The sequence below is a fragment of the Carica papaya genome, chromosome 1, assembly GCF_054855325.1.
Source record: "Carica papaya isolate Zhongbai chromosome 1, ASM5485532v1, whole genome shotgun sequence".
NCBI classification, from domain to species: domain Eukaryota; kingdom Viridiplantae; phylum Streptophyta; class Magnoliopsida; order Brassicales; family Caricaceae; genus Carica; species Carica papaya.
Window position 1 is genome coordinate 6213959 of NC_142309.1, and position 140368 is coordinate 6354326.

Below are 140368 nucleotides of genomic sequence, written 5' to 3' on the forward strand. Positions count from 1 at the left end.
CGTGCTTCAGTTCTTCGGGGCTGCTGATTGAGCCGTCCCACATGGTCGATTTTTTTTTTGCGCACTTTAACCCTCTGTTTCTAATTTTTTTTAGAAAAACACCATCCGAACTTAAATTTTCACTTCTTTTTTCTAAAATTATTTTCAATCTCGTCCCTAATTCATTTTTCTCTAAATTTTAATATAAAAAATAAAATAAATTTTAATAATTATTTAAATAAAAAAATTTAATAATAAAAAAATTGTCTTGAATTATTTTTGAGACTCGAGTATTACAACTCTCCCCTTTTAAAAAAATTTGGCCCCACAAATTAGTCATTCTTTCACTCAGTCAAACAGCTGGGGATACTAGGCCCTGAAGCTTAACTCTAATTCCCAAGTGGTCTCTTCGTGTGTATGGTTCTGCCATAGGATCTTGAGAAGGAAACTTAGAAGTTGCGAAGTACTCTACTCTTTTGGTCTACAATGTCTACCAGTACCTTCTCATATGATAGATCCTCCTAAAGTGAAAGGGACTCGTGGGACAGAATGTGTGAGGGGTCTGGGTTGTACTTGCGTAAGCATAGATACGTGGAATACATTATGAAGTCTGGATAGCTTTGGAGGTAGTATCAGTCTCTAGGCGGTCGTACAATCCGGTTTAAGATCTCAAATAGCTCGATGAACCAGGAATTTAATTTCTCCCTCTTGTTAAACCTATTTATCCCCTTGAAATGAGTGACCTTAAGAAACACTCGATTAACTTTATCAAATTTCAAATTCCTTCTTCGGGTGTCTACATAACTTTTCTGTCTGCTCTGAGCTGTTTAGATGTTCTTTCTAATCTTAACTATCTTGGCTATAGTCTCCTCTACAAGATCTGGGCCGAAAAATTTTTTATTACCCACCTCTTCCCAATAGATCAACGATCTACATGGGCGGTCATACAATGCCTAGTACGGAATCATGTCGATACTTGTCTACTAACCGTTATTATAGGCGAACTCTATCAAAGGTAGGTGATCATTCCAATGGTCCCCAAAGTCTGAAACACAAGTTCGGAATATATCTTCCAATGTGTGAATCATTCTCTCTGATTGTCTATTGGTTTGAGGGTGGAATGCGGCACTAAAAGACAGTTTTGTTCCAATGGCTTGCTGAAAACTAGACCAAAATCAAGAAGTGAACTTGGAGTCACTGTTTGATGAACCTGGAGTCATTGTTTGATACCACTATCATTAGAACTCCATATAACCTGACTATCTTCTCGATATACATTTTTGCTAACTTGTCCAATGGATCGATCATCTTGATAGCAAAGAAGTGAGAAAATTTGGTGAGCCAGTCGATAATTACCTAAATGACATCATGTTCTGAGTGTGGCTTAGGCAACTCTGTCAAAAAAATCCATTGTGATATATTCTCACTTTTATTTCGAAATTAGTAATGGCTGAAAAAGCCTGCCTGAGCATTGATTCTCTACTTTACCCTGTTAACATATTAGACACTTGAAAACAAAGTTAGGTACCTCGCTTTTAATTATGTTCTAATAAACTCGAAGTCGCATACTTTAATACATTTTAATACTTTCGAGATGCGTGATGAACTTTGAGCTATGAACATCTGTCATGATATCCCTTTTCAGTTCATTGTGTAACGTCCAAACAATTTTAAATTATTTTTATTATTATTATTAATTTTATTTTTATTTATTTTATTTTATTTTATTTTATTTTGTTATTTTAATTTAATTTAATATAATAATAAAAATAATAATAATTGTAAAATTAGGTAAAAATATTATTTGAATTTAATTAAATTGATTTTGGGAAAAAATGGGTGAAAATTAGGATTCTAGGGATATTTTTGAAAAGAAAATCAAAAACCGGTGGTCAAAACGTAATTTAAAAAAATTATGCCCCGTCAGCGCTACGTCAGCAGCCACGTCAGCGGTCCAGTCAGCAGCCCTGGCCAACCAGGACTTGCCGCATGGCAAGACCACGTCGACCGGGGAACGGGCCACGTGAGCGATCCCCGTGTGCGCGATCGGACGGCCCAGATGCGTCCCCACGCGCACGGACGGCCCAGATCAAGCGTGCGCACGAACAGCCCAGATGTAATCGCACGGACGGCCCAGATTGTAACACCCAAACAATTTGGGAATTTTTTGTTAGTATTAATTTTATTTAGTTTAATTTAAAAAAAAAAAAGAGCGCCACGTCAGCAGCCACGTCAGTGGCCCAGTCAACAGCCCTGGCCAAACAGGACCTGCCGCGTGGCAAGACCACGTCGAGGGAACAGGCCACGTGGGCGATACGCGTGCGCGCGGATCGGACGACCCAGATGCATCCCCGTGCGCACGGATGGCCCAGATCAAGCGTGCGCACGGACGGCGCAGATGCAATCGTACGGACGGCCCAGATTTAATCAAAATGGACGGCTAAGATCAAAAGGCAAAAGGGTATAAATAGAACCCCCACACCTGACCACAAAAACCCTAGCCGCCTGCCTTCGCCGGAGAAGACGAACCAAATGCCGGAGGAGCCGGCCGCCGCCACCCGCCGCCGCACCGGGGAGATTTCCGACCGCCGATCGAGGTAAATTTCATACCCCCGACTAATTTTTCCACGCTGAGTTCCCCTGTGGCCAAATTGGAGCCAAAATCCCGGCCAAACGGCTGGAAAATACGGCCAAAACCCAGAGGCGCCGCCGCGCCTCTCCTCGGTTTTTGCCTCCGATGAGGCCCTTCCCGGCCTCCGTTTGATGCAATTTTTATATCACCGTGATCACCATTCTTTTCTCTACAGGTTGATCGGAGCCGAATCACCAAAACACGAACCTCGCCGGAGAGCCGCTGCACTCGAGAGCACCGCCGCCGGTAAGCTTCGATGTTTCGTAATTTTTTAGCCCCCCGAGGGCCCTAGGGTTGTTTTATCACAGGGACCAATGTAAGTATGGCCCAATTCGGCCGAAAACGGCCAACCCGAGGTGAATCGCTGACGCAAGCGGCGGCGCCGTCGCCGGAGCACGGCGGAGCCGCTTTGCCGGAATTGTGATATTGGCCGAAAGGGGCCCTGGGTCTAATTTGAGATTTTTTGGAACACGTGCAGGTACCAGTAGTGCGTTTCAGTTCCCCGGGAAAAATTCAGAGAAAATTAGGGACAGACTGTAGGCACACTGTGAAGCCGTGTTCGGACCCCGAAACGAGTAAGGACCCCACACCCTATTTCCTATCACGGTATTAAAGTTCAATAATGATAAAACGGTATTTCTTGAATCAACGAATGTGTGAAATCGCTTAAGGTCGCTAATAGAGCCCGAGTCTAGTGTGTTTGTCGGTTAACTGTAATTTGGCCTATTTTACAGTTTTAAATGCAGTATGAGGTCTGATATTTTCATTTCATAGTTTCGTGTGCATATTTTACTGTTTTATTGATTATGGGTTGAATGACTGAGCAACCGATGCTGTATGTTGTCTTGTTTGGCATAAATTACTGTTTTGCTTATTTGTGTGTGAATTGATGATGCTGACTAAGGAAAAGGGGAATGAAATGTTATGTAAATTGATAATTGTATAATGTGATCAGTCTGACTAGATATCCTGGGAGATGGTGGACGGACCGGGTCCGTAGAGAACCCTACCGGGATTGTGGTCTCTCATACTAGACGGGGTATGAAGACCTTATGTGTTTTGGCGCCCATACCGGATGGGGTATGGGGACGACCCGTTTCACTCTCATACCGGACGGGGTATGGGGACGGCCCTGGAATCAGGTTGTAAATGTTAAAGGTTCACGGGTAGCGGGACCCCTATGGATCCCCACGGATACTAGTAGGCTAGTAAAAGAAGAAAAATATGTTGTGTAATGATTGAATTACAAAAGGCGTGATAAGTATTATGTTATACAATTTATATGATTTCATGATGATGATAATGTTATTACTTTCGTATATTATTTTATGAATTTCACCGAGGTAAGTGGATGGTAAAGGTTTTATTATTGATAAAAGGATTTGTTGTAAATTATGCTTCATTGGTCTTTTTGTGTTTTCTACCCACCTTTACCTCCGTGACGGTGAGATATCGTGATGTCTTTACTGGGCTAGTGTAGCTCATTCCTTATTTAATAATTTCATATCAGGAAGACATTGTTCCCGAGCCCGTTCCGCAGGAAGTCAACGAAGGGGATGCCTAAAGACTCCATAGTCATATTCATAGCTTTTACTTTCGAGTTTCTCTTTTAGTTAGTTTGATCTTTTATATTTTAAGCACGTTTTTTATTTTAGTGTAAGGGATGTTAATCAAAATTTTGACTTCGCTTCCACATTTGACATTTTTAATACACATATTTCATTTTAAATTTCCGGGGTCGTTACACAGATGCACGCGCACGGACGGCCCAGATTCAATCAAGAACGGACGGCCCAAATTTAACCAAAATGGACGGCTGTGATCAAAAGTCAAAAGGGTATAAATAAAACCCCCACACCTGACCACAAAAACCCAAGCCGCCTGCCCTCGCCGGAGAAGACGAACCAGACGCCGGAGGAGCCGGCCGCCGCCACCCGCCGCTGCACCAGGGAGTTTTACGATCGCCGATCGAGGTAAATTTCATACTCCCGACTCGTTTTTCCACGCTGAGTTCCCCTGTGGCCAAATCAAAGTCAAAATCCCGGCCAAACGGCCGAAAAATACGGCCGAAACCCAGCGGCGCCGCCGCACCCCTCCTCGATTTTTGCCTCCGATGAGATCTTCACGGCCTCCGTTTGATACAATTTTTATATCACCGTCATCACCATTCTTTTCTCTACAGGTTGATCGGAGCCGAATCACCAAAACACGAACCTCACCGGAGAGCCGCCGCACTCGAGAGCACCGCCGCCAGTAAGCTTCGGTTTTCTGTAATTTTTTGGCCCCCCGAGGGCCCTAGGGTTGTTTTATCGCAGGGACCGATGCAAGTGTGGCCGAATTCGGCCGAAAACGGCTGAAAACGGCCAACCCGAGGCGAATCGCCGCCGCTTGCGGCGGCGCCGTCACCGGAGCACTGCGGAGCCGCCGTGCCGGAATTGCGATATTGGCCGAAAGGGGCCTTGGGTCTAATTTGGGATTTTTTGGGACACGTGCAGGTACCAGTAGTGCGTTTCAGTTCCCCGGGAAAAATTCAGGGAAAATTAGGGACAGCCTGCAGGCGCACTGTAGAGCCGTATTCAGACCCCGAAACAAGTAAGGACCCCTCACCCTATTTCCTATCACGGTATTAAAGTTCAAAAATGATAAAACGGTATTTCTTGAATCAACGAATGTGTGAAATTGCTTAAGGTCGCTAATGGAGCCCGAGTCTAGTGTGTTTGTCGGTTAACTGTTGTTTGGCCTATTTTATAGTTTTAAATGCAGTATGAGGTTTGATATTTTCATTTCATAGTTTCGTGTGCGTATTTTACTGTTTTATTGATTATGGGTTGAATGACTGAGAACCCGATATTGTATGTTGTCTTGTTTGGCATAAATTACTGGTTTGCTTGTTTGTGTATGAATTGATGATGCTGACTGAGGAAAATGGGAATGAAATGTTATGTAAATTGATAATTGTATAATGTGGTCAGCCTGACTAGATATCCTGGGAGATGGTGGACGGACCGGGTCCATAGGAAACCCTACCGGGATTGTGGTCTCTCATACCGGACGGGGTATAGAGATCTTATGTGTTTTGGCGCCCATACCCGATGGGGTATGGGGACGGCCCGTTTCACCCTCATACCGGACGGGGTATTGAGGTTTATAGTTTGGTACCCATACCGGACGGGGTATGGGGACGGTCCTGGAATCTGATTACAAGTGTTAAGGGTTCACGGGTAGCGGGACACCTATGGATACTAGTAGGCTGGTAAATGAGGAAAAATTTGTTGTGTAATGATTGAATTGCGAAAGGTGTGATAAGTATTACGTTATACAGCTCATATGATTTCGTGATGATGATAATGCTATTGCTTTCGTATATTGTTTTATGAATTTCACCGAGGTAAGTGGATAGTAAAGGATTTTATTATTGATAAAAGAATTTGTTGTAAACTATGCTCCATTGGTCTTTTTGTGTTTTATACCAACCTTTACCTCTGTGACGGTGAGATAGTATGATGTCTTTACTGGGCTGGTGTAGCTCATTCCTTATTTAATCATTTCAGATCAGGAAGACATTGTTCCCGAGCCCGTTCCGCAGGAAGACGGCGAAGGGGACGCCTGAAGACTCTGTAGTCATATTTATAGCTTTTATTTTCGAGTTTCTCTTTTAATTAGTTTATTCTTTTATACTCTGAGCACGTTTTTTGTTTTAGTGTAAGGGATGTTTAATCAAAATTTTTATTACGCTTCTGCATTTGACCTTTTTAATACACATATTTCATTTCAAATTTCCGGGGTCGTTACACACTGTCACTTTGAACACACACTTTATCCTAAAATCTAAACGGCCCATCAGCAGAGACTCAGAATTCTAAATTTATGTCCTGTTCTATATCCTTCATGAGAGTTGCTAGAATGGAATCGATGGCTTGAGCTTCATTTATTCTCTTGATCAACTCGGGTTGAACAATCAGGTGGGCCAGATATATAACTCTTTTCAAGTGTGAAAGTCGTATCAGTTGTGCGGCCCTTATTACTCTACATTCAAAAACCATTAGGAGAGCAAACATACCTGCACTTTTTCTACTAAGCGCGTTGGCTACCACATTGTCCTTACATGGGTGATGTAAAATGTTGTAATCTTAGTTCTTTAGGAGATATATCCAACGCTTCTGATGCATGTTGAGATCCTTCTGAGTGAATATGTAGTTTAGACTCTTATTGTCGGTATAAATCTCAACAATCACCCCATACAGGTAGTGGCACAAGGTCTTTAAAGCGTGAATAACGGCGGGAAGTTCCAAGTCGTGTATGGGATAATTTTTCTCATGACTCTTTAACTGGCTGAACCCATAGACTATGACCTTGTCATGCTGCATCAGAACACAACTTAACCCTAGGTAGGAGACATCACTATACCCTGTATATCCACTCATCCCACTAGATAAAGTCAACACAAGTGCAGTAGTTAATCACTCCTTGAGCTCTGTAAAACTCTTTTTAGAATTCTCATTTCATTCAAACTTAATGTTCTTCTTTGTGAACTGGGTCAAATGAGTGGCAAGGCTTGAAAATCATTCTACAAACCTGCAATAATAACCTATCATTCCTAAAAAGTTATGAATCTCCTTAACCGATGTCAACTTCTTCAAACCAAATACTATCTTAATTTTTTTTTAGATTTACTAATACTTTATTCCTTGATGTGATGTGTCTTAGAAAGGTAGTCTGCTCGAGTTATGGAACGTGTTTCTCTCCACTTTTTGAATATACCAGGATATAATTGATAAACACAATAAAGAATGCTTCAGGAATTATCTAAAAACCCTATTTATCAAGTCCATAAAAATGGTTGGTGCATTGGTTAGTTCAAATGGTATGATCAGGAACTCATAATGTTTGTACCTAGTTCTGAATGCTGTCTTGAGAATGTTCTCTGCCCTGATCTTTACTTGATGGTAACCCGAATATAAGTCTATTTTGGAGAAGACCTGAGCACCTTGCAGCTGGTGTAAAAATTCATCAATTATAGGGAGGGGGTACTTGTTCTTAATCGCGACCTTATTCAATCCCCAGCAATCAATACATAATTTTAACGTCTCATCCCCTTTCTTTGCAAATGTGACTCCAGCACCCCAAGGAGATACACTATGTCATATGAACCCACTGTCCTGTAATTCATTGATCTGTTTCCTCAGTTCTTTCATCTCAACACAGCTCATGTGGTAAGGGATAACTAAGATAGGCTGGGTGTTAGGCTGAATATCTATGATGAATTCAACTTTCTGTCCACTAAAAATCTGAGTAGTTCATCAGAAAATACATCTGAAAAGCCTCAAACTACCGGGATCTCTTAAATACAAACTTTTTTCTTAGATTTGCTTAATGTAGAAAAACAACTGACTTAAAGTACTATATAACAAGAAAATTATCATTAGAGAATAACATTTAAAATTTTTATTAACTTATAAATGGCTCTTCGTTAAGAGGGTTAAATACAAATTTCTTGTGGAAACAATCTACTATGGCATGATACGCTACTAACAAATTCATTCCTATGATTATATCAAAGTCTCCCGTATCAATCTCTATTAGGTGCACACTCAATTCATTACTAGCCAATTCATTCCTATGATTACATCAAAGTTTTCCGTATTAATCTCTATCAAGTGCACACTCAATTTTATATTTGTTATATCTATGATACAAGTTTTGTATACAACCTCCCATATTAGTGTTCTATTCCCACGAGTAAACAAAAATAATACAGAATCAAGTCTTTCAGGTGATACGTTCAAGTTTGGTATAAAAGCATGTGGGAAAAATGAATATGAAGTATCAGTATCCATCAAAACATGTATAAGGTAAATTACAGATAGTGTACGTACCATGTATCATGTCTGGGTTGGCTTCAGTGTCCTGCTAAGTGAGGTTGTAAGCTCTACCCTAGATATAAGGTCTGGCCTAGTTCTGATTTCGTGAGCACTCTCTCGCATAGTGTTGAACACTCCCATATATGCGACATGTATTATTGAGACGATAATAAGGTCAGTCTCCATGATCCTGCCACAATGTTGGCAAGTCCGATCGCGTCCTATTACTGGAGTTTGAGTCATTGACCTAGATCTCTTTGTTCTGCTGGATCAGTATCGTGGCTGCTGGTCTGCGATGTGAAATTGAGGGTCTAGGATTCACCATTACTGGAGAAAAGATACAGAGGTTCCTCTCCACTAGTTGTACCTTGGCCAGAACAGTTGAGTAAATACTGAGCTCAAATACGTACAGTTATTATCTAATCTCAGGATGGAGGCCCAACTCGAAATTTTTTTACCTTCTTGCCTTCATCATTTATGCTCTCAGGGGAATACCGACCCAACTCTAAGAACCTTCGAGCATACACCGACACAGTCATATCACCTTGGATTATGCGTGCAAACTCAATTTCTTTCAAATGTTGGAGGTGCTGTAGAAGGTACTCTACATTAAAGGCCATTAGGAATTGCTCCCAAATTACTGGAACGTGCAAGGTGGCCTGCTTGAGCTACCACCAACGGCATGCTTTTCTTACGAGCATGTAGTTCACAAGTACAACTTTCTATTCGTGAACCACCATAAGAGTCACGAATATCTTCTCTATCACAGCTAACTAATACTCAGCTTCTTTAAAAGAGGATACCCCTATAAAGGTAGATAAGCTTAGTCTTTTATACCTTTTAATATAGTCTCAGTCCATCATGGGTAAACCTAGGTCCTGTAAAAGAGGGACTGTATTGTACTGGGAATGGACCAGGTGGCTATGTGGTGGTGTCAGATGTAACGGCCCCAGAAATTTAAATGAAATATATGTATTAAAAATCTCAAATGCAGAAGTGTAATAAAAATTTTGATTAACATCCCTTACACAGTAACCAAAACGTACTCAAAACATGAAAGAACAAACTAACTAAAAGAGATACTCAAAATAAGAACTATAAATATAACTATGGAGTCTTTAGGCGTCCCCTTCGCCGTCTTCCTACGGAACGAGCTCGGGAACAATGTCTTCCTGATCTGAAATGGTTAAATAAGGAATGAGCTACACCAGCCCAATAAAGACATCACACTATCTCACCGCCACGGAAGTAAAGGTGGGTAGAAAATAAAAATGACCGACGGAGCAAAATTTATAACGAACTCGTTTATTAATATAAAAACCTTTACTGTCTACTTATCTCGGTGAGATCCATGAAAACAACATATGAAAATAATAACCTTATAATATCATGAAATCATACACACTTTATAACATAACACATATCATACCTTTACATTTCAATCATCAGAAACAGATTTTCTCTTTTACCAGCCTAATAGTATCCCTAGGGATCCATAGGGGATGCCCGCTACACGTGAACTATTAACATTTACAACCTGATTCCAGGGCCGTTCCCATACCCCGTCCGGTATGGGCGCTAAAACCGTGAACCTCAATACCCCGTCCGGTATGAGGGTGAAACAGGCCGTCCCCATACCCCGTCCGGTATGGGCTCCAAAACACATAAGGTCTCCATACCCCGTCCGGTATGAGAGACCACATTCCCGGTAGGGTTTCCTACGGACCCGGTCCGTCCACCATCTCCCAAGATATCTAGTTAGGCTGTCCACACTTTTCACTTATCAATTCACATAACCTTTTTGCCTTTTTCCTTAATCTCAATCATCCAATCATACACAACATGTAAACCAATAATTGACACCAAATAAGAAAATACATTACCGGGTTCACCATAATACAAACCATAATATAAAAAAAATCATTGTTCATGCATACGAGACCATAACATAATTACATCAAACATCATGCTGCATTTAATACTGTAAATTAGATCAAACAATAACAGACCAACACTGTATCAGACTCGGCCTCCATTGGCAACCTTAATCAATTATACATCTATAAAGTCAAAAAGTACAATTTAATTATTTATTTAACTTTAATACCGTGATAGGAAACAGGATGAGGGGTCCTTACTTGTTTCGAGGTCTGAATTTGACTCTACAGTGTGCCTACAGATTGTCTCTAATTTTCCTAAATTTTTTTTGAAAAACAAAAACTCATTACTGGTACCTGCACGTGTCCCAAAAAATTTCAAATCAAACCTAGGCCCCCTTTAGGCCAATATTGGAATTCCAGCACGGCGGCTCCGCCGTGCTCCAGTGACGGCGCCGCCGCTTGCAGCGGCGATCCGCCTCGGGTTGGCCGTTTTCGGCCGTTTTTAGCCGAATTCAGCCACACTTGCATCGGTCCCTGCTATAAAACAACTCTAGGGCCCTCGGTGGGACAAAAAATCACGAAAAATCGAGACTTACCTGCAGCGGTGCTTTCGGGTGCGACAGCTCCTCCAGTGTGAGTCGCGTTTTGAAGTTTGGCTCCTATCAACCTGTAGAGAAAAGAACGGTGATCACAGTAGTATAAAATTTGCATCGAACGGAGGCCGGGAAGGGCCTCATCGGAAGCAAAAATAAAGGGGGGTCACGGCAGCACTGCTAGACGTCGGCTGGGTTTTTCGGCCGTTTGGCCGATGGTTTGGCTCCGGTTTGGCCATAGGCGGACTCAGCATCGAAAAATGAGCCAGGGAAAGAAAATTTACCTCGATCGACGGTCGGAAACTTCCCCAGTGCGGCGGCGGGTGGCGGCGGCCGGCTCCTCCGGCGAGGCACTGGCGACTAGGGTTTTGTGGTCAGGTGTGGGTGGGGTTATTTATACCCTTTGCCTTTTAATCTCAACCGTCCATCAAGATTAAATCTGGACCGTTCGATCGCGATTTAATTGGTATTAAATCTGGACCGTCCATCGCGATGCAATCTGGGCTGCCCATACCTGATTGAATCTGGGCCGTCCGTACGTGTGAATCTGGGCTGTCCATGTGCACGTTTGATCTGGGTCGTCCGTGTGCGCGGGAACGGATCTGGGCCGTTTGATCGCGCGCACGCGGATCACCCACGTGGCCCGTCCCGTGTCAGCGTTTCCTTGCCACGCGGCGTGGCCTGGTTGGCCGGGGCTGCTGACCGGGCCGCTGATGTGGTTGTTGACGTGGGTGCTGACGTGGTACAACTTTTTTAAATTATATTTTGACCCCCAGTTTCTGATTTTCTTTTCAAAAACACCCCCAGAATCTAAATTTTCACCCATTTTTTCCAAAATCAATTTCAATTAAATTCAAATAATATTTTTACCCAATTTTATCATTATTATTATTTTTATTTTCATTAAATTAAATTAAATTAAATCAAATTAAATTAATTAAAAATCTAAAAAATTCAAATAAATAAAAATAAAAATTAAATTACTTGGGTGTTACATCAGAGGATACAATGAAGGCACTAAATTGTACTGTTCTGATGCCAGGTAATGCAGTGGAGGCACTAAATTGTACTCTGGTGGTGTCATATGGTATTGTGGAGGAGTAGGGCTGTACCAGTGTGGCTCCGGATCTTTTCGCTGCAAGGGTGGCCTAAACTATGGCTGCGAGGGAGGGACAGGTAGCTCCCTCCTTTCCTCCTGGGCCTGTTGGGCAGAGATGAGTCTATCCAGCATTTCAAAGTGTCGGTCAATATCCTTTCAAAATGAATCATCTCAGCCTACTTGATTTAGTAAGGGTCTTCCTCTCCTCATATCTTTGTACCTACATTACACAAAGAAGGGTTGAGTGATAGTTCACATTTGATATTTTTAAGTCTTTGTGTAAGAAATGGTTTCGAGAAACGCGGCTCTAGTATCAACTGTAAAGGTTCGAAACCTTAAAAGAAATGAATTTATAATTTAAATTCGAAAATTAGAAATAGAGTTAAGTTTTACATTCCTTACACAATAATTTAGAATGCCCAATAAAATTATGAGAATGTCTCTTCTAAAAGTCAAATCGTAATTAAAAATAAATCGAATAAATAAGCATTTTAGGACAATTTTCACTAACACTTGAACGGAGTCCAAGTGGTGAACTACTCACAACCCTTTCGCTGATCGAGATCTGCATCTTAGTCTTCTTGATCTAAAATGATTAATGAAATGGTGAGCTACACAAGTCCAATAAGAATATCACACTAATAACATATATGAAAAATTGAAGATCGGTAAAAATCAGAAAAATAACTAATAGAGTCGTTGTTTCAATTAAATACATTTAACTTAAAGACGTTTATTTGATACTTACTGTGACGAGTTTTTCAAAAAATAACATATGAAAACTCATATACATACTACTTTTTATTTTTACGCATAAAAGAATAAGAGACGATAATTTTCCTTTCTTACTTGCTTACTAGTACCCTTGGGACTCTATAGAGATATTTCCTTACTCATGAACCTAATATCTAATTTTGACAATTCACCCATCATCCCCGTACCTCGTTTGGTAATGGATGCTAAATATTTTATCGTCTCGATACCCCGTCTGGTATAAGGGTAATCCATATCTCCCAAATTTTTTCAATATGGGGCTTCCCAGCCATATCCAACTGAGGTGACGTTCACAGTAGAATTTTCTATGCACCAGGTCCGTCCGCTCGTTCCCTAGGTACCCAGTAAGTCTTTTACATAAAGATTTCTATTAAGCAAAATAACCAATAAACTATACCAATATCTTATATTATATTTATAGATCAATTAAACTACATTTATGCAAACGATGTAGTTTATTATAATAAGAAATCGAGTAACCAGATAATCGAATAAAGTAGATAAAATTAATAAAACTATTGAAACTATAAATTTAGAACATGCACAATATGATAACAAGTAAGTAGGATAGTACAAAAAAATAAACAGAAAATTCAGACAATTATGAACTAACCGATTCCGGCTCCACTAGTAACCTATAATTATTTTTAAAATTTTTTAAATTTTTACAAAATATAAATTAAGCCCCAGTTTACCGTAATGGAGAATAGGGTGAAGGATCCTTACCCGGATCGATATTTCGAGACGTTGCACTGTTTTTTACGCCTTCTAATAGGTACCGAATTTTCTGAATTTTTTCTATAGAATCCAAAACACTCGTTACAAACCTAAAAATACTCAAAAAAAACTAAAATCGGTGCCAAAAACTCTTTTTGACCAATTTTGGGGTTCCGGCATGGCGGCACCATCGTGCTTTGGCACCGGCTTCGCCGCCTAGGGCAGTGGTTCGCCTCAGCTTAATCGATTTTGGCCAATTGTACACGTATGCCGACAGAAAAATATGTTTGAGGTCTCGGTTGACTGAGAAATCACAAAAATCGAACATACCGGTGAGGGGCCTCCGAGTGCGGCAGCTCCATCGGTCCTCCTTCGTAGCTGGGTATATCTTGAGTAAAAAAAAAAAGTCGACTAGACTAAACCGAACTAAATGTTGTTCAATTGGTCCTCAGTCCAAGTACAGAAGGACTAAAAAATCCAATTTATGCTGGTTTGTTCTATACTAGATCAAGTTATAAAAACAAAACTTCTTTTCATTTTGATTTATATTAACTTTTTATAAAATATTTAATTCTTGTTGATTTTTGTTAATCTAAAAAATAGTGGTAATTCAATTCATTTTAGTATGATTTTCAATTCAGATCTCTTCCTTATTTGGTTATCGATTCATTTCTAAACTTGTGAATATCTTAATTTGAGAGAGTTTTGTGGTTACTTTTAATTATTAATTTGTGATACAAAAAAGTAATAATCAACTGAGGTTGGCAAGCGATGTAGATAACTTGAAGAATATTTGGTTAAATTAAATGTGTAATTCTTAGAAATATCGCAAAAAAAAAAAAATAAAAAAAAAACTAATTAAAGCATAGTTCAAAGTGGCTTTTAGATTATGTAACTAAAGTCTAGAACATATAAAAATATCAAAATTCTTTGATATGTACATACACAAAGCATAAGTTGATGATGATTAAGGGAATTTATGCCAATGATCTATGATTACTATGATTTTGATACGTATTACAATCATCAAATTCATAAAATTATATGAAAGGCCAACAATTGTGCCAACATACACAAAACATTAGCTAGAGTAGGTCGTCTGTACAAGTTAGTTTTAAACCCTCAAGCGGTCTAAAATGTTACACTTAATAATAATGGTGTATATATATAAGTCAAGTCAATTCTAATTAATAAAGATGAGTATATATGTTAATTTTCTCAAGAAACAAACAAAAGAAGGAGATTTGAAATGAGAAGAAATTGGTGTTGTGGGCCAATTGAATTTGCTCGTATACACGTATGTATGTATGTATGTATGTATATATATATATAAATGTCTCTCTCTCTCTCTATCGGGCGGCTCCGTACAGTAGGTGTACAAGATGAAGGGTCTAATCAAAGGTGCAATATGATTATAATGCTTGCCTTTGTAAATTTCTGTTTCTCAATTTTGTTTTTGAGTTCGGGTCGGACCCTGATGGCTTGTCTTCATGTGCCGCTAAAGATCGAGCTCACTAAACCTGTGGATCCTTCGAAAATGATTTAACACTAATATTAATATACCTTCCACTTTTCTCTTTTAATTAAATGTACATATATATATCTCTAACTTTTCTGCTCAACCATCTTCAGTTTTCCACTATATTGATTTTTCAATTAAGGAATATATTAATCATTCCAAATGAAACTGTACAAAAAACGAAAAAAGAAGATCTTCTCCCACGTATACTTGCCCCTCGTACATAAATATATATATGTGTGTGTGTGTGTGTGTGTGTGTGTGTATACATAACGACATAACAAGAGCAGCAAGTATCATCATTCCTTTATCTTTAATGCGGACATTAATTCGTATCTTTCCTTATATATATATATATATATATATATATATATATATTCATAGTTTCCTCTGTAATTATATACGTTATAGTTTTTGGTATAAATCTATCTCAATACATATAAATATAATATAGGATTACCAATGAACACAACCAATTGATTGGAAGTTCATGAAATTACTTTTGCTTTTTTAAAAATAGAAACTCATTCATACATATATATGTGTGTGTGTGTGTGCGTGTGTATGATAATGAATTATTAAAAGAGAGACGTACAGTTGTAATGATTGAGGATTCTACGTGCATGAAACTGAAGCAAGATCAATAATCAAGATAGCGAGAGTTGTTACTTTCAAGGAGGCATATATATATCTACATGCATGGAGGATGAATTTACAACGCAACGAAGATGAAGAGCTCAACCATTGCTCCACGTGACCCTCACAAGAGAGAGGCAAATGGCCAACTTACTACCTTTTAAATTTTATATTCAACATACACCACCTCTATATATATATATATATATATTGCCGACATACTATCAAAATTTAAACACAACCGACTTAATTATATTCTAATTAATTTGCACAAGTACAAACATACACAAATTGATCTCAAATTAACAATTCTTGGGTGAATTTTATATTATCATTTAAGAAAATGCTATTAATTTACAACTCACAATATCTTATATAAAATAGAGAAATATATATATATATATATACACACACACATTAAAGAGAGAGAGAGAGAGAGAAAGGGCATTAAAGATAGAGGCAGAGGGGAAGAATGTCTACCCACACGCACACATGGAGCCGAATTGGTTTTGGTATAAATAAATAATTAAATGAATAAATAATTTAAATAATAATTATATATATATATATATATAAAAGTTGTGATGGAGAATTGATAGTCCCAGTTGCACGAGGGCCTCTTTTTTGTTTTCTTCTGCTTTTTCAATTTTCTGCCACAATTTGGTTGGTACCTCTCACCATTATTATTTCCATTTCCCCTCTTAATTATTGACTCTCCCTCTATTCCATTCCATACTTATCGTTATGTCCACACCCCCACCTCTTATATATATACACACGCACACACACACACACACACACACACGCATACACACATATGTACAACTATACCACATGGGTAATGCATACATGAGACTTTATGGGTATTCTCTGTTTTGCTAATATATTTGTTATCACTACATGCATATATCATTAACACAAATTTTTTTCCTTTTTTTTTTTTTTAAGTACATATTATTTTGGCTAATGACATGTTTTTATGAGTATATAAATGCATGTATGTATATAATAAGACATATGGGTTGCAGATATATACGTTGAATAACCATGTGCATGTTCTAGTATGAGATTTTCTCCATTCTCACACGCCAAGGACCAGTCAAGCTTCTTTGTCTTTTTCATCATATACAATTTCAATCCCTGTATATGTATATATTTAATCATACCAATCACCTCAATTAGAAATGAGGTTACAACTTATAATTTCTGATGTTGAAGGGTATTTATTTCACGGATTGATATATATATATATTTGGATTTAGGTTTTGATTAATTAAGAAAATTAAAAGTGCATAGGAGAATTGAGAGAAGTTTGATTAGTACCTAACATCCACCCAAATGGTGACATGGGTGGACTCTTATCTGTTAGGCATGTCCCGACGCCTACTACCCAATTTTCATCATAACCATTCTTATTTTGTCTTTATTTCTTTTTCTTTTTTAAAAAAAAAATATTCTTTTATTTATTTATTTATGTATAATTAATTACTATAAATATATATATATATATTTATATCCTATTTTTTAAAAGAAAATAAGTATATATTTTGTGTTATAGATCAGGAGTTTATAGAGGCCAAAAAGAGACGAGACCCAGAAAAAATTAAACTCATGTCAAGGTCATAAATATTAAATAATGCAAATACTGCTATACAACAGTAGTTGATCAAATAATTATAGCCATCTCGATCCATATATCAATTGGTTCTAATTACCCAATTATTTCTTCTATCATCATAGTGTATATATATACATATATGGTTCTCAATCTCCCTACTTTAAAAAAAAAAAAAAAAAAAAAAAATTGAATCAATTAACTGAATATATATAGTTTTTAATTATTAAAAAGAAAAGAAAAAAGGTTGACCGAGTTTTCTTGAAGGCGTACGTGTGGTTGGGACAATGATGTATGAGTGAAGTAATTTGGGAAATTGCAAATCAAATAATTATCACCCCCTCATTTTAGATATTTTTTCTTATTGTCTTTTGTGGCCTGCAAATATAATCATTTCAATTATTTAAAGAAAATAATTTGTAAAAATACAAAAATTATAATTTTATTAGAAAGTAAAAAAACTATGACATGTAAATTTTTAGTTAATATAAACATTTGACAATTTCAGTACAATTTTTCAATTAAACAGTACTTAATACGATAATGACTTAATTAAATAATAAATATATATATATACACACACGTACGTATACGATGACCCACATGGACATACGTAATATAATAAATTAAGTATACTGATCACTGACATCTTTTTATCTGTTGATGTGTGATTTTTTGGCATCTTTTGTCGTAATAATTTTATCCATATAAAAATGGTATTGGAATTAGTAAAATTAATATTTAAATTAAAATTAAGGGAGAAATTAAATAAATAAATAAATAAAGAATGTCAGATGGTTTTGTCCGGATGCTCTTGACATGTTTTTATCAAAGTTGAGAGAGAGAATGATGATTGAGTGCACGTGTGGGTAGTCCAGTCCACGTGCGCCTTTGAATTGATTGATTTGTCTCCTTCTCACGCTCTCTGTAAACTACAACAATTTTCCTTAATATTACTTTGAAAACTTTTCTCATTTTTTTACAACATACAACAATACAAGAAATTAATTTTGAATTAGTCAACTCAAGACCTCCTAATTTTGTTCCTTTATAGATACGTAAAATATATAAACTTGTCACATGCTTAGAATTATTTAATTCTTATATATATATATATATATTTGAAAAAATATGTAAAAAAAAAAAAAAAACCAAGATCTGAATTCGCATGGATATTTTGATATATATATATATATATACTAAAAATGGAGAAAATACATGTATAATTTCACAGGGCTGGTGTGTATGGCTCACAGTCAGCGCTGGTAAACAACAGAGAAGATCAGCTGCTGCAAAATTATATTATCAATGTCTGCAAAAAGAGACAGATGGGGGGGGGGGGGGGAGGGAAGTCACGTGTGCTCCGTGCTCAGTGTTCGTGGGTAATTCAAACACAACTTCTTTTTTATAGTTTCAAAAATTATTATATATATATACATATAAGAGAATATTTGTACAAAATATTAAACTCTCGTGTTGAAAAAGAGTTTACACAATAATCAGAATTCAATTCAATGATAATGGAGAGGTATAAACTTTTTTATATAATTTCTAAAATTTAATGTTACTTCCCGCTGAGATTTTATTGTGTGGAAATTTCTTAAACTTACTAATTTTCTAAATGAACAATCAAACTACTTATGGTAAAAGAAAAATACTAAAACAATCTTGGAAAAATAAACACAAAGACTAATATATATATATATATATATTATAATACAACTGTAAAAGTCAACTGTTTTCGTCCATTCAAGTGATTCCCTTACCAGGAATCAAGAAAACTTTGCAGTGTTAGATTTCAGAAAGTCTGACTATGGGATTCTCGATTTGCTTTTCTTTTTAAAATTTAAAGAACCGTGGTTGCTAATTGTATCGAATATATATATATATATATACATATGTTTGTGAACTATAAACACAGAATTATAAGTCTTGTTAATTTGTGGGAACATAACTACTTAGATTTGGTGTTCACAACACTAGAATGTATATGTGCGTAATAAACACACACATACCTTATCGGTTTCAAAACAAGCTGTCATCAACTTGTTAGTTTAGATAATTTTATTATTATGAAAATGTATTAAATTATTTGTTTTATAAATAAAATTTGAACATAATGCCCCCAAATGTGTGCTTCCAACCAACATCTTACAAAAGATTCTTAGCTTTTTTAATTAACAAAGTTGGCTCCACCCCCCCATGTGTGTAAGGTCCCCATTCCATTCCTCATTTTGTTTCCTCTTGGTTTCTTTCATCTAATTCAATTTTTACTCCATTTAATCACCTAATTAAAGTGACTATCATAGCCCATGTGACACAGTGCATTTGTGGGGGCGCCACGGCACGGTTGATGCCTCGACTGCATGTTATGCCCTCGTGCACGTATTGTCTCTCTATCTATCATCCTCCTTGTAGGATTGATAAGCACAATACACTTAGTGAGTCCAAATTTTCCATACAAAATCTTTGTAACTTCCCTCTCCATCTTATATGTTACGGCTGCCTTTCCTCCTCATCTTTTCTGCTGATGTACCCAACTCATCTTATATTATATTATATTATATCTAGGCTGCTTCTCGCATACATCATTTACTTGCGCTGCATGTAAGTCAATTTTGTTGTGTCCTTCCAACACTCCTCTTCATTCTTCCAAACAATGATAACGATTATATATCTTCACCATATACATGTGTGTGTGTGTGTGTGTGTGTGTGTGTGTGTGTATAATATGTGGCATAGATTACCTAAAATCAAACGCAGTCATGATTTTTTTATACATGAAAATAAATTATTTTTTTTTTTAGAACACTGAAATTGTTTTTCCAACTGTTCCAAGCATAGTAATTGGTATCAAGAGGAGAGGAGAGGAGAGGAGTGGAGTGGTATATTAAAAAGGAAGTACGTATAAGTATATATATATATATATATATATCTTGGTCTAGTTTTGGTGTGAATATAAAATTAATAATATTTAATGGAGATATATGTACAACAAATAACATGAAGTCCATTATTGTTGCACGAAGCAACATTGGAAGTAGTGGCTTATGATGACTTAAGTGAAAACAAATATTAGGTTAATCATGCAGAGATCTAATATTATAATACCCCACAACATTTATATATATATATATATATATTGAAAACTAATTCATCTTATATTTAATTATTCAAATTATAATTAATTAATTTATATTTGTTTTTATTGTTATCTTAAAGATCGCCAACCATGTGTTGGATACTTTCCTAACCTACCAACCCACATGCTGTACGCATAAAGCTAAATTGCCTCGTGGAGCTATCAAATCAACTCAAGGCCCTTGTTAATCATAAAATTAATAAGCTTTTAATTTGATTAGCTCAGTGAATTAATTAATCAAATCTTGAATTAACCACTAGATTCTTTACCCTTTTGACTGCAACCTCTCCTCGCTCTGCACTAATCTACTTTTGACTAATCAAACATGTAATGTTGACAAATTTTATATATCCCACGATTTTCAAGACATTAATGTGAATTAGCTGTACATAATGGAATTAATCTGATCCAAAATTATTAGCAGTCAAACTCCGACGTCAAACATCACATGCATGATTTGAGGATCGATTGAGAATTTTTTTTAATCTTGTAAAGCTAGCATTAATAATCAAATCACCGAATTATCAAAATAAATTAATTTTTAAGTACAAATTTATTTAACTAGAAAATGTCGAAAGAAATTAACTTGGGTACGAAAAAAAAGAATTACAGTTACCATTAATTTAACAAGGAGAATGTGGGAAAACTCAATGATTAAAATGGACAAAAGGGATGGAGTCATTGCTCGTATGCCCTACTGGTCCATATTTTATATGAATGGGTGGGGTTCATTTGGGAATTTTAAGTTATTATTAGAGTCTTCTTTGCCACTATTAATTACTTAATACATTTTTTCTTTTAATTTAATTTTGTTTTCTTTGAACATTCTCTTTTGTAGCCCACTGTTCACACAAAACAACATGCCATCACATTGCCATGCTGCAAACCACAAAAATAATTAGTTTATATATTAGCATACAAGAATATGCTCCATAAAATATATTTATTTGTTAAATGCCCTGCATCCCGTATTTTTCAAATCTTAATTGATGTTTAAAATGCTCTCCATGGACCTAAAACAAATTAAAATGTTACAATATAGAATTTATTCTTTAAATACGCTTTGATAGTAATAAGTTCACATTCATATAAGTATATTTGATATAAATTATTTACATACAATATAAATTAAAGAGTTGTATCTCTCGAAAAAAAATAGTGTATACTCTTACTAAGAATAAATTCATCTTAGGACACGAATTAAACTTGCAGATAGAAGATGAATATAAATTTTAATAATTTTATAGGATGAATGGATATGAGATTTGATTATTTAAACAATAAGATATATTTAAGGCATAAGGATTAGGTTTTAAAAGATTAATATAAGAAATTGCTATCGAAAAACACTAATAACAGTTTTATATCTTTTTTTTTTTTTTTTTTTTTTGAAAATATGAAGAAGAAAGAACTTAAATCCGAACTATCAAATTTTATTAAAGAATCTTACGTATCTCAATAAAATATTCTTAACAGCTTGAAGTTTAAATTAGAAGAATTTTAATTTTTTTTATTAAAAAAAAAAATCAATATATATATATAGATATAGAGAGAGAGAGAGAGAGAGAGAGAATAAAGTCGAAAGATTAGGGTTTTATTTTAATTAATAAGTAAAAAGAGACAGATTCATGTGTCTTGATTATGTTTTGGAATGAATTGATATTGAATCATTAATGTCATTCACTCTACTTCCTCTTCGGATTTGGAGAAATCATGAGAACAAAGTTGTCAATGGATATGGTAATAAACTATTTGACGGAGTATCTCATCTTATAAACTAATTATTAATGGCTAACCCCCCCCCCACTCACGGCCTTTAACATTTTCCATCCTCATAATTAAAATGATTAGCTGCTCTCTTTATGTGCGTATCACATGGGAATCCCAATATCTGTATATTCATACGCATAATTACCCTCCTCATTTTGACAACTTTAAACGCATCGTATCAAGTTGTCAATTGATTTAGTTTCAAATACTTTCTGTTTTCTGATAATTGGAACCTATTTTCACTTGTATCTTTATTTCTGTAATCATAGATTAAGTTCACTCTTTTAAGATTTCGGTTTACTTTTTCCCTTGCTTCATCCTACGATTTCGGCTTTTCACATGGAGCAGATCCCTTTTGAACATGTCATGTATCGGAGAAATGTATAAAAGATTATGCATCACAATTCTCACTTTCATTCATAAAAATTGTTTTCTCATTCTTACAAAAATCAAGGTGGCTGTGAGAATACGGGAAGACAAAAACTCTTTTTAACTCTGATATATATATACTGTATACATATGTCTCTTAGAATAAATTGACTCTTGGGCTGAATTTCCGGAATTTTGAATGCTCGTCCCAATGGGCTTTTATCAATCACTTCTCTACTTCAAGTTTTTCTATTTTTATTAGATTATATATTGTGTTAGACGGTAATTAAAAAAGATTATAATAAAAACAATAGTTTTAAACATTATTTCCAGCACTCTCTTGGAAGAATACGTTCATTTACATCTAACGACTCTACAACTATTTTTCTAATATATGTTTTCATGGACAAATATATATATATATATATAATATATGAATTTAATGTTTTCACGAACAAATATGTCAAAAAAAAAAAAAAGTAATTAATTTTTAAAAATAGAAACTAAAAACTACTTTCGCATATTAGCCTGCAGGAACCCAAATTCGTGGATTAAAGAGCTTATAATGCATACATGGGTGTCGTGAACACATGTACACTTCTTGCATCAGAACATTTTTTTATGACATCATTTATTCCACGATCACATCAACTCCTCCCCCCAAATAGGAAAATAAAAAAGAAAAGAAAAGAAAATTCAACAGTCTTTCTGACATTTCTTTATGGAGTGCAGGCTCCTGAAGTTGATCCAGGCTGCAAAAAGAATATTGTTCGTGAAAATTTCCTCACTTTTCCAATAACAAATCATGGGCCAAGCCCATTTTCAATTGGGCTTTGAATTGTGCTGATCCTTTGAAAATTATGAAATGGGTTTCCGGACCCCAAAAAATGAAATAAATTAAAATAAAATATTCCTTCGAATGACCCCTTATTTTGCAAAAATATGATGGTGTATATATATATATATATATATATATATATATATGTTCAGGCAATACATTTCAGCTTATCTAATTTTATAATTATGCATAGTTTAAAAATTTGTAGAGAACATATTGTGTGATTTCTTTTTTATCAGTTATACTACTAAAAAAAAAGGCACAGTCCATAACTTAAACCCACATTTTTATTTTAGAGGAGTAAACTCACGAATCATTCAACTAAAAAAATATTATCTATAATGGAGAAATAGGGATACTCTTACTTACCACACATGCATGGATATCATCACATCCACATAACAGCTTCCCATTTAGTGTATCCACACCCTGAAATGTCCCCCCTCCTTCACTCCTCTGCATACGTATACTTACCAATCACCTTTTTTATATTTTAATCTGGTGAGATTTCTTTAGGAGAAAAAAAGATCATGAGTGTAGAAGCATTAGAAAATGTACCTTGTAAAAATCAACAGCTAAAAAATTAGCCCATCGGTTGCCAGCAGCAGCATAGCAAGTACGAAGCATGTTAATAAGCTCCCCAGAATTATCTCCACACGTGAGTTGCTTTATAGGAGTAGTCCTAAAATAATTCACCAGCACCAATGATTTGCTCTTGTCATCTAGTGCCGATGACTCTCCTCTCTTCGGACAGTTTCCCTCCTTCATACCCCCATTTCCATCTGTAAAACTACACATTAGATATTGCCGAGATATAACAATAATAACATGGGTAATAGGGTAATGGTTCATAAATTACATTGATTTTCAACCATGTAATTCCATTGATATGCAACTCCTTCAGCTTCTTGCTTGGACTCGACAGACGTAAAGACAATCAGCCTCCAGTTATTGGCAACCATGTCGCCTACCAGAGGCCAATCTTCTCCATTTTTGGGCATGTTTGCTAGAGGAAACCAGTATTTCATTAAGCCGGCATCAGTGAATACCTTTGTAATGCCATTGGGAGTTTCAACATAATCCTCTAAGATCACTGTCACAATCTCTGTTGGGTTTGCCGACAAGAAGGCTTCAATTTCTTTTAGAGTGTTTATTGCAGGTCCCTGCATACATGCAACGGCACTAAGTTTAAGTGCAAATAAAAAGGTATGAGCACATAAACAAATTGTATCAAGCTTCATATAGAATTCAAATGAGTTTTGTCAGTAATGATATGTCATAACCGTGAAGAACTTTATGTTAGTATTGAGAGTGACTTATGATTAGAGAAAAAGTAACTAATAGCTAACAAAATATATGCTTTCTTGTTTAAAATGGGTGAAAGATATTTCTTTTCACATCATATAAAAAAACATAAGATTTCTTGCATTTATTCTTTTTGATCAATGACGCCAGTAAACTTCAAACATTTGTATCGTTTGCATACAACCACCAGGGTGTACTTCTCCAAAGAAAAGAAGTTTCAAATATCTTTTGTTATCCTATATGAGCACAATGGAAAATTGAGATAAGAAAGGTATTGGAAAAATTCTCTTAGTAAGAAAGCATCCTAATGTAGGACATTCTCGAAGTATAAGAATGTCAATTAATATATATAGCGCTACTGTAAATATTTTTATAAAGTAAAATGTGTAAAATTGACATCTGAAAGTATATGTATATATTGAGATGAGGGTTAAAGTACGTGGCATTTTCTTTTAACCTCATTATTTCTTCTTTTATCTCTCTACCTACATTAGATGTAATTGTTCTTTTTTTATATTTAAGAAAATATAATGGAGAATAAATATCTAAAACTTAAGTGATATTATGTAATTAAATTGGAGAAGACAGAGAGTTTGAATTACAAATGCAGTATACTCGTGGCATTTTCCTCCAAAGGAATGGCAGAGCCATATATCTCCTTCATAATCGTATGTGTCCAGCATCAATCCTCGTGCTCCATTCTGCAATTATCTTAACATTATCAGTTTTGGATAATAATTAATAATTTCTTGTGCTAAAAAGTGATAATAATAATTCGAGATTACAATTTATACTTTAAGCTGTTGAGTCACACTATCTTCTTGATTTGTAAAGGTAAACCTTGGAGTTCCATCGTTGATGGCAAAAGCATTGTGGGTTGTTAAGAATGCATATTTGTTGAATGATAGACTATTATTCTGTGGATCACCAAAAAAAATCAGTATATAGTTTGCTGGAAAACATTTAACAAAACCACCACAAGAATTTACTAAAATAATTAATATTTTCACTTTCTTGTATGAAATTAGACTCATTATAACATATTAACATGTGAATTTCTGCAATTATTGATGAATATATATATATATATATGCATGTATGGCGGGTTGTACATCTGGTCGCACACATTCGAAATAAATAAATAAGACAATCAGATCATTAACTACACAATCAGATTATTAACACTAAATGGTGCTAGCTCAAGCTCAAACAAAGTTTTCTGACGCAAACTATGCACAGGACACCATACCCATAAATGCAAGATTTTATACAGTATATATATAAACTTCAATATGAAATTATGAATACAACATATGGTTATCAATTAATATACATATATATATGTCGATTATCATTAGTAAATATAAGCGGGTAAAGCCAGATGGCTTGAGAATGCAAACTGTTACTTTGTGAGCCTTAGTGTAGGTGAGGGATGAAAAGAATCAGCAAAGCTAACACTAATAATTATTCGAGCTAAAATCATCCATTGTCTCTCCTTCTCTAGTTGAGTAAATTGCATCATCACTAGCTACGTCCTCGATTTAATTAATATCATTATACATATATGAGATCAGAGAGAGAAAGAGAAATTACCAGAAGCTTGAATTGATCAGTAATGGCTGATCTTACACATCTAGACCCAGAAAATCCTTCAGGACAAGAGAAACAATAAAGTCCGGCCTCACAATCTTCATCTGATGAACATTCATCAAGTATCTGCACCATTATTATTATTAATTAAAGCTATACCTCTGGATCTGTAAACATATCTTGAATAAACCATTACCAAAGGAAAAAACAAGAAACCAAGTTATAACCACTTGAATATTTTACCAATGCAACTAGGACATAATATACTATTATTAAGGATGCTGAAACTTGTATTGCAAAACATGTATGTAATATATCTATACTAACCCGACACCGTCCGTTAGAGCAGGCTGCAACCAGACCAAAAAACCCTGATGCAAGAATGATAATAAAAATAAAATTTTGATGAAAGAGCAAACCCATCAAGAGTAATTGTATGGAAGAAGAGATTTCTACAAATTAATCAAATTGAAGCCGGTAATGCAAAGTCAACTTTGTGTGTATGTGTCCATGTGTGTGCACATATATTTTTCATTATCAAGGAAATATAATTAAATAGTAATGATTAATAGGTTTTGGTTTTCCGTGTATTTGTTTTGGCTGAGAAAACAATGGAAACACTACAAGATGTTAGACAGAAATAAACAGCCAACTACGACTTAAGAAGCAACCAGCAAGGGTTAAAAGAAGAGAAGTTAGCCTAAAAAGAGAATTACTTTAATTCTCACATAGTAGTCGTTTTGTTGGTAGGACTTATTACAATCTCCTTAGGTTAATTCCTACTTGTAGATTTTCCCTAAACAAGGCTTATTTTTATATATATGTTATCTATGAAACGTATGTATCATGTTATTTTAATTCAATTTCATTCTCAGAACACGCAGCACCGCTGAAAGAAGGAAATCAGCATGCTCATAAGCAAGACAAAGAAAACTTCATTGGGATATTTTACCGAACACCTGACGTTCAAACTCTCAACAAACTATATTTTTGGTTCCCCGTGCAACATTCCTCCGATTCCCTAATTACAATCACGAATTACTAAAATACGATATGCAAGCAGATGAGAAACAAGATCATATCACGTGAATTCCCAAGAATCCATCCACTGAGAGAAAATGAACGTCACATGGTAAACAATACAGATAAGAAATTAGGCACTACCGTTAGTTAGAGCAGAAGTGAAGATTGCAGTCTCCAAAACCCAGCGATGTCTAGCCAAATCGGATGGCTTAACAATTCGAAAGAGCAGACGGAGATAGTCTGCAGTAGCTTCGCTGAGGAAATCGTCTCAGTCCACTGTTTTTTCCTTCTCTCGTCTCTTCTAGTCGGCTTCACTTTCCGAATATCCTCAGACTGTTCCTTGTTGGTTTTCCTCATTGCGTTCTCTCTAATCGATCTCTTTGGTTCTGTGTTCTAACTCACTAGACGAATATCCCCCGTTCTCTGCGTCGCCAGAGTCTGTTATCTCAGATTTTCTCTCGAAAGTTTCGGGGAAATGGATAAAATTATAATGAATGGAAGTTTTAATTTAGTTCAGGCGATTAACTAAATTATTTTTATTTTTTATTGCATTAATAAATAATAATTTTAGTATTCTTATCTCATTAAAAAAAATATATTAAATATTTATCCCAAAAATTATTTTACTTCACTAATTTTAATTCCATTACTTGGCCCTCCCTCCCTCCCTCCCTCAGAGAAGGGTACGCGTAGAGGAATAACAGTAGATCATTCGATAGAAGAAAAATGTAAGGTGTATTACTAATGAAATTGTGTTTGTAAATGTTTTTATTTTTTTACAAAGTAATTAAATTAGACAAAATATGATTTTTTTTTTTTATAACTCCTCTTGATTTTTTTACAACTCAATTATCTAAATCTTTAAATTGATAAGATAATTATTTAAAAATAAATAATCAAATACTTTTTAAAATATTTTATGAAATCTTCAAAATTTTGATTTTCGATTTATTAGAATTCAAAACTAAAGATAAAAATCAATTTGCTCGAATATTTTATTGGCAAAAATCGGTTTGGAAGGGAGTAAAGAAAGTCATTGAAATAGAGAAGAAGAAGATATGGTTCTTTTCCCAAATCAAAACACCAAGGTTCAATCTTCGTATTATGTATGAGAATGTTATTATCTCATCATCCATCATGTTACCAATTATATTATATTAATTGTTTTAACTTCATCTTGAGGCAGCAAACGATAAGAGATAGGTTTATTCTCTTTATTGAATAAAGCCGTAATAACATTTTATCTCCTATAAAATAAGGTGTTTAAAAAAATAAAAAAAAAAATCACAAACTTACGAGAGACATAAAGATTTTCTTACATGGTTTTTTGCTAAATTAAAATTTTAAAAAAATTTTCTCAAATAACCAATACTTTTTTATATATACCTTATTTTTAGAATGACAATAACCTAATTTTTTATTAGGAAGAATTGTATATATTTTAATAATTATAATATCTCTCGCTTACTAATAAATTGTAAAATAAGTTTTATTAGTAAAAGAACAAAAAATATTTTTTTTCTAGAGTCTATTATTATATTTAAAAATAATAATTATTAACTCATCTCGACGTCATTTAGAAATAACTTAATAAGTGAAAATGGTATGTAGACATTTCATATTAAATAAATAGAAAAGTAACATGTTGTAAGGGATAGAAGATGAGAAAACTTGTATTTACCTTCAAGTAGAAAGAATAAACTGGAAAACACGAAGATGCTCGAGTATGTAAACAACCCTTTGACAAATGACAATCTTTAAACTAAATAAGAACATCTCATTATAAATCATTGCATGCCTAAAAATGAGTCGACATCACTTACTCTTTCATTTTATTCCATTTATGTTAAGATAAAATATTATTAAGGTAAACTTGTATTTTTATTTAACTAGTAAAAAAAAATATTATTATTTAATATATTAAAAAAACGACCAGAATATAGACGATTAACAATTTAGGACAAATGACGAATATTCTAATAAGACCTATGCAATAAAAACTTAGTAATAAGATAACAAGGAATATATAAACATCATGTAAATGTCTTGTAGCACCCATATAACAAGTAGCATATGGTAAACCATATATACCATTAAAGGGCATATGAGATTTTATCCATTTCTAATAGTTCTAATGACTCATTATTTGAGTCATTAAAGATATTCATCTAACAAAAAAAAAATCAATAATTTTATCATTTTATTAGTTATAAATCAATTATAATAAATTAATAGATACTAACATTTTTTTGAATTTTGAACACCTAAAAAAAAAAAATATTTTGAACTTCGATTATGCTTCTTAACCTCTTTTTTCTCTCTCTCTCTCTAATGTTCTCTCTCACGTAAGCTTAAGTTACTAGCACCTCCATCCATCACCTATCGACTTATTAGTTTTCCGGCCACTTATTAATTTTCTACTCATCAACATGTCATTGCCACCTATTAAATTCACTTTTAATACTTGATTTTATCATCATTTTTCTCTATAAACTCCATATATTTAAAAAACTAAAACAATAATAAGATGAGAGTTATGTTTTCTAACAATACTCTTCATAAATAAAATATTTTACGAGGTGTTAATTACATATATAATGTGCTTTTGTGATGTCTTTTAAATAAAAATGATGGAAGTAAGAGTATAATTCATAAATAATTACAAAAAATATTTTTTAATTATAGTTTATAATCTATTAATCATGAATATTAATTATAAGATATTTTATCATCAATTACAATTTAATGAATAAAAAATAACAATATAACGAAATAAACCACCCGATATAGAAAAAAAAAAAACTTGAATGCATATAAAGAAAATTTCAACAATTTGTTACCAAAGAAAAATAAAACTTAGAAGAGAAGAGGCTCTCCTTATTTAACGTGAAAATAAGGATAAATTTATATACATATGAATTTAGAAAACAAAAATTAGAAAATTTTAGGTACAGTGTACATAGTCTTATTTTTATTTTATTAAAATAGAAAAGAATAATAGTAATAGTAATAATAAAAAGAAACGAAATTTTAGCAAAGGGCCAAAAAAAAAAAAAAAATCAAAAAATCGGAGTGGGTTAGGAAAAACATTAAACAAAAAAGACAAATATAAAATAATGAGAGTGACGTGGCCTTTTATTTAGCTTATCATCCATATTCATTAAACTTTTGTATTAGGTAGATTATTTATGATTTTTTTAATTAAATATATTATATTATATAAAGAAAAGTATTTCCTTGATGAAATTATTTTGATCTATTAGGGACATTTATGGAATTGTACCCATTTTTTAATATTAAAAAATTGTCAGAATACATAAGGACATGAACTGAATGGACAGTTTTATCGAATGAAAAGACCTTTTTGCCATTGAGTCGTTAAAATATAATTATCACATTTGCCGTCCCCTATCCCTAACCCGCTCGCCTCGCACCCATTTGCTCTCCTTGTCGGGACTCAATGGTTAATTTACACACACCAACTAGCAGGTGCAGAATCATCCAACGTTAATTGCTGCGAACAAAGAAAATCGAAAAGCTGATTTCTTCTCGGTGTCTGAAAAATCTGAAAATCTCCTCCTTGCTTCTGGTTCTCCTCTCAGCCTCTCTTCTCCAGTGAGAAGGCCCGATCTAGGCTCCTGTCACTATTTGCTTTCTACACTACCAGAGGTATTTGTTCAATATTTAACGCTATATGATTCATGATTGTTGTAATTGGCCTCACAATCACCTTTTTCTTTTCTTTAATTCGTTGACTGAAATTTTAAGTTTGGTCTGTTGCTGTTGACTTGTGTTGTAGTTGTGTTGTGCTGTGCTGTGTTATTGAACTTGGAATTTATATGCATTTGCACCTTTTGTTTAGTGTACGGGTGGGAGTGAACAGTGGTGGTGGCCGCATCTAACTTGATTGAGCGGCTCGCTTGATTGCTGGTTGACATAGAAGGTTGCCAACTGCAAATTGCTAATTAGTGAGTAAAACTGAGTTAGCTTTTTTTTTTTTTTTTAATTAACTGTAACCCATTAAATTAAAATTATAGGAGCCGGGAAACCTTGAAAAAGTCTTGAAGTTCTATCTAGTTTTTTTTTGCTTCTGGAAGATTAAATTTTGATATGGTCTTACTGACTTGATGGACCAAGTGGATGTTAACTTTGTGGTTCAGTTAGGCTGATAACAGGTTTAATGCTTTATAAGCTTGCTCTCAGTCCCGTAGAGATTAATTTTTGTCTGCTCATAATTGTCAGATTTACATATCTGACTGAGGACAGTTTATTTTGCTTATGAATGTTAGACTGGCTGTGAACAAGCTAGCAGAATATCATATTTGATTCGCATTATTGTGGTGCCGTTGTAATTTGTCACCAAGTTAATGACCATGTCTTCTCTTAGTTAACTATGAACTGAAGTAGGAGAAGAGTATTATGATGACTGTTAGGTTTGCTTCCAATTTTGTATAGTGAGATAAAAGAGGGCTAAACTGAGATGGCAGTTAAAAGTCCAAAATGAATTGTCAGAAACGCGAAAAGAAATGCTACAATCTTATTGGTTCATCTTAGAATATTTCCAGTTACAGTTTGACATTTGAAATGTTGAATTGTTAATCAAATGCGATTGAACCTGTGGAGGAGTTCATTAATGCATAGCCTCAGAACAAATATCAGTGGTGAATTTAAAGTTATTATTGACGAAAGGTTTCTCAAAACTTGAGCAAACTCTTTATTGATGTATTTGTCATAGGCTTCCATTTTTTAACTAGGGAAGGTATGAAGGTTTGAAAATTCTTAATGATTATCTAGTTCATTCAAATTGATCATTTGGTTGGTTGGACCAAAAGCATGGACAAAGTTTTGCTTGGCCTTTTGCTGTAACTGTTTTTTAAAGAAGATTATCTGCTTGGTCTAGGCTTGTTTTGATATTCCTTGTCAGTTCTTCAATCAAAGGGTATTTTTACTATGTATATCTTTAATTTTTATTTTTTTCTTGTATATTTTATGAAACAAATGCGGTTTGTGATCTCCAATGAGGTTTTTTGTACAAGAGGCGGATTTCTAAAATCTCACAAACTAGTTTTGATGTTCATTTCAAGTGTAAGTTTGGGCATTCCCTCGCCCGATTATTTTCAAGTCATTTGGAAGGAGAAGAATAGGAGGTCTTTTGATGCTTCGAGTTCCCCTTCCCAAATTTAGAGACCATTGGTTTTAAGTCTTTTGATTTTGTTCAAGGGTCATACTCTTAATGTACCGGAGGATCTGGGAATATGATAAGAATTTTTTAAGTAACTTGTAAACTCATTCTCTTCTACTTGGTTTGCATCCCATTAGTGTTTAGTTAATGTCATTTTTATTTTCCTTCAATCTCTTTTTCTCGTCTGTTGTTTCATCTTTATAACTTGTATACTTGTTGGATACCGAAGTTTCACTCGGATGGTTTGATGTTCCTAATGTTATGGCTGTTAATAGACTTGATGGACAACAATAACTGGCGACCCACTCAACCAGGGGCCGAACCTGCTGCTGACACAGGTGATTGGAGAGCTCAGTTGCATCACGATTCTCGGCAAAGAATAGTCAACAAGATGTAAGTGTTGTCTCCTCAGGTGTATTTTATTAAAGTTTGTTCCATAAAATTCGTCCCTTTGGTGATAATATTTCAGTATTTTGTTCTGGGAAATGATTATATTTCAGTACTTGGGTAATGATATTTTACATTATTGAATGATAATCGATAACTAGAACTCCAAAAGTATTACAGATGATTTGTATCAACAATGTTTTTAAATAAAAATGTCAGATTGGTGGCAGAGTGGTCTTATTTGTTACTACCTTCTTTGCATCACTTTTGACCTGGACCAGAAAGTACGGAGGTTAATGAATCTGAATTTTCTAGCCTTGATCCAATAATAGATATGTTGAAATGGTGTTACCTCTTTCTTTCTATCCCTAAAGATTAAAGAAGGTGATTCCATTTCTATTTGTCCCAGGAGACCGTGAAAATAGCTAAGAAAAACTGTTTTAACGTTAAATTAGGGTTTAGGGTTAATTTAGTAATTAAATTTTTTTTTTACTGATTTTCAGTATTAGCTAAGAGTCTTTTAACTCTACTGTCAGAGCAAGGGAGATCTGTTTCAGATTTGATTTTGATTTGGATTGATTTGTTTTATCTTCTAATTCGGATAATTTGAGAATTATCTATTAGTTTCCTAATCATAACGATACAAATATTCCAGATAAAATTTCTCTCTAATTTACACGCAAACCAGAGTTAGATTCCTGTAAACCTGGAAATTTCATCCCTAAAGTCTGTTCCCCAAATACCCCTTCACTTCCTGCATCAACAAGCTATTCCCAATTTTGTTCCCTTCTCATTCTTGATAGAGAAGATAGAGAACGCAAAATGGAAACAGTTTGAATTTGGATTCAGTTTTATCTATGCATGCTATTCACTATATAATTGCACTTGCAATTTGAAGTTTATTTTTTAGCTATTTCTGAATATTTTAGTAACATGATGTTCATGTATATAGAATGGAAACGTTGAAGAGGCACCTTCCTTTTTCTGGTCCTGAGGGAATAAACGAACTCCAAAAAATTGCTTTTAGGTTTGAGGAGAAGATCTATTCAGCTGCCACAAGCCAGGTAATTCTAACCTGCTGCATTCCGTAATTGTCGTGTTTGGCATTAAGATGCCAAATATGCTTATTTTGTTTTAACTAGCACTTTGGAATTATCAGGTAAAAATTCTGGCATGCCCATATGTGGACATTCATAAAGATATTCTATGCATGCATGTATATTGTGGAACCTGTCAATTTGCTGTAGAATTTATGGAAAATGTTTGTAGTCTTGGCACAACCTAGATTATATTAATTTAATCTAATGCTGCTCAATATTCATGATTTATTTAAAATTAAGAGGGATTTGGGTTTTCTAAAAGTGAGGTGCTTGAAGCAGCAGATGTTTGTAAGCTGTTTTTAACTGGAATCGAACATTCTCCAAACCAATGGATTACTCATAAGGAACTTAGAGCACTTAGATGTTGATTTAAAACTGAACAGTACATGTTTGGATAGAAGTGTCTATTTTACAAAAATAAGCACTTACTGTGTCTTGACAACAAATTTTGAGGGTAATTGTTAATGGGTAAGTAAACATGTTAAGAGAATAAGCACTTATTACGCAAAAGTATTGTTTGTTTGATGTGGACGTAGATTTTACCACTTATTGAATTTTGCTATAGCGTGCCTAGTGAGTTTTTTTTAGTTATGAGAATTTGAAGTCACCAAAAATGGTAGTTTAAAACAAAAAAATTAAATCCTAATAATTTATAATATACAAGTTAAAACAATTTTCTCAATGTTGCAGAATGGAATAAAGTTTAGTAGAAAAATTGAAGGAAAGACTAATTCAATCTATAATCATAACAATTTGTGACAACCACAATCACAAAGAATAGAAACAACCAAGGTTATGCGCTTGTTGCCACCATAATCACAGGGTTATTAGGCAATTATTTAATGAGCTTGTTGCTACTGTAGTCTTTTCAGGAGATGCCTCTTTCATTTTTAAATTAAGTAGAATATCTCAACCTGAATGATACTATTGCTTATTATTAAATGGAGAGGTCATCACTTGGTGACTCCAATTTGTTCAATGGGAATCACACCAGCGTTCACAAATTTTTCAATTATCTCATCTTCTAACTTTCTTTATTAGTTAGGAGGTCAATGATAATGACATCATCTTGCTCCATAGGAAGAGATTGGTCTTGGTAGATGATGGTCACTGAATCACTGTAATCATGCAAATACTGGCAATTTTATTACTTGCATCAAAGATGGTTAAGCTTATGGGTGCAGTCTTTAAGAACTTTAACTGCTGAGCCATATGCATTGACCAAACTTTTGTTATTTCCTTCGACACATCCGGGAGTAAAGAGAGAAACTTTATGAAGATGTAATCCACTTTCTTATAAGAGAGTGATAATGATAGCCTTCATGTATGATAGAACATCCTTCAATTGAGATGTTATAGTGTTTGAACAGTTCTCCAATCAATCACTTACAATCAAGATCCAATATCACTAGATACAGTCTAATTCTTGCAATCCTTTCAAGAATTAAGGTTTCTCTCACATATGATTTTGGTTTGTCCACTCAGCTGATATGCTAAAGATAGAAACAATCAACTTTAAAAACCCTCTTCATATATCCATCATCATAAGGAATATGTGGTGAAGTTATTCTAGTTAACACAGATATAATAATCAACTTTGATTTTTCACATAAATGTTTGAGTGATAAAGAAAAGCTAATTGACAACCAGCACATTTAATAATGGCCAAAGCGTGGTTAATTGCTTTAAGTACTTCACAAAAACCTACTTGTTAGATCTTTGTAAATTTACTAAACAAGTTAGTGGGGATGGGGTCCTCATAAGCAACTTATAAATAACTCTAAACAACCTCTATTTCATTTGCATATTCATTTGATACAAGTAACTTCAAAGTGTATACGATTCTAGGAGTCGATATCATCTTTGGTGGGGTTGAGGCAAGGAGAGCCTTTTTCCCCTTTTCTTTACAGTATCCATTGATGTCTTTAGTTTTAGGAGTCCAAGAGAGGGTTATTAAGAGACTTAAGTGTGGGGGAGGAAGGGGTAGAGATTTCTCATCTCCACTTTGTTAATGACCCAATTCCACTTTTATCTTACAACTTCAACATGATTTGATGTGCTTATTCTTTTGGGTGTATGAGATTATCTAGGTTTTGCGGGGGGGTATGCATTAGCCTCAACAAGAGTAGTTTAATGGGCATTATCATGGATGATCATATTGATAGAAGGTTTTTGGAGTCTGTTGGTTGTTCCTCTCGTTTCTTTTCGGGACTCGTCTGTAGGGCTTTTGGGCATCTTGAGTGTTGGAAAGGTGCTTTCTTTTCTCTGGGAGTTGGGGGTCACTTTTTTGCAGGTGTGTCTTTTAGTATTCTGTTGTAATATCTTTCTCTATTTAAGATTCTTAGGAGTGTGGCCAAGAAATTGAGTGGTTGACATGGAATTTTCATGATCAGGAGTGGTCAAGCATCTTGGAATCTGTCTTTTCTTCAAATTCTAAGTGGTTGGGAAACAATTGATATGTTTTTATTTCTTGATCTATTTTGAGCTTTTCAATTTTTAACTGTCCTGAAATACAATATGGACATTGGACTACTTGACTCTTTGCACTTGCAACTACTTCTTTCTATCTAATGCACAATCTTCCAATTAGAATGGTGTCTTCATCAAAGTATTCATGGAATTTAATGCCACCTCTAAGTATAAAGTTGTTCTGCGGAATTTTACCCTTAACAGGCTCAACAAACACGATTTGCTTCTAACTTGTAGAGCCAATTTTGCTTTGCCCTTAGATGTGCGAGTAATGTGTTATCGAAATGTAGAGTCCTACAGTCTTCTTTTTGCCATTTTGATGTGGCCTAGAGGCTTTGGGCTAGCTAGTATTGATGCTTTCTTTATGTTAGTTGAATTTCTCTTCTTACCCTTGAAACTTTATCTCTTCCTTTCTTTATGTTGAATACCATATTTTATTATTTTATTAGTTAATTATTTAATATTATGTAATTAGGATTTTATGAGAATAATAATATCATATTATTAGAATTTTATTAGAATAAGAATTTCTTTATTAATAGGTTAGGAATTTTATAAATATTTTAAGTGTAACAATCTAAAAAATGAAAAATAGAATTATATATTTTCTCCAAAAATTAACATTGTATCAGAGCAAAAATAAGTGTATTTTAGGATTTTTAATTTCAGGATTTCTTTCAAAACCCTAGAATAGTCTCACCACCTAACCAAACGGAGTCCTAACCCCACTGGTGGCCTGCCGTCTTGTTCCGGTGAGCGTCTCCGGCCTACCCAATCTCTCTGCTCCGGCCGCACTCAGCTGTTCGCGCTGCTTTCTCGCGCACAACCTCTGGTTTGCAGTATTTTCTTCTCTGGCTCCCTTGCACAGCAACTGGTTCACATACGACCTCTGCCTCTTCGCACAGCTTCTGATCCGTGATTTCTACTGTTTCTATTTTCTGACTTCAGCTTCCAGGTGCATCTGCGTCTGTGTCTGATCAGAAAATACTGGTTCCAGAAGCTTCCTAGTTGCTAATTAGCTTGCTTTGGTTCTGCCTTCGACCAGATCGGGGAGAACAGAAGGTCTGATCCGATTGTTTTTCGATTTTGCAAATCGGATCCAAATATGCACAACCACTGATCAGCACCGCGGCGGAAGAAGAATGTCAGCGCCGTGGCAAGTCAGTTCTGTCCGGAGAAGGAGCCGAGCCCGAGCTGTTTTTGAGCCGACTTCAAGCTTTTTTTTTTAGTCGACTTTGAGTCATTTTAAGCTGAATTGAGTTGCTGCCTTGCCAGACAGATTTACTTCTTTCGCGCGCGAGCCACTACGACCAACCTTCTTTGGTACTTTTTTGGCTTATTTGCGTGCGGTCGTCTCTGATTTCGCGACCAGGCCTTTTTCGCGCGCGAGCCGCTTTGACCAGCATTTTCTGGTCCTTTTTCCGGTTCTTCTACGCGTGCCCGCCTCTAATTTCGTGATCCGACGCAGATCTGCTTCTTTTACATGCAAGCCGCTCTAACCAGCATTTTCTGGTCATTTTTTGACTTTTTCACGTGTGTACGTCTCGAGTTTGCAACTTGATATGCAAGTTGGGCATGTGTGATGTACCTGCACCAATTTGAGAGAGGGTGTTGAATATCATATTTTATTATTTTATTATTAATTATTTAATTAATTAGTATTATGTAATTAGAATTCTATAAAAATAATAATTTCATATTATTAGAATTATATTAGAATAAGAATTTTCGGATTAATAGATTAGTAATTCTATAAATGTTTTAAGTGTAACAATGTAAAGAATGAGAAATAAAATTATATTTTTTCTCCAAAAATCAACACTTTATAAACCATTTCTCACCTCCAATGCCTCTATCAGACAAGAGACCTGCATACTCTCTATGGGCTAAAGAGGTATCACTTCATAAGGATATTTCTTTGTCTGTTTTCAAAAGAAACCAGACTGTGGCTTAATATTGAAATTGTACTTCTTTTCTCTTTTTTGTATCCTTTCCCTGTTTTGGAGGATCCCAAGTAATCCGTTAATGCACTTTTTTTCCTTTTTTGTCTAATAATATTTGGTTTTTTCAAAGAAGATACTTTCAAGATATTATTTGGATTATCTTGATATCCTATTTCAGGCAGATTATCTACGCAAGATATCTCTGAAGATGCTTACAATGGAGAATAAATCTCAAAATACTCTATCCAATTCGATGCCATCTGCCTCTGCCAGCAATAGCAACAAACCTCCAGATCCAGGTATGTCCAATGACTAAAAGTTTCATGTCTCCATTCCTATAAAAGTCATGGCTGCTTTTATCATGCTAATTTGATTTAGTATTTGTGCCTCATTCATTACCTCTTTGATTCCTTCATCCCCTAATTATCTAATAGCATCTCAAGGCATGCAACCCCCAGTTCACAATCAAGGGCAATCAATTCCTATGTCACTGCCAGCTAATCAATCTCAGACGCGGCAACAGATTATTCAGAATAACATAGCATCTGGAATTCAGGTTTCGGCTGGCCTACAGTCGACAATGCCTCCTGTGTCTGGTTTATCTCAGACAACTATTACAAATGCTGTTGGCCAGAACACCAACATCCATAGTGTATCTGGCATCACACAGAATGCAGGGGGAAGTTCATTAGGACAAGGGGTATCCTCAAATATGTTTGCTAATTCTCAGAGGCAAATTCAGGGAAGACAGCAAGTTCTTCCTCAGCAGCAGCAGCAGTCGCAGAATCAGCAATATCTCTACCAGCAGCAGTTGCAACAACAACTTCTGAAGCAGAAGTTACAGCAAGGAAATCTCTCACATTCACTCGTATCATCTCACTTACAGCAACAGCAGCAACAGCAGAATTTATTACAGCCTAATCAACTGCAATCGTCTCAGCAAGCTGGGATGCAGACTTCATCTGTTATGCAGCCTTCTGTAATGCCATCAGCTCCTCTCTCTGGTTTTCAACAAAATCAGCAAAATTCTGTACAGCAGCCAGCACAATCCATGCTTCAGCAGCATCCACAATCAGTTCTTAGGCAACAGCAGCCGCAGCAAACGACTGGTATTCATCAACAATCAACACCAATGACGCAGCAGTCAATAATACCCCCACAGCCACAGCAGCAGCCACAATTGATGGGCCAACAGACAAGTGCTACAGGCATGCAGCCAAATCAGTTGATTGCCCAACAAAGTATGGCTGATATGCAGCAACAGCAGCAACAGAGATTACTTAACCAGCAGAATAATCTTCCTAACCTTCAGCAGCAGCAACAGCAGCAGCAACAACAGCAGCAGCAGCAATTAATGAATCAACACAACAACCTTGCTACTATACATCAGCAACAGTTGGGTCCTCAAAGTAATGTCTCGGGATTGATACAGCCACAGCAACAACAGCAGTTACTTGCAGGTCAATCTGGCAACTCAAGCATTCAAACCAATCAGCACTCAGTACACATGCTACCACAAGCCAAGGTTCCGCTGCAGCAACAAACACAGCAGGCTGCACCAAGCCTGTTAACTTCTCATGGTCAGCAATCACAGCCGCAGCCACAACAGCAAATAATGCCGCAAATTCAGTCACAACCTGCTCAGTTGCAACAGCAGTTGGGTTTGCAACAGGCACCTAATTCACTACAGCGAGATATTCAACAAAGGCTTCAAGCATCAGGATCTGTGCTTCAACCTCAGAATGTCCTGGATCAGCAGAAGCAGTTATATCAATCACAAAGAGCTCTTCCAGAGACTTCAACTTGTATGTTGCTGTGCTATTTAATTCTCCTAGTCCTTTTGCTACTGATTTTGATCATCTTATGAATTCATGATCCTATTTAAACTTCCAGCATTTGACATTCATCATGGTCTTGAATCTGTAACTTCTTTTTGGCATTATCAAGATGCATTCTAATTAATGGGTATCATTATATTTTCTTTTGCCACCTATGCATAATTACTTTCTACATCATTTGTTGCTGAAATTAGTATGGAACCTTATTCTTTGACCTGCATATGGGAATAGTCATTTGTCATTTTCTTGTATTCATTTTGACCATGGTAGATATTTGTCATGTTCCTGGGTGTTCTTAAAGAAGTTTTCTGTTAAATCTGTTTCTCTATGCAGTATAATAATTTGGTGATACCTTATGAATAATGAAGTAGTTTATTTTTGCAAATTGTTTTCTTTTGATTCTTTTTAGATGCATTTTTATTTTGTATCTATACTTTTTTGGGCATATATGGGCATTCATAGGATAATTTCCAACATTGCGTTCTCTCTGGTTTCACATAAAGTTGCTCCCTGTGTAATTTTTGTAGCATCTTTGGATTCTACAGCTCAGACTGGAAGTGCAAATGCAGGTGATTGGCAAGATGAGATCTATCAGAAGGTCAGTTGGCGTCCATGCTGCTCAATGGGTGACTTTCATTTTTGATATAGAATCTAGGTAGAAAACTTAAATGTGATTTCAAGCTTTGGTGGGAATAAATCTGAGCTTCAGGAAATTGGTAGGTTTTCTTCAAGAATTGCTGTAAATTTTAAAACAACAGGAGAAAAGATCAATTATGGAATACAGTTTTAATCAGAAATCGAATTAAATCATTCTCACAGTTTGGTGTTATAAAGACATTAAACGACCAAGTAAAAAGAATCCAAAACTCTTTCATTGTATTCACAATGAAAGAATAATGGAAAGAAATAACTCAAAATTAGGTATTAATCTGATCACTTCGTGGGAACTCTGAATAATGTTAAGAAATGTGCAGATTATTGACCTTCATGAGGCAGACAACAGGTTTCTTTTGTATTTTGATAATTGTTTGAGTCCTTCCAGTGGTATTCTAAACATTAGTTGTTAATTCAGTTGTCACAGAACTTCTATGTTTCTTGTTTTATATTTCATGCCATGAATTATGCGTAGTCCAATTTAGCCAGCCAATACTTTTTATTTGCATTGACTGAGACTCTATTTAAAGGGGTGTTAAAACTTGCAAACTCCACTCTATTGGAGGGATGCAAAGGATTTGTGGAAGTACTATTTATTGACTTTTCCTAGTCATGTGCTTTGATGAGAATGATTTAGTGGATGCCTTAGGTAATTTTGAATTATTTGTGCAAGACACATTTGAATTAAGTAGAACCTTCTGGAACATCCTCTTGTGGTAGAACCTGATTTAGCCTTGAGTGAGAAACAGAGCAGACGATAGAGCAATCAATTAATTGGCATGATAAAAATCAATTTCATTTGGGCCTTGATCTGTGTGCATTGACTATAATAAGCTGAAAATATTAACTGCAGTGAATCCTGCCTTCATTGGGTATGAACTGCATTATGTTCTGTCTGTTAACTGTGCACGTGTAAACAAAAATCTTCTCTGATTAGAGCGGCACCTTAAGAACTGAAGCATTTTTTTTTATTAATGCCTTTATTTTTTGCAGATAAAGTCCATGAAGGAGAAATACTTGCCTGAACTGAGTGAAATGTTCCAAAAAGTTGATGCTAGATTGCAACATGTAAGTTACTGCTGCTGTATTTATGCTGGGAAACTTGTAAGCATCTCTTTGAAGCCTAGGCATGTGAATTTATCCACACACACAAACACACATAAAAATACACTGTCAGACAGAATGACTTGATTCAACAAAACCTTAATTTTAGATCAGCTCCATGAATCCATATCCTATATTCCACCTTTATAATGCTTTTTCATATGACCTGGTATGATGTACCTGTAGTTTGTAGCTTGAATTTGATATCATTCTTTTCATTCATTTTCCAGCATGATTCTCTTCCTCAGCAGCCAAAGTCGGAGCAGCTCGAAAAGTTGAAACAATTTAGAACACTTTTGGAGAAAGTTATAGCATTCTTATCAGTTCCTAAAAACAGTATTCACCCCAGTTACAAGGATAAGTTGGGTCCTTATGAGAAGCAGATCATTAATTTTTTGAACACGAACAGGCCTAGGCAGCCCCTGCAGCAAGGACAATTTCCTCCATCTCATATGCACTCCATGCAGCAATCACAATCCCATATAACTCAAGGGCAAACCCATGAAAATCAAGTGAATCCGCAGCTTCAATCCATGAACTTACAAGGTTCTTTTCAAACAATCCAACAGGGTGGTATGACAAGTTTGCAGCATAATTCGGTCTCATCTTTATCTGGGGTTTCAACAGCACAACAAAATTTGTTAAATCCGCCACAGCAAGGTTCTGGCATAGATTCAGGGCAAGTGGGTGGATTAAGCTCGTTACAATCATTACAGCAAAATCCTGGAAGTGCTTCCCAACAAACAAATATTAATTCCATATCTTCACAAAGTGGCGTGAATCCTGTGCAGCCAAATATTAATCCTCTTCAATCAAATTCCAGCATGCTTCAACATCAGCATCTGAAGCAACAGCAAGACCAGCAACTTTTACAGACACAACAGCTCAAACAGCAATTTCAGCAGCGTCAGATACAGCAGCAATTGATGCAGAAGCAGCAGTTGCTGCAACAGCAGCAGCAGCAGCAGCAGTTGCAGCAACAAGCAAAGCAGCAGCAGATGACTGCACAGTTGCAGACACACCAAATGCAACAGCCACATCAGATGAATGACGTGAATGATGTGAAAATGAGACAGGGGATAAATCTTAAACCAGGGGTGTTTCAGCAACATCTCCCAGCAGGCCAACGCTCAAGTTACCCCCTTCAACAACTGAAATCAGGAGCTCAGTTTCCCATGTCTTCGTCCCAAATCCTACAGTCTGCATCTCCTCAGATGCAGCAACACTCATCTCCGCAGGTTGACCAGCAAAATCTGCTTTCATCTATCACAAAAACGGGAACCCCTTTGCAATCTACAAATTCACCTTTTGTTGTCCCATCCCCTTCAACTCCATTGGCTCCATCTCCTATGCCAGGGGAGACTGAAAAACCAATTCTCGGTACATCTTCTCTGTCAAATGCTGGAAATTTTGGGCATCAACCAATAATTGCTGCACAAACAGCAAATCAGTCTCTTGCAATTGGGACTCCTGGTATATCAACCTCACCTCTGCTTGAGTTCACTGGTCCAGATGCCACTCATATTAATACCGTGACAGCTATCCCAAGCAAATCAAGTGTTGTTGAACAGCCTCTTGAGCGCCTAATCAAAGCGGTGAGTGCAAAGTCATTTTCTGACATTTCTAATTCCTATGATGCTTAAATGAAGTTCAAAGAGGGCTAGATATCTTGAAGTTATTTGGTTGTGAACCATAGGATTATACTTTAAAATATTTAGGGGAAATGCATGTCAACATATTAGATTATTGATATATTTTCAGGTGAAGTCTATGTCATCTAAAGCCTTGGATGCATCCGTCAGTGACATCAGCTCTGTTGTCAGCATGGTAGATAGGATAGCAGGATCAGCTCCAGGTAATGGCTCTAGAGCTGCTGTTGGTGAGGATTTGGTTGCAATGACAAAGTGCCGTCTGCAAGCAAGAAATTTGATAACACAAGATGGAATGACGGGGACAAAGAAAATGAGGCGCTTCACTAGTGCTGTGCCTTTAAATGTTGTATCATCAGCAGGCAGTGTGAGTGAGCAGTTGGCCGCGTCAGAGATATCTGAACTGGAATCAACTGCAACATCTAGTATTAAGAAGCTAAGAATTAAGGTACAATTCTCAGTTTCTGGCATTTTATAAAGTTAGCTTCTGACCCTGAATGTGTAAAAATTGTCATGTTATTTTTTTGTTTGTTGACATCCAGTTCCTTGTTGCATTAGTAATTGGTTTCTCTCTTTCTTTTGCTGAACTTTATGTTCCTTTCTATTGCTTTTTGCATTTTCTTAATTGGAAGTTTTAAAAGCCATGATTTATTTGATAAAAAAATGTGTACATGTCCAATGATGTATAGCATTCATGGTCCTTAAATCTTGGAAAGGAGCATAATTAGTTTTCAATAGTCATTTCTATGTATTGTTGAGGTGTTATTGCATGTTGGAATGGTTACTTCAATAATCTAATAGAAGTTGTGAGCTTGTTGGTATTTGTAACTTTTTTTACGTCTTTTGACTTCAACAAATTTAAGTGTCATGCGGAAATTGTTTTAAGCCTTATTATTATTATTGATTGATTTTCATTAGAGTATCAACTCTTTCCAGAATGCCATTTTAGCTTCAATATGAGGATTCCTGTCCCTCTTGCAGGCTAATCATACCCTTATGGAAGAAATAAGGGAGATAAATCAGCGACTTATAGACACAGTGGTTGACATCAGTGATGAAGATGTTGATCCAAGTGCCACAGCAGCTACTTCTGAAGGAGGTGAAGGGACCATTGTCAAGTGTTCATACAGCGCTGTGGCTCTCAGTCCAAGCTTGAAATTGCAGTATACCTCAGGACAGATGGTAGGTTAAAAATATGAAGAGAAGCGACCTTCTGCTCATTTCCACTATTCTTTTCTCTCAAATTATTTGTTTGTTGTTTCTATGCAGTCACCAATTCAACCTTTGCGTTTGTTAGTTCCCTCAAATTACCCAAATTGCTCTCCGATACTTTTGGACAAATTTCCTGTTGAAGACAGGTAAGGAAACTGTGGATTTGTTCCTTTCAGTTGTCTATATTTACTGATCTCTTGTTTTGGTGAAAAATTCTCATTAATGAGTTTAACTTTGCAACTCTACATGATAAACTTAATATACTTATGGAAAATCTTTCTGAACAACTCTTTCACTATCACAAGATTTATTTTAACTAAAGGACTTTGGGCATATCTAGCATGTATGTATATTTTGCCGGGCCAAAGGCAACAGAAAGGCTTGAAGCCGAAATCAATTGTTCACAAAGGGAGCAGCCTTCCAACACACCAAGGAGCTCAAAAGACAATATATATCATACTGGAAAATATATACTTTTGAATTTTGTGTCAAACTCAAGATTTTTCTCTCCTATTTAGTTTTATTTTTTTAATAATGATTCTCGCATATAAAACATGCTTTCCTTTTTTCTTTTCGAAGCGAAACTACTCGCCTGGTTTCAGAATGTCTGTAAACATGAAAATTTAACGAGATATTACTTTTTGATATTCTGTGTTACAGAGAGGAAGATGAAGATCTTTCAGTGAAAGCAAAATCCAGGTTTAGCATATCTCTTCGAAGCCTTACACAGCCCATGTCACTTGGAGAGATAGCAAGGACCTGGGATGTTTGTGCCCGCGCTGTTATTTGCGAGTATGCACAGCAGACTGGTGGGGGCACCTTCAGCTCTAAATTTGGGACTTGGGAGAACTGCTTGAGCAGTGCGTGATCATCTTTTCGCCAAACCCAGAAATCCTCTTGAAAGATTGTTCAGTGAGAAGAAAGTTGTTTTCTTTGATGCAGGAGTCAGAACAGCTTGTGACATGAAAAGTAAAATTAGGTTTTTGAGGGGTAGAGCCGTCTTCAACATAGACTAGCTTGGATCAGCATAGACCAATTTGGGTTTTTAATTGACAGCCTTCTAATAATTTCAAATAGTTGTAAAAAGTTGCATTTTGCTTGGCTTGGCCCCAAGCTTGCTGAACTATCAAATGTTCCATCTGTTCATAGCCAACTTTTATATCATCAAATGCTCAATCATTTTCCAGACGGCGATCAATGGAGAAATCTAGGGTTAGTTGGGTTGATGTCAAATGGCAGTGACTATTCTCATTTTGACGCTTTAATATATATTTAGGTCGAGTTTTAGTTGAAATTTATTTTAATTTCTGGTATAAAAATTGAAAAACAATGGAAATTTGAATGAGTAAATTCCAATTTGAAATTAATTTTTATCTTCAGTTTAGTTTTTTAACACATAGAAATACAAACTTATTACATGAATTTAAATATGTGAGATTTAATGATAGTTAAATATATAAATTGTGATTAATTGTTAGATATTAAATAATTAAGATTGATCTGAGTAAATAGAAATATGATCTTACAACTAAATAGACAAATTCAAAGATATATAAATTCTTCATCTCTTAAAGGTCTTAAAAAATTTATAAACAACAACTTTTTCAAGTTCCAATTAAATTAATCAAACAACTAATTGAAGCTGCATACAAGAAATGAAGCAGGAAGAAAACATAAGTTTTAATTTTCTTGAGAGAAGAATTTGTTGATTGCAGGCATGACTTCAGGTGGGCGAGTACGAAGGAATTTGCGGAGTCCATGCTCTGCATATTTCTCTCCTTCTTCTTCGTTCTCCACCACTCCCTTCTTCCTATTTTCTTTGTTGATTCTGCAATTTTTTTAAAAGAAAAAATATTTAAAAAGTGAAACATAAAAATGATTTGTTAATAAAGAATTAGTGAATGGAATACCTGACGTCGGGGTTTAAGAATACGTTCCTTGTAAGTTGAAAGATGCACATGCTGGTTACAAATGTCATTGCCCCAAGAAGTGGATACACCTGTTTGTTTCATCAGTATATACATGTAACAAAAAATCATTTGAGGAGTGCAGATTATGGTTAGTAGCTTTTCTTAGTTGCTTACCTCTGGCTTCATCCAGCGCCCCATGATATGTTCTTCCAAATTCTACCACCAAAACGACGATTACTTATTTGTTGTAGATGTATAACCATACATACATACATACATAACATACATACATACATACATACATATATATATATATATATAGCTTTGATTGATTCCTGGAATCTACATTGTGTTAAATTTCCAGTGGGCTGCCATCCATGAATGAGAGGTTTGACAAGTTTCATAAAACTCAAAACCAGGGGCTTAGCCTCTTGTTTTTTATTTACCTGGATTTCTAACACTTATCCACTATGTTCATGGTTTCTTTGGAGGTAGAAAGGCAAGAAATGATAACTAATATTCCTCTTAAACAAAGATTGAGATTTGATATTCTACTTTTCCAATTGATTAATAAAAATCAGTGATTAATATGTAATTCATTAATTAGTTGATAGATACATATTAGTTATAATATAATTTTTTTAATAATAACATATGAAAATAAATAATCAATTTAAATTTAAAACTTTTTATTTTTTTTTTAAATAATATTAACCGTCCAAATAAAAATGATTATTTAAGGGAAAAATATCCTATAGTTCTATAATAACTTTTATGTTAATTGAAAGTAATTTTTTTTTTTAATTTTACATAAAAAGAACATATAGAGGTGTATAGAATTCTAATATAAACACATGAAATTCAAGATCAATTTTTCATTAAAATTTTTTTTAAAAAAAAATACATGATTTTTTACTTTAAAAATTTAATAATATCATATAAAATTTAAAAAAATACATAATTTAAATTACTAAAAGAACAGACACTTCAAAATAATTGAGTTGTAATTCTTTATTAAGGGCTCTAAGTTTAGACCCATCCAGAACCATGCAAGACAGAAGATTTTCTCCAGTATTTTTCATCTTCTTCAGTTGTAGCACCAAAAAAGCTGAACCCACTGTTGAAGTCTTGCTATTAGGTAGGTTTAGTTGCAGTGTCTTTTTTTGTGAGAAGTAGACTCATTACTTGTCTCTACATTCTTTGGGTTTGTATTACCATTATTCTTCTCATTATTATTAAACTTTTAAAACAGGAAATGAGTATCTCAAAAGCATACCACTTCAATCACACTGCTTGTTTTTTCTTAAACTAGTCAACCAACATCAAAGTTCATACCTGTAAATTGCTTGTGACAGTCAACTTGAACCTTTACCACTAAGCTGTTTATGCTCACACCTCACCTAACTGTTGCTTCAAGATACGGGAAGGGAAAACTGATTGATTGAATTGTAATATACACATATAACTACCAGTAGGTATGCATAGAAATTGCAGGACTACTTTTTCTTCAAAACAAACAAGAAAGCAGTTTATATGTTGTAGGTGATCATAGGCTGAGCAGAACCATTAAGAGGATTTTGTTCAGAAGAATAGGAGGAAGAAGATGAGATTTGCGGTGTCGGTTTTTGTGTTTCTGGTGCTAATTTCTTATGCAGGTGATCTTGAAATTCCTCAAGATTTCTTGATTTGTTGGTTCATTTCAATTTTTATTTAGTTCTAAGATTATTTGTTGTGCGATGGCAGCTGCATATGATCCTTTGGATCCAAATGGAAATATAACCATAAAATGGGATGTCATGTCCTGGACTCCAGATGGCTATGTGGTCAGTTCTATCTTAACATCATGAAAGTTTAATCATTTCATATAGAATCATCAGATTGTGTGATTCAGTCAGATCAAACTTATTAATAGCTTATAAAATTCTGTTCCTTTTTTTTTTTCCAGGCTGTTGTGACTATGAACAATTTCCAGATGTACAGGCATATACCCAACCCTGGCTGGACCCTTGGCTGGACATGGGCTAAGAAAGAAGTTATATGGTCCATGGCGGGTGCACAAACAACAGAACAAGGTGATTGCTCCAAGTTCAAAGGAAACATTCCTCATTGTTGTAAGAAAAACCCTACTGTAGTAGACTTGCTGCCGGGTGTTCCATACAACCAGCAGTTCTCAAACTGCTGCAAAGGTGGAGTGGTGGCAGCCTGGGGCCAAGATCCAGCATCCTCTGTTTCTCAGTTCCAGGTGAGTGTTGGCCAAGCCGGAACCTCCAACAAGACTGTCAAACTCCCCAGGAACTTCACCATGCTTGGTCCAGGACCAGGATACACTTGTGGACCTGCAAAAGTTGTGCCTTCCACCGTTTTCCTCACACCTGATCGTCGTAGAAAGACTCAGGCTTTAAGTTAGTATTGATCCCTCACATGAGTCAATTTCTTTTTCTGTTTGTTGCAGATTCTAATCAATATCTGGTTTTCTGTGCAGTGACATGGAATGTAACCTGCACTTATTCTCAGTTCCTGGCTAGAAAGCACCCAAGTTGCTGTGTCTCCCTTTCATCATTCTACAATGACACAATAACTCCTTGCCCCTCTTGTGCATGCGGGTGTGAGAATAAGAAGAGCTGTGTCAAGTAAGCAAACTTCAATTCAACACCTTAAGATTTTAACAACTGGGTATTAATCGCTTTCCCCAGTAAAAATCATCATAATAATTTGAAATTGAATCATTGAATGTTGGTGATGGTGCAGGAGCGATTCTAAAATTCTTAGCATGGTGGGAATCAACACTCCAAGGAAAGATCAGACTCCACTACTGCAATGCACGCACCATATGTGCCCAGTTCGAGTACACTGGCATGTCAAGGTTAACTACAAGGATTACTGGCGTGTCAAGATTGCAATCACAAACTTCAATTACCGGATGAACCACTCACTCTGGACACTTGCTGTTCAACATCCTAATCTAAACAACGTAACTCAAGTGTTCAGTTTCAATTACAAGCCTCTTGTTCCCTATGAATCCATAAGTAAGTAACAAGTTTTTATGTTCAGACTCTATGTGAATCCAAATGAGAGACTGAAAAACTTGAACATGTTTGCAGATGACACAGGGATGTTCTATGGCACGAAATTCTACAATGACTTATTAATGGAAGCTGGACCATTTGGGAATGTTCAGTCTGAAGTGCTTCTTCAAAAGGACAAGAATACCTTCACTTTCAAGCAGGGATGGGCATTTCCAAGGAAGGTCTACTTTAATGGTGAGGAGTGCATGTTACCACCACCTGATTCATACCCCTTCCTCCCAAATTCTGCAAAAAGAAAACTCCTCTGTTTCTCAACGTTGATTTCTGCTCTGTTTTTACTCTCAATCACTATCTGGTGATGGTTATGAAGACCATCGCAACATGGAAAGGTTGCAGCAAGTACAAAGTTTTGATGGCAAAGAAAATTTATATATTATATAGGCTGGAGTAGCAGTACACATTGATCCCCGTGTATAAAACACCTAAACACAGATTCTGTATATCAAATTCTTGAATTTCTAATAACTACATGCATTGCTCTGCTGCAAGTATAATCTTCATCAACGTGTTTCTACTAAATTTTTGGTCAAGACAGGCCATCAATTTATAGAACTTGTTATACATTTAAAAAAAAGATGGAACAGAAGGAATAATGAACCACCAAATCCAGCTTAGCATATATGCTTCATTAATGTATTATTTCTTGTTACAACAGTTGTGTATTTCACAAGTAGGAGTTCTACATAAATACAAAGATGAAGATGCAGTACCACAGTAACCACTAAACAATGGGGAAGTCACCTGCCAGTACATTATGAAGAAACCACTCAGTTTCTTGACAACCCAGAAAAAATACTGCACTTTCACCCACGTGATGGTAAGAAGACACCACAAACAAAGATAAGAACTCATCAATTGGGTTATCATCAGTTTAAGGTTTGAACCATCCAGTCAAAAATTGTAGAAACTCCATTTCACAGTGAAGAGTTTATGGGTATTCATTTAAGAATGCCAACGCTGATAAGAAGGAGAGAATTAAGGCAAGCAGAGATAGATGCTGTTTGGAACCAGCATTTGGCAACCATGGATAAGAATCAGGAGGTGGCATCACACAATTGTCTCCGTTGAAATAGATCCTCCTAGGGAAAGCCCAACCCTTCTCAAAAGTAAAAGTTGATTGATCCTTTCGGAAAAGCAGCTCTGACTGTACATTACCAAGAGGACCAGCTTGCATGAGCAAATCATTGTAGAACTTGATCCCCCAGAGCATAGCAGTATCATCTGTCATGAAAAAGAAAAAAAAACAGCAAAACCAATCACTCCAAAGTACTTCTGTACAACTATATCGAAGGAATTTATGCCTGCAGTTGCTCCCAATTCCAAAACCAATCACTCCTCGCACCATGCTATTAAATACAATGCACACAGCATAGTGGATTTACTCTAGCCTGGATCAATATTCTGATCTTCATTTCCAACCAAAAAAAGAACTGGTTTTCTTGTCAACACAGTATAAAATGCAAGACAAGAATTAAGAATCAAACTTACTTATGGAACCATAAGGAGTCAATGGCTTATAGTTAAAGCTGAAAATCTGAGTCAAATTGTCAAAGTTGGGATGCTGGACAACTAAGTTCCACTGTGTATAGTTCATATTGTAGTTGAAGTTCGTAACTGTGATCTTCACTCGCCAGTACTCCCTGTAGTTAAGTTTCACATGCCAGTGAATTCTTGTCGGACACATATGGTTTGTGCATTGTACAGCAGGTGCCAAACTATTCTTCCCAGGACTTGGAACAACTGAAGCTAATTGTGGATTCTTTGGGCTGAAAATCAGAAACCAGAAAAATATATTAAACAACAGAAAAATAATTAATAAAAGTTAATTAAACTGATTAAATCACGTTAATCTTCAATGAGGAATCCATAACAAAGAGAAAAAATGCTATGGTTTCAGAATGAGAAGCTTACTCAACACAACTCCCTGTCTGACTAACATTTTGACAGCCACAAGCACATGTCGGGCAGGGAACTATTGTGTCGTTGTAGAAGGATGAGAGAGAAACACAGCAAGTGGGTGTTTTCTGAGCCAAGAATTGTGAATATGTGCACGTAACGTTCCATGTCACTGCCATTTAAAAGAGTAAGAGTAATTAAAACATCTTTGTTGCTAATGGTGAAAAACTTCTTCATCGTTACATACAATTATAACACAATTTCCAGTTCATTAAGAGAAATGTAACTAATAAAAGGACCAGTAAGAATGTCATAACCATCAAGCAGAACTTCCAATCCTACAAATGGTACTGACATTAAGGATATATCACCTTGCTTTTAGAAAATTTATAGTAGGTAGAAAATGCAGAATTCCTTGTTTTCTTTTGTGACTTACTCAAAGCTTGTGTTACTCTCCTTTTATCTGCAGTCATGAATTTACTAGGTCTGACAATCTTTGCATGCCCGCAAGTGTAGCCAGGTCCTGGTGCCTTCAAAGTGAAGTTTCTGGGAACTCTGACAGTCTTATTAGTAGTTCCAGCTGAACCTACACTAAGTTGGAAGGAGGCTGATGCGGTTGTTGGATCTTGCACCCATGAGTTTATAACACCCCCTTTACAGCAATTAGCAATCTGCTGATTGTAAGGAGTTCCTGGCAATAAATCAACAACTGTTGGATCCCTCTTACAGCAGTGTGGAATGTTTCCTTTGAATCTCGAACAATCCCCTTGCTCTGTCGTCTGGCCTCCGACCATGTTCCATATCACTTCTTTCTTTGACCATTTCCATCCTAGCATCCACCCTGGTGCCTGAATGTGACGATATTGCTGGAAGTTGTATATAGTAACAACAGCCTGTCTATCCCATTAAGAAACTGATGAGATATTCAGCAAGAGAAAGGAATATGAAAATATTTATTTACGAAATCCATTTGAAGAAGATGCCTCTGCCAACAAAATTTTGGAAACATCTTTCTGAAGACAGAAGTGCAGAAATGTCGAAAGAACAGATTGGATATTAATTATCAGTTAATTGATTTCTCGAAAAACTTGACAGAAAACTTATTTTGTGATTCTAAGCGACATACATGTAAATGAAACATGCTACTCACCACATAACCATCGGGAGTCCAGCTCATAATGTCCCATTTTATTGTGATATTTCCATTTGGGTCAAGTGCATCATAGGCTTCTGAAAGAGAAACAAGATATTTCGGGATAAGTTAATTTGATTCTGTGATTATGGGGGAAAATAATTCACTCTGAATGGTGAATTGGAAATTAGTATCAGAAAGTAATACAAGGACCATAAACCGAACAGCAAAAACATCTTGGCTGTTTTAATGACAGAGCAATTTTGATTTACAAAAAAGAGACACAGAACATAAATTTCAAAAGAATTAGCTATTGTGAGAGAGTTATATATTCAATCTCCTATCCGCATAAAAGTGTGATAACATTAAGCCAAGAAAAAAAAAAAAAGAAAGAGACTTGATCGATTTCATCATCCTTCATAACTAGTTGCTGAAGAATACTGTCAATCACTGCACTTATGATACTCCCAATTTGCAATTGCTAGTCAGTAAAATTCATGATCGCCCTCCGTTAATGAACTACTAAATCTTGATAAAGCTGATATTCAAATAGAAATTATCAATTATGAATTCAGAAGAACACCCACCGAAACTTTAACCGATAAGCAAACATAACTATCTAATTTAGAAATTTACAGATGAGTCCTTTAAGACTAAAAACCAGAACCCCAGATTCCATAGTTTCCAATATCGATATGAAGCTAAGAGCTTTGCTAATCCAACAAAACCCATTATTAAAACGTAAAAATTTCCCAAAAAAAAGAGAGGCTTAAAATAGGAGATAATTAAAGACAACCCATTTCCTCATTCATCAGATAAAATAATAAAAATTCGAAAATTTTCAAGAATATTAACTCTAACTAGCCAACAACAAAAAATAATAATAAAAAAAGCGAAAATGCCGTTAAAATCAAGCGAACCTTGGCAAAATAATCAGAACCCAGAAAAACAGCCAAGAAAATAATAAAGATTCCAAATTTAAAAAAGCTGGTAAAAAAAATAAAAAGAAGAGTGATTACCTGTTGTAAGGAAGCTTGTGCAAGAAAGCATGAGGAACAGCAAGACGATAAGTTTAGAGGAGATGGCAATGGGAGAGAAGGGAAGCCCCATTTTCTCGTGATAAATTTTCAGTTCTTGAATTCGTTTCTCTATAATCTCAAGATTTGTTAGGAAGAAGACTTTCAGAGAGAGAGAGAGAGAGAGAGAGAGAGAGAGAGTAAAGAAGACGACGGAGGTGAGTCTGGTTTTCAGCTCAGCATGGAACTGGTTTTTTGAGAAGTTGGAAAGCGGAATTTAAGCCCACCGTTATGATTATTTTTGCAAAGGCAAAATAATAAAATATTGAGCAAAAAGCCATTGCTTTCTCTTGATACTTCGGGGCCAAGTAGATTAACAATTTACACTTGGTTTTAGTTGTATATAAATTAAAACTTTTATTATTTTTTATAAAGATTTAAAATAAAATTGACTTTGTTTTCTAAATAAATAAATTTAAAATAATTTATTATCGTGATTAGTAATCTTATTTTTCATTGTTAATTTAAAAAAATTATATTTAATATTATTTTAGATATCAAAGTAAAAAGGCGAAGAGATGCACAAAGGTGGGTTTTAGGATAGAAGCTTCTGGGATGACAGTTGTATTATGTGTTGATGCAAGAAAACGACAGTCCAGTTCTTCTAGATTTTGATCCTTCCCTTTTTCGCACATACCCCCGCTAAGGGACGGTGGTGGTTTGTCTGTCATTATCTTCATCAGACGGCCATTGTTTGTTTAGCATTTCTTCCTCTGCAACAAAAATTCCTCTTCCTTTCCGGCGAGCATTGAATTCCTTGTTTTTGAATTTTAATGATTTTCATGAATTCTAATCACCATCTACAATACTTCATAATTACTATAAAATATTTTAATAATATTTATCAGCTTATGTTTTTTTGTTACATTTTTATTACATTATTAAAAAAATCAACCCGATTACATCAATAAAGTTGACGAAAAATAAAATTTATAACAATGTAATAAAATAATTTGTTTACGTATTTTAAAAATCATATACGAGAAGTATGAAGCCTTACATCATCATTAACTAGTCTATTAAAAAACTTTAGGCATGCCTGATTTTTGTATAAAGAATTCTTTTAATTAGAAAAAGAAATTCAGGGGATCAATAAATTAATTTTTAATTTTTTAAAATATTGGTTTCAAATTAAAAAAAGAAACAAGCACTAAGAAATGAAGCACGTCCATGTTGCAAAAAGACATTCGCTGCCAGACTAAATTCCGCGCCTATAGAATAATCCTATACGTTTACAATCAATGCCAAAAAACCTTACACCAATACATACATACATACATACATACGTACTTGAGCCCTCTTACATCCTCCTTCAAAATACGTAATGTTTTGTATTGAACACTAAAAAGTTGTGGTTTTCAATAGTATTTATAAAGGTGATATTTCAATATGAGAGGATTTATAATTTTTTGTAATTCAAGTTTTTAACCCTTTTTAAGTTATAGGAAGTAAGACGTCTCATTTTTACTTAACATACTGTTTAAATAAATTTTAGTAATGTTTAGTTAATTAATATATGAGAATGACATTGATTGAATGTCAATGACACAATATGAAAATAACAATTTTTTTTTTTATATTTAAATGATTATATGTAATATTCGGGCCCAGAATTTAAACCAGAATTAATTTTAAAGTTTTTAAAAAATGTATTAAAATATAATTTTTAAATTTTTAAATTTTGTTTAATGTAAAATTAGAGAAAAAAATAGGTTGATGATGAAATTGAAAATAATTTTAAGAAAAAGTGGTAAAAATTTGGGTTCAAATTGTATTTTTTTAAAAAAAATCAGAAATTGATAGTGAAAATACAATTAAGAAAAATTGCACCACGTAAGACTGCTCAGTCAGCAGTCCAGACGAACCGAAGCACGACACGTGGCAAGGCACGCTGACTCGATGCCACGCGGGAGGCCACTCTGGCAATCCGTGTGCCCACGATCGGACGGCCTGGATGCATTCTCATGTGCGTAGACGGTTCGGATCCATTCCCTCCTCAGGTGCGATCGGACGATCACGATTAAATGCGATGAACGGTTCAGATTCGTTCTCTCTTTAAACGCGATCGTACGGTCGAGATCAAATCGCAATGAACAGTCTAGATTCATTTCTTCTTTAAACGCGATCAGACAGTCAAGACTTAAGGGAGACGTGGATAAATATCTCATTTCACACCGAATCCAAACCCTAGCCGCCAACCCCCTGCCGTAGAAGAAGCACCAATCGCCGAATAAGGGAGCCGCCTGCCGCCCACTGCCGCACCGGAGCCACCTCTGACCGCCAAAAAAGGTAAAAATTCTCTTATTCGCTCGGAATTTGATTTTGAACACCCCATGGCCAAATCAGAGCAAAAAGAATGGCGAATGAGCCGGAAACTGCAGAAAAAATTAAAAATCGCCTCCGATGAGCCCTTTCTCATTTTTCATTTTGTGTGATTTTTTCACCGTTGTGTTCACCGTTATGTTTTCTACAAGTTGACCGAAGAAAAATGTACAGCCGCGAAGGTGAGCCAGCGGAGTCACTGCACCGAAAAATTCTGCAGGGATGGGCATAAAAACAACCGAAACTGGCAAAAACTGGTCGAAACCAACCAGTTCGAGGCAAACTGCTGCTGTAAACGACGGTGCTATCGCCGTAGTCCGGTGGTGCCGTCGTCCCGAAATTTTAAAATTGATTGAAAAGGTTTTTAACTCCGATTTTAGATTTTTTATGGTATTTTTAGGTACGTAACGCGTGTTTTAATCTCCGCAGGAAAATTTAGGAAATCCGTGGATCGCCAGTAGGTGCAACTGAAAATTCGGTGTTTCAAACACCTATTCATGTAAGAATCCCTCACCTTGTTTTCTGTTATAGAATTAAAGTCTAATTATCAATAATACGGTATTTTGCATAATTTAGAAAGCTTTGAAAATTAATTATATATTACTAATGGAGTTAGAATCAGTTATTTATTATTGTTGTCATGTTTAAACGATTGTTTGATTTTACAGCTTTAAATGCATGATAATATACTGAAATTAGTAAAATGATTCAGTTGTATTTTCTTGATGCATATATTGTTTGTCTTGTATTGATTTACGGTTAAATTGTGAAACTAAAAGTTAAAGGTAAATAGAAAATTGATTGGTTAAGTGAATGAATGAATGAATGAAAACCTTACGGGATATCCTGGAAGATGGTGGATGGATCAGATATATAAAGAACTCTACCGTAAACATTGCCTCATACCGTATGGGGTATCGAAGATTGTTATTTTTGGCGCTCATACTGGATGAGGTATAGAGACGACCCGTTTCACCCTCATACTGGACATGGTATTTTTGACACTCATACGGGACGTGGTATGGGGACGGCCGGTTAGTTAACAAAGTTGAATGTTAGTTCACGCGTAGTGGTATATTCCTATGGACCCCCATGAATACCAGTAAACAAATAAAAATGGAAAGTTGTTATGCTTACTTACTTGAATATGAGATTATGATGTTGTTAAGCTATTGTCTCTATAGGTCGGTTTTGGAAATCTCGCAACAGTAAGTATGCAATAAATGGTTTTACTTATGATAAATGAATTTACTTAAATTAAGAGCTCAATTGGTTGTTTTTATAATTTTTACCAACCTTCATTTTTTGTATCAGTGAGTAGTGTGATATTCTTAATGGGGTAGTGTAGCTCATCCCTTTATTAACTATTTCAGATTAAGAGGACTAAGACCTAAATCCTGATCAACAAGAGAGTTGTGAATGATTCACCATCTGAACTCCTTCAAAAGCTAGTGAAGGTCGTTCTAAGATGCTCAGTTATTTACTTTTCGTTTATTTTTTTTTTATTTTCAATTGTTCTTTTAGAAGGGACATTCTCGTAACCTTATTGGGCATTCTAAATTATTATGTAAGGAGTGTAAACCCTAAACTTTATTGTTTCGATTCTGCATTCAATTCATGTCTTTATCTCCTTTTTAGTTCTGGGCCGTTACAGTTGATATCAGAGTCGCATTTCTTGAAATCATTCTTTACACAAAGACTTAAAAATACCAAATAGGAACTATCGTTCAACACTTCCTTATAAAAAATAAGTAGAAAGACACGAGGAGATGAGGTCCATTACTGAACATGACAACCCGAAATGGGTCGCTTCGATGCAACTCTACTCCTCTATCGTATCATTCGACACTGTCACAATATAATTCGGATCCCCCACCGTATCATCTAGCACCGTTATAGGGCCATCCGGTCCCTCTCCAGCAACATCTGGCCCCTTTTTCGCGGGACTCGGTTTCACCCATGATGGACTTGATAAAGATTGACACGGGGGACCCTGATGTATTTTCAAGAATGAACTGGTTAGCGATGTATCATGCCACCGTGGAATGTTTCTATGATAAAAATTGTATTTAAGCCTCCTAACAAAGAGTCATTTACAAGTTAATAAAAGTTTCGAATATTATTCTCCCTTAATAAATTCCTTAGTACATAGCGTTTTAACTCGATTGTTTTCTCTACAATATACAAACTTAAGAAAAAATTTATATTCAAGAGATCTCGATAGTCCAAGACTTTTCGAATGTGTTTCTTGATGAACCTCTCGGGCCACTAGTGGATAGAGAAGTTGAGTTCACCACAAACCTTCAGTCTGGTACGCAGCCTATCTCATTTTTTCCTTACCGAATGAGTCATGTAGAAATAGAAAAGTTGAGAAAATAGATCAAGAAATTGCAAGACAGTGGGTTCATCCGACACCGTGTTTCTCCTTGGCATGCTGGAGTCCCATTTGCAAGGAATGAGAAATAGGACGTTAAGGTTATGTATTGACTACAGGGGACTGAACATGGTCACAATCAAGAACAAGTACCCCTCCAGGATCGATGACCTTTTTGATCAATTGTAGGGTGCCCAGGTCTTCTCCAAAATAGATCTGCGTTTAGGTTACCATCAGGTAAAGATTAAGGTAGAATACATTCCCAAAACACATTTTGAACTAGGTACGAATACTATGAGTTCCTGGTCATGCCGTTTGAACTAACCAACGCACCAACCATCTTCATAGATTTGATGAACAGGATTTTCAGACAATTTTTATATCAGTTCCTCATTGTATTTATCGATGATATCTTATTCTTTTAAAAAAGAAGAGAGGAACACGCTCACCATCTGACTCAGGTTTTGCAGATTCTCAAAGAAAAGAAGTTGTATGCAAAGTTGAATAAGTGTGAGTTCTGTCTCGAGCATACTACATTCTTAGGGCATATCATATCAAGTGATGGAGTGTCAGTGAACCCCGAAAAAATTAAGGCAGTGCTCGGCTGAGAAAAATTGATCTTGATCAAGGAGATTCGTAGCTTTCTGGGGATGACAGATTATTACCGCAGGTTTGTCGAAGGATTTTCTAGCCTAACTGCTCTATTGACTTGGCTCACAAAGAAGAACGTCAAGTTTGAGTAGAATGAGGACTATGAAAGGAGTTTTTCAGAACTAAAGTAGTAGTTGACTACTGCACTTGTGTTGGCCTTGCTGAGCAAAATAGGTGGATATACAGTTTATAGTGATGCCTCTTACCTGGGGTTGAGTTGTGTTTTGATACAGCATGGGAATATCATGGTCTATGGGTCCAAGCAGTTAAAGAATCATGAGAAAAACTACCCTATCCATGACTTAAAACTTGCCGCGATTATTCACGCATTGAAGATTTGGCACCATTACTTGTATGGGGAGACATTTTAGATTTATACCGACCATAAGAGCTTGAAACACATATTCACTCAAAAAGATCTCAACATGCGTTAAAGAAGATTGATAGAACTCTTCAAGAACTACGATTACAACATCTTATATCACCCGGGCAAGGGTAACATGGTAGCCGACACACTCAGCAGAAAAAGTGCAAGTATATTAGCTCACTTAATTGTTTCAGAATGTAGGGTAATAGGGGTCGCACAACAAGTTCGACTTCAGGACCTGAAGAGAGTTATATGTTTGGCCCACCTGACTGTTCAACCTGAGTTGATCTAGAGAATAAAGGAAGCTCAATCCATCGATTCCACCCTAGTAGCCCTATAGAAAGATGCAAAATAGGGAGTAAATCCATAATTTTGAGTCTCTGCCGATTGGTTGTTTAGATTTCAGAACAAGGTGTGTGTTTCATGTGACAGTGAGCTGAAAATGACATCATGACAGATGCTCATAGCTCAAAATTTATCATGCATCCCAAAAGCACTAAGATGTATCGAAGTATCCGATCTCGATTTTAGTAGAACATGATGAAAAAAGAGGTAGCTAACTTTATTTTCAAGTGTCTAGTGTGTCAGCAAGTCAAGGCAGAACATCAACGCCCAGGTGTGCTACTTCAACCACTACCGATTCCAGAGTAAAAATGAGAACACATCACAATGAATTTTGTGACAGGATTGTCTAGGGCACGCTTAGGGTATGATGCCATTTGGGTAATTGTTGACCGACTCACCAAGTCTTCCCACTTATTGGCCATCAAGATGACCGACTCCTTGGACAAGTTAGTAAGAAAGTATATCCAGGAGATAGTCAAGTTACATGAAGTGCCAATGACAATAGTATTTGATAGGGACCCCAGGTTCACTTTTCGGTTCTGGTCTAGTTTTCAGCATGCCATGTAAATGAAACTGTCCCTTAGTACCGCATTCCACCCTCAGACCGGTAGACAATCAGAAAAAACGATCCACACACTGGAGGATATGCTCTGAGCTTGTGTTTTTGACTTCGAGACCCATTGGGATGATCATTTACCCTTAATAGAGTTTGCCTACAATAACAATTATCAATCAAGTATCGGCATGGCTCCGTATGAGGCGTTATATGGTCGTCCATGCAAATCGTCGATCTGTTGGGAAGAGGTGAGTGATAGAAAATTATTCGGTTTAGATCTCGTGGAAGAGACTACAGCCAAAATAGTTAAAATCGGGAAGAACATTCAGATGGCTCAAAGCAGGCAGAATAGTTATGTGGATACCTGGATAAGGGATTTGGAATTCGAGAAAGGTGATCGAGTGTTCCTTAAAATCATTCCTTTTAAAAAAATCAATAAGTTTGATAAAAGGATGAAACTAAATCTCTGGTTATTGAGCCATTTGAAATCTTAGAAAGAATTGGCATCGCCACCTATAAACTGACACTACCTCCAAAACTATCCAATGTCCATAATGTGTTTTATGTGTCCATGTTACGCAAGTACAATTCGGACCCCTCTCACATTTTGGCCCGCGAGCCCCTTTCACTCCAGGCGAAACTGTCATATGAGGAGGTACCGGTGGGCATTGTGGACTGAAAGAGTAGAGACTTCGTAACCAAAAAATTCCATTCGTTAAGATCCTATGGCAGAATCACACACATAGAGAGGCCACATAGGAGTTAGAATCAGATTTCAGAACTTAGTATCCCCAACTGTTTGATTGAGTGAGAGAAAGACAAATTTGAGGGAACAAATTTCTTTTACGGGAGGGAAAGTTGTAATATCCAAGTCTGGAATTTGACCTAAGATTAATTTTAAAGTTTTAAAAAAATATATAAAAATATAATTTTTAAATTTTTAAATTTTGTTTAATGTAAAATTAGGTAAAAAAAAATAGGTTGACGATGAAATTAAAAATAATTTTGGAAAAAATTGGTGAAAATTTGGGTTCGGATGGTATTTTTGAAAGAAAAATAAAAAATTGGGGTCAAAACGTAATTAAAAAAATTTACGCCACGTAGGACTGCCCAGTCAGAAGTCGTGATGAACCGAAGCGCACTGCGTGGCAAGCCTCACTGACTCGGTGCCATGCGGGAGGCCACACTGGCAATCTACGTACCTGCAATCGGATGGTCTGGATGCATTCTCACGCGCGTGGATGGTCCAGATCCGTTCCCTCCTTAAGCGTGATCAGACGCTCGCAATTAAACGCGATGAACGACCAAGATTTGTTCCCTCTTTAAACACGATCGAACGGTCAAGGTCAAATTGCAATGAATGGTTCATATTCATTTTCTCTTTAAACGCAATCGTACGGTCGATGTCAAATCGTGATGAATGGTCTAGATTCATTTTTTTTAAAACACGATCGGACGGTCGAGATTAAACGTAATGAATGATCCAGATTTAAGGGAGACAGATATAAATATCTCACTTCAAATCGAACCTAAACCCTAGTTGCCAGCCCTTCGCCGGAGAAGGGAGTCAAACGCCTCCCGCTGCCGCGCCGGAGCCATCTCCGACTGCCAAAAAAGGTAAAAAAAATTTTATTTGCTCGGAAATTATTTTGAACACCCCCATGGCGAAAATCAGAGCAAAAATAACGACGGATGAACCGAAAACTGCAGGTAAAACTCGGTAATGCCATCACAGAAAAAATCAAAAATTGCTTCCGATGAGTCCCTTCCCGTTTTTCATTTCATGCGATTTTTCCACCGTTGTATTCACTGTTGTTTTTTCTACAGGTGGACTGAGGAAAAATAACCAGCCGCGAAGGTGAGCCGATGAAGGTGCTGCCCCAGAAAATTTCGCCGCTGGTAAATTTTTATTTTTCAATTTTTTCCGGCTAACCAAGACTCCTTAATGTGTTTTCTCGCAGAAATGGGTATAAAACTGACCAAAACTGACCAGAACTAGCAGAAAATGGCCATTCTGTCGCAAACCACCACCGCGGACGACGGTGTCATCGCTGAAGCACGATGGTGCTGCCCTGCCGAAATTTTGAAATTGGCCAAAAAAGGTTTTTAACACCGATTTTAGATTTTTTGGGATATTTTTATGTACATGAAGCGTGTTTTAATCTCAATAGAAAAATTCAAAAAACTTGTGGACCGCTAGTAGGCGCAACTAAAAGTTCAGTGTTTCGAACGCCGATTCGGGTAAGAATCACTCAACTTATTCTTTCTTATAGAATTGAAGTTTATTTATTAATAATACGATATTTTGTATAATTTAAAAAGTTTCGATAATTAATTACATGTTACTAATGAAGGCAGAATCGGTTATTTATTATTGTTGTCATATTTAACCGATCGGTTGATTTTACAGGTTTAAATGCATGATAATATACTGGAATTGGTAAAATGATTCAGTTGTATTTTCTTGATGCATGTATTATTTATCTTGCGATGATTTATGATTAAATTGTAAAACTGAAAATTGTAGATAAATAGAAAACTGATTTGTTAAGTAAATGAAAGAATGGTAACCTTACTGGATATCCTGAGAGATGGTAGATAGACCGGGTACATAAGAAATTATACCGTGAACGTCGCCTCATACCGGAGGGGGCATCGAGGATTTGTATTTTTGGCGCTCATACCTGACAAGGTATGTGGATGACCCATTTCACCCTCATACCGAACGAGTTATTGAAGGATAGTATTTTTGGCGCTCATACTAGACGAGATATGGGGACAACCGGTTAGTTGACAATGTTGGATGTTAGTTCACGTGTAATGGGACATCCTTATGGACCCCCATAGATACCAGTAAGCAAATAAAAATGAAAAGTTGTTATTCTTGCTTACTTGAATATGAGATTATGATGTTGTTGAACTATTGTCTCTATAGGTTGGTTTTAAAAATCTTACAAAGGTAAGTATGCAATAAATGATTTTACTTATGATAATAATTTTATTTAAATTAAGAGTTCCGTTGGTTGTTTTTATGATTTTTACCAACATTCATTTTCTGTATCGGTGAGTAGTGTGATATTCTTACTAGGGTAGTATAGCTCACCCCTTTATTAACTGTTTCAGATTAAGAGGACCAAAACCCAAATCCTGATCAACAAGAGAGTTGTGAATAGTTTATTATCTAGACTCCTTCAAAAACTAGTGAAGGTAGTCCTAAGATGCTCAATTGTTTACTTTTAATTTATTTTTTTTATTTTCGTTTTTCTTTTAGAATGGACATTCTCGTAGTCCTATTAAGCATTCTAAATTATTGTGTAAGAAATGTAAACCCTAAACTTTATTATTTCGTTTCCGCATTCAATTCATGTATTTATCTCATTTTCAGTTCTGGGCCATTACAGTTGGTATCAGAGTCGCGTTCTTCGGAACTATTCCTTACACAAAGACTTAAAAATACGAAATACAAATTATCGCCCAACCATTCCTTGTAAAAAACAAGTAGAAAGATACGAGGACATGAGGTCCATTATTGAACATAGCAACCTGAAACAAGTTGCTTTGAGAGGATGTCAATAAGTTTTTCGAAATTTTAAAGAGATTCATCTCTGCCCAGTGGGCCAGGGAAGTGAGGATGGAACTATTTGACCCTCTACCACTTCAACACTATGAGCCACCCCTATAACGAGAGGATTTAACGCCACCTTGATGTAACTCTACTCCTCCGTCGTATCATCTGACACTGTCACAATATAATTTAGAGCCCCCACCATATCATCTGGCATTGTTACAAGGCCACCCGGTTCCTCTCCAGCAACATCTGGCCCCTCTTCCACAGGACTCAGTTTCACCCATGATGGACTTGATAAAGATTGACACAGGGGGACCCAGATGTATTTTCAAGAATGAATTAGTTAGCGACATATCACACCACCGTGCGTTGGTTTCACAAGAAAAATTGTATTTAAGCCTCATAATAAAGAGTTATTTACAAGCTAATAAAAGTTTCGAATATTATTCTCCCTTAACAAATTCTTTAGTACATAGCGCTTTAAGTCGATTATTTTCTCTACAATATACAAACTTAAGAAAGGAATTTGTATTCAAGAAATCTTAGTAGTCTGAGACTTTTCAGATGTATTTTCTGATGAACTTCCTGGACCACCAGTGGACAGGGAAGTTGAGTTCACCACAAACCTTCAGTCTGGTACGCAGCTTATCTCAGTTTTTCCTTACCGAAGGAGTCATGTAGAAATAGAAGAGTTGAGTAAATAGATCAAGAAATTACATGACAATAGGTTCATCTGACACCGTGTTTCTCCTTGGAGTGCTGGAGTCCCATTTGTAAGGAATGAGAGATGGGACGTTAAGGTTATTTATTGACTACAGGAGACTGAACAGGGTCACGATCAAGAACAAGTACCCCTTCCAGGATCGATGACCTTTTTGATCAGTTGTAGGGTGCCCAGGCCTTCTCCAAAATAGATATGCGTTTAGGTTACTATCAGGTAAAGATCAAGGCAGAAGACATTCCCAAAATAATTTTTCGAACCAGGTACAGACACTATGAGTTCCTGGTCATGCTGTATGGACTAATCAATGCACCAGCCATCTTCATGGATTTGATGAACATGGTTTTCAGATAATTCCTGAATCAGTTCGTCATTGTATTTATCGATGATATCCTGGTCTATTCAAAAAGTAGAGAGGAACACGCTCACCATCTGACTCAGGTTTTGCAGGTTCTTAGAAAAAATAACTTGTATGCAAAGTTGAGTAAGTGTTGGTTCTACCTCGAGCAGACTATCTTCCTAGGGCATACCATATCAAGGGATGGAGTGTCAGTAAACTCTGAAAAAGTTGAGACAGTGCTCGGCTGGGAAAAATTGACATCGGTCAAGGAGATTTATAGCTTTCTAGGGATGACAGGTTATTACCGCAGATTTTTCGAATGATTTTCTTGCCTAGCTGCTCCTTTGACTCGGCTCACGAAAAAGAGTATCAAGTTTGAGTGGAGTGAGGACTATAAAAGAAGTTTCTCAGAACTAAAAAGCAGTTGACTACTGCACCTGTGTTGGGTTTGCTGAGCGGGACAGATGGATATACAGTTTATAGTGATGCCTCCTACTTGGGGTTGGGTTGTGTCTTGATACAACATGGGAAGGTCATATCCTATGGGTCTACGCAGTTGAAGAGTCATAAGAAAAACTACCCCACCCATGACTTAGAACTTGCCGCGATTATCTGCGCCTTGAAGACTTAGTACCATTACTTGTATGGGGAGACTTTTTATATCTATACCGACTATAAGAGCTTGAAAAATATATTCACTCAAAAGGATCTCAACATGTATCAGAGAAGATGGATAGAACTCCTCAAGGACTACAATTGCAACATCTTGTATCACTCATATAAGGGCAACGTGGTAGTCGACACACTCAACAAAAAAAAGTAAGGTATATTAGCTCACCTAATAGTTTCAGAATGTAAAGTAATAGGGGTCACACAATAGGTACGACTTCAGGACCTGAAGAGAGTTGCATGTTTGGCCCACCTAACTGTTTAAACTGAGTTGATTCAGAGAATAAAGGAAGCTTAATCAGTCGATTCCACCCTTGCAGCCCTTAAGAAAGATGAAGAACAGGGAGAAAATTCAGAATTTTGAGTATCTGCTGATGAGTTGCTTAGATTTCAGGATATGGTGTGTTTTTATGTGACAATGAGCTGAAAAATGACATCATGATAGATGCTCATAACTCAAAATTTGTCATATATCCTGGAAGCACTAAGATGTATCAAAGTATTTGATCCTGATTTTGGTGGAACATGATGAAAATAGAGGTAACCGACTTTGTTTCCAAGTGTCTGGTGTGTCAGTAAGTCAAGGTAGGGCATCAACGCCCAAGCGGGCTACTTGAGCCACTACTGATTCCGGAGTAGAAGTGGGAACACATCACAATGGATTTCGTGACAGGATTGTCTAGGGCACACTCGGGGCATGATGCCATTTGGGTAATTATTGACCGACTCACCAAGTCTTTCCACTTCTTGACCATCAAGATGACCGACTCCTTGGACAAGTTAATAAGAATGCATATTGGGGAGATAGTTAGGTTATATGGAATGCCAATGATAGTAGTATCTGACAGGGACCTCATGTTCACTTCTCAGTTCTGGTCTAGTTTTCAATAAGTCATGGGAACGAAACTGTCTCTTAGTACCGCATTCCACCCTCAAACCGATGAACAATCAGAAAGAACGATCCACACACTAGAGAATATGCTCTGAGCTTGTGTTCTTAACTTCGGGGGCCATTAGGATGATCATTTACCCTTAATAGAGTTCGCCTACAATAATAGCTACTAAGAAAGTATCGGCATAGCTCCGTACGAGGCATTATATGGTCGTCTATGCAGATCACCGATCTATTGGAAAGAGGTGGGTGATAGAAAATTATTCAATCCAGATCTTGTGGAGGAGACTACAACAAAAATAATTAAGATCAGGAAGAACATCCAGACGACTCAAAGCAGACAAAAGAGTTATGCGGATACTTGGAGGAGGGATTTGGAATTCGAGAAAGGTGATCAGATGTTCCTTAAAATTACTCATTTTAAGAAAATCAGTAGGTTTGGTAAGAGGAAAAAACTAAATCCTCGATTTATTGGGGCATTTGAAATTTTAGACAGAATTGGCACCGTCGCCTACAGACTAGCATTACCTCCAGAATTATCCAAGGTCCATAATGTTTTTTATGTGTCCATGTTACGCAAGTACAGTATGGACTCCTCACATCTTGGCCCACAAGCCCTTTTCACTCAAGGAGGATTTGTCCTATGAGGAGGTACTGGTGGGTATTGTGGACAGAAAGAGTAGAGTACTCCGCAACTGAGAAATTTTCTTCATTAAGGTCCTATGGTAGAATCACAAACAGAGAGAGGCAACATGGAATATAGAATCAGACTTTAGAGCCCAGTATCTCCAACTGTTTAATTGAGTGGAAGGAAGACAAATTTGATAAACAAAATTTCTTTTAAGGGGAGGAGAGTTGTAATATCCGGGTTCAGAATTTGGCTTGGGATTAATTCTAAAGTTTAAAAAAATGTATACAAATATAATTTTTAAATTTTTAAATTTTGTTTAATGTAAAATTAGAAAAAAAAATAGGTTGAAGATGAAATTAAAAATAATTTTAGAAAAAAGTAGTAAAAATTTGGGTTCGGATAGTATTTTTTTTAAAAAAATTAGAAACTAGGGGTTAAAACGTAATTAAAAAAATTATACCACGTAGGACCGCCCAGTCAGCAGCTCCAATGAACTGAAATGCGCTGTGTTGTAAAACTCGCTTACTCGGTGCCATGCTGGCAATTTGTGTGCCTGTTATCGGACGACTCGGATGCGTTCCCGCGCAGGTGGACAGTTCGAATCCATTCCCTCCTTATGCACGATCGAACGGTCGTGATTAAACGCGATGAACACTCTAGATTCGTTGCATCTTTAAACGTGATCGTACGGTTGACATCAAATCGCGATGAACGGTCTAAATTCATTTCTTTTTTAATTGCAATCAGACGGTTGAGATCAAACGTGATGAATGACCCAGATTTAAAAGAGACAAGTATAAATATCTCACTTCACACTGAACCCAAACCCTAGCCACCAGTCCTCCGCCAGAAAAAAAGAACTAGTTGCTGGAGAAGGGAGCTGACCGCCGCCTGCCACCATGCTGGAGCCATATCCGACCGCCAAAAAGGTAAAAATTCTCATATTTGCTCAGAATTTGATTTTGAACACTTCCATGGTCAAATTAAAGGATAAAAAAATGGCATATGAGTCAGAAATCATGGGTAAAGTCCCCCGACGGTGCCACAGGAAAAATAAAAAAATCGCATCCGATGAGCCCCTTCTTGTTTTTTATTTCATACAATTTTTCTACCGTTGTGTTCATCGTTCTGTTTTCTACAGGTTGACCGAAAAAAATGCTCAACCACGAATGTGAGTAGGGGATCCCATTTCTGTACTGACGCAAAATATGCTTATGGGGCTCTATGTATTAACGAGCAGGGCTCGTCGAGGTATTTGTGCAAATAGGTATAATCCATGTAATCAAAAAAATTATCAAAATGAAAGAATCGTAGGGATGGGTAGAAAAATAGCCGAAACCGGCTAAAACTGGCCGAAAACGGCCAGTCCGAGGCAAACCGCCACTGCGGGTGGTGGAGCTGACGTCAGAGTACGGTGGTGCCGCCGTGCTGAAATTTCAAAATTGGCCAGAAAAGATTTTTAACACCGATATTGAGTTTTTTAGGGTATTTTTAGGTACGTAAATCATGTTTTAATCTCCGCAGAAAAATTCAGGAAACCCGGGGACCACTAGTAGGCGCAACTAAAAGTTTGGTGTTTCGAACACTGATTCGAGTAAGAATCCATCACCTTATTCAATTATCAATAATACGGTATTTTGCGTAATTTAGAAAGTTTCTATAATTAATTACAGGTTACTAATAGAGTCAGAATTAGTTATTTATTATTGTTATCCTATTTAGCTGATTGTTTGATTTTACAGCTTTAAATGCATGATAATATATTGAAATTGGTAAAATGATTCACTTGTGTTTTCTTGATGCATGTATTGTTTGTCTTGTGTTGATTTATTGCTAAATTGTGAAACTAAACATTAAAGGTAAACAGAAAACTGATTGGTTAAGTGAATGAATGAATAGTAGCCTTACTGAATATCCTAGGAGATGGTGGATGGACCGGGTACATAGGGAACCCTACTGTGAACGTCGCCTCATTTTAGACGGGGTATCGAGAATTGGTATTTTTGGCGCTCATACTGGACGGGGTATGAGAACGCCCTGTTTTACCCTCATATCGAATGAGGTATTGATGGATGATATTTTTGGCGCTCATACAAGACGGGGTAAGGGGACGACTGATTAGTTGATAATGTAACACCTAAGTGTTATTATTTTTATTTTTTAATTATTTGAATTTTTTAGATTTTTAATTAATTTAATTTGATTTAATTTAATTTAATTTCATGAAAATAAAAATAATAATAATGATAAAATTGGGTAAAAATATTATTTGGATTTAATTGAAATTGATTTTGGGAAAAAGGGGTGAAAATTTGGATTATGGGGGTGTTTTTGAAAAGAAAATCGAAAACCGGGAGTCAAAACACAATTTAGAAAAGTTGTGCCACGTCAGCACCCGCGTCAGCAGCCACGTCAGCACCCGCGTCAGCAGCCACGTCAGTAGCTCTGTCAGCAGCCTCGGCCAACCAGGACACGCCGCGTGGTAAGGAAACGCTGACCAAGGGACGGGCCACGTGGGCGATCCGTGTACGCGCGATCGGACGGCCTAGATCCGTTCCCGCGCGCACGGACGGCCCAGATCAAACGTGCGCACGGACGACCCAGATTCACGCGCACGGACGGCCCAGATTCAATCAGGCACAGACGGCCCAGATTGCATCGCGATGGACGGCCCAGATTTAATCAAAATTAAATCGCGATCGAACAGTCCAGATTTAATCTTGATGGACGGTTGAGATTAAAAGGCAAATGGTATAAATAACCCCATCCACACCTTACCACAAAAACCCTAGCCGCCAGTGTCTCGCTGGAGAAGAAGAACCAGACACCGGAGGAGCCGGCCGCCGCCACTCGCCGCCGCACCGGGGAAGTTTTCGACTGCTGATCGAGGTAAATTTTCTCCTCCTGGCTCGTTTTTCGATGCTGAGTCTGCCTATGGCCAAACCGAAGCCAAACCACCAGCCAAACGACCGAAAAACCTAGCTGAAGCCCAACGGCGCCGCCGCGCCCCTCCTCTGTTTTTGCCTCCGATGAGGCCCTTCCCGGCCTCCGTTCGATACAAATTTTATACCACTGTGATCTCTGTTCTTTTCTCTACAGGTTGATCGGAGCCAAACATCAAAACGCGACTCACGCCGGAGGAGCCGCCGCACCCAAGAGCACCGCCGCCGGTAAGTTTTAGTTTTTCGTGATTTTTTGGCCCATCGAGGGCCCTGGAGTTGTTTTATCGCAGGGACCGATGCAAGTGTGGCCGAATTCGGCAGAAAACGGCCAACCCGAGGTGAATCGCCGCCGCCGGAGCACGGCGGAGCCGCTGGCCGGAATTCCGATATTGGCCAAAAGGGGCCCTAGGTCTGATTTGGGATTTTTTGGGTCACGTGCAGGTACCAGTAGTGCTTTTCAGTTTTTCGAAAAAAATTCAAGGAAATTAGGGACAGCCCGTAGGCGCACTGTAGAGTCGATTTCATACCCCGAAACAAGGAAGGACCCCTCACCCTATTTTCTATCACGGTATTAAAGCTAAATAAATAATTAAACTGTACTGTGTGACTTTATAGATGCATAATTGATTAAGATTGCAAATGGAGCTCGAGTCTAATACAGTGTTGGTTTATTATTGTTTGATCTAATTTTCAGTATTAAATGCAGTATGATGTTTGTTGTAATTATGTTATGGTCTCGTATGCATGAATCATGGTTTCTTTTATTATGGTTTGTATTATGGTGAACTCGATATTGTGTTGTCTTATTTGGTGTCAATTACTAGTTTACATATTGTGTATGATTGGATGATTGAGATCAAGGAAAAAGATAAAAAGATTATGTGAATTGATGAGTGGATAATGTGGACAGCCTGACTAGACATCCTGGGAGATGGTAGACGGACCGGGTCCATAGGGAACCCTACTGGGAACGTGGTCTCTCATATCGGACGGGGTATGGAGATCTTATGTGTTTTGGCGCCCATACCGGACGGGGTATGGGGGCGACCCGTTTCACCCTCATACCGGACGGGGTATTGAGATTTATGGTTTTGGCGCCCATATCGGACGGGGTATGAAGACGACACGTTTCACCCTCATACCGGACGGGGTATTGAGGTTCATGGTTTTGGCGCCCATACCGGACGGGGTATGAGGACGACCCTGGAATCAGGTTGTAATGTTAATGGTTCACGGGCAGCGGGGACCCCCTATGGATCCCCATGGATACTAGTAGGCTAGTAAAAGAGGAAAATATGTTGTTTAATGATTGAAATGCAAAGACGTGGTAAGTGTTATGTTATACAGTTTATATGATTTCATGATGATGATAATGTTATTGCTTTCATATGTCGTTTTTATGGATCTCACCGAGGTAAGTGAACAGTAAAAGTTTTTATATTAATAAACGAGTTCGTTATAAATTATGCTCCATTGCTCATTTTTATTTTCTACCCACCTTTACTTTCGTGGCGGTGAGATAGTGTGATGTCTTTACTGGACTGGTGTAGCTCATTCCTTATTTAACTATTTCAGATCAGGAAGACATTGTTCCCGAGCCCGTTCCGCAAGAAGACGGCGAAGGGGACGCTTAAAGACTCCATAGTTATATTTATAGTTCTTATCTCGAGTATCTCTTTTAGTTAGTTTGTTCTTTTATGTTTTGAGTACGTTTTATTATTGTGTAAGGGATGTTAATCAAAATTTTTATTACACTTTCGCATTTGACATTTTTAATACATATATTTCATTTAAATTTCCGGGGCTGTTACAGATAAGGTTAGATGTTGATTCACGCGTACTGGGACATCCATATGGACCCCCATAGATACCAGTAGACAAATAAAAAAAAAAGTTGTTATTCTTGCTTTTTGAATATGAGATTATGATGTTGTTGAGCTATTTCCTTTATAAGTCGGTTTTGAAAATCTCGCAACGGTAAGTATGCAATAAATAGTTTTACTTATGATAAATGAATTTACTTAAATTAAAAACTCTATTAGTTATTTTAATGATTTTTATCAACTTTCATTTTTTGTATCGATGAGTAATATGATATTCTTATTGAGCTAATATAGCTCACCCCTTCATTAACTATTTCAAATTAAGAAAACCAAGACCTAGATCATGATTAACAAAAGAGTTGTGAATAGTTCACCAACCGGACTCCTTCAAAAGCTAGTGAAGGTCGTCATAAAATGCTCAATTGTTTATTTTTCGTTTATTTCTTTGATTTTCATTTGTTCTTTTAGAATGGACATTCTCGTAATTTTATTAGACATTCTAAATTATTGTGTAAGGAATATAAACCCTAAACTCTATTGTTTTACTTCCGCATTTAATTCATATCTTTATTTCATTTTCAGTTTCAGGCCGTTACATTGTATATTAATGTATGTTAATGACATTGTTTTATTTGGATGGTAAGATGATATAGTTGTATTTCAGTCAAATTATTAATTTATCACAACTTATTATATATAATAATAAATAGTATATAAGAAATATGTAATGAAAAAAAAATTATTTACTAATATAATTATATTTGTATTTAAATAAATAATTATTATACATAATCAAATTAAATTTTTATATTTAATAAAATAAATAATTATTATTTATATTATCACATTAATTTAATTTTAATAAAAATAAAATTATTTATATATTAGAAACAAATTATTATAATTATATATTATCATATTAAATTTAAAATTATTTCAACAAATAAAAAATTAAAATATATTTAAAATAATCACATATTATGAGTTAATTTATTAATTAATATTATCTAAAAAATTAATCATAAAAAAAAATTCATTTGTGATGATAAAAATAAAATTAAGTAAATTATATTAGAGTATAAAGAGAAAAAAATGACATACTGATCACATACCATCAATTCGATAGTTTTAAAATTCATCTCAAATTTATTACAATTGGGAGTTGAAATAAACATAACTTTTTTACACTCGTAGAATATCATATATTAATTGACTATCATTCAACACGATTAAAAAAAAAATGTAAAAAGTAAAGATTTATTGAGTTTAAATTCAATTTATTTACCTCAACTCTGTTAATATATTAGAAAGTTTTACTAAATTAATTTATAATATTTTGAACAAGAGGATGGGTTCATAAATCTTCTAATATAACTGAAAAAAAATCATTAATATAAATTCAATTTCTGCATAGCAATAGTTTTAGTAAAACTTCACAAACACTAATTCTTTTTGGAATTCAAATTTATTTTTCTGAATTATTTCTTTTAATATAAATGATTTATATATGTTATTGTGGAATTTATAAATAGTATGACCCAATTTAACAAGCAGTTGAAATTCATTGCAGAATAAACAACCCAATATATTTATTGAAGATAATAAAATTATTTTGAAAAAAGAAATATAACTAGTTTTTTTCATTAAATATAATATAATTATTTAAATAATTTGTTTATTTTTATAAAACAATTCCCCACTGTAACTAAGTATTTGGTAACTAGAGAATTTCGCCGCCAAAAATGACCCTCTTTCTTCTACTCTCGTAGGAAACCGCGCGGAAAAGAAAATTATTAAACATTTAATTTCTATTTTCTTTTCTTTTTCTCTTCAAAAAAATATTTTCGTTATTTGTCGACAGTTCCGTTGCCCGCAAGAAAATCTCAACTTGCAAGAACTATCTCTCTGCCATTTCTTGATTTCTATAAATCAATCTAAAAATACGCCTTCCGATTTCGAAGAGAAGAAAAAGGAGAGGATACTCTGTTGACTGCTTCCGACAGATTTGTTTCGACTTTGCAACGGATCCACGAGTCATGAATGCATCTACTTCCCGGCCTCAATCGCTTGGCCAGACTGAGATTAACTGGGACAAGTACGTCTCTTGCTCTCCCTGTATCTATTTCTCTCTTCTTGTTCAATCTTGTCTTTATTTGGGGATTATATGTCTTTGTTTATCGTGCTTCTGTTTTCTTTGGTTATTGGGAAAATGAGGAGAAGGCAAGGAGAAAATCAGAGATTGAAGTTCCTGTTTGGTCTTTGTTTAGGTCGTAGTCTTCATTATGCTCAAATTATTTGACCTTAGTTTTGTTCGTTTCTTAGCCTTTTATTTTTTCCGTTTCTTATTCATTTTAAATCCTAAAAATAAGGGCCTCAAATTATTTCGAGTATTTGGGATTCTTGTTTTTAAAGAAACTTTACTCGAATTCAACTGAGACTTTTAAACCTCAATTTCTTTCTTTTGCATTGTGCCATACGTCCTCTGAACACTTGCCTGTGGCCCCAACAATGGTCAACTGAATTATTGTTGGCCGCTAATATACAAGGTCAAGTATGGGTTATACGTGCATAGAGGTATCAAGATGTCGTAGTTTAAGTAACTTAAAAAGTTGCATATAGGGAAGGCTGGTTTACATATTACTAAGAAATGGTTTACAATAGCATATAGGGAAGATAGGATGAGAGAATAACTCATTAATTAGAGGGCTTGGACAATTTTATAATGAGTTTGTAGGAGGTAGCCATTCCATGTTATTTGAACAGATTATTGCAAGAAACCTAGCGTGAGTTTTTGCTTTGGGGGTTTGAGCCTTTATGCTGTTTGCATTACTTGGTTAATGGCTATCGAGATTCATGCCAGAGAAAGATAGTATATAAAGAACTTAGATAAAAATTGATAGTCTATTAGACATTTGGAAGGGTCCTTCAAGGATTGGTATATGAATTGAGCTGGGAGAAATGTATTATTCTTTTGTTTTTTCCATTGGAGAGGTTTAAGTGGGGCAGGGGACACTGTTCTTCTATGACAAGAATATTTGCATGGGGAGAGTCCTTTAAAGAATCAATTGCCAGATCTCCGATCACTCCATTGCTAAAAACGGGGATGCCTGAAAAGTTCTTGATTTCTCACATTTTGGTGGAAAGTTGGCTTACACAGTGCTTTCATGTCCAATGCAATTAGGGCTACAAACATAACATCCTCCTCATTCAGATGTATGGCTGCTATAAATCATTTCAAAGAAAGTTTTGAAAGAATGGACTTGCCAATCTTGGAGATTTTGGGTAAAGGCTAAATTCTGAACAACATCTTCCTGATACCAGTACTGGCAACATAGCAAAGGAATCCTTAAATCTCCCTATTAAATCTTGCCCAACAACAGGATCATGGGAAAAGGGAATGCAATCACCTTTTGCAATCTTAAAGCTTGCCCAAAGGAAGCACTTAGGATGTGGCACGAAGAATCTTGGCAACCAAAATTTGCAGATCTATGCAAGTTTTAAATTCTTAATATATTCTTGTTGGAGTTTGGACTTTGGTTATTTGGCTCACTATTATAAGTTTATTTTGTTCAGCCTTTTCTATTTATCCAATATCAGTAATTGCAGTCTACATGAAATTTAGATTCACTCATTATCTTTAAATCTCATGACACTAAAGCCTCTAAAATGTATAAACTGCTTGTATTCACCATGTCACTTGTTTCTTGCAGGCTTGACAAGACTAAATTTTATGTCGTGGGTGCTGGCCTCTTTACAGGGGTTACTGTTGCACTCTATCCTGTTTCTGTTGTAAAAACCAGGCTTCAGGTTGCTTCAAAAGATGTTGCTGAGAAAAATGCATTTTCGGTTGTTAGAGGCATACTGAAAACGGATGGGATTCCAGGTCTATACAGAGGATTTGGTACAGTCATCACAGGCGCAATTCCTGCAAGGATCCTATTTCTTACTGCTTTAGAAACCACAAAAGTTGCTGCTTTCAAGATGGTTGAACCATTTAAATTTTCTGAACCTACACAGGCAGCCATAGCAAATGGCATCGGTGGCATGTCAGCATCACTTTGTTCTCAAGCAGTGTTTGTTCCAATTGATGTGGTGTGCATTGCATGTCTTTGTCTTGGCATTTATTTGCTGCTCTCTCTTTCAAACACAGACACAACACACATTCAGGGAAACCTAATTCAAGTTGCTAATTTTGTTCTCCTAACCAATCTTGTCCAGGTGAGTCAAAAGTTGATGGTACAAGGGTATTCGGGCCATGCAAAGTATAGTGGAGGTCTGGATGTTGCTCGTAAAATTATAAAGTCTGATGGCATTCGAGGATTATATAGAGGGTTTGGTCTTTCTGTTATTACGTATTCCCCATCTAGTGCTGTATGGTGGGCAAGTTATGGTTCAAGCCAACGTGTCATTTGGAGGTAAAGCACAGATTGTTGTTTTAAGTAAATAGTACATGCAATTTTTCGACCTAAATTCTACTCTTTTTTATTGAATATCTGTTGGAGTCCTTTTGACTTTTAATAAATAACCCAGTAAATAGTCTTTCTTTTGTCAATCCTTTACATTGTCTATGTGATTATTTGCATTTGAAATTTGGTGGAGGTTTCACTTACTGGATAAATTGAAGGAGTTGTTCCTGAAAAAGATATTTTCTTCTCTTTGTACTCATTTTCCTATATCCTCTAAGAGGGTGTCATAAATGCAATATCATACTTCAAGTTGGATGCCTATAAATGTAACATCCAGAGATAGGATGTGGTTCAATATGTTGGCAAGCTGATTGGAAAAATTACAGGTCTTCTAGATAAACTCTATTGATAATTGTGGTAGATTATATAATTCATCAGATTTCATGTTCATGTCCTATGCATTAATTTCTTGCTTATCTTTGATAAATCAAACTTCTGTTCTTGGCAGTCTGTTAGGCAATCGAGCTGAATTTAAGGATGCCACTCCAAGCCAGTTGACGATAATGTCAGTTCAAGCTTTTGGAGGAATTATTGCTGGTGCAACAGCGTCCTTAATAACAACCCCTTTGGACACTATTAAAACTCGTTTACAGGTATCCATAATACTTATTAGACATTGGATTATTTATATCTTTTACAGTTTGCTTAAGTTTTTCAAGATGATATGCTCCTATTACAAATGAATCAAAAAGAGAAAAAAGGAGCGCTCCTATTACTATTAATCTGTAAGTTAGTAGTAAATTTTTTGTAGTAGATGTGAATTTCTTTGTGGAGTTTGACACCAACCCCCTTACCTCTCTTGGACATGAAGAGTCATGAGGTGTTATATAAAACTTTGAAGATTAAAATAGAGAATTTAAAGTGCCTCCCTGCTATTGAAGTTTGACCTTTTGTTCTCCTTTTCAAATTTTCAAATTCATTTTTATGATCAGATCTGGGTTAGGAAACCAAGAAAAAAGCATGCTTGTATGACTTTCTCAATAGCTATCTGTCATGCTTTGCATTTTAATCCTGCGCTAACCTCTAAATGTTTTTCCTGTTAAATAAAATATTTCTTAATTTTCTATATATATAAGTTTCATATATTAAATATGGAATAACTGTTACAACTTTTTTTTTAAATTTTTTTATAAAAGAAGAAATATCATAGTGGCCAATTAACTTAATATGTCAATTCATTTTAATAATATTTGTGGGCCTTGATTAGGTCATGATCAAATTTAATCTATCAAATATTTTCATTCTTACAATAATATCAAAGTCATTGGCATGGTACCATCTATTTCCTTTTGGTGTTATTAAAGATTTTGTGACTGACATGGAAGCGATGGTCATTCCACATTATTGACATCTTTTTGAATCATAAATTATTGTCTGATGAATGGAAAGTATGGCGGGTAGATGGCCAGATTAATGAAGTGTATAACTGTTAGTGCTGGAGTGCATTACCCAAAACTTTACCCAAGTTCAAAAGGCCTTGCTTCCTTGATAATGAGGAACATCTAATGTCCAACAAGAGTGGGAATGGGATACTGTTAGCCTTCAAAAGCATGTGGTCAGACAACTTATACATATGCGTGGATTTCTTTCAAAAAGTGTAGGTGGGTTGGTAGGCCTAGGTAAATTACAGGCTTATGCAATGCTCTCAAGACTGCAACCCATGAGTTGCTCTCAAGTTACTCGTCGTTCTCTGTCCTCTCTCTAAGACGCTTAATATAACAGGGTCTTGATTTTTTTAAACTTTTAATTTATGTGCAGGCAGCACAAATGCTCGCTGGCTCAATGTATGTATGCATGCTTTACTGTTAACAATAGGATTTCTTTCGCATTCTTCTGGCATTAATTAAAGTGTTAGGTTAGTGTTTAAATTATATGCAATAGGAAGTAATGAATTTTTATATTCTAATTGCTTCAATTGGTTGTGCCTCTCCTTTCTCAGTGTTTATCGCAACCGATGTGCAAATTTTGTTTTTAATCATTTGTAGTTTATCTGATTTCAATCTTGTCCACATTATTCATATGGTTTCTTTTTTGTCCTTTTGGCGAGCTCAATGGGTCAAGTTTTTTGTTGGACTAGTGCATTTATCGATTATGTGATACCTTCTGAATTATTTTAGCTGAAGTTTCCATCTAACCTGTTCAATTTTTTGTATGGTTTCTGTTGAACTCATTTAAGTTCACCTTTTCTATTCCTCTTCCAGAAATCGATTTCTTATGATTGTGCGATTTTAAATGGGGAAAAGTGATTGTACAATTTGTAGACATGCTAAAAAAGAATAATGAAAGTAGATAAAAAGCATTGGTGCCTAAAAGTCATAGTCAAATCTCATGGAATGCAATTGACTTTGTCAATTTGTTTAAGATCCTGCTAGTACTTGATAAGGGGGAAAAAAGAAGTACTCATTGGCATATAACTTTTTGCTAGGAAATTATGTGGACTCTGCCTTTAGGATCCTTTAGATAAATGTGCTTGGATTTTCTTTAAACGGAAGCTAGTGCCTTTTTGCTGTTTTTTTTCCCTTCTGAACTTTTACTTCGATATAATTTTGTGTTTTTATAATACTTACCATATTTTGGTACTTTGAAATGTCATATCCTAGAAACGCTGGTCTAATTTTGATTCTCCCACACAAACTGGTTTTCTGATTCTCCCATGTAAACCGGTTGTTTCTGTACTCCAGGTCATGGGACATGAAAAAAGACCTTCTGCGAGAGGGGTTGTCGAAAAATTAATAGCAGATGATGGTTGGAAAGGATTTTACAGAGGGTTGGGTCCAAGATTTTTCAGCATGTCGGCTTGGGGAACCTCGATGATATTAGCATATGAGTACTTGAGTATGATCTCTATCTTCTTTTACTATTATTATGGAGTTTCATTTATGCATTATGAGATGAAATCATTTATTAGTGATCTATAATTTCTGCAAAATGAACTGTAAAAGGTTAAAAATATTTGAAAGAAGACTGCAAATACGGAACACATTTGCATATCGGGATCTACTTTCTTCTTTCTGTTACTAGTTGATTAATCATCTAGAATGGTGCTGGTTTGTGGTCTAAATTCTGGAAGATTCAATATGTTGGAACATAGGAGCAAATACTTGTTATATTCTGAATGATTAGATTGTTTATGGCTTCATCATCATATGTCCCCTTGTATAATTTTGTTTTATTATATTTCTATGTTTATGTTGTGTACTTATTAGTTGGTTATTCATAAGCTGCTACATTTCTTCTTGTGTTTGTGTTGTATACTTTTGTGGACACTATTAGTGTCCTGAGATATAAAAAAGAAATAGTTTCGATCCATATACTAACAGATTGCATATGCATAATGGAACTACCGGCAAAATGCATTTGTATGTGTACGTCATGGTATCAGCCCTGCTGGAAGAACATGAACTACTAGGGAGAAAGTCTGCTCGTTGTTTATGTGATGCATTAATGTCAATGCGTTTCCCTGGATCTTCCTCTGTCTTTCTTTTACTTGATGATGATAATGTGTATTTTTAGACACCTGTATCTGTCTTTTTAGTTTATGTGAAGCTCACTCAATTCTCTCTCTCTTTTTTTTTTCTATTGCCAGAGAGATTGTGTGCAAAAGATGAATAGGTTTTGTAAGATCTTTCTCCGTACAACCTCTGCTTCTTGCTGCCTGCATGAATGGTAGAGATTTTCTTCTGCAGCTGATGGGAATATCCATCATACTTTTGAAGATTTGTTTGCTAGAACATGGGGATTATTTTTTCTGTTCTCCAGATCCAGATACAAATCTAACTGTACACCACAGCCAATTGTTTTTACCATTTTATTTGAGGAGCCAACCTCATGGCTGTACACCGGGTTATATACTGATTTTTTTTTTTTTTGAATTTTTTGTTGGATCCAGTCAAGATTCTTTAAAGCTAGGCCGAACTTGAAATCAATTAGACGTAGCAAGTGTATAATTCTTTTAATACACAATATACAGTGAATCAGAGCAAGGGATTTAGTTTCCAAGTTTGATATGCAGAAGTGATGATCTCCCTCTGTTTTCAAGACTTTGGGTTTTGGAACTAGTGGAATCCGAAACCAATTGATCTTTCTAGTTTCTTTGCACTTCAAAGCTTAAAACTGTCATCCCTAAGATGATTAGTGTTGGGTTTTAGTCTTAAAATTCTAAAGTTCAGTCTTCTAAAGTAAATTAGTCTTGGGTGGTAGCTCCTCCATAGGAGTTTTCTGTAACCCAGATTAAAAAATGGTTATGTTTCTCTCCTCCAAGTTCTAAGTTTTTAATGGTTGAAATCAATTAGATGTTAATGTATTCTTTTAAAGACTAAAATTGCAATATAACTAGAGTTTTGATTAATTTATTCTTCAATATCTCAATAACATGTTAATGTATCATCTTAAAATATTTAAGAAGTGTGAGTTATTAAAAATGAATTCCTGTGGTAATTAATGTTTATCATTGTGGTTCAGTATTTTTCGTCATTACATATAAAATTATTAATTCTTCAGTACATTTTTAATATTTTTATTTCTTTCTTTTAATTTTAATTTTCTAAACCACGATCTTCAACATAATGTAGAAATATTTTCTAAAAATTAATTAAAATGATGGATTTTTAAAAATAGAATTTTGTCAGAATATGCAAGACTTATATATATATATATATATATATATAATATTTTAATTAATTTTTAAAAACAAAAAAGCCCAATTTAACAAGCAGCTGAAAAATATTTAAAAATTAACGGTCCAATATATTTTTTAAAGGAAAGAAAAATATTTCCTCGTTATTTTGGAAAAAAGAAAATAACTTAGTTTTTTCATTAAATATAATATAATTTGCAAACTCGTATATCTAAATAGTTTATTTTTTAAAAAAAAAAAATTTATACTGTAACTGACGGCAATGCGATATTTCCTATAAAACCACGTAAATGTCCCTGCATGAACTAAATCTTTTGTAACTAAATCTTCTGCATTCATGCGAAGTCGCACGGAAAAGGAAATTATATTCGATTTCCATTTTCATTTCTTTTTCTCTTCAACAGTTTTTTTGGTTATCTGCTGAGTTTTCTGTTGCCCACAAGAAAATATCAGATTCAAGAAAGTATCCACGGATCGTGAATGCGTCTGGTTCCCGGTCTCGAGCGCTTGGGCAAATTGAGACTGAATTGGACAGGTACGTCTCTTCTTGTTATTCTTTATTTGGAAATTAAAGTTTGGAAAGAAAGAACTCGCCAATCTTGGAGAATTTGGGTAAAGGCTAAATTCCGAACAACATCTTCCTGATTCCAATACTGGGAACATAGCAAGGAATCCTTGAATTAAATCACCTTTTGCGACTAGAATCTACTTAAATCAGGTTTGCAATTCAAGATTACTGGTTGCTCATTCTTGGCTCTCGCCGGAGATTGAATTTGCCAACCGGCAAAAGCTCAACCCTCAGGGTCAACCAAATAATGCACCCTGCGTTGAACAGAAAACCCATGTAGATTGTATGATAAAGGCCTTGTTTTCAAGTGTAGCGTGTTGTTTCCGTTTGGATTTTTGCTCTGGTGCTGTCTTGCTTGTAAATATTACAGAGTGTATATTTAAAATAAATGGCCTGCTATGTTTTTGTACAGTACAAAGATGATAAAATTTTTGAGTGTGTAAAATCATGTAGCTGTTTCTCTGTGGGCAGTTCCAAATTCACACGGGTCTCGAGTCTTTCTGACTCAATGTCATTGACGGGCCAAAAGTACAGTTTGTCATAAAAGTAGGATAAAACAGGGAAACCAAAAGAGGAAGAGATCCAGGAACAAGAGCTTCATGATGCTCACCCAACAACAGGATCACCTTTAACAACCTAAATCTTGCTCAAAGGAAGCTCTTAGAGTGTGGCAAGAACAACCTTGCCAACCGAAATTGCAGATCTATGGAGTTAGGTTCTTAGTATTTTCTTGCCGGAGTTTGGACTTTGGTTCTTTGGCTCAATCATAAGTTTGTTTTGTTCGGCCTCTTCTATTTATCCAATATCAGTAATTGCAGTTTACATGAAATTTAGACTCACTCATTATCTTTAAATCTCATGACACAAAATCCTTTTCCCTGATTTATTGTGGCTTTGAAATGTATAAATTGCTTGTATTCATGTTTCTTGCAGGCTTGACAAAACTAATTTTCATGTTGTGGGAGCTGGCCTCTTTACAAGAGTTACTGTTGCACTGCATCTTGTTTCTCTCGTCAAAACTAGGCTTCAGGTTGCTACGAGAGATACTGTCGAGAAAAATACATTTTCAGTTGTTAGAGGCATACTGAAAATGGATGAGATTCTGAGGGCTGTACAGAGGATTCTGTGCAGTCACAGTTGTCACATCCGCAATCCCTACAAGGATTTTGTTTCGTGCTGCCCTGAACACTGTAGAAGTTGCAGCTCTCAAGATGGTTCAATCATTCAATTTATCTGAACCTACACAGGCAGCCGTAGCAAATGGCATCTGTCATGTTAGCATCACTGTATTCTCAAACTGTGTCCATTCCAGTTGATGTGGTGTGCATTGCATGTTTTTTTGTTGGCATTTATTTGCTGCTCTCTCTTTCAAACACATACACCACACACATATAGGAAAACTTAATTCAAGTTGCTACTTTTATTCTCTTTACCAATCTTCTCCAGGTGAGTCAAAAGCTAATGGTGCAAGGGGATGCAGGCCATGCAAAGTATAGTGGGGATTTGGATATTGCTGTCAAACTATAAAGTCTGATGGCATCCGAGAATTATACAGAGGGTTGTCTTTCTCTTATTATGTATTCCCCATGGAATGCTGTATGATGGGCAAGTTGTGGTTCCAGCCAACGTGTCATCTGGTGGTAACTCCTTTAGTTTATCCAATTACTGAAACCTCCACCAAATTTCAAATGCAAATAATCACATTTACAATATTAAGCATTGAGAAGAGAACAACTCCTACTGGGTTATTTATCAAAAGTTAGAAAGACTTCATATCAGATATTCAACCAAAAATTGTAGAATTTAGGCTGACAAAATGCATTTACTGTTTACTTAAAACAACAATCTGTGCTTTACCTCCAGGTGACTAGTTAGCTCGAACAATATATTGCCCACCATAGAGCACTTGATGTGGAATACATAATAACAGAGAGACCGAACCCTCAGTATAATCCCCGGATCCCATTGGACTTTATAATTTTACAAGCAACATTCAGATCGCCACCATACTTTGGGTGCCCTGCATACCCTTGCACCATTTGCTTTTGACTCACCTGGACAAGATTGGTAAAGAGAACAAAATTAGCAATTTGAATTAAGTTTCCCTGTATGTGTGTGGCATATGTGTTTGAAAGAGAGCGGCAAATAAATGCCAACAAAAAAACATGCAATGCACACCACATCGACTGGAATGGACACAGCTTGAGAACACATTGATGCCGACAGGACAGATGCCATTTGCTATGGCTGCCTGTGTAGGTTCAGATAAATTAAATGGTTGAACCATCTTGGGAGCAGCAACTTCTGCAGTATTCAGGGCAGCACGAAGCAGAATACTTATAGGGATTGAAGCTGTGACGACTGTGACTGGACCGAATCCTCTGTACATCCCTCGAATCTCATCCATTTTCAGTATGCCTCTAACAACTAAAAATGTATGTTTCTTGACAACATCTCCTGTAGCTACATGAAGCCTGGTTTTGATGAGAGAAACAAGATGCAGTGCAACAGTAAGATCTTTCTCTGAACAATCTTTGCTTCTTGCTGCCTGCAGGAATGGTAGGGATTTTCTTCTACAGCTGATGGGAATTAATCATATTTTTGAAGATTTGTTTGCTAGAGGATGGGGATTATTTTGCTGTTGTCCCGATCCAGATACAAATCCAATTTTACACCACATCCAATTGTTGTTACCATTTTATTTGAGGAGCCAACGTCGTGGCTGTGCACCAGATGATACACTGATTTTTTTTTTTTTTTTGGAATTCTTTGTTGGATGGGAATCCAAGATTCTTTAAAGCTAGGCCGAACTTGAATCAATTAGATGTAGCAACCATATACTTCTTTTAATACACAATATACAGTGAATCAAAGCAAGGAATTTAGTTTGCTAGTCAGCTGTTACGTTCTAAGTTTGATACACAAAAGTGAAGATCTCCCTCTGTTTTCAAGACTTTGGGTTTTGTAACTAGTGGAACCCGAAACCAATTGATCCTACTAGTTTCGTTGCATTTCAAATCTTAAAACTGCCATTTTTACGATTATTAGTCTTGGGTGTTAGTCTTAAATTCTTAAATCTCGTCACAAGTTTATTAATCTTGGGCAGCAGCTCCTCCATAGGAGTTCTGTCACCTAGATTCAAAGATGATAATGTTTCTCTCCTCCAAAAATGCTGCAAAAGTTCTAAGTTTCTTGATTTTAACGCTTGGGCGCAAAGATATTTTAAGTTTTTTGAAATTTAAAGACTAAATTGCAATATAACTACAGTTTCGATCATTTAAAGACACGAGTCTCATGGGCTCAACGACAGACAAAATCACAGGATAGCATAAACAATAATATATAAAAGATTCAAAATATCTAATCAAACTTTTCTAGTTAAAGAGGCACATTTTTATAAGCCTTGGCAAAATTAATTGATGAATCAAATTTCGTGTTGCTAATTTCTTAAAAAATTCATCTTCAATGAACATCATTTCAGAGCACATAAATTTATAAACATATATTAAGCTGGAAAAAATATCAAGAAAATAAACAAAAACCAGATAACAGCTTGACCTTTTGTTTTCCTCCTACTTTTTTATCCTTTAGGCAAGCAACAAAAGGTTGACTTGATTAAAGGAAAAGATAAATCTTTCTGCAAGCTTTGCTAAAACCAAGCGATTGCCCTTGTTACATCTGATTAAGAACTCAGTCCTCATCTTCTTGATCATCTTCAGTATCTTCTAAATCACCACTTTCACCATCACAGTCATGATTATCACCGTCATTGCTATCATCATCTTGGTCTTGATTGTGAACCTCATAATCATCATTTTTTCCTGACCCGGCATATTGCTCAAGCGACATAGCTGGAAATATTTCACCAACCTTGCTTTCATTAAGGGTTGGGGTTTTAGCAGAGCTCTTTGGTTTATCTTTGTTCATCTGTGGAAATAACAGTAATCAGCATATAAAAACCACGTGAAAAGTAAGTATATTGAACACAGAGCAAAGTAAAAAACAATAGACATTGCTACAGTTTCCGCTACAGAGCAATTCTTTCTTTGGATAAGCTATATTAAGTTCCAGGTTGATCAATGATGCTGCTGTAAATAAAACTAGAATCCACATTCCTCAGGTTTTAGTGCAAGTGTCTGGTGTAGGTAATAATTTTTATTCATAGATAGAAGGACTCAATTAACAAAAGTCCAAACATTAGACGCAGATACTTGGACTTGTTTGATATAAGAAATAATTAAAAAGGTACAAGACTATAGGAAGCTATAGCAATTTGATAAACATTACATGGTAAAATCTTTAATGTTAAAAATAACAATTTCATATAATAATGATTAGTAAATAACTCACCAAGTCTTTCTTATACAAAATGTCCAAATTTAGACACTCAAATAATATTGTCCTCATTTCTGTTTCTTTTCACATTTGAACTAAAAAGTCTTCGTTATCGTTTCATAGTATCATATATCATAACCTCTGGTTCTAAACCATCAAATTCAAGCATCCAGCACAGACATCAAGTTTTAGACACATCCCACAACCATGCCGATGTAATGCCCTCTACAACACAAGTCTAGCATTAAAATTAACTGGGGCAACATAGACTACAATCATAATACACAATGTGAAGAGGATAACTAGAAGGAAACTACATGAAAAATAGCTCGGAAAATTGTCTAGATTATCTGTGAAGCTGACATGAAAGCAACATAAAAGTAAAGACTACAAACAAAAATCATTCAGAATTTGATCAGTCTTAAGTATTGTCTCTTCCAACAAAAAGTTATGTTCATGATTTGCTAATGACACTTCAGCTATGAGCTCTCTAAATGTGCTTTAGCTTAAAGGGAAAATGAATTGCAAGAAACTTGCAAAATTTAGAAACTAATTTGTACCTTAATACTCATTAAACTTAGAGATGAATACTTTCCCTAAAGGTCTTGCACATTTTGCACAGGAAGAATCTTTTCCAGATTGTATACTCTGTTTCTACAAAGATTGTAGTAAGTAGCAAGTTCACTAGCAATAGGATACTATAAAATATTTCGAAATGTCAATATAAAGGTTCATGAATAAAACAACATTGTAATACAACAAATAATTCAAGGAAATGATCCTTTCTAAACTTGGACAAGATTGATAACCAGATGAGCATCATTTTAGGAAGCTTACTGCACGTAGTAGAGTTCTCCTGTCCCTTTCCCGTGCATTTTTAATGGCCTGCAACAAATTCAACAGAACCTTCAATTTACAACAATGTCTAAAAAGCTTCTCCACATCATGAAGAAACGATGTGTGATTTATTAAGAGAACTACAAACTAGTATACCTCCTCAAGCATTTTTTGCTCAGCCTCTACTTCAGTTGCGTCTCTACAAGAAAAAATACAAAGTCTCTGATTAGCAAAAAGAAACCCCAGAAGTTGTTTTGTTAAATTCTCGTCTAATTCTACCACAACGTAAGAATTGAACAAGAATTTTTAACCAAAATAGTGCTAAAAATATTTTGCTAGCAATAACATATTCAAAGAATCTCTTTTTCTACACCAAAAAAAAAAAAATCAATGAATCTCAATTCACTCCAGAAACCTTCCAAGTATATGATCCACTTTGCAACAACACTTCGCGCACACATTATGCTCCTTTGCACAACCTACATGATCAGTACTCAACAAATCAAAAAATTAAAACAAAGACCTTTCTGATTTCTCAAGATACAATTCAAACTTCAAACACAAATTTTCCCAGAAAAGTAGGTTTTCTTTTTCCAATTGAAGAGAACACTTCCCATCAAACCAAACCAAACAGAGGTATAACAAGTTACAAACTGACCAAAACATAAATTGTGGTAAGCCTGACGAACATTGCGTTTGGAACATCTCTGACTGCAGCCAACAAAAAAACCAAAAGAACAAAAAACCCAAGAAAAGCAATGAATTTAGTTCGGAGTAATTGATCAGGAAGCATAAATGTGCTTATAGAAACAAGAAAAGCACTTTAAGTTAACGGGAAAAGGAATAAGAACCATTTGGCAGGCTCTTTAAGAGGCTTGTATTTGCCATAAAGGCGTTTCCAATCGATCTGTTCTTTACAGCGAGAGCAGACTCCCGTGATCTCGGAGTAGGGTTTCAGCCTACCCCCAACTTCCTAAAACAAAAGTAGAAATAAAGGTAATTTCTTCAATTTTCCTGCCAAAAAACAAAGAAAGTGTTTTTGTTTTTGTTGAGTTACCGTCTCGTTGATCTTGAGGCCGGCGTTAGGTTTCCAGGCGTATCGATTTTGATGCTTTGGCGGGCCTCTTCTTGTGCTCATCTTCTTCCTCCCGCTGCTGCTCCTGCTGCCGCTATGGAAGGACGAAAGAGGGCGTAAAAGGTTTTACAAAATTTGGAAGAAAAAAAAAAAAAAAGTGTTGCACGCAGTATAATTTTAGATTTTTTTATAATTATATCAAAAATATAATATTATAAAATTTATTAAACCAAAAAAATAAATAATAAAATATGAAAAATTATACCTCCGGTATAATAAAACTTATTCACGTTTCCTAAAGTGTATTGAAAATTTGTGTACATTTTATCGATGAAATCAAATTGTATGCTAAAATTCTTAATAAATTAATATGTTTATTTTATGATAATTTAATGAAGATAAATTAAAAATATTATATTAAAATGATTAAATTAAAGGTATACATTATATCTAGATAATAACTTATAAATGAGTGGATGATATAGATATTTTAAAGTTTGAAAATTCAAATGTATAAATAATTATATATATAATTACACTAATTGCATTTTATTAAAAAAATTTAAATAAACAATTATTATATATATTACCATATGTTTAGAGAATCTAAATATCACCATACTAATTTTATTTTTATATTTAAAATTATTTGAAACATTACTTTTACTCAACTTAAAATTAAGTTAAATTTTATGCTTAGAAAATCAAATATATAATTACTATGTATCTTATTATAATAACTTTTTATATTTAAGAATTTTTAATAAATAATTATTATGTATACTATTATATTAATTTTGTTTTCATAGTTAAAAGTTATCTAATTACACTTCAATTCTATAATAAGAAATAAGGTGAAAGATTTTTATCTGAATCAGTGTTCGAAATACTGAACTTTCTACTGCGCTTACTGACAGTTTTCGAATTTTCTGAATTTTTTTATGGAGATTAAAATACACTTTACGTACTTAAAAATATATCATAAAATCTAAAATCGGTGTTAAAAATATTTTTCGGCCAATTTTAAAATTCCGGTACGGCGGCACCGCCATGCTCCGGCGATGGCACCACCGCCCCCGACCTGGCCATTTTCGGTCGATTTTATACCAATCATTGCGAGAAAATACGTTAGGAGATCTCGGTGGGCCCAAAAAAATCAAAAAATAAAAATTTACTGGCGGCAAAATTTTTTGATGCGATGGCTTCGCTGGCTCACCTTCGCGGCTGTGCCTTTTTCTTCGATTAACCTGTAGAAAACAGAACGGTAAACACAATAGTAGAAAAATTGCATGAAACAAAAAATCGGAAGGGGTTCATCGGATGCGATTTTTGAGTTTTTTCGTGATCGCGCTGCTGGACTTTACCCACAGTTTTCGCCTCATCCACCATTTTTTTTGCTCCGATTTAACCATGAGAGTGTTTAAAATTAAATTTCAAGTGGATATGAGAATTTTTACCTTTTTTGATGGTCAGAGGTGGCTTCGGTACGACGTTGTGCGGTGGTCAGCTCTTTTCTCCCGTGACTGGTTCTTCTTTTCTGGTCGAAGGCTGGTGGCTACGGTTTGAGTTCGGTGTGAAGTAAGATATTTATACCTATCTTCCTTAAATCTAGGCCGTCTATCACTTTTGATCTCGACCGTCCAATCATGTTTAAAGAGAAAATGAATTTAAATAGTTTATCGCGATTTGATATAGACCGTACGATTGCGTTTAAAGAGGGAACAAATTTAAATCGTTCATCGCTTTTAATTGCAACTGTTCAATCGTGCCTGAGGAGGGAATAGATCTGGACTGTCCACGCGCGCGGAAATGCATCTGGGTCGTTCGATCGCAGGCACACGAATTGTCAGCGTAGCCTCTTGTGTGGCACCAAGTCAGCGTGCCTTACCACACGACGTGCTCCGGTTCATCGATGCTACTGACTGGGCGGTGCTACGTGGTATAATTTTTTTAATTACATTTTGATACCCAATTTCTGATTTTTTTTTAAAAAATACTCCCAAATCCAAATTTTTATCCATTTTTTAAAAAATTATTTTCAATTTTATTTTCTACTTATTTTTTTCTAATTTTATATTAAATAAAAATTTATAAATTTAAAAATTATATTTTTATACATTTATTATTATTTTATATTTTAAAAATTAATTTCGAACCAAATTTTAAAATCGGTCATTATAGTGTAACTTAATGCAAATCAAAAATTAAAATTTTCTAATATTTATATATAACTATTACATTTAAACTTTAAAAATTTATAACTATAAGTATTGGAGCAACCTAAAACATTGACTTTACGGGATGGGTCCGGTTCAAAGCAGGCTGGCACAAGAATTAATCCCGGCCCGACCCGCAAACACAATTTATTATTATGAACATAAACCTGAAAATTCAAAAGTATGTCTAGAAAATTTTCACCCTGATTCATTTGCTAAAGAAGCTCTTATCATCGCTCGTTGTCGTACTGATGGAGATGTCTGTCCTTGATTCTAACACATGGTCACCGATGCTACTAAAAAGGTCAACGCTATCCTCCATCATCGAAGACGAAATCACGTAGTCTTTGATCGGAATCTCCTCATGATCTACCTCCTTAAATTTGTACTCCACATCCTTCTCCGCCTGCTTTTGTAACTGCAACGCGAACTCTAAACCCCACAAAATGTCAGCCATTGACGGCCGTTTAATTCCCTCGTCTTGCAAACATCGAATTGCTATCTCGGTGAATTGTTTGAAGCACTCCGATGAGATTTGCCTCTTTAGTAAAGGATCAACTATCTGATCTAGACTCCCGTTCCGTTGGCATTGTTGAGCCCACGCCGCTAAACTTACTTGCTTCTTCTCCGCCGTCCGATGAATCGGAGGTCTTGCAGAAAGCGTTTCTAATAAAACAACACCAAATGAGTAGACGTCTGATTTTTCCGTCAATTGCTGCCGTCTATAATACTCTGGGTCTAAATACCCCAAACTTCCTTTCACGACGGTGCTGACGTGGGTCCTTGACGGGTTCGTAGGGCCCACCTTCGATAAACCAAAGTCCGATACCTTCGCTGTCCATTTCTCATCCAACAAAATGTTTGTCGTTTTTACGTCGCGGTGAATTATTGTCTGCTTCGCACCTGTATGAAGGTAATGCAGTCCCCTAGCCGCTCCTATGCAGATCTCCAATCGTTGGGTCCAGAAAAGAGAAGGGTTGTCGGAGTTATAGAGATGATCACGAAGAGTTCCACGCGACATGTAGTCGTATACCAGGATCATCTCGCCGTCGTCGTTGCAGTAACCGATGAGGGAGACCAAATGCATGTGTCTAAGCAGGGAGAGCATCTCGATCTCCGTCTTGAACTCGTGAGCCCCCTGTTGTGATTCAGGGTTCAAACGCTTGATGGCAACCGGTGTGGCATTCTCGTCGATGAGCCCTTTGTAGACGTTGCCGAACCCTCCGACACCGATGATGAAAACATCGTCGAAGTTGTTGGTGGCGGCTTTGATCTCGGGAAGTGAGAAATGGCGGCAGAGGTCGGATGGCAAGGAGGAACCGTCGCGAGTCTTAGATGATTTGTTTATGGTGGTTGCATAAGAGAAGCCGTGCCACCAGGAGCCTCCATCGGTTGATTCGTATGAATATCTGGTTCTTCTTTTTCGCTGAAAAATGAAGAAGCCAAGCAGAGAGAGTATAAAGAAGGCTGCTGCTACACTACCAAGTACGGCGAACATTGTGGTGCGGTTATTCTTGGGTTTTGTTGTGGGCTCTGGAGTATTGGTTGTGCCAGTATTGATTTGGACATCTGGGTTGGGTGCGGAGAGATCACCATTGTTGCTGAGTTTAAAGATTTCAACTCCATTCAAGATTGCATCAGAACGTGAAGTTCTCCATTCTGGAGCAGGGTGCAGGGCAATGGTGAGATTTTGTTTGTTTTCGGTACCTCTAGCCCCTATCTGTACAGCATAATCCTTGTACACTGGAAACCCACTTCCACCACTCCAACCAATCACGTCTGCTATTGTTTCTGCTGTTTGATCCGCTAAAAAGATCTCAAAAACCCTATCTCCCTCTTTTTGTATCTCACCTTGGAACTCGCAAAAATGCATTCTAACCATGTATATGAAAGCAGAGTCTACAGGAAACTTCCACGTGAGGTTGTAGTTTTCGTTGATAGTCTTGTTTAACCCCATTGTTCTGGCCGTGGTATAAACTGCTCTGGGCGCAGAATAATTTTGAGTATTTGCAGAGAAAGTGAGAATAATTGTATTATTAGCAGGAAGAGCGCTGGGTCTAGCATCTGTCAAGTAGTCAACATCCTGTATCCAGGCACGGTACATGCCAGTGTCATCTCCAGGTGAGATTGCGTTGCTGCCAACATTTACTCGGTACATCATCTCGAGCGCTGTGTCATTTGTAATCGGGAATGGGTTAACTCCGCCGACAAGCTTGAACCCCTCATCACCTGCTGGAGTAAAATAAAAATTGGTAGGCATGGAAACGATTTCAATTCCATTGATAAAGGCGTAAGCACCAGGCAGTGGAGTGAAAGTTATGCTGAGTTCCTGGTCTTGTTCAACGTTGATGCAGAATTCTCTGATAACAATGTCGTCACCCAAATAAGCAGCATGAAGGGAAGCACTAAAATTGCGAAGAAGGGTGAAGCGACCGGCCGTGACAGAGAAGAAAGCGTCAAGGGCAAGGTCAACATTATTTGTGTAAGAAGTGGGGTAGAAATGCAAGCGAATGAATTTTTGGCCTGATGTAAGGGGAAACACATAGGTGAACTTAGAGGTGGAGAATCGGGCATCAGAATATGGAACTGACCCAGAACGAGATTGTTGAAGTGATTTTGAAGTGCTTGAGGGGATATCGCGGTCGAATAAGAGGAAGGTCGAGTTGTTGTCTGCAACCCATTTGCGGTGCTGAGTGGTGGTGTTGGTTTGGGAGGCGCAGTCCAAGGCAATATCCAGAGCGGTGAAAGCAACGACGGGTAGATATTTGTGGAGGAAGAAGAAGAAGAAGAAGAAATGAAAAAGGATTTGGAGGCAGACATTTCTTTTGTTGGTTCTCTTCATTTGCGAGGATAATGGAGAGAAGGCAGAAAAGAAGGTGGCTTGTGGTAGGCTAATAGAGATGAAAGACGAAGAAGCTTAAGTGGGAAATTGTTAGAGAAGGGGAAAAATTCTGCATGTTGACGTCTCCTTTATGATTTTTGATTGGCGGAAAAATAATTAATTTTTTATTGTTTGAATTGGTCAATGTGGGTCCCATGATTCATGAGATGTCGTTTTGTGTTTGCGTGAAGAAAAATAGGAAATACATTTTCGTTTGATTTAAAAGCTTAGCTAACTTGCAGGAAATATGGCCCACCAAATTGTCTAAATAGATATTGATTTGTTGGTCCCAAAATTATATACACACAAGTCAGGGAAAGAGACCGTGTGTGAACGCGTTTTGGTGGGTCCCCTCCCCTCCCCTCCAAGTCGTCAATTTTATGTAGTGAGTTTTGTCTATCTTCCGGAAAATATTAAATGTTTAAATTTATTCAAACAGATAGAAAAGAAAAAGCTAATGACTACTAGTTAATCGTTTGGAATTATTCAAGAAAGTTCTCGTGCATTTTACTTTGTAGGGTCGAGTAAAAGGATACAAGGAGATTGACTGTTAATTTCTTGGAAAGTAGTATTAAGTCCGACTATTATCTACATAAAATTTCCATGACATATTATATATATAAATATATGTATTGAATGTTATCTAAAAAAATGTTAGAATGGAGAATCCTAAGTCATTAAAAATTAAGGTTGTGTGCCTAAATAGCATGATATATATTATATATGTGTGTGTGTGTATATTTATAAAAAATAGCCTTTGTAAACTAGTTATTTATCTTTTGGTCCCAAATGATGCTTTAAATATATACTAAAACTAAAAAAGGGTTAAAGAATACAATTGTTCTCTAATATTATCTCTTGGAAAAAAAAATTATAATTTATTTTATAGTATCCAGCTGTACACCAGCTGAGTAGAAAAGAAAAGAAAAATGAAAAATAAATAATATACATAATTAATTATAAAAAAGAAAAAGAAGGATGTGGAAGACTTAAAGCGGCAAATATATACATATATATGTATATATATGTACGAAAATAGCAGGAAAAAAAAAAAGGAGAAAGAAGAAAAAACAGATAGAGAAGAGAGAGGGCTAAGTGATGTCGAGGCCGAGAGAGCGAAGTGAGAGGAGGAGCCTAAGTCGCGTGAGGAGGAGGACTGCACGACAGTCGCGAAGGTGGGACGCGGCGGAAGGGGAGACGTTGCGTGAAGAAGAGGAAGAAAAAAAGAAAAAGAAAGAAGAAGAAGAAGAAGAATAAGAATAAGAGAAGAATAAGGGAAAAGAAAAAAAAGGGGAAGAGAAGAAGAAGGAGAAGAAGATAGAGAAGAATCATGGTCGGATAGAGAGAGAAAGAGGAGAGAGAGAGTGTGTAACGACTCCAAAAATTTCAAAGGAAATAAATTATAAATTTAATGCAGAAGCGAAATAAATAGTTAGGGTTTACATTTCTTACACAATAATTAAAAGTACCGAATAGAGCTTACTAGAATAACTCTTTTAAAAAGACAACTAATAACCAACGAAATAAATTAAAAATAAACAAACTGAACGTCTTACTTACAATCTTCTTGTGGATAGGGCTCTGGATCCTGGTCATCTTGATCTAAAATAGTTAATGAAAGAATGAGGTACACTAGCCCAGTAAGAATATCACGCTACTCAAAGACACAGAAATGAAGGTTGGTAGAAATAATAAAAACAACTAATAGAGTTTTTAATTAAGCAAACTCATTTATTATAAATAAAATCATTTGCCGTCTACTTGCCATAGCGAGATTTACAAAAACAACCTATAAAAATAATAACATAACACATATCATGATTTTATATGCAATCGGTTGAAACAACAATTTTCCCTTTTATCAACTTGTTAGTATCGATGGGGGTCCATAGGGATGTCCTCACTACGCGTGAATCATTTCCTTTAACATTTTCAATTAAACGGACTGTCCCCATACCCCGTTTGATATGAGCACTAAATTACCAAACCTCAATACTCCGTCCGGTATGAGGGTGAAACGAGTTGTCCCCATACCCCGTTCGGTATGAGTACCAAATTATCAAGTCCCGATACCCTATCTAGTATGAGGCAACGTTTACGGTAGGGTTTCTTATGTACTCGGTCCGTCCACCATCTCCCATGATATCCAGAAAGACTGTCGTTTCATCCATTCACTTAATCAAACAATTTTTCAATTCAACCGTAATAACATAAAACAAACAAAACATGCATCAAAGAAATACAATCGCATCTCAGTTTTCTAATTTAACTATAATCACATAAGGTAAGCAATACATGCATTCAAAACTATAAAATCGATCAATCAGCTATTATTGTGTATTCAAACTGTAAAATAAATCAACAGAATCAACAATAAATAACTTCCGGTTTTAGCTCCATTAGTAACCTATAATTAATTATAAATATTTTATAAATTACACAAAATACCGGATTATTATTAATTAGACTTCAACTTCATAATAGAGAATAAGGTGATGGATTCTTACTCAAATTGATACCCGAGATATTAAACTTGTTGATTGCGCCTACTGGTGGTCCCCAGGTTCTCTGAATTTTCCTTCGGAAATTAAAACGTACTTCAAGTACCTAGAACTATTCCAAAAAATCCAAAAGTAGTGTTAGGACCCCTTTTTGACTAATTTCAAAATTTTGAAACGGCGGCTCCGCCGTGCTACAGTGACGGCATTACCGCCTGCGGTGTCGGTTTGCCTCGGGTCAGCTATTTTTGACCGGTTTTATATCAATAACTACGAGAAAACATGTTAAGGGGCCTCGGTTGGCCCAAAAAAATTGAAAAATCGAAAAATCAAAACTCACTGACGGCGGAGTTCTCCGGTGCGGTAGCTCTTTCAACTCACCTTCGTGGTTGGGTGTTTTGCTTTTGTCAACATGTAAAGAAGAAAACGGTGATTATAATGGTGAAAGAATTACGTAAAATGAGAATTAGAAAGGCCCTCATCGGAGGCGATTTTTATAATTTCTTGCAGCTGCGGTACCGAGCTTTGCCCGTGGTTTCTGGCTAATCTACTGATCTTTTTACTCCAATTTGGCTATGGAGGTGTTTAAAATCAAATTTTGAGCAAAGAAAATTTTTTTTACCTCTTTTGGCAATCGTAAGTAGTTCCGACGCGGCGATGGGGGAGGTCGGCTTCCTTCCAGTGATTGGGTCTTCTTCTCTAGCGAGGGGGTATGGCGGCTAGGGTTAGGGTTTGGTGTAAAGAGGGTTATTCATATCCGTCCCTTCTAATATGGGTTGTCCATCTCGTTTGATCTGGACCGTTTGTTCGCAATTAAAAAGAGAGTGAATCTAGGCCATTCATCGTGATTTAATCTGGACCGTTTGATCGCATTTAAATAGAAAGTGGATCTAGACCATTCATTATGTTTAAATTTGACCGTCTGATCTCGTATGGGGAGGAAACAGATCCAGATCGTCCATGCGCGCGGGAACGAATTTGGACCGTCCGATCGTAGACACGTGGATCGCCCGCGTGGCCTCCCGTATGACATCGCATCAACGTCCCTTGCCACGCAGCGCGCTCCAATTCATCAAGGCTGCTGATTGAGCGTCATAAGTGACATAATTTTCTTAAATTGTATTTTGACCAATAGTTTTCGAATTTTCTTTTAAAAATACTATAAAACCCAAATTTTCACATTTTTTTCCAAAATTATTTTCAATTTCATCTTCCCATTAATTTTCTTCATTTTTACATTAAATAAAAATAAAAAATTAAATTAAAATAAAAAATTATGTTTATATATTAATTTTAATTACATTAAAATTAATTAATCAAGGGTATTGTAACTCTCCCCTCTTAAAAGAAATTTGGTCCCTCAAATTTGTTTATTTCTCACTCAATCAAACAGTCGAGGATATTAGACTTTGAAATCTGATTCTACCTCCCATGTGGCCTCTCCCGGTGTGTGATTATGCTATAAGACCTTAACAAAGAGAATTTTTTAGCTGTGGAGTACTCTACTCTTTCGGTCCACAATACCGACCGGTACTTTCTCATAGAACAGATCATTTAAGAGTGAAAGAGCTTGTGGGCCAAGATGTGAGAAAAGTTTGGGTTGTACTTGCGTAGCATAGACACGTGGAACATATTATGAACCCTGGATAGTTCTGGAAACAGTGTTAGTCTGTAGGTGGCGGTGCCAATTCTATTTAAGATTTCAAATCGTCCAATAAACTGGAAGATTTAGCTTCTCCCTCTTGCTAAATCTACGGATTCTCTTGAAAGGAGTGGCCTTAAAGAATACCTTATCGCCTTTCTCAAATTTCAAATCTATCATTCAGGTGTCTGCATAACTCTTCTGCCAGCTCTGAGCCGTCTGGTTGTTCTTCTTAATCTTAACTATTTTTGCTATAGTCTCCTCTACGAGATCTGAGCCGAACAGTTTCCTTCACCCACTTCTTTTCAACATATCGGCGATCTGCATGGACGACCATACAACGTCTCATACGGAGCCATGTCAATACTTTCTTAGTAGTTGTTATTGTAGGCGAACTCTATCAGGGGTAGATGGTCATCCCAATGGCCTCTAAAGTCAAGAACACAAGCTCGGAGCATATCCTCAAGTGTGCAGATCGTCCTTTCTGACTGTCAATCGGTATGAGGGTGGAATGAAGTACTAAGGGACAGTTTCGTTCCCATGTCTTGTTGAAAGCTAGACTAGAACTAAGAAATAAACCTGGGGTCCATGTCAGATACTACTGTCACTAGTACTCCATGTAATCTGACTATTTTTCGGATATATATTCTTGCTAACTTATCCAATGGGTCGGTCATCCTGATGGCCAAGTAGTGGAAAGACTTAGTAAGTCGGTCAACAATGACCCAAATGACATCATGTCCTGAACATGCTCTAGGCAATCCTGTCATGAAATCGATTGTGATATGTTCTCACTTCTACTCCGAAATTGGCAATGACTGAAGTAGCCCGTCTGGGCGTTGATGTTTTGCCTTGACCTGCTGACATACCAAACACTTAGAAACAAAATCAACCACATCTCTTTTTATCCCGTTCTACCAAAATCAGGGTCACATACTTTGATATATCTTGGTGCTTTTGGAATGCATGACAAACTTTGAGATATAGGCCTTTGTCATGATGTCCATTTTCAACTCACTGTAACCTTGAACACACACCCTATCTTGAAATATAAGCAACCCATCGATAGAGACTCGAAATTCTAGATTAATTCCTAGTTCTGCATCTTTTTTGAGGGCTGCTAAGGTGAAATCGGCGGACCGAGATTCTTTTATTCTTTGGATCAACTCAGGTTGAATAGTTAAGTGGGCTAAACATGTGACTCTCTTCAGGTTCTGAAGTCGTACATGTTATGCGACCCCTATTATCCTGTATTTTGAAGCCATCAAGTGAGTAAATATACCTGCACTTTTCTTGCTGAGTGCATCGGCTACCACGTTGCCCTTACCCGAGTAATATAAAATATTACAATTATAGTTCTTGACGAGTTTTATCCACCTTTTTTGATGCATGTTGAGATCCTTTTGAGTGAATATGTATTTTAAGCTCTCATGGTCGGTATAGATTTGAAAAGTCTCCCCATACAAGTAATGGCGCTAAATTGTCAAGTCGTGGATAATTAAGGCAAGTTATAAGTCATCGGTGGGGTAGTTTTTCCTTATGACTCTTTAACTACCTGGACCCATAGGCTATGACATTCCTATGCTGCATCAAAACACAACTTAATCCTAGGTAGGAGGCATCACTATAAACTGTATATCCACCCGATCCGCTCGGCAATGTCAATACAGGTGTAGTAGTTAAATGTTTCTTTAGTTCTAAAAAACTTCTTTCACAGTACTCGTTCCACTCAAACTTGATGTTCTTCTTTGTGAGCCGAGTCAGTGGAGTGGTTAGGATAGAAAATCCTTCCACAAAATTGCGATAATAACCTGCCATCCCCAGAAAGCTACGAATTTCCTTGACCGAGGTCAATTTTTTTCAGCTGAGCACGATTTTAACTTTTTTGGAGTTCATTGACACTCCATCTTTTGGTATGATGTGCCATAGGAAGGTAGTCTGCTCAAGCCAAAACCCACACTTACTTAATTTTACATACAACTTTTTCTCTCTAAGAATCTGCAAAACCTGAGTCAGATGGTGAACGTGTTCTTCTTTGTTTTTTGAATAAATCAAGATATCATCGATGAACACAATGATAAACTGATCTAGGAATTGTATGAAAACCTTGTTCATCAAGTCCATGAAGATGATTGGAGTGTTGGTTAGTCCAAATGGCATAACTAGGAACTTATAGTGTCTGTACCTGGTTCGAAAGGCTGTTTTGGGAATGTCTTCTGCCATGATCTTTATCTTATGGTAACCTGAACGCAAGTTTATCTTGGAGAAGACCTGCGCATCCTGCAACTGATCAAAAAGGTCATCAATCCTAGAGAGGGAGTACTTGTTCTTGATCATGACCCTGTTCAGACATATATAGTCAATACATAACCTCAATATCCTATCTCTCTTTCTTATAAATGTCACTCTGGCACCCCAAGGGGATATATTATGTCGGATGAATCTATTATCCTGCAATTCATTGATTTATTTTTTCAGCTTCTCTATCTCAACACGACTCATGCGGTAAGGAGCAACTGAAATAGGCTGGGTGCGTGGCTGAAGGTCTATGGTGAATTTGATTTCTCTGTCCACTGGTAGTCTAGGTAGTTCATCCGGGAACACATCTGGAAAGTCTTGGACTATTAAAATCTCTTGAATACAAATTTCTTTCTTGAGTTTGCCTAGTTAAAGAAAATAGTCGGGTTAAAGTACTTGATAATAAAAAAATTTGTCATGAGGGAACAAATGTTAAACAATTTTATTAATTTATAAATGACTCCTCATTAAGAGGGTTGAATATAATCTTCTTGCGAAAGTAATCTACGGTAGCGTGATACACCGTTAGCTAGTTCATTCCTATAATTACATCAAAGTCTCCCGCGTCAATTTCTATTAGGTCCATACTCAATTTTCTATCTATTATATCTATGACACATGCTCTGTATATAACCTCTCCCAGTAGTGTCCTACTCCAAGGAGTAGACACAAATAACACAGAATCAAATTTTTTTTAGGTAATACATTTAATTTTGATGTAAAAGCATGTGAAACAAATGAATGCGTGACACCATTATCAATCAAAATATGTGGAAGATGGTCACAAATAGTGTATGTACCCTGTACCACATTCAGGTTAGTTTTTGCATTCTGCTGAGTGAGGTTGTAACCCTGCCCTAGATAGGAGGTCTGACCTAGTTCTGGTTCCTCGGTCACTCTCTTACATAATGTTGGGCGCTACCATATATGCAACAAGTGTTGTTGAAGCGATAGCAGGATCGGTCCCCATGATCATTGTCACAGTGCTGACAGGTCCTACCGGGTCCTAATGCTAGAATCTGAGGGGGAGCTTGAGTCATCGGCCTGGGTCTCTTGTTCTGTTGAACAAGTGCAGTAAATGCTGGTCTACGGTGTGGAGCTGAGGGCTTAAGGTTCCCTATTGCTTGAGGGAAAATGCGAAGGTTCCTCTCCACTAACTGTGCCTTTGCCAGAACAGCCGAGTAAGTACTGAGCTTGAACACATATAACTACTATCTGATCTCAAGACGAAGACCCCACTCGAATTTCTTGCCTTCTTGCCTTCATCCATCATGCTCTCAGAGGAATACCGGCCTAACTCTAGGAATTTCCTAGTATATTTTGATACAGTTATGTCCCCCTGAACTAAGTGTGCAAACTCTATTTTTTTTAGATGTCGGAGATGCTCTGAAATGTACTCTACATAAAAGACCGTCAGAAACTGTTCCCAAGTGACTGGAACGTGTAGAGTGGCCTGCTTGAGTTGCCACCAGCGGCCTGCCGCTCGCACCAGTATGTAGGTAGCAAGGATGACTCTCTGTTCAGAAATCACCTTAAGAGTTGTGAATGCCTTCTCTATCTCAGCTAACCCGTACTCAGCCTCTTCAAAGGAGGATCCCCCTATAAAAGTAGATGAGTTTACTCTTTTATACCTCTCGATGTAGCCTGGGTCCATCATGGGAGGAATTGGGTCCTGTAGAAGAAGGATTGGATTGTGCTGAGGATGGACTGGATGACCCTGCGATGGTATTGGATGATACGGTAGAGGCACCGAATTATACTGTGGTGGTGCTGGATGATGCGGTTGGGGCATTGGGGCACACTGTGGTGGTGCCGGGTGGTACTGTGGCTGGAGCATCAGATCATACTGTGGTGGTATCGAGTGGTACTGTGGAGGAGCAGGGTCGTACCGAGGTGGCTCAGGATCCTCTCGTTGTAGGGGTGGCTCAACCTGTGGCAGCGGGAGATGGTCAGGTAGCTCCCTCCTTTCCTCCCGAGCCTGTTGGACAACAATGAGTCTCTCTAACATCTTAAATAACTGGTCAACGACCTCTCAAATCGAACCCTCCCAGGCTGCTCGGTTTAGTGGGGATTTTCTTCTCCTTATCTATCTGTACCTACATTTCACAAGGAACAGTTGAGTGATAATTTATTATTTTTAGTATTTCCTAAGGATTTTGTGTAAGAAATGGTTACAAGGAATGCGGCTCTAATACCAATTGTAACGACTTTGAAAATTCTAAAGGAAATAAATTATAAATTTAGTGCGGAAGTAAAATAAATAGTTAGGTTTACATTCCCTATACAATAACTGAAAGTACCGAATAGGCCTTACAAGAATAACCCTTCTAAAAGGACAACTAATAACCAATAAAATAAATTAAAAGTAAACAAACTGAACGCCCTACTCGCAATCCTCTTATGGATCAGGCTCTGTATCCTGGTCTTCTTGATCTGAAATGATTAATGAAAGAATGAGCTATACTAGCCAAGTAAGAATATCACACTATTCACTGACACAAAAATGAAGGTTGGTAAAAATCATAAAAATAACTAATGAAGCTCTTAATTAAGCAGACTCGTTTATCATAAATAAAATTATTTGCCGTCTACTTACCGTAGCAAGATTTACAAAAACAACCTATAGAGATAATAACATAACACATATCATGATTTCAATACAATCGGTTGGAATAATAATTTTCTATTTTATCAGTCTACTAGTATCCATGGGGGTCCATAGGGATGTCTCCACTACACGTGAACCATTTTTTTTAATATTTTTAATTACCTAGCCGTTCTCATACCCCATCCGGTATAAGCGTCAAATTACCAAACCTCAATACCCCGTCTGGTATGAGGGTGAAACAGGCCGTTTCCATACCTCATCTAGTATGAGTACTAAATTACCAAGTCTCGATACCCCGTCCGGTATGAGTGCCAAATTACCAAGCCTATCCGGTATGAGGTAACATTCACGATAGGATTCTCTATGTACCTGTTTCGTCTACCATCTCCCAGAATATTCAGTAAGGCTGTCGTTTCATTCATTCACTTGATCAAATAATTTTTCATTTACTTTTAACCTCCAGTTTCCTAATTCAACCGTAATCGCATAAAACAAACAAAACATGCATCAAAGGAATACAATCGCATCCCATTTTTCCAATTTAACGATAATCACGTAAGACAAGCAATACATGCATTCAAAACTATAAAATTAATTAATCATCTATTATCATGCATTCAAACTGCAAAATAAATCAACAGAATTAACGGTGAATAACTTTCGGTTATGACTCCATTAGTAACCTGAAATTAATTATGGATATTTTTTAAATTATACAAAATACTGTATTATTATTAATTAAACTTTAATTCCATAACAGAGAATAAGATGAGGGATTCTTACTCAAATTGATGTCCGAAATGTTAAACTTGTTGACTGCGTCTACTGGCGTTCCCCAGGTTTCTTGAATTTTCTTTCGAGAATTAAAATGCACTTCAAGTACCTAGAAATATCATAAAAAATTCAAAATCAGTGTTAGGACCCCTTTTTGGCCAATTCTGAAATTTCTGCACGGTGTCTCCGCCGTGCTCCGGTGACAGCACATCCGCTCGCGGCGGCAGTTTGCCTCAGGTCAGATGTTTTAAGCCGAATTTGACCAGTTTGTATCAATCCCTATGAGAAAACACATTAAGGGGCTTCGGTTGGCCCAAAAAAATCAAAAAATTGAAACTCACCAGCGGCAGGGTTTTCTAGTGCGGCAGCTCCCCTAGCTCACCTTCGCGGTTGAGTATTTTGCTTTGGTCAACTTGTAGAGAAGGAAACAGTGATTACAATGGTGGAAGAATTACGCAGAATGAGAATCGGAAAGGGCCTCATCAGAGGTGATTTTTTTAATTTCTTACAGTAGCGCCGCCGGGCTTTACCTACGGTTTCTAGTCAATCTATCTGTCTTTTTGCTCCGATTTTGGTCATGGGGGTGTTTAAAATCGAATTTCAAGTAAAAAAAAATTTTTTTAAACCTTTTTTGGCTGTCGGAAGTGGTTCCAACGCGGCGACGGTGGCGATCGACTTCCTTCCGCCGACTGGCTCTTCTCCGGCAGGGGGGTCTGGTGGCTAGGGTTAGGGTTTGGTGTGAAGAGGGTTATTTATATCTGTCCCCTAATAATCTGGACCGTCTATCGCGTTTGAGCTGAACCGTCCGATCACGATTAAATCGAGAGTAAATCTAGACCGTTCATCGTGATTTAATCTAGACCGACCGATTGCATTTAAATAGAAAGTGGATCTGGACCGTTCATTGCATTTAAATCTGACCGTCCGATCACGTCTGGGGAGGGAACGGATTCAGACCATCCGTGTGCGCGAGAACGAATTTGGACCGTCTGATCACGGGCACGCGAATCGCCCGTGTGGCACCCATTAGCATCCCTTTCCACGCGACACGCTCCGGTTCGTCGGGGCTACTGACTGAGCGTCATAAGTGGCACAATTTTTTTAAGTTACTTTTAACCCTCAGTTTTTGAATTTTCTTTCAAAAATATCCCAAAATCTAAATTTTCACAATTTTTTCCTAAAATTATTTTCAATTTCATCATCCCTTTAATTTCTTTCATTTTTACATTAAATAAAAATAAAAAATTAAAATAAAATAAAAAATATATTTATATATTAATTTTAATTACATTGAAATTAATTAATCAAGGGTATTACAAAGAGAGAAGAAAAAAGAAGAAGAAGAAGAAGAAGAAGAAAGGAAAAAGAAAGAAGAAAGAAGAAAGAAAAAAGAAGAAGAAGAGGATTTGCGGGAAAGGAGAAAAAAAGATGAGAGAAAAGAAGAAAAGATAAAAAAAAAAAAGAGAAAAGAGAAAGAAAAGAAAAGGAAAAAAAAGGGAAAAAGAGAAATAAAAAGGGAATAAAAGAAAAAAAAACGAATTAAATGAAAAGAAAGCAAAAAAAATAAATTAAATTAAGGAAGAAAAATGAAAGGGTGGCGACCAAATATGATGTTGGTGTGCCGCACAGTGACAGGCGTGTGATGGCACGTGGTGGCACTAGCGACTGGGACTGTGTGTCTGAAGGTAAAATCTATTCCTAATTTCGTGCAATATAATTTTCAAAATTATTTATAATTTAATATATGTATTTTCTATTATAAACGAGAAAAATTATCCAAACAGTATTCGAATTTTTGAGAGAACAATAGAACGAGTTAGAAAGAATTCCCAAAGCTTTCCTGATCATACTGTATGTAAGAATTTTGTGTATTCCATACGGAGACATAACTTATATGTTTATGTAAACGTATATATGTATAGTGCATTGTGTGTGAATGTTTAATTGTATGTGTAATATAATAAGAATATAATTAGTATGTCTAATTTATATTTGTTTATATTTATGTAGTATATATATATATATGTTATTACGCATGTGTGAGTATATATATAAAAATATATGATGAATGTAATATGAATTGATAAGAATAGAACTGATAAGAGTAAATACATGAATAAATATATATATGATATATTGTGTTTGATTGTGTATACATGTTTAAGTATGAATATATGCGTATCTTTCGATAAAGATAGTGTGTGTGTATAGTGTGTGTGTGAATATAAATATATATTCTGTGTGAGACATATAGTGATAGTACATATATGTATTATAATATATGTGTGTATTAAAATTCGTGTACATATGTTATGCGTGTAAAATGTACAACCAATGTGTGTACGTGTAGACTTTGGGTACATTGCACTTGTTGTGTGATCTGATACAGATGTACGGTGCACTGTACTTGTTGTGTGATCTAGTACAGTTCTGCAAGAAATCTGAGTATCCTGTGCTTACTGTGTAACTTGGTATAGGATGATTCAGAAAGTAGTTTGAAATGTATAGCTCTTATGTGAGTGATGATTTTATGTATTTTGTGCGTGTGTTTGTATTTAATTATACACAAAAATTAAAATCTTATATAGAAAATTAGTGAATTGAAAATGAGAGAGATTTAAAAAGAGTATAGAGTGTAAAGACCCCGGATACCTTCTCATTTAGTTTGAATCAAGGATGATAGGGTGCGTGTGTGGCTGAAGTTCAGCAGACATAGTGAACCTGTACATGGATAAAGTCTGAAACCTAATCCAGACGTAAATAGGCATTCGTGTGAGTGTGGGTCACCTAGCAAACGTACCAGTTGTGGCCATTGTGTGATTTGTGTGTATGTTATCCATGCGATTAGAGATCCATTTCGCCTTTCCTCAATGATGACATAATCAGTGTCGCGCAATGAAACTATAGAAATGACCTTTCGAGCGTATCTGTAATCGTTTGTGTGTGTGTGATTATGTTTGCAGATGATGAAACCTTAGATGTGATATTCCGAGTGTATTGTGATATTTTGAGTGTGAGTGTGATTTGAAATGAGAACAAGAATTAGGTTATAAGAGTGAGAATTAGAATATGTTTTGTGTGATGATTTGTTTTATTATATATTTTAATTATGATGCTTGTTTGATATTTTCTTTGATGATAAAAAATATTATATATTATATACTGCGTGAATGTATATACGTAAGTCTTTATTTTAGAATCTTTTTTCTTACTGAGTTCGTGAAGCTCACTCCAATTCACCCCCATCCAGGTCAGAGGAAAAGAGAAACAAGTCCAATATCAATAGAAGATTGTGAAGAAAACTTTATTAGCTTTTATTTTAATATTGTAAATTAATTTAGATGCCTTAATTATTTGTAAATAAATAATTATCATGTCACAAGTAATCTGTATTAAAGTGTAGTTCCGTTGCATATTTAATATTTATATATTCTGCTAGTTGAAAATATTAGGATAACGTTCGTACCTACCAATATTAGGGTTCGGACTGTTACATATTTATTTTAACTTTATAAAAAATTATTTTTCATTAAAAAATAGTTAAATTTGATAATACTCTTCATTCATGCAATAATAAGTTAACAGAAAAAATTGAAATGTTATGCTTGCCCTCCATGGATAGGAGCCTTTTTTCAGCTATTTGGACATGGGTAGGAGTAATTTGTAGGGACAATTTAGAAAGAATAATTTTTGCAATCATCCCCTAAATTAAATAGAAGAAATGTAAATAAATCAATAAAATTAAAATTATGATTTAAATAAAAACATGTGAGAAAAAGGGGGGTAAAAACATAAATAAGTGGAAATTAAAGGGGGCAAAAAAAATCAGAAAAAATGGACGACCCAGATCGAGTCAGGAAGATCCGATGATTAGGACGAATGGATATAAAGAGAAAATTAGTGTTTTTCTCTTCATTTGGAGAGTAGCCGAAAAAGAGAGAGGGACAAGAGAGAGGAGCTTATCAGGGAGAGAGGAGGAAGAAGACTGTCGCGCAGGGAAAATCGAGAAGGAGAAAAGAGAGAGGAAAAGAAGAAGGAGGCCGTAAAGGAAGAAGGGAAAGGAGAAAAAAAAGAAAGGGAAGAAAAGAGAAGAGTGGCCGAACAGGAAGAGAAGGAGAGCTAAGAATGGCCGTCGCAAGGGAAGAAAAGAAGAGAGAGAGTGGTGGTGGCGAGAGAGTGATAGAGGCGGGAAGTGGTGGAAGTTGAAGTTGAAAGGAAGAATAAGGAAGGGAAAATGACTAAGAAGCCATGCGAAGGCGGAGATCGACGCGAGCAAGGTAAAACGTCATTCTTTTCGTTCTTCTTCTCTTATTCCTTTGGATTCTTTTTATTTGGCTTACTAATTGGTTTGTAGGTTTGAAAAATTACCATCCAAATCTTAAATGAGCCAGAGAATCGCAGGGTAACTAAGAGGTGATTACCAGGAGCCAAACTAAGGCCGAATCACCCACGCCGGAAGGTAAAATAGTTTTTTTTTTTTCGTTTTTTTAGTGGTGGTTGAGCAGTGGTGGGGAGGGGCTAGTGTCGGGCTGGTCGCACGAGATCAGCCAGATCACCCACCCGCAGGGGAACCGAGGAGTTTTCCTCAAGAATGGAAAAACCCACACACTCGTGGAAATCGAAGGGTCTTCTTCGAAAACAAAAATTCGATTTGTCGAACGGAAAGTCGAAAGGTTTTCTCGTGTATGGATCCTGATAATTTCGGGTATCTCGTCGGGTTGTCATTGAAATTCGTGATTCTGATTAAATTAATTTTGTTCAGTATTTAAAAGTATTTTAATTAAATTATGTCGTGTGCGTACAGAGAATTAGGATATTCAAGCACATCCAAAAAAATGCATAGGAGTGTAAGTATTTTTAAATGTCAACTGGGTTTGAATTTTAAAAAAATGCATGCACTTCATTAAATTATGAATTTTGAAATTCGAACGGACACTGACTCAATTTTTGATTAAAAGCAAAACCCAAATTTATGACAAGTGAACCTAAGCAATTGGAAATTTATGAGAAGACGAAACCAGAAAACATATCCAAAAGACTGAGAATTTATTGGACTGTGATGAGATATGAATCGAGGAATTAAGAGAAATTCCTAATTAAGTGAAAAATTGAAAAAGAAAAAGAAATAAAATAAGAAGGTAAAAATTGAAGAAAAAAAAGAGACAATTATGGTGGTAAAACGATCAGTTAAATAAAATTTTAGAGAAACTATGATAAAAGTAAAATAAATAAAAAATCAGAAGTGAGGAATTGTAAATAATTAGAGTACGGAGCCTGAATGACCTTTCATTTAGTTCGAATCGAGGAGTAGAGTGTGTGTGTGTGGTTGAAGTTCAGCGGGCATGGTGAATCTACAGATAGATAGAGTCTGAAACCTAATCCAAACATGGATAAATATTTGTGAGTGTGGGTCACCTAGCAAACGTTCCTGCTGTGGCCATTGTAAAATTTGTATGTGTGTGCTATCTATGCAATGGGGGGATCCATTTCGCCTCTTCTCAATGACGACATAAATGGCATCGCGCAATAAAATCTTAGAAATGACATTTCGAGTGTATATGTGATCCATTTCGTCTCTTCTCGATGACAACATAAATGACATCGCGCAATAAAATTTTAGAAATGATATTTCGAGTGTATATGTGATCTTTTATGTATATGTAATTATGTTTCGAGATGATGATTGATATTCGAGTGTATTTATGTTCTTTCAAAAGTATGTGTATATGTATTTGAGAATTGCATATGATATTTGAGAGAATTCAGATATTCGATCAGAAACATGTGAAGCGGTAAAAATAATAAATGAATTTTGCATTAAAACATCATTATTACAATTATCTCTATTTTGTATGAAATCTTATCTAGGTTGAAAGGACATAAATACTTATTGAGTTGATGAATCTCATTAAATTTCATTGTAATATTTTTTAGATGAGAAAAAAGAGTCAGAACCGCTGCCAGACGAGTAGAACTTGTAAAAAAGGTTCTTATTTTATGTATTTTATGCATATTCGAGAAATTTCTGTTTTATTTTGTTAAACTTTAAATTTTGACCTCATGTTTTGTATGTATAATTACTGTATATATCACATGATATGTTAGGTTGTATGATAAATTTTGATATGTGTATGCATATTTTGTGCACTCACTGCATGAAAATGACATGAGTAAGTTTTGCGTCTTATTCTGATCATCGGGGTATCACAAATCATGAGAAAAATTCAAACTTTAAAAATTTATCATAATTCATAGAAAAATAATTAACAATTTATTTATGATAATTTTTTTTTAAAAAAACAAAATGTTATATATTTCACATAATTATATTCTTCTGTTTAATTTTCAATATACTTTAACATCAAAAATCATACTTATACTTGTTGAGGTATTATTATAATAAAATGAAAACCACATATATATTTTTTTATTGTAACTTTAATAAAAATGCAATGCATATATTGATAAATATAATTAATAATAAAACTTAATACTTTCAAGCAACAAAGACACATCTTATAATCCAAGTTCAAACTCAACCAAAACACAACCCCTTTGAAATTCCTTTTTTAAAAAAAGGTATAGCTGCCCAACCCAGCGCAGTCCACTCGGGCTTTGTGCACAGAAGCGACGTCGTTTGGGGAGTCTTTAAATTTTCTTCTTCCCTGCGTCGACAAAGAAAAGAAAAGAGACGACGAGAGAGGGATTGGGCTGCTTTTCTTTTTGTTTCTTTTCTGGGTGCGGAAAAGTCAGCAAAACTCATGATTGAAAGCAAGTTTTTTTATCAGTATACATTGAATCGGTCGTATAGATTAGATGGTCTAAAGCTTCATCGTAATATATATCTACTGTTCATTCTTTTACAGTATTGATAAAAACATTAAGAACAATTAACTTTATACTCACAATCTATTGATAAAAATAAATAAATAAATAAATAAATAAATAAATAAATAAAACTCCACCACTATCTTAGTTTTGAGATCCCACAAATTGGTGTTATAAAACTAACCTTAGTTTTCAAAAATAATAATAAAAAACTAGGTGATTAACTTGTTAATTAACCAGGATTGACACTAATATACGTATAAAAGATGAGCTCAAGACGATACAATATACAAGTTGTGAAAGGCATACAGGATCTTTTCTATATTCCCTCAAAACTTGCATGTGATGTAGGGACATGCATATTGGCCGCAGTTGCCAGTTTTTATGTCTCATCTTTATTATCCAGCTAGAGTACAAGAAAGTCGCAATTAAAGTCAACATGCATGTCCCTACTCATCACATGCATTCTATTTTACCTATGCAACCTACAAAACATTTAAGCATTCCCGTGATTTTTTTCCCTCAAATCTAAAGATTAGGGAGTAGCAGCTCCAAACATTATGCTGTAGCAGAATTGGAGCAAAAAAAATTATGCAGAATCCCGAAAAAATAAGCGGCAAATTAAGCAGAAACTGGAGCGGAATCCAGTACCATGCATTAATATTTATGTAAATAACATATATGTATATACTTATATATTCATGGATGCAATAAATGGTCTTCAACCATAAATTAAACTACTCCTCCTATCCGTCGTGTCATATTTCCATGCTCAGAGTGATCAGCAAATCATTTATGGAGAAATTAACTTCCTTCTCCACTCCACTCCACTCCTGTACATCGCTGGCATATATTACTAGTGGTAAAGAGAGAAAGGGGAGTTTTAAGGATGGAAGATAATAAAGAGAGGATCGTAATTATGGTGGTCATCTTAGTAGTATTGGTGGTGAAGAGTAGCGGAGATGAAGCCAAAGGTTATTTTCCGGTCGGGAAGATGAGCAAAAACGGTAGCAGGGGGGAGTTTTCCGACATTTTTTCGGGTAATAAATTTCTTGATCCGAGGAAAATATTTCAAGGTGGTCATCCCATAGTAATATGTGGAAGAACAAGTTATTCTTATACAGTTTGCCTCCCAGATCCTAATAATGTCCTCAAAACTGAAAAATGTTTCGCCAACGTTAAGGGCAAAATTTACCGTACTCTTAACCGTAATTGTGGTAAACCAGGGTAAGAAATTTGTAGCAGAAATTTCAATTTCCTTTGTAAATTTACTCAATAACTCTTTCACTGCAACTTATTAGTAACTTAATATTTTAGTATAATTGCTTCATATCCGCTTTTGGAAGAAAGTGTTTGTTTGTATCTGATAAAATTATGCGACTCGCCTGCTCCACTCATTTTATTATAGGATAAATTTTAATATTTTATTCTTTTATCTACAAACTATTAGTGTCTTACTTATAATTTTCTAATTATTTTATTATTATTATTTTTCAATTTTAAGTTATTTACTTTTAAGCTTTCACGTAATATATAATCCTAGCGCATGAACATGGATGATAAACACAAAACAGAGAAGAAAAGGAGAAAGAAAAAAGTTGGAAAGTGTGAAGATAATGAGGGGCGTAGGTTTAGCCATTACTGTAATTATAATCTCAGTAGTGATGAATACAACAAGAGGTGGAGCTTATAATTCAGCACTGGAAACCAATTACAGCCGCAGTTCCATCAAGTGTCCTGGTGATTCAATGGCTACTTGTCTTGCATCGTCAGATGATATAGATCTGGAGTTTTCCATGTCTTTCACCAATAATCTTGTAAGCATTAATCTGGCAATTCCCAGGCCAGGAGATTTGACCAAAGCCAGTGGCAATGATCAGAAACCTATTTTAGATTGCGGAAGAGGCTCAGGTATTTTGGGTTGTCTCCCTCAAGATAAGAACAATGTGAAAAGACCTGAACATTGTTTTGATTCTACCTTTCCTCCTCGCGATTGCTTTCAGCAGTGAGTTATAATCAGATCCAGATGAAGGTTGCACGTTCATGTCTAGTTAATGAATTGGGATACTCTGATTTTCCGTTTGGATTTCTGCCATTTTCATTTTAGAATCAGATTTTACCCTACTCTGTAAATTTCTTTTATAAATATTCATGGAATTGGTTTCTTCCACTTTTGTTGCCTAAAAGATTCTATAATATTGCTCGTGCCAACTGTATAAAGTGGACCACTTTTGACATTTTCTGCCGACGATTTTTAGTTGGGTCTTCTCCAGCCGACAATATTTTTTTCTGTATGACATACTAAATTAAGTAAACATCTAATCCTTGATTGTTTTTAATATAAACAAGAGGAAAGTTGGGGAGTCCTTTTCAATATGTAAATATTTAAAGGCAAATATATTATTTTACAAGTGTTAGGAATACCAGCTTTCATCCATGGCTATTCTCTGTTGGATTAGAAGCTATAAGATCGTGTAATACTATATTGATATAATTATATATTCTGCACGATTCAATCAGTCACGGAAACTAATGAAGCAAATTTCAATTTTTTTTTTTTTTTCTGGGTCAAATATTATATGCAAATTTTTGTAAGAAACATTAACAAAGCAAAATTTCTTGTCCACCAAACAATGTTTCTGTCTATATATACACATAATGCGACCTGGGTTTTAATATCTTGAGCTGGTAAATAATTAGAGAAAGAGAAAAACCAAAATGGGTTCGTTTGTGAAGATGAGAAGCCGGGTGGTGTGTAGAGCTCAAATGGTGGTCATGATGTTGACGGTGATGATGATGTCTGCAACAAAGTGCAGAGCTGAGAAGAAGATGAATATTAATAAAACGTACAGCTGCATCAATGGCGGCTGCGGCCTCATCGCCGACGATGCAGAGGTGGAGTTGTTGATGGAATCGCAGATCAGCAGGCTTCTCCTTTCTCCCGGAGGATCGGTGGCCGGCGGCAGTTTTAATCGGGATAAACCAGTTGTGGATTGTGGAAGAAATGAACCAAATAACAAATGCACCCCAAATCCCAATAAACCCAAGAAGGGGGAAAATTGTTCTGGTACTTCTTACAATCGGGGTTGTTGATGATCTTATCAATTTATAACTCAAGAAATCTGTTCTAATTGAAAAAGAAATTATGTATGAATTTTACTCAGTGCTTGTTTTCAATCATCAATCTCAACTTAAACAGTCTTCTTTGCTTCTTATGCTCTTCACTCTAAAGTTATTTGTTAATGATAAATACAAAATTAAAATTTCCTCATTTTCAATGACAACCATTTGGTGATTTCTTTTAACGAAAATGAAATGTTGGCAGGGAAATTTATTGCATTCCATCTTCTCCCTATTGGCTGGCCATAACTAATGAAACAAATAAAGTTTTCATTAACTCCGTCTTTTACATATTTCATATAATTAGAAGGCAACAAAAAATTCATATATTATATAATTACAAAGATGTGAATTAGGTGAAATATTTAATTTCTCGTGGAAGAAATATTTTAACTAATAGAATTTTATCATCACAGTTTAATTAACACGTTAGTAAATTAAATTTTTAATTTTATTAAATTAAATATTATATATCGAGATCAGAATTATCATATAAAATAGATAAATTTATATTTTTAATAAACTTGGTCTAACTACAAAAATCTTAATTATTAATACCATTAAAAAAAAAAATCCTAAATATGGTTGGGGTTAGTTGGTAGTTTATTATTTAGGTTTGATAATTTATAATGGTCAATTTCACAGCCAGCTAGCTCTTAGTTATTCTTTAATTTCTTGGAGTCCTACTCTTTTTAAGTGCTCCATGGGTGGACACGGAGAAAGAAATTAAACACGGGAGCAGGTGTCACTAATCTTGCGATGAAGAGACGTGTGGAAGCAACAGCAATGGCGGCAATGCTTCTTCTATTGGCGTCGGCTGCAACAGCTGCTACCATTGATTCAGCCGGAAACAGCAGCAATATCACTTACTACGGTGACGATGTGGAGTTGTTGATGGAATGGAATGCTGCTGGCAGAATGCTGTTTTCCGGCGGTCCTTACTCCGACATCACACTGAGTCGGGGGAGAGCAGCTAATCGGAATTGTGGGAGAAATCGTCGTTACACGCCATGTGTCCCAGAAATAAACATAAAACGAAAAAATATTCAAAGTTGTAGGAGTGGTGCCTATAATCGTGATTGTCTTAGCTGAATCTCATTTGATCAATTTTATTCTTCATTTTATGTTGTTAATTCCTGAGTTTTCTTCGATTTTAGTTTGCTTTGTTTAAAAATTTATGTATGTGCAAATATTATTTTTGAGAAAATAAAAAATTTCCAGAAATTTGAATGAATTTTGGCTCTGTTGATCAAGTTGAAATGCAAGAGGTCAAATATCTTCTATCAAGGCTGCTTCTTGTCCGCCCCAAATATGCATTTAGAAAATGTAAATTCTGGGTGCCTTGTTTGCTTGTGGCTGGAGAATAAATTCTTTCACTTTAAAAGAAAACACCCGGATGTATAATCTCGAATTCGAACTCATATCTTTTAGAGAATGTTACGAGTACTCATCATTCTTAGTTTTTTTTTTTTTTTTTTTTTAAATCTCAAAAATTCACCGTCATATTCTTACTAGAAATAACATTAATTAACAGCATATTTTTTTTAGTATGCAATCAATAAAATCAATACAACATTTATTCTACAACTCATACAAACTAGTCATGGCATATATATATATATATATATATATATATGTCTAGTCTTCGTCAAATGGTAATATTTCCGAAATTTATAAGCAAAATTATTTGAAACTGTAAATTTGATGTGTTAAATAAAATTTGATGTCTCGTCATCCAAAGACATCTATCAATCAACTGGTTTGTAAATAAGAACCAAATTGTAAGAGAGATGAGCTTTTGAGATGTTAATTTGCTTGACTTATCACACAAGACTGTCATATTGTTCTTGGAGTTTTGTGGGTTAAGCTTTTTGCATCAATCATCGTTAACTAATCAGAGAACCAAAAGCAAAATAGTTAAAACAAAATTTTTAGATAAAAAATTTTACTCCCAAGGATCTTTTCTATGGATTGAAAAGTTCTAATTGACTTCGTTCTATTTATCTTTGTTCGATGGACAAGAAAAAGCACTAGGGTTGGACATCAAATAAAATCTCAAGTTCTGGAAGTGAGAGGGTCCATGTCCTTCACAAGGTGGTTTGGTAACTTACATTTAATAATCTTATTTTTGTTCATAAATTTCGTTAGGTGACAAAGTAGTTGTTTCGTTTCTATTTTGATCAGGTTGTTTTATGGGTCAAGTTTTAATCAGGGTTATTAGGTCAATTGGTTTTGTGAGTTGATGATTGTATTTTTTCTAAAGTATCTGCTAATCTTTTTTTGGATTTTGTGAACATTCCCACATGTTATTGTGATTGTTTTAGTTCTAGGACAAATTTATTAGTGCTTCTTGAACTATGAATCAAAAATATTCTCTCTTTAAATCTTTGCTAGGTACTTTGTTTTGGGTAAATTCAGCATTATCTTCTGGAGTTGGTTCTTTAGAAATCTAGTTTTGATTATGAATTTCTTATTGCGTCTCTGACGTTGGCATCGTGGAAATTTTTAATTTCTTTCCTTTTCATTCCTTTTCTCCCAATTTGGAAGAAAACAAAACTTTCAAGGGGATGATGTTATTCAATTCAATCATGTTTTAGATTTTTGTTAGGAAGATATCGAAACATCCATCTTAATCAAATAATTCTTGTTTAAGTCCTTGGCAACCACACTACTTGTTTGTTGTTATTTATTAAGAATACCTTCTCAACTTTTATATTTGACCATCTGATACTTTTCATGTACAAACTGAGTTTTGTTGAAAATCTTTCCGACTCAATTCATGCAAGCCTCCACGGGATTTACAGCAAAGATTTCTGAAAGGTGCAAACCCAATTCGTAATGGTAGTTCACAGCACAGTGCATCCATCTTTTCAAAGGGGTAGATTGATAAATAAATGTGAATCAAAATGACTATAATCACTGTCAAAACTTTTCCAAATAAAACTTGGATTACGATTGAACTTAAATGGTGAACAAGTATTGCACTCTCAATCATACATCGCAAAGATGGACCTAATGTCTGCATTAATATCTTCCACAAAAATTTCTTAACGAATCATCAATCCTTGAACTGCTTGGGCACTATCTTCAGTTATCTTGTTTGCTTGAATAGTGCTGATGACATTCGCAATATTACCCTGACAGAAACATCAAATTAACAAATCATTTAAACAGAAAGTAACCTAACAGCTCTGCACAAACTATTTTAAGATCAGCCTTCAAACAAAAACATAGCTATAAAACATAGACATAAAGTTCAGCAAGAATGACAATCAGATATGGAACAACACAAATTGGCATGAAAATAAAAGACCGGAAAGAGTGGAAAATCCTTTACCCTCCATGTTGCTAACTTTCCTCGCAGAGCTAGCCATTGCTTTTGTCCAAATGCGCGCTCAGTACACCGACTGCAATACAAAATGAGGGAATTTTAGCAAAAATAATTCCTGCTTGTCTGTAGGTCTGTATATGATAAGAGTCACAGAGATATTACCTGACAACCACAACCTGATTCATCTGGTCCATTTTACAATCAATCAATTTTGCAGTTATTGCCTTTACAACCCACAATTCCACCTCGTCATCATTGATCTGCAAAGTACATGAACCAATAAGCATCCAGACTGTTACTGCAGATCTCTGTCGAAGTAGGAAAGACATATTACCCGTAGTGTGTCTCTGATAAGGGCATATGGAATTTCACCAGATTCATCAGAGGCAAGATCCACCAATGATATCAACCTCATCTTCGCTATACAGTCTTCATGAACAAGACCTACACCGATGCAAGCAGCAAACATGAAATGAATTTCAATTTGCAGAAACTAGAGCTACTATTCTTCTGAGGCCAACAACATAGAATGCTAGAACAGCGTGTTATCATCAATGTACGATTAAAGATATTACCATAACTTTTCAGCAAGGTAGAATTTGCAGCTTGAAATTCCAGGTAGGCGTCAAGCCTCTGTGTCAGAAATATCTTAAGAAGTTGATACACCAATGCATATTTTGCATCTTTCTCTAATTGTCCAACAGCTGGCATATCTAACAAATCACACTGCACAAAATACCGGTAACTCTCTTTTAGCATTTAAATATAGGCTAAATGCGAAAACAGACATCAAATGATGAAAAACTGACTCCAAGCTGCAGGAATAAATAAATAAACAAGTTCAGACTCATCCAGAAAAGAAACAGAATGATCGTGACAGCTAATAAACAAAGAAAAATCAGAGAACATAATGAAAAACCTATGAAATATTATTTTTAATCGACCAAAAATGGACCAATACCCCACTTCAACAATATGATTTATGTTCAGGAAAAGACATTAGCAGAAACAAGAATATCTTTCTACCTAGCCCTCATGTAGTGAATTCCATAAACCTGGCTACAACCATTATGGAATTACATTAACATCTATATTGCATTGAATTAAAAGTGTGTGAAGATACATGTCTAACCATGATCTGCCAACTTTCCAGTCCATTAATCCTGTTTAAGTGTTACACGTGACATGCTGTATGCTTATGGCACTGCAGAACACATTTTGCACCTTTGATATCAATAATATGCTGTAAGTACTGAGAACATAATATATGCGAGATAGCCTTTATGCAAGCACAAAATGGGCAAAGAGTGACATGTGTTTCAGATTGCACGACACAACAGCCAGTATGAAACATAGCATGGAATGCGGCATCAATTTTGTGATCAGGCAAACTGTTATTGCAAAGTTCATATTTGTTAGCACAGTAACTTTGCAATTGACCAACAATAAAACAAGTGAAGTGAACACAACACAGTGCATTAACCTCATATTCATAATTCGAAGTTCAAGAAATCTTATATTCTTACTAGGTATAGGTGTTCTATGGATGCTACCTCTGGGAAAAAATTTCATACATATTTTGTTAATTTATTCTGTTTTAGATTTCCTCTATAACGTATGAATATATGATGTAATTCTACAATTTTCTTTTAAATTTTCACATTAAAATGAAATACAAATAAATTAAATTATTTCAGGACTAGACTACTTGTTAATTATTAGCTCAAGTGGTCAATAAACATACAAAGGGAATAAGTTTTAGAATAATAATTGATAAACAATAAATATTTTGCATTGTAAAAACATTGAAAACAAATGATCAGATATGAAATGGGGCAATTAGCACAACATAATCCATTGAACAATACAATGCACTGGGTGGTGAAACGTGGGCTAATATAGAGAATTTTATTTTTCGTGTGACATGACATGATAAAATATTTTGACATGGCAAGACAAAAGAAAGTGTTAGATGCAAACTAAATGGTTCTTCGTAAATGGCACGGACCCTTAACACCAATAACCCATGACATCTGTAACATAATTATCCAAGTTCTGTTTGTCCAGGTAGCACACATGTACTTAAACAATTAAAATAGTTAAATGATTTCCCTTCAAACACAACACTCACAACAATAATGAAGAATCTCTGAAGCATTTTGTAACCAGAAGAATAAAAAATTTCCAAGGTAACATTTGGGATCTTAGTCAATGCATATTAAATTCTTTCAACATTCTGTGGTTCTATTTCAACCACATTATCAAATTAGTGTCAGGAAAATAGAGAATGTCGCTATAGGATTAAGATCAACAATGAAATATAATATAGGGAATTTTCATCAATCATCTGAAAAATTTCATGAACTACAGCAATTATATGTAAAACAAAAATAAAATATATCCAAGCAAAAGTAATGGAATTCAGGTGTAAACATTTAAATGACTGCTTAAAAACAATAGAACAGTAAGCACATACCAACTACAAGAATTAAAGAGGTATAAATTTAGACACTTGTAAAAAGGTAAACAATAATTCACAGAACTACCACAGAGCCGGTTTTGAATGCAGTACAACTATGAAGAAAACACATGCCCAAACAAAATGCAATTTCAACAGAAGCTCATATACCATGAAACTCAAGAGGGTTTCAAATACCTGAAACATTTCCGGTGCCTTCACAAATTCTATTATTGTCCGCACAGCTTCCTCCTTAGCTTCACTCATAGTATAGGCATCCTCACCGGAGAAAGTCGCTAAATACTTTGTCAAGAACTTAAATGATTCTCTTGCTGAGCTGAAATTACATAAGCCCTAACTTATTTATATTTCGTATAAAAGACCAAATATCAATTAATAGAATCACTTTCATGGAATCTGATAAACCATTACTGTGATACCTTTTGTTTTCTTTCAGTACATTAGCAATGCTGATAAAGAGTTCTCTTTGGTCTTGGACCCCAATATTCCACTCTTTCAAGAAACTTTCGATCATTTTGAAAGAAGGTACGATATACTCAGTGACTTTCCCACTAACTGCAAGATTAAGGGCTTTCATGTATACATGGAAACGGCTGTACGGGTTCTCCAGCAGATTATAGAGATTGAACAAGCTGGCAAATGACTTGCAAAAATAAGAAAGTTGCTTCGAGTTTAAACTTGTAAATGAGAAAATAATCACCACATAATTACATCTTTAAGCGCAATGCAGGCCTGTCATCTGGTTGCTGCGTGATCTTTGTTGATATAAGTTTTGATATCTCGAGTGATTCATCTGGACTTTCAGGCTTTATAACAAGATTGCAGATTACTGTAAAGATGCATTCAAGGTCTGGAACAAGAAACAACAAAAAGATTATTTATGAAATTAAATCCATGGTCAATATAATAAGAACAAAGAATCAAGCATCAAGCATCAAGCATCAAGCATCAGAATGTTACTGAAGAGAACGAATTGCTCAAAAATCTAATCGAGGTTAAAACAGGAAAAAACATTAATGCATAATATTATATAAGAAATTACTGATTGTATCAGTTCACGAAGTTTATGACTACAGTTGATAAAGATGCTATCAAATTTAACCTTAATGCAGTCATATATTTTGAGCTGAAAAACGTGCTGAGATGGTTTCATAGACAAATTCTTATAATCATTTATTTGCAACAAGGAGGAAATATCAGCAAAGAAGCATACGCTATCGTCCCTTAAGCTTTCACTATATCCTTGCTTATTAAATGAACTCAACAAGTACATAATGAAATGCAAGCAATAAAAAAACGTGCAGATCAACAGTTACTACCCTCATCCACCTCCCCCCTTTTGGGGCCACAACAACCACAATATAACTTCCGTTCTTTACTTTTAGAACTGAAATATAAATGAAAATAACAGCATATTACACCTTTCTCAGAAACCTTTGAGAATATCAAGTCAGCTGAAGTGAGAATCAAGGAGGTCAAATCCAACCATCTGCCCATAACCATGCATTCTTGGGCCTCCACGTATAGCCTATTAACTTGTGGCTCTGCAACCTGAAAAGAACAGAAATGTTTAAATTCAAACAAAATTCTCATATATTGAATATTAGCCAAAAAAAGTAAAAAAAGTCAAATGACAATACAATTTCACCCAGAATCTTTTCCCTTTGCTTAAGAACTGTATGGTACTAGGCATAGAGTAACCTAGCATACAACTGAAACTACAACAATCAAGACCTAAGTAACAAATTCATGCAAACATCGCAAAATCAATAAGAATTACGTATAAATACATTAGTTATCTTGATTCCAAACATTTGGAAAAAAAATAAAAGAAGTAATAGAAAGAAAACAACGAAAATGAGATGAGTAATCTATGGAAATTGATCCTTCCAATTCAATTCTCACAACAAATTTCCAAATGTAGATAACCCTAAAATTAATACCTCGGCACCAGCATCAGCCCAGGCGAGCTCGGAGGTGAAGCGGACAACAGCAAGCGCTGGATCTTCCTCAGAGATAGGTACGACTGTCGTCATTATTTCTGTTTTCCAAAGCTCTACGCGTTTGAAGGCCTGGGGAAGATTGCTTTAGCAGCAGAATAGAGTGCAAACCCTAGGCTTCGGTTTTCTTTCCTTCTCATTTTATTCTTTTAATGAGTATCTGAGATAGGGTAGAAAATATGCGCTGGAGCTGGCCCGAACTGGTTGGGCCTATGAGCCCGTAAGACAAGGTGACGGGCTACAAAATACACACGAGCTTAGAATCATTATAAATGCTGCTCGCTGGAGGCCCAAGATATATAAACAAATAATAATAATAATAATATTTTTTTTTAATATTTTATCTTTTTTGATAATAATATCATAATATTCTTATATTTTTAGCTTTAACTTAAAATAAGACTTTATTTTTACTAAGGATGATATTTAAAAGCTTTGACTAATTTTAACTGATACTTTATTTGTTATATAATTTAAATTATATTATGATTCTGTTCGAGTGATAGAATACATAATATTATCATTAAATTTTTGTGTGTAAGTTTATGATACTATTGTTAAAACGATGCCAATAAATAAAATATGAATAGTGAAAGATAGTATAGTTATAATAATAAAATTGTGCAAATTATATTTATTTTCTAAGAAAAGAGTTTATGTCAATTTTTCATATAAAAAATTAAGAAAGTAAAATATAACAAAAGCGATGAAAATTATTTTTTGACTTTTTCTCTTTTTTTAATTTAATTTTAAAATTGTTATAGTTAAGTTTTTAGAATTTTATGAAGAACGAATATTTAAATAATTTTATTTGTTTAAATTAATATATTTTATTTTAAATTTTATTGAAATATCGGAAAAAAAAAATCAATTACTAAAGCTCGAAAGGATCCCAACGTGTTCTCTTTTTCTTTTTTTTCTTTTTCTTTTTTTTCCCAAACTTACTCTATTTAAAATCTTATTAAACAATCCAAACTCCCTTATACCTCTGCTCTCTCTAGTTTCCAATCCACTAACCGTGTAATTATGTAATTAAAATAAGTATATAATTACCGAAGCTCATATAAGGATCCCAACATGTTCTTTTTTTTTTTTTTTTTTTTTTTCTGGTCGAATTTAGATAATTCTGGCAATAAATTAATTTAAATTGTGAAGCTGGAATGAAACTCAAACAAATATCGATTTTGAAACTGCGGGATTCGATTCAGTCAAGTTTCCATGTCGAGTTATATTTCACAAGTTATTGCATAATCTCCTCCATAGAAATCTCTGTACTGTGTACAATACAGACATCTTCTTGGAGACAATAATATAGGAATCTAATTTGATTCATCTTTAGGTTGGAATAGAACCAAAATAATGGAGTAATTACATACTTTCGATGGAAAATAGACACTCGGTTTTGATCATGATCACACGTGAAGAAACACAATATGATGACAACTAGTTACATTGAGCACCGACGGGATTAACTATTCCCTGGTAACATACTATACCTACGTTCTATAATCACATATGATGTATTCAATGTCGGCGAGAGAAAAATTAGTTCCCACCACTACCAAAGAGGTAATTCAGGGAAGATCCACCACCAGGAGCTGCATGAACCTTGGTAAATGGCCGATCCTGCACTCTCAAACACGAGGATAAACACATTTAAGATTTAAAGAAAGCCCCTAGGTGTGAGGAAATTGAATGTCGACAACACATACCGTGAGAAAATTGCCACAGTTCTGTCCGTCTACTCGGTAGTAATTATTCTTAGGGTTCCCGTGGATGCCTGCTGGAATTTGTTTATCAATTGGTGATGAAGCAGATAGGTGCTTATGGGAAGGCTGATTATTTGTAGCCGCAGGTGGGTTGGGGTTTCCAACAGATTGGGAAGTGTTACGAATGTCGCCACCTCCAAATAGGTAGCCTAAAGAACTTTGTCCACCACCACTGCTCACTCCACGGCCCATAATGGCTGGTTAATCTTATTCCAACACACAATCAGGAAAACAAGTTAATCCTCCACTTTCTGGATTTAAAATTCACTACACAAAAACTTGAAAGAATGAATGTGTTGTTTACCTTGAGCAGAAATGGAAGGGGATGATGCAGAGAAAGAAACAGGAGGGGGAGGGAAGAATTTATAAAGAGGGCAGGGGAAATAGAAATATGAGTTGGCAAAATGTGAATAGTGGTTGGGTTTGTTAAGGGTGGACAGTTGTTTTGATACGGTGCTACACACAACTGTAAAGGAAAATGGAGATTACGCAGAGGGAGGTTGGGCGGGCGTACAACTAGATCAGGAGTATTTATGTGGCTGTTAATTATTAGATTTAGATTTTAAGTGGAGGAGAGATCTTCCCTGTCGGTCATCACCGACACCGGAGAAGAAGGGCCCAGCGTCTTTACTAAAATCTGAAATTGAATTAAATTAATTTGGTCCGCATGTTTTTTCTTTTAAATATTTGGTTTTTTAACTTTAAATTTAACGTAAAAATTTGACCTGGAACCATAATATTTAGTTTCATTCAGAGTTCTTCAAATAATACAACATACCATGAAGCTGGTTGCAACCTAAAAAGAAGAAGAAAAATAAATAAAAAAAATCAAAACAGACTCCAAAATACTCAATCCAACACCGAGTGTTGACAACAATCTGAGAGAAAGTACCAAAAATAAAGACCTACAACTTTTACCCATAAAGGCCAAATGGTAAGAGACTAAATGTTTGTGCAACAAAAAGTACTTATTCTAGATAGGACTAATAAATGTTTCTTCTTGAAAGAACTAGATAAATATCTATCTGAAGGGTATGATTATCTTTAGAGGCTTATTGTTCTTGTTCTTTTTAATAAATTCCAACACTAATAACACGGCTTCCTGAGAGACATCCCAAAACAGTGGTAGCCACACGCACAAGGCTGTAAGCATCTTCACTACCGTACCTATAGAACTTAATTGTCCCCAATTTTAACTTCTTAAAAATGAATTTTCTTCCTCCACATCCTCCGTGTTTAAGATTTAGTAAGAAAAAAAAAAAAAAAAGAAAAAAAAATTGAAATATGAACATTTTTGGGCTACAGATACAAGATTTTCTTTCTGGTATGTTGATGTATCTAGATCACTGATAAATCTCGAGTGGGACTCCTCCACCAGAAAACCCGATTTCAGGCCACTTAAAGTAGGCATATATAGTTAAAATGTTATTTCATGTTGGAGCAATCTTTGATATCTCTACCAGTAACTTATGTAGTGCTTGAGGCTTTGAGAAGAATGGTGAATGATCAGCACCTTTAATTCGAAACACCACCTCTGGGGGCCGAGCCTTTACCATGCTTTCTTGAAGACTGATGGGAATAGCATTATCTTCTGGAGTTTCTATGTAAAACCGCCTCACAGATCCATATTTCATCTCAGAAAGAGATAGCTTCTCCAAAACTGGTGCAAACGGGATTAGTCTCATCGAAACAGATGCCAATGCAACATCCTGGTGCAGACAAAAAAAAAAAAAAAAAAAAAAAAAGAACCAAGATGAAGGAAAAAGAAAAGCAACATGCCATCCACGTCACATGCAAATGCACATCCACATGCTCCCATGAAAGCAGAGGGAAGAAAGAAGTTGATGGTAGATGGATGACATATATCTGATTTCTAGAAGGATCTTAAAACAGGTTTAAGCAACAAGTATATTTGCTCGAACTAAATTTAATTAATGGTGAAGTTACTACTGCTCTAAAAGGCTCTTTTCTCATTCTGTCTGGCCATCAAGAACAATTTCCTCCTACTGACCGAGACATCTTTTGCACTGAAATTAAGTGGAAAGAAATGGTAAGCTATAGCATCTATTCAAAGAAACTGAAATTATTGGTTGAGTATTTAGTTTCACTGAGAATTGATATTGGAGACAACTTCTAGAAAGTACTTCGAAATAATGGAAATGGCATTTGAAAACTTTTTCCTCATTTAGCACTTTGTTAACTCCACATACACACACCCCAAAATATAAGAGTGAAGCAATGATTATCTTCATACTAAAGTGCTAAACCACAGCTTCTTTCACACCAAATATCTTATATGCTGAGTATGTAAGGTAACATTTAAATTTAAAAGTAAGGTCACAGATGTTAAATGCACCTTAGCAGGACTCTGATTAAATAACAAATCCCTCAACAAGGTCTTGTCAAGATCTATAGCAGTTGGAGGATGATCATTTCCATTCACATACAGGAAAATCTGAGCTTGTTGCATTAGATCGTTGGAACCTGCCTGCAAAATGTTCTAGCATTAGTTACACAAGAACAACCAAGAAAGTTGTAAACTCTACTTGGCACATGAAAATAATTTCTAACTTTTGTTTCCTATAAACATAGTTTTTTAATTACATATAAACAAAAATTAATTTCTTATAAAATACAAAAAACAACAGTATATTATTTTAAACCTATACCATTCTTTTAATTTCATTTTCTAAATATTCTTTTCACTTTTGACCATACTATATATTTTTATGCATAAAAATATATGAATTTAGAATGTGATTTTTATACATCATAATGAGCCTTAAACCTCTTAATGAATGCTTTTGAAAAAGGCCCAAACTTTAAGGTTTGGACCTTCGTGATTTAGAAATGCATAACTTCTTTCTAAATTTCTCCCTTTCCTCTAACCAATTAGGGGTTTAATTCTATTACATTCCTCCAAGAGGGATTCTCGACTAATTTCTCTTTTGTCATGGGTAAAGATCACTTTAGATAGCAAGGCAACATAATCCTACTGCCACCAAAGCAAATGGAGCAAAGCACCAAAAGAAACAGGAATTCCTATGTTTATATCTAAAATTCTATGATGAATGCACACTATAATCCATAGAGTACTTATTTACCAAAAGTTGATCCTTTCTAAAGCTCTTGATAAATACGCCAGAAAAAAATTGAAAGAAAAAGCCTTCTGCTCTTAACTGTGCAATTCGAAATTCTTAGCCTACATATGAAGAATTTTTATTTCCAAGCTTCAGGACAAGAAGGATGATGAAAAAAAGCAAGCCTGGTATTTTAATTGTTTTCAAGGCATATGATAGGGAGCTAAAATAAAACAAGATGAATTGAGTGCCATAATCTTCCTCAGACCACAAACGGGGATGAACCAAAATGCTAGTGGTAACTGCACACTAAATAAGCATATAAAAGATTTCCAAAATCTATTTCTTCATAAAGTCCTGTTAAATATCAAAAACAGACAGGGATTTCCATTAATTTGACAATGATATAATGAAGGCAAACCTGCTGGGAGAACATATCAAGTGTATTCTGTCCACTGGTCAACATTGCTGCGGCAATAAAAATAGCCTTTGCAATCTTAGAAGGAAATAACTCCATTGCATAAGATATACATGCCCCACCAAAATCGTGCCCCACCAAAATCACCTGCAAATTTATAGAGGCACTTATATGCACCAATTCAAAACTGACCCTCGAGAAGCATTGAAAAAAAGAGACCAGGAACCAACAAAAATAGCAACAAGTAATTAGCATTCCAGACCTTTCTTATTGAATAATTTGCACCTTGACACATGTATCACCTCTTGATTAAGATTTCTAATTCAACCAATGTGATCGAGAGGTGAGTACCACAAACTCAATTAGTAACAGCAAGAATATTTTAGCATTATTAATGTCCATAATGTATTCAACAAAAACTAGAACATTGGGGACAAGTTGAGAAAGGAAGGTTTACTTTCTTATTCTACCGAGTTATGAGGTGAAAAATGAAAAGTTGAGGACAGTGGGACCATGAACTCATTGAGAATGCTATAAAAGCACTCATCAAATTTATCCTCAAAAAATAAGTGAAGAAAAAAAGGTTACTTCTATACTGAAAATGTAATAAACAAATGTATGTAACAATATGTGAATTTGACAAAATTAAGGACCTTGACAACTAGACTTCGGGAACAGGTAAAGAGATTAAAAAAAATATTATTTTTCTTATTGCACTGTATTACCAGGTCGAGAATGTGGATCCGAGATTATGACAGTGAAATCACTGAGAATAAGCATCCATAATATGCTTCAGCAACAAATGTATCAGCTTAGAAAAACTATACTGAGTACCTCCTAAGTATAGCTCAAGAAAGTGATTTTGAATACCTCCTGAAGTGTAGTTCAGGAAAATAACCACAGACTAATGCAGTGCAGCATCTTCAGTAGACTACAGTTTGAGAAGACTAGCGATAAAGTTTTGCTAACTATTTTATAGCAACTTCTATAGCACCTCTTTTATCACATAGAGAAGTTAATAAAGCAGCAGGTAACAGAAATGAAATATGAAAAGAAGGAAATAGAAAAAAGAACCTTCTCATCAACAAGCCTTTCAAGAAAATCAGTAAGCGGCTTCACATATTGAGAAAGACTGGTAATGCCATTTGTATCAAATGAATGAATGCCAGAACCAGTTAAGTCTATGGCAGTAACTTTGAAACCGCCTTCTTCAAGAAGTGCAATAGTTTTGTACCAACACCAAGCACCAAAACCCCCTCCATGGACAAGGACGAAATGGTTAGTTTCTAGATCATCAAGCTTTATATCCTGCCAAAGGAAAAGGAAAGAATTAAATACTAAAAGAACAAAAGAAAAGATGAATTAAGAGAGCAATTAACATTTCTGTAAGTGCATTCTGTATTTACCCATCAATTCAGACCACAATGTCAAACCTTGCAAGCGAAGTTTTCCCTCATCGAGTACATATGATTAAGCAATATCTAGTTTAAGGCAAAGTAAAAGAGTCATTCAAGTTTTTGTTTTCCCTTAAAGACAGAAATTTCATTAAGTAATTGATCAGATATTGATTTCATAAATTTATTTCTAGCAATTTGATTGTGCACTGTATAAACAGAAACTTGTATAACGACACCAATGTAAATTGTGTCATTAAAAAAAATTCTGTCTTCGAGTTATTAGTTATGAAGAAAAGAAGCTGCATAGACTATACATGCTTGGAGTCATAATCAGTTGACAATTTAGAACAGTTACATGAATACGCTTAAAAATATCCACCCTGATGTGCGCAACATCATGCATTTGCACATTAGTGGCACCACAGGGTTGGAGGCTTCAATGTTGACTACAAGGGTAGGTAGTAACCCAAAAAAAACGTTGTTTTGATAAGTTGCAAAAGTACAAAGCTAATACGAGGTTAGTTTTTCAAATAACAGCCTAAAGTGGTGTATATCTAAACTATTAACAGATGTACGTAAGTTTTGATCCTACACTCCGTTTTCCTAATCATTTGTGTTATGACTTACAGCAATCCAGAAGGCATTTAAGACAGAATGGTATAGAAAATGCGAACCAAGAGGCAGGAGAGGCAAAATTACAATGGGATTTTCTTTGAGGGACCTAAATAATGAAATGTCATTGCAGCATTTTGTAGTGGTTTGCTGCTACAACTTAATTAGTTAACTAGAACCAACAGTTCCTGGCTGGATGGTTTCTACTTCCATTTCTCTTTATGAGAGTGTTAGTTCAAGTCTGGATTTTGCATTCCTTGTGTATTGTAATCATTTGAAAGATAATCATTTTTCAGAAAAACCAAATCTGGACCCCTCAACTACGATTTGACCTGGTAAACCAACAAGCATATCAACAATAGCAGCACAACAACCCAAAAGCAACAAAAAAAAAAAAAAAACCAAAATTGAAGATCAACAAAACACTAAATGAATCCATGATTTTCATTCTACTAAAGATTCACACGACTCTGCCAATCCATTCTGACCATTAACAAACCGAAGATGATGCATAAAAACTCACTCATTAACCCCATTTCATCAATAACTTTCACAAACATATTACACCGTAACTCCATACGTGGGTAAAGAACGGCAGCCAGTTTACAAATACGAGCCCACTCAAAAAGGTTTAACCCCATAACCACGAAACAATTATTTTAAAGATCACGCAAAACAGTCAACATCAAGATAACCGAAGGCTAACCAAAAATTAAAACAAGTAAACTGAAACGAACCTGATTTACAAGCTGGTGAGGCTGCAAGAGAGGGTCAGTGAGCGACCTGGCCCTCGAACTAGAACTCCGGGGCAACTGGGTCTTCTTTGACCCAGAATTCGGGTAACGAAGAGAAGCAGAGCGATCAAAGGGAAGCGAACTACCTCCATTTTGCTGCTGGCGCTGGCTGAAGAGGATCGCGGCGGCTAAAGCTTGTTCTTGAACCAAAGAATCATTAAGCTTGTCCTTACGCGAGGATCGAATCCGATTCCACCGGTTGCTTCCTGAACTGGGCCCAGGATGTGGATTATGCAATCGCTTCGCGGGTCTTCTCTTCTTCACTGTCTTGGGCGCAAAGCAAGTGCAGAGATTGCCCATAGTTCTGGCAGGCGCATGTAGAGAGAAGAAATGATACTGAAAGCGCGTCAAGTTATACGTCACTGTACGTATACATTCATCAATATTCGTGTCCCAAAGATATATATATATATATATATATAGAATGGAGGGAGAGAGAAGCACGGCGGAGGGAGACGGGATGCAGGTTTTGATTTGGGGCAGGTGTTAGATGGCGAGACTGGGAATGATTTATTGGGTGGTCGGTTTTTTATAGGACGATGAAAGTGGGGGGAACAAACAAGGCCCTGCTCTCTTTACTTTTTTTATTTTTTTTATTTTGACCACTACTCCATTTTTCTTATTTTAAAATTTTGAATTTCCATTTAATTTGATAATTTTCACCAACAATTAAATTTCTAAATTTAAAATAATTATACATCAAATTTATTTTATTTTAAAATGACTAAATGATTAATTTATAAGGTAATATTTTATCAACAATAATGTTTATAATAAGATTAAAATGATTTATACGGAACTTGTACCTACTCACACTTCAAGTGCATATACGTATAAATAACAATACCAATGGAATGGAACAAAGCTCCTAACATCTATATATATATATCATTGAATGTCTTAGTCCAAACCGGAGTCATTATAACACAGGTTCATAAATTACGTGACCCCAATGATTGTTTGTTTATATTCCCCTAAATTAATCAATTACTAATTTTTTGGACCACTTAAATTTCCTAAAGAAATAAATAAATAAAGTTGCTTAACCAGGGAGGCATCTCTGCAGGTAAAGTTTTTTTTTTTTGGTTACCATTCAAAATTATTATATCATTACTTTCTAAAGTATGGTTTTAAGAATATATATATATATATTTTTACTAGTACTTTTCCATTTTTTTTTTTTGTAGTTTATAATTGCTATGGTACGATCTAGAGCCCCTTCCCTCCCCCTCCTCCCCCCCCCCCCCCCCCCAATAAAAAAATACGACATTATTATGTCATATTTATCCATTATTCCATCATTATTTTGATAGTTACATAGTAATAATTATAGTTTTCACTTAATTATAAAATATAAATCAAATCATTCCTATAAATATATACCAGGTAAAAGAAAACAAGTAAGAACTTTTGTCTTCATAATGGTATTTTATTTTTAGCATTCTCTTCATTTTTATTTTCTCTTTAAATAAGAAGTGATATATGTATCAAAATGCACTCTAACATATAATTAAAGATTAAAATTTGTTTATATGTGTAGGTTATTGGGCCACTAAATCAAAAAGTGTTGTCCTCTCTATCACGTAATCATTCTCTAATCAAATTTTAACTTTATAAATTGACATCATTTATCACAAATGAATGAGCAACTATTGTAACAACCTGACCCAAAAAAAATTAAAACCCAACCAATCTGTTTCATAGAAGCAGAAAATATCAAAATGACGTCGTTTTGGTTTGAAGAAAAGAAAAAGAGAACGAGGTGAACACAACATCGTTTTGAGAGCATTAAAACAATGTCGTTTTGATGACAAGAAAGAAAAAAAAAATGGGGGACTTGCAGAGGCGAACAAGCCTCTGCAAGAAGAAGATGATGAAGCGTACACGCCTCTGAAACTTGCCGGAGAAGGAGGAGGCGAGGCGTGGAGGAGTCTTCTTGTTTTTATTTATAAGAAAAAGAGAGAGGCGAGAAAGAATGATGGATTGGGTAAAGAGAGAGAAAGAGAGAGGGAAGGAAAGAAGAATAAGAAAAAGGAGAAGATGGTAGCGACGATGGCACGCCCAGATCATTCCCGATCAGGGGCGAAGCAATAATAGGGAGAGAGGAAGAGGAGCTGCACGCGGGGGAGTAACACTGAGAATGAGATCGGAGCACGATGGCCAAAGTGCAATTTTGCACGTCTGCATTGTTTTTCGGTGCGATTTCACTTTATCTACATCAAATCTTAGTGTGCAGTGCATTCTGTGTTTTGATCGGTTTGTAGTGGCACATGGTGGTCCGACAACGGCACGTGATGGTTTCCAATGGTGGCGCGTGGTAGTTTCTAGCGACAATATGTATACGTTCTGGCAACATCATGTGGAGGCGTGCAACAACGCGTCTTTTCGGTGGTTACACACGATTATATTTGGCACACGGGTGGTGGTGTGTGGCGACTCCAGTGAGCGAGATTGCGTGCCTAAGGTAAAACTAATTTTTGTTGGGTTCATCTCTAAAAATCTCTCATTATTTAATACACGTGTTATGTACTTGTGAATGAGGAAATTAACCAAGTCACAGTGAAGATTTGGAGGAGAGTGTAGACCCGAGTTAATAAAGATTCTAACACTTTTTTCGACTCAACTGTAGGTAAGGGATTGAGTTAATCTCATTCAGAGGACCTCATGTTTTTTATGAAACCTTGTTTTCCGTTGAAATGACTTGTTTACAGACTTTATAAACTGTTCACTTTTTCCACCGCAAGTTCTGTGAACTCATCATATTCGCATGTGTACAATTGTATATGATCAGAAACCTACATGATATTGTGTATAATGTATAATTATGTATTTATATTGTTACTTGTATATATATGCAGATTTTATGCATGCTAATCATCGAGTTATAGGTGTGTGTGTGTGTGATGCATATATATATATAAATGTATAATTGTGGATTGTGCAGCGTTTGCGTATATGAGTGAACAATTTGTATGTGTATGCTTTTATAATATATATATATTTCTAATCCAAATATACAAGTATATTTAGGTTTTATGTGTTGCGTGCTTATATACACTTAGTTGAGTTAATAACTGTGTGTATAAAGTTTATGTATTTTGTTTGTTGTGTAAGTTTGTTGATATAATATATATATATATGATATATAAGTAGGTGCATGTTTGAGTAGGTCATCTAGTGACGAACCTGATTAGTAAAAAAATAGTATAAGAATATTTAAAAGATGAGAAAATCCAGACGTGGTTATCGAAAGGTGTGTGCGTTTGTAGCCTTTTGGCGTGTGACTGTGGTGAACCTTACTAGTGGATGCGGCTTTAGCGAGATGTGACAAAACAATAAGAATTGTGAACTGTGAAATGTAACATATTCACGGGATAGAGGGGATCCTTACTGCCCTCGTTGATGCCGACGGAAACAGTATCGCGAGGTAAAACTATTTTTAATAAGATATAAACTAAGAGAAAGAAATAGAAAGCCATGAGTAAAGTTTACAATAATGAAATACTGAATTAATATCTACTGAATTGCTTACTGTTTAAATTGTGATATTGAATACCGAATTATACTATTTATGAAACTGTTATGCCCTGAGTTATGATACTGAAATAAGGAATTATGAATATTTACTGAATGAACTGATTTATAAAATTTGGTGATTGAGTGTGTGTATATCTTTGTTGTGGGCACTACCCCTTTTTCTTACTGAGTCTGTGAAGCTCACCCTAATTTACACCCCGCAATGCAGATTAGTACAGATCAAGAGTAAGTTTAAGGTCGAATGAGGACTTTGAAAAATCTTTAGTGACAGTAAAAGTTCGTCTTGTAAAGTTAGTGTAATTATATTATAGTGATATAATGTAAAAGATCTTATAAGCCTTATATCTTGTAATTCCATATATGGACGATTGAATCTTAAGTTTTTGTTTATTGTTGCGTAAATTTATCAGGCTATATGTGTGGAGTAGCACTCATTTCTCCACAGAGAAAGCAGGTCGTTATCATTGGTATTAGAGTTAGGTTCCTCAGAACCATCCCTTATATCATGAGGTTTAGGATTCTTACAAGATTTAAAGTCCAAAGAAATTAGGTAATACACACCTTGGGAAATGCTTTATAACTTATTCTAGAACATTTGTGGAGTTGAAGAAGTATGATTATAGTTCCCAAAGCCTGAAAAAGTAGAAGTTACAAGGGTTGGAATGTAATAAACCTAGATATCAAAGAATTAGGGCTTCACTCCGAAGCCAACTAGAGATGGCAAACAAGCAACAACCTTAATATATCATATTATATGAAACCATTAAAAACTTTAATACTACCGAAGAGACTACTTATTGGGAACTAGTGGATAAATTTTTGGGAAAGACCATAAATTTCCCTCGAGTCGGGAAATGAATTTTAGAAGAGGAAGCTTCACTAAGCAAGAAGGAAATCTCTTAAACGGGATAACAACCTTTGGTGAGAGAAAATTATCCTAAGTGGAAGAAAACCCCCAAGTAAGTGGGTCTTGGAAGAGTCCTCTTATGTAATCAAATAATTATTGTAATATTCTAAAAGTTTGAAGGGATAAAAACCTTCTCTCACCCTTGCGACCAACTACTGTCACCTTAGAAGTGTCTAGTTCTTGGACAATGTTGATATATTCCCAATCATTCTTTTTTAATAATGTGATAATGTGTTCAAAGGGGTAGTTCGAGCTATAGTTGAGGACTAGTTTAGATGCACTCTCGAACCAATACAAGACCATTAGGTTTAAGCATTTGCACCATTGCATTTGCTTATGACCGTTATGTTATCTTGTTCATTGTTGAATCATGTCTTTTAAGTTTTATTCATTAATGTTTACTGAAACATATGTTTTTCTCTATAGTCATTTACGATGATTCTTATCTTTCATAACCAATCGTATCTAGTCATTCAACCAATTCTTAATTTGCATAGGGATATTAAATGTAAGATTGCAACTAGTGTTATTAATTATAAATTTGTTATGTTGTGAACTAAATGACCAAAGGGTTTGTTATTGCCGATAACGTCATGGTCTACATCAAAATCATCACATATAGAGAGTTTAGAGGGTTGGACCATTCTTTCATTTTAGAAAACTTTAATGCAACCTATTTATTTGACTTACTTATCACGTGGATATTATTCGAGTTTTTCATCATGGATGATATTTTTCTAAACTGAGACAGCTTTTAGCCTCCTACTTCCCCTACTTGTGTTTTTGCAAATACTTAGGTTGTTATCTTTAGCAATAACTATTATTTGGGATATATTGGTCAGTTAATAATTTACCTCCAATTGATTCCTTATGAGATGGAAGAGTCTTTTCTAAATTTGCTAGAGACCAAAAAGGAAAGAAATCTTAGAACGATAGACTTAAAAGAAAGCATTTTGGGAGACCAACTAATCATTTAGTACTTTGATAAAATATAGAATTTCTTATGAATCTTCTTTAGGAAGAATGAATACCCTAACTATTCCAAATCCTTATGAAGATGTCATACTGGAGTCATAATGCTACTTCAGAAACCCTTATGCACTAAATCATCATATCCTCGATGGACAGGAAACTTTTGTATCAGATGATTTGTGTATGCCTAATTAGAACTCTTCTTTTTGAGAGTTTTTGTCCCTCCTATATTCAATTTTCATGGGAGAAGAGGATATCCTAAGGACATGGTTTAACCACAAATCGTTAATAATAGCTTAGAATATGATTCCTTTATGTCGAAGGGTAACACAAAAATGATGCAATACAAGCGGATAAACCTTCAAAATAAACACCATTCAGAGTGGCACAACGGAAGTGTGGTATGGATCCATAAACCACCACACATGAAAGATTTCTCTTTAAACCATCTAAAAATCACTATAAGTGAACTAGGCATCATAAAAACTCTATGATCAACCCTACTACTACTACAAACTGCTCCAATATAAAAGTATACGATCTCCCTACTCTCTCACTTAGAAAAGACCTTAAATTTTCTCAACCATTGATAAAAGTATACTTTGTGATTATGAGACATCATGAAGAAAAAGGACAAAAGACAACTGTAAATCCAATATCCTACAAGATCGACATTCGATCAGGATACTACAAATCAACCTTCCTAAAAGTAAAATTTCTAAATATAGTACGACTAATAGTAAATTCAAATGACCAGAATTAACCCAACCTAACCTTCATTAGCCATTAGTTGTGACAATATTTTCTAATAACAAAACCATTAAGTGTGAATAACCCATCGCATATTGTTTGCTTATTCTTAAATTGGAATGTAAAATTTGTACATTATATAAATATATCAAGATGGTTTTTCAAAGTAGACACTCTCAAATTAAAATTTAAACACATGAAGAAATGCTTTTTCAAGTCAATAAAGATTAAATGAGAATACAACAAACCCACAAGTCATATCTTAGTGTCATACCTAAGAATAATTACTTGCAACATTAGGAAGGGAAAAGTATAATACTTAACCATAATAAGAGGAATGAAATAAGTAAGGAATATTATCAATTTTTGTTAGACCATTATATAACCCTTCTATCAAAGACTCCTAACAATTTTTAGTAAGAAGTAAGAATTTTATAATCGTTAACTTAAAAGGACTTTAAAAAAAATCTGATCAAGTACTGAGGTGCCTTGGGAATCATTCAAAACTTGATGGGGTAGAAGTACAATTTAGCTTAATTAAGAGTAACTTAGATAGACACCAGACCTATTGAGTAAAGAGGAGGAAGTCTCAGTACTAAAATATTTTTAAAATTTATAAAGATAATTTTCAGAAATCAGATAACAAATGATTTTCACTTAGAAGATAAAAAATTTGAGGGAAGGTAAACATACCATAGTGTTAGGCTATTCAGATAATTAAGAACTCATCTTTGTGAAAAATAGAGAATAACGAGTATATTAGGAATTTTTAGTCTTTAACGAAATTAGAGAAACTATACGAGTTAGTTAAAGGATTTAGAAGTTATGAAATCCTAAGTTTTTAGGGATGATGCGAATGTTTCAATATTAATACCTTCTATTAAATTCAATAGGTGGTATATTCCAAGTAACGATATATTAAGTTCTTAAAAGTTGAAAAACGATAGTTTAATTTAGACATGTGAAATTAGGGAACGTTAGTGAACTTTGAGAATCACTGTAGCCCTAGATGACATTCTTTTTGTTAAAGTAAATGTCAAAAAAAAAGAGAAAAAAAATGAATTTATAAGATAAACTCTTAGCAACTGTACCTTATTTATGAGAGTTAGAGAAGAATTGACTATGAACTAAAAAGATCCCACTCGTAAAAATATTATAACAAAACCATTAAGTTGAAGAGGAAACTTGGAAATGAGTAAGGGTATCTTCAAACCACCTAATCACTGTAAATTTGGAGGACCAAATTTATTTTAGGGGGGGAGGGAGGGGGGAATTGTAATAACCTGGCCCAAGAAAAATTAAAACCTAACCTATCTATTTCTTAGAAGTAAAAAATGTCAAAACGACATTGCTTTGGTTTAAAAAAAAGAAAAAGAGAATGAGGTGAAAATGACACCGTTTTGAGAGCATCAAAACGACATTATTTTGATGACAAGAAAAAAAATGGGGGACTTGCAGAGGCAAACAGGCCTCTGTAAGAAGAAGAAGAAGAGGCGTACATGCCTCTGAAACTTGCCGGAGAAGAAGGAGGCGAGGCGTGGTAGAGTCTTCTTATTTATGCTTATAAGAAGAAGAGAGAGGTGGGAAAGAGTGATGGATTGGGTAAAGAGAGAAAAAGGTAGAGAGAGAGAAAGAGAAGGAAGGAAGAATAAGAAGAATGAGAAGATGGTAACGGTGGTGGTACACCCAGATCATTCTCGATCTGGGGCGAAGCAAGAATATGAAGAGAAGAAGAGGAGTTGCATGCGGTGGAGTAACGCCGGGGAAGGAGATCGGAGCACGACAGCTAAAGTGCGATTTTGCGCATTCGCACCATTTTTCAGCATGATTTCACTTGATCTACATCAGATCTGAGCATGTAGTGCATTCTGCGACGTGTTGCAACTGGTTCATGTCGACACACGATGGTCTGGTGGCGACGCGTGACGATTTTCGGCGGCAGCGCGTAATAGTTTTTAGTGGCAGCACGTGTACGTTCCGGCAATATCATGTGGAGGCATGCAACAACACATGTTTTTGGTGGTTACGAATGATTGTATTTGGCACATGGGTGGTGGTGTGTGGTAACTCTGGTTAGTAGAATCGCGTGCCCAAGGTAAAACTAGTTTTTGTTGAGTTCGTCTCTTAAAATCTCTCATTGTTTTAATACGCGTGTTATATATTTGTGAATGAGAAAATTAACCAAGTGACAGTAAAAATTTATAGGAGAGCGTAGATCGGAGTTAATAAGGATTTTGACACTTTTTTCGACTCGACTCTAGGTAAAAAATTGGGTTAGTCTCATTCAGATGCCCCCATGTTTTTTATAGAACCTTATTTTCAGTTGAAATGACTTGTTTACAGACTTTATAAACAGTTCACGTTTTCCACCACGAGTTTTGTGAACTTATCATATTCGCATGTGTACAATTGCATATGATCGAAAACTTATATAATGTTGTGTATAACGTATAATTATGTATTCATATTGTTACTTGTATGTATGTGCAGATTTTATGTATGCTAGTCATCGAGTTATAGGTGTGTGTGATGCATACATATATATATATAAATGTATAATCGTGGGTTGTGCAACGTGTGTGTGTATGAGTGAACAATTTGTATGTGTTTGTTTTTATACTATATATATATCTTGTACGAGTATATAAGTATATTTAGGTTGTATGTGTTGTGTGCTTATATACACTTATTTGAGTCAATAACTTTGCGTGTAAAGTGTATGTACTGTGTTTGTTGTGTAGGCTTGTTGATGTACAATATATATATATATGAGATATATAAGCAAATGCATGTCTGAGTAGGTTATCTAATGGCGAACTTGATTAGTAAAAGAAAAACATAAGAATATTTAAAAAATGAAAAAATCTGTTTAATCGGTATCACTGAGGGGTGTGTGCGTGTGTAGTCTTTTGGTGTATGACTATGGTGAACACTACTCATGGATGCGGCTTCAGTCATAGCGAAGCGATAAGAACTGTGAATTGTATACTATGTACTATAAACTATGAACTGAACTGTAACGTATTCACGGAGTAGAGGAGATCCTTACTGCCCTTGTTGATGCCGACGGAAATAGCATCCCGCAGTGAAACTATTTTTAATAAGATATAAACTAAGATGAATAAATAGGAAGTTATGAGTAAAGTTTACGATATTGAAATATTGAATTGATATCTACTGAACTGCTTACTACTTAAATTGTAATATTAAATACTGAATTATATTATTTATGGAACTATTATGCCCTAAGTTATGATACTGAAATAAGGAATTCGAAATATTTACTGAATGAACTGATTTAGAAGATTTGGTGATTAAGTATGTCTTTGTTGTGGGCACTACCCTTTTTCCTTATTGAATCCGTGAAGCTCACTCCAATTCACACCCCACAATACAGAGTAGTCCAGATCAAGAGTAAATTCAAGGTCGAATGAGGACTTTGAAGAATTTTTAGTGACAGTAAGAGTTCGTCTGGTAAAATCAGTGTAATTGTATTATAGCAATATAATGTAAACGATCTTGTAAGCCTCTTGTAAGCCTCATATCTTATAATTCTATATAAGGATGATTGAATTTTAGGTTTTCGTTTATTACTGCACAAATTTGTCAGACTATATGTGTAGAGTAGTGCTCATTTCTTCACAGAAAAAGCGGGTCGTTACAACTATAGTGACAATAGAAAGCTTACTTGATGTGGCTAGTTTAATGAGAAAACTTCTATATGAGATAAGAGAAAATATTAGTCTAATTATGATGTCTTCTAATATAAAAAAAAAACATAACAATTTTGTTAAGGTTTTCTGAATAATTACGATATAACAAAGTGTACTATATCTATTGTGTCAATCTAGTGTCGCCTAAGATTGTGTGGCAATAAAAGAGCATGCATATTATAAATTAAATAAATATTGGGTGTAAAACTATATCATTTTTGTATCATAATTGATATTAGAGCTAATTACTTTATTATCTTTATGGTTATTAATTGAAATTAAATATAATAAAAAAATATTAGACTATTTTTATAAATAAATTACATGTAAAAAGAGACAAAAAATATCTATATTTTCATGCTAGAATTTTATTCTTACTCTCATTTTTTTTAATATTTTTCATTTAAATTGAGACAACTTAAGTATCAAGTAATCTATTAAAATAATTTAAAATTATTACTCGTTTTATTGCGGAGGGTAAAAGATCAATAAATCACGTTATATCATTTTGTTAGCATCGAATCAATTTTTAACTTCATCATATTGTGTTCAGAGTAGCACTTGGGTAAGGGGCAACTATGTGTTGGGTCATATATAAATTTTTGTTTTTAAAACATTTGTAATACATATATATACTTTTGTTGCCTCAATTAAAATTTGAATAATATTTAATTACAATACTACTTGCTTGTGAATAAAAAAACTGAATTTGCGTATAAAAATGTAAACAAATATGAATGAATATTTCGATCAAATCATATAATTAAAATAATTTAACATAATATAGTTTAAAGAATCTAAAAGGGTAGCTTTGAATATCTTTTAATTAATTGGTTAAAGTTTATTTAACTAATTATAACAAAGGACTTAAATGAATACGTGAATCAGCATTTAATTAACAAGGAAATTAAATGTTTGTTAACACTTGATTTTAAGAATAGACTTTCTGTGATTATGATATAAAAAAAGTCACTGCATGCTCATCATATTCCCACACTTCACATGCTCAATTTCTTTTACAATAATTTAATTCCGACCCACCTAGAATTAAGTTTAGGGTCAATCTAAATCAAAATAATTGAATATATTTCAGAGATTAGCTTAACTTAATCAAAATTTTATAGTTAATTACCACTCAAACTATGATTATATTGAAACAAATTATAAACCCTTTACTTCATTTATTTATTTAGTTATGTAAATTTGGTATACATGCTTTATTCAAAAGGTTTTCCAAATTCAAGTTTCACATGAGGCAACTTGACTTATAGAGTTTATAGACATTAAAATAATTTAAAGAACACCTCCCTTCCCTCGTGTGCCTTGCTTTCAGGTTAAGTAAGATTTGTTTTTTTTTTTTTTTTTTTTTTTTTTTAATTAAGGTAAATTACTAAATTAACATCTATTAAATTTAGTGTTTAATATTTTTTAGTTATAATTTAGTTTTTAATATTTTATATCTCCTTCAAAAAAATAAACAATTTGAGTATATTTTATTTTTAAGTAATTTCAAAAGTTTAAATGCGTCAAATTTTAGAGTTTAATTCGATAATTTATTTTATTAATTATAATAAATATGACTATTTTAACTTTTAGATAATAGTATTGTTTCAATATTATTATTATATGATGGCTGAAAAATTTGT

The 140368-nt window shown here is 35.4% G+C and overlaps 11 protein-coding genes, 1 long non-coding RNA gene and 1 pseudogene across 23 annotated transcripts; 5 read left to right on the forward strand and 8 right to left on the reverse strand.

The window, feature by feature from the left end:
- Window positions 1–23109: 23109 nt before the first annotated feature.
- On the reverse strand, window positions 23110–27835 carry LOC110820236 (PI-PLC X domain-containing protein At5g67130-like). 6 transcript variants are annotated; one of them, XR_015818142.1, is made up of 9 exons: window positions 27484–27834; window positions 26647–26690; window positions 26323–26445; window positions 25524–25646; window positions 25332–25430; window positions 24284–24587; window positions 23983–24206; window positions 23794–23905; window positions 23110–23338 (listed from the first exon to the last, which is right to left on the reverse strand). XR_015818142.1 is itself a non-coding variant. In XM_088216970.1 (9 exons), the coding sequence occupies exons 5-9, from the start codon at window positions 25410–25412 to the stop codon at window positions 23306–23308; spliced, it is 729 nt and encodes a 242-aa protein (XP_088073096.1). In that variant the 5' UTR covers window positions 25413–25430; window positions 25524–25646; window positions 26323–26445; window positions 26647–26690; window positions 27484–27834; the 3' UTR covers window positions 23110–23305. The 6 variants fall into 6 exon arrangements, 5 of the variants coding, with proteins under 5 accessions (XP_088073096.1, XP_088073100.1, XP_088073097.1 ...); XM_088216970.1 differs by having other exon boundaries at window positions 23794–23880; XM_088216974.1 differs by lacking the exon at window positions 25524–25646 and having other exon boundaries at window positions 23794–23880; window positions 27484–27607.
- A 2912-nt stretch (window positions 27836–30747) lies between these two features.
- Window positions 30748–46066, forward strand: LOC110820235 (mediator of RNA polymerase II transcription subunit 15a-like). Of its 4 annotated transcripts, none has more exons than XM_088216975.1 (13): window positions 30748–31011; window positions 31205–31310; window positions 32800–32917; window positions 33864–33975; window positions 38602–38722; window positions 38858–40228; window positions 40789–40859; window positions 41909–41983; window positions 42250–43614; window positions 43781–44116; window positions 44650–44850; window positions 44938–45026; window positions 45541–46066. In XM_088216975.1, the coding sequence occupies exons 3-13, from the start codon at window positions 32805–32807 to the stop codon at window positions 45746–45748; spliced, it is 4062 nt and encodes a 1353-aa protein (XP_088073101.1). In that variant the 5' UTR covers window positions 30748–31011; window positions 31205–31310; window positions 32800–32804; the 3' UTR covers window positions 45749–46066. The 4 variants fall into 4 exon arrangements, with proteins under 4 accessions (XP_088073101.1, XP_088073104.1, XP_088073103.1 ...); XM_088216978.1 differs by having other exon boundaries at window positions 40807–40859; XM_088216977.1 differs by having other exon boundaries at window positions 38867–40228.
- Window positions 46067–46465: 399 nt separating this feature from the next.
- Window positions 46466–47192, reverse strand: LOC148269123 (B12D protein). Its single transcript, XM_088216982.1, has 3 exons — window positions 46965–47192; window positions 46791–46879; window positions 46466–46708 (listed from the first exon to the last, which is right to left on the reverse strand). Exons 1-3 carry the CDS (start codon window positions 46986–46988, stop codon window positions 46561–46563), a joined length of 261 nt encoding a protein of 86 aa, XP_088073108.1. The 5' UTR covers window positions 46989–47192; the 3' UTR covers window positions 46466–46560.
- A 627-nt stretch (window positions 47193–47819) lies between these two features.
- LOC110820252 (COBRA-like protein 4) lies at window positions 47820–50380 on the forward strand. Of its 2 annotated transcripts, XM_088216981.1 has the most exons (7): window positions 47848–47928; window positions 48333–48445; window positions 48534–48613; window positions 48736–49192; window positions 49273–49420; window positions 49539–49816; window positions 49892–50380. In XM_088216981.1, the coding sequence occupies exons 2-7, from the start codon at window positions 48394–48396 to the stop codon at window positions 50173–50175; spliced, it is 1299 nt and encodes a 432-aa protein (XP_088073107.1). In that variant the 5' UTR covers window positions 47848–47928; window positions 48333–48393; the 3' UTR covers window positions 50176–50380. The 2 variants fall into 2 exon arrangements, with proteins under 2 accessions (XP_021905372.1, XP_088073107.1); XM_022049680.2 differs by having other exon boundaries at window positions 47820–48445.
- An 89-nt stretch (window positions 50381–50469) lies between these two features.
- LOC110820253 (COBRA-like protein 1) lies at window positions 50470–54277 on the reverse strand. 2 transcript variants are annotated; one of them, XM_088216979.1, is made up of 6 exons: window positions 53924–54277; window positions 52923–53002; window positions 52209–52665; window positions 51788–51944; window positions 51365–51642; window positions 50470–51097 (listed from the first exon to the last, which is right to left on the reverse strand). In XM_088216979.1, exons 1-6 carry the CDS (start codon window positions 54012–54014, stop codon window positions 50805–50807), a joined length of 1356 nt encoding a protein of 451 aa, XP_088073105.1. In that variant the 5' UTR covers window positions 54015–54277; the 3' UTR covers window positions 50470–50804. The 2 variants fall into 2 exon arrangements, with proteins under 2 accessions (XP_088073105.1, XP_088073106.1); XM_088216980.1 differs by lacking the exon at window positions 53924–54277 and having other exon boundaries at window positions 52209–52669.
- Window positions 54278–60783: 6506 nt separating this feature from the next.
- Window positions 60784–61274, forward strand: LOC148269124 (uncharacterized). The gene is made up of 2 exons (XM_088217060.1): window positions 60784–60988; window positions 61090–61274. Exons 1-2 carry the CDS (start codon window positions 60784–60786, stop codon window positions 61272–61274), a joined length of 390 nt encoding a protein of 129 aa, XP_088073186.1.
- A 12682-nt stretch (window positions 61275–73956) lies between these two features.
- LOC110820144 (Mitochondrial substrate carrier family protein) lies at window positions 73957–80646 on the forward strand. Of its 2 annotated transcripts, XR_015818144.1 has the most exons (7): window positions 73957–74276; window positions 75892–76273; window positions 76400–76596; window positions 77096–77240; window positions 78406–78431; window positions 79329–79482; window positions 80234–80646. XR_015818144.1 is itself a non-coding variant. In XM_022049566.2 (6 exons), the coding sequence occupies exons 1-6, from the start codon at window positions 74218–74220 to the stop codon at window positions 80257–80259; spliced, it is 963 nt and encodes a 320-aa protein (XP_021905258.1). In that variant the 5' UTR covers window positions 73969–74217; the 3' UTR covers window positions 80260–80646. The 2 variants fall into 2 exon arrangements, 1 of the variants encoding a protein (XP_021905258.1); XM_022049566.2 differs by lacking the exon at window positions 78406–78431 and having other exon boundaries at window positions 73969–74276.
- Window positions 80647–81504: 858 nt separating this feature from the next.
- LOC148269125 (uncharacterized) lies at window positions 81505–84778 on the forward strand. The gene is made up of 2 exons (XR_015818145.1): window positions 81505–81818; window positions 82323–84778. It is a non-coding gene; the product is annotated as an uncharacterized LOC148269125 (long non-coding RNA).
- Window positions 84779–85267: 489 nt separating this feature from the next.
- LOC110820298 (small acidic-like protein) lies at window positions 85268–88262 on the reverse strand. The gene is made up of 7 exons (XM_022049745.2): window positions 88081–88262; window positions 87875–87996; window positions 87682–87734; window positions 87439–87502; window positions 87180–87222; window positions 87024–87071; window positions 85268–85778 (listed from the first exon to the last, which is right to left on the reverse strand). Exons 1-7 carry the CDS (start codon window positions 88159–88161, stop codon window positions 85542–85544), a joined length of 648 nt encoding a protein of 215 aa, XP_021905437.1. The 5' UTR covers window positions 88162–88262; the 3' UTR covers window positions 85268–85541.
- Window positions 88263–90289: 2027 nt separating this feature from the next.
- Window positions 90290–93393, reverse strand: LOC110820121 (receptor-like protein kinase FERONIA pseudogene; annotated as a pseudogene).
- Window positions 93394–115883: 22490 nt separating this feature from the next.
- On the reverse strand, window positions 115884–120907 carry LOC110820302 (uncharacterized). Its single transcript, XM_022049751.2, has 10 exons — window positions 120717–120907; window positions 120195–120324; window positions 119485–119623; window positions 119193–119405; window positions 118951–119089; window positions 116870–117020; window positions 116629–116738; window positions 116457–116554; window positions 116301–116370; window positions 115884–116100 (listed from the first exon to the last, which is right to left on the reverse strand). The coding sequence occupies exons 1-10, from the start codon at window positions 120807–120809 to the stop codon at window positions 116011–116013; spliced, it is 1233 nt and encodes a 410-aa protein (XP_021905443.2). The 5' UTR covers window positions 120810–120907; the 3' UTR covers window positions 115884–116010.
- A 1176-nt stretch (window positions 120908–122083) lies between these two features.
- Window positions 122084–123047, reverse strand: LOC110820169 (protein SPIRAL1-like 3). The gene is made up of 3 exons (XM_022049599.2): window positions 122847–123047; window positions 122486–122748; window positions 122084–122399 (listed from the first exon to the last, which is right to left on the reverse strand). Exons 2-3 carry the CDS (start codon window positions 122732–122734, stop codon window positions 122319–122321), a joined length of 330 nt encoding a protein of 109 aa, XP_021905291.1. The 5' UTR covers window positions 122735–122748; window positions 122847–123047; the 3' UTR covers window positions 122084–122318.
- A 214-nt stretch (window positions 123048–123261) lies between these two features.
- Window positions 123262–129365, reverse strand: MES11 (methyl esterase 11). The gene is made up of 5 exons (XM_088216984.1): window positions 128787–129365; window positions 127115–127348; window positions 126044–126187; window positions 124899–125030; window positions 123262–124251 (listed from the first exon to the last, which is right to left on the reverse strand). Exons 1-5 carry the CDS (start codon window positions 129141–129143, stop codon window positions 123973–123975), a joined length of 1146 nt encoding a protein of 381 aa, XP_088073110.1. The 5' UTR covers window positions 129144–129365; the 3' UTR covers window positions 123262–123972.
- Between the last annotated feature and the right edge of the window lie 11003 nt (window positions 129366–140368).

Excerpts from the sequence above, each read along its gene's own strand:
- LOC110820236 (XM_088216971.1), bottom strand. The coding sequence starts at position 25,412 with ATGCTGGACACATACGATTATGAAGGAGATATATGGCTCTGCCATTCC. Across the intron at positions 24,207-24,283 it reads TTACATGGTTGAAAATCAAT|ATGGAAATGGGGGTATGAAG; the intron begins GTAATTTATGAA and ends GTAGTTTTACAG. Across the intron at positions 23,881-23,982 it reads TAGCTGTTGATTTTTACAAG|AGGAGTGAAGGAGGGGGGAC; the intron begins GTACATTTTCTA and ends ATACGTATGCAG.
- LOC110820235 (XM_088216975.1), top strand. The coding sequence starts at position 32,805 with ATGGACAACAATAACTGGCGACCCACTCAACCAGGGGCCGAACCTGCT. Across the intron at positions 41,984-42,249 it reads TTGATGCTAGATTGCAACAT|CATGATTCTCTTCCTCAGCA; the intron begins GTAAGTTACTGC and ends TTCATTTTCCAG. Across the intron at positions 45,027-45,540 it reads AAATTTCCTGTTGAAGACAG|AGAGGAAGATGAAGATCTTT; the intron begins GTAAGGAAACTG and ends TCTGTGTTACAG.
- LOC148269123 (XM_088216982.1), bottom strand. The coding sequence starts at position 46,988 with ATGGGGCGCTGGATGAAGCCAGAG. Across the intron at positions 46,880-46,964 it reads GGCGCTGGATGAAGCCAGAG|GTGTATCCACTTCTTGGGGC; the intron begins GTAAGCAACTAA and ends TGAAACAAACAG. Across the intron at positions 46,709-46,790 it reads TTCTTAAACCCCGACGTCAG|AATCAACAAAGAAAATAGGA; the intron begins GTATTCCATTCA and ends AAAAAATTGCAG.
- LOC110820252 (XM_022049680.2), top strand. The coding sequence starts at position 48,394 with ATGAGATTTGCGGTGTCGGTTTTTGTGTTTCTGGTGCTAATTTCTTAT. Across the intron at positions 49,193-49,272 it reads TAGAAAGACTCAGGCTTTAA|TGACATGGAATGTAACCTGC; the intron begins GTTAGTATTGAT and ends TTTTCTGTGCAG. Across the intron at positions 49,817-49,891 it reads TGTTCCCTATGAATCCATAA|ATGACACAGGGATGTTCTAT; the intron begins GTAAGTAACAAG and ends ACATGTTTGCAG.
- LOC110820253 (XM_088216979.1), bottom strand. The coding sequence starts at position 54,014 with ATGGGGCTTCCCTTCTCTCCCATTGCCATCTCCTCTAAACTTATCGTC. Across the intron at positions 51,945-52,208 it reads GAGAGTAACACAAGCTTTGA|TGACATGGAACGTTACGTGC; the intron begins GTAAGTCACAAA and ends TTTAAATGGCAG. Across the intron at positions 51,098-51,364 it reads GACTCCTTATGGTTCCATAA|ATGATACTGCTATGCTCTGG; the intron begins GTAAGTTTGATT and ends TTTTCATGACAG.
- LOC148269124 (XM_088217060.1), top strand. The coding sequence starts at position 60,784 with ATGGCTCCGTATGAGGCGTTATATGGTCGTCCATGCAAATCGTCGATC. Across the intron at positions 60,989-61,089 it reads GGATTTGGAATTCGAGAAAG|AAAGAATTGGCATCGCCACC; the intron begins GTGATCGAGTGT and ends TTGAAATCTTAG.
- LOC110820144 (XM_022049566.2), top strand. The coding sequence starts at position 74,218 with ATGAATGCATCTACTTCCCGGCCTCAATCGCTTGGCCAGACTGAGATT. Across the intron at positions 77,241-79,328 it reads CTATTAAAACTCGTTTACAG|GTCATGGGACATGAAAAAAG; the intron begins GTATCCATAATA and ends TCTGTACTCCAG. Across the intron at positions 79,483-80,233 it reads ATTAGCATATGAGTACTTGA|AGAGATTGTGTGCAAAAGAT; the intron begins GTATGATCTCTA and ends TTCTATTGCCAG.
- LOC110820298 (XM_022049745.2), bottom strand. The coding sequence starts at position 88,161 with ATGAGCACAAGAAGAGGCCCGCCAAAGCATCAAAATCGATACGCCTGG. Across the intron at positions 87,503-87,681 it reads TTACCACAATTTATGTTTTG|GTTGTGCAAAGGAGCATAAT; the intron begins GTCAGTTTGTAA and ends CTGATCATGTAG. Across the intron at positions 87,223-87,438 it reads GTGGATCATATACTTGGAAG|AGACGCAACTGAAGTAGAGG; the intron begins GTTTCTGGAGTG and ends TTTTTCTTGTAG.
- LOC110820302 (XM_022049751.2), bottom strand. The coding sequence starts at position 120,809 with ATGACGACAGTCGTACCTATCTCTGAGGAAGATCCAGCGCTTGCTGTT. Across the intron at positions 120,325-120,716 it reads GGGCTGATGCTGGTGCCGAG|GTTGCAGAGCCACAAGTTAA; the intron begins GTATTAATTTTA and ends TGTTCTTTTCAG. Across the intron at positions 116,739-116,869 it reads TACCTTGCTGAAAAGTTATG|GTCTTGTTCATGAAGACTGT; the intron begins GTAATATCTTTA and ends GCATCGGTGTAG.
- LOC110820169 (XM_022049599.2), bottom strand. The coding sequence starts at position 122,734 with ATGGGCCGTGGAGTGAGCAGTGGTGGTGGACAAAGTTCTTTAGGCTAC. Across the intron at positions 122,400-122,485 it reads ACTGTGGCAATTTTCTCACG|GATCGGCCATTTACCAAGGT; the intron begins GTATGTGTTGTC and ends TTGAGAGTGCAG.
- MES11 (XM_088216984.1), bottom strand. The coding sequence starts at position 129,143 with ATGGGCAATCTCTGCACTTGCTTTGCGCCCAAGACAGTGAAGAAGAGA. Across the intron at positions 125,031-126,043 it reads TTGATATGTTCTCCCAGCAG|GCAGGTTCCAACGATCTAAT; the intron begins GTTTGCCTTCAT and ends AACATTTTGCAG. Across the intron at positions 124,252-124,898 it reads TTAATCAGAGTCCTGCTAAG|GATGTTGCATTGGCATCTGT; the intron begins GTGCATTTAACA and ends TGTCTGCACCAG.